The 121,896-nt window shown below is 39.2% G+C and overlaps 1 protein-coding gene across 4 annotated transcripts; it reads left to right on the top strand.

Annotated features, from left to right (window-relative positions):
• Positions 1-53,512: 53,512 nt before the first annotated feature.
• On the top strand, positions 53,513-120,529 carry ZFR (zinc finger RNA binding protein). Of its 4 annotated transcripts, XM_044779454.2 has the most exons (21): positions 53,562-53,713; positions 54,005-54,104; positions 69,902-69,925; positions 71,416-71,698; positions 73,127-73,271; positions 75,724-75,942; positions 81,845-82,092; positions 85,218-85,409; positions 85,946-86,237; positions 88,144-88,337; positions 90,493-90,612; positions 91,506-91,651; positions 95,161-95,323; positions 96,383-96,588; positions 97,280-97,430; positions 99,685-99,826; positions 104,482-104,579; positions 105,443-105,538; positions 114,947-115,058; positions 115,169-115,266; positions 119,011-120,529. In XM_044779454.2, exons 1-21 carry the CDS (start codon positions 53,677-53,679, stop codon positions 119,188-119,190), a joined length of 3,246 nt encoding a protein of 1,081 aa, XP_044635389.2. In that variant the 5' UTR covers positions 53,562-53,676; the 3' UTR covers positions 119,191-120,529. The 4 variants fall into 4 exon arrangements, 2 of the variants coding, with proteins under 2 accessions (XP_044635390.2, XP_044635389.2); XM_044779455.2 differs by lacking the exon at positions 69,902-69,925 and having other exon boundaries at positions 53,513-53,713; XR_011506518.1 differs by lacking the exon at positions 104,482-104,579.
• The last annotated feature ends 1,367 nt before the right edge of the window (positions 120,530-121,896 follow it).

Below are 121,896 nucleotides of genomic sequence, written 5' to 3' on the forward strand. Positions count from 1 at the left end.
TACAGGAGGCTGCATGCAATGTGCCTTTAGGGGAGACCGTTTGAGGTCAGACTCTGGAGCCCAGACACCAGTGTCCAAGGCCACAGGATCCCTGATGGGGCTGGCAAGGCTGCTGATGGGTTGAGATTTGTCATTGACCAAGTGCTTCCACCTCCACCACAGCCCACATGCCCCTGCTGGGCAACAGCCATTTCCAGACACCTGTTGGCCTGGGCCTTGGTTCCCAGGACAGACTCTGGCAAGTATCTGGGTTTTCATCTCCTTACTGGGAGCCTTCTGGGAGCCTCCCTGAGGGCTCCGTTTCCTGAGGGACAGGCTCTGCCCCTGGCATCCTCGAGCCCACGGAGCTGGGTGCTCAGGGACAGGTGATGGAGGCCAGCTCTGGGGCACAGGGCTGAATGACAGAGGCTTACCTTTCAAAGCTCCCCTTTTCTTCCTGCTCCTGCTGCTCCTCCCTCTTGGCTCCACTTGACGCTGAGAGGAGAGAAAAAGCAAGAAACTCTGGGGTCTGAGACTCAAGGCTCCCTCTCCTCTCTCTGGACCAGCTGCAGACACGCAGAGTTCATGAGCAAGATGACTGTCTACACTGAATTCCTGGGGCTCTGGGGTGTTTCTTTCCTTTTAAACATTTTTAAAGTGGATGATAGAACATGAAATGGATATTTGGTGTCTTCCTTCTTTGAAGAACATAAGGAAGAATTTTCTATGTGAGACCTACCATGGATTTCTTTCATCACTGTCGTCTGCTCAAGAAACACGCACATGCTCAGACCTACAGAAGCTTCTAAGCTTGCTCAGGGAGGACTCTGCTTCCCGAGGCCCGAGCTCCACTCCAGACCCTGCTTGGAGGCTTTTGGGGGCTCAGCTCTGCCCTCAGATCAGCCACGATAGAGGAAAGACCTGGTCAAGATACCTGCCCCGGGAAAGCGGCTGGGGAACCAGTGTTCAGGGCCTATCCTCCCACAGATGCCACTCAGCATTCAGGCTATGCTGGTCAGTGGACTGGGGATTTTCCCTGGAGCCTTCTACAACACCAGGACTCCTGCTCCGTGATCTTCGGATGGAAATCCTTGTGCCCACTCTCACCCCTGCCCGCCCGGCCTGGCTTGTCCCTAGAAGGATGATGTTCTATTCTTTCCCATCCCTGGAGTCCCTCTAGTTGATTCAAAGAAGTGGGAATCATAGTAAAAAAGAAGAGAGACTCATCTTCTGGTGGGTCTCGGTTCAGGATTTCTTACCTTCCTGATGTGTCTCCGTTTGCAAGGTGGTCGTAAGGATGGATTCCTCTGGAGGGAGGGAAGGAACAGGAGGAAGAGCCCCAGTCCACACAGGGTGGGGAGGATGGTCCCAATCACCCAGGAAGCGGAACTGGAGCTCAACCAGGTAGCAATAAAGCTTTTCAGAAACACGAGAGGATTCTCCATGTCTGAAACGCAGTGCTGCCCTCAGGCAACTGAGCTCTGGGAGTGGCTTGGAGATTATTACCCCAGGCCCCCCATGACATAACTGTGGTCTTGTCACAAACGGCTCCTGATGCTGGGGAGGGGACAGCAGGGGAGAAGGCTGGACCACAGCCCCTCCCCCACCAACTGGCCTCCAACTGCCTCCTTCCACCCTCCCGGGCCTTCCAGACCTTAGCTAGTTTTCTATGTCTTCCACCTGGAAGCCAGATGTCACCCGCTTCCTTGCGTCTCCTGGATTCTTGGTTTGAACCCACCTATCTCATGGCCTTTGAAAGTCTGAAGTTCTCCCAGGAATTTGATCTAGTTCCCAGGGATGCACACCCTCATTCTCCTCTGTCCTCAACTCTGACTGTTGTTTTCCCCTCACTTATTGACTCTGTGTGTGTGTGAGGACACTGAAGCGCTGCTCTCTTAGCCGATCTCAATTAGACAATTCAGTGTTCTCGACTCTAGGCCCCACATCACACATGAGATCCTCAGAGCTTCTTGATCTCGGAGCTGAAAGTTTGTCCCCTTTCACCTGCCTCTCCCTCTCCCTCCCACTCCACAGCCACTGGCCACCACTTTTCTTCTCTCTGTTTCTATGAATTGACCTGTCTTTTATTGTTTTTTGAGTTCACATGTAAGTGACACAGACAGCATCTGTCTTTCTCTGTCTGGCTTGTTTCATTGAGCATAATGCCCTCCAGGTTCAACCACGTTGTGCAAATCTCAACTCCATTTGTCCACATAACAGGTTTTTCGTTTCATCAATCCAGAAGTCGAACTTTATTTTATACTTATTTGATTTTGAATATTGAAGTTCTTACTCTTTCCATCAACCTTTGCCATCTTCACTTAGAACAAGTGACACAAAAATTCAAACTAATGATTTATTATTTAAAATAAGTATAATAAAAATATAAGTAATTAAGCCTCCCAATAATGTGTTTTATGTTAGTAGCATTTATACTTCTGAAGTTAGAAAGCCTTCACCAAGACTTATGGGACATTCTGGACACACACACACAGACACACACACAGACACAGACAGACCCACATGTACACACGCATGGACACATTTGCACAAACCAATTCAGTATTTTGAAACCAGAGAATTAAGCATTTTCTCATTTCTTTAAATCTTTTCTATGTTGTGTTGACCTGATTTCTTCTTACTCTGCATAAAATAGATAGTCTTCACTCTCCAGAGTTTAGACGCATGTGTAGCCCACCCGGAAGCCAGGTGTGGGTCAGGTGAGCTGAAGCTCTGACCTTTAGAGTGTACGTTGGTGCTGGGTCCACGGCCCGGGTTGGAGTCCAGTCTTTAGCAGCCCTTTCTGGTCTCCCTGGTTTGCCCTACACGTGTTCTCTTTCTCAGAGTTGGCCTTGCCTTACCCCTCCTGCCTCCTCCAGGCCCCTGGAGCCTCAATTCTTGGATGTACCATAGAGAGAGGGCACTCTGAGTCCTAGAGGAATTCCCTGGTGACATCGTTGGACATCTTTCTGGCAGTGGGAACTGGAGATTCCCTTAGGGATTGATCTTTTGATCACTACGTGGTTAATTTTTCTAACTATTTGGAATACTGGCTTGAAAAGAATCTTTCTTCTCTGTTGTTCATAGCGTTTCACACAGCTTTCATGGGAATGAGAGCATTTGAGTTCATTTGCCTGTACTGTCATCAATGCACACATTCAAGAGCACGCCTTGGGCATCTACTGTTGGGGGTTTTTTTTGTTTTTCTTTTTGAGAAAGATTAGCCCTGAACTAACATCTGCCACCAATCCCTCTCTTTTTGCTGAGGAAGATTGGCCTTGAACTAACATCTGTGTCCATCTTCCTCTGCTTTATATGTGGGACGCCTGCCACAGCCTGGTTTGCCAAGCAGTGTGTAGATCTGCACCTGGAATCCGAACCGGTGAACCCTGGGCCACCAAAGCAGAATGTGCGAACTTAACCGCTGCACTACGGGGCCGGCCCCTCTACTGCTGTTTTCATGTGTCTTCAGCCTCTTCATGCCTTGTGATATTTTTCCTGGGACATGACAGTCCCCAGTGTGAACAACTAAGGTACCTAGGGAGCATGAAGCGTGCCAATCTGGACAACTAGGGCCAATGGGGACCGTGGTGGGTCCTGCTTTCTGCTTCAGTTGCAGGGGGACTGAGAGGTGGGCCTCATCTTGACCCAGAAAATCAGGCTTGGGCACGCAAGGAGTCACCTTCCAATATGCCTGTGTGAGATCATCCGTATGGTCTCTGCCCCCAATTCCTGGCACAGAGCTCCCGAAACCTTTGTAATTTCCTAAGAGATAAGAGCACTGTGGCTACCTTTTGTTCTATTATGTGGTTTTTGACCCTGCTTACTGACCGAGTGCTCCTGAATCCCCTGTCAATTCCTGGATGACAGTCCTGTCTTTCGTTCTAATGAGGAGACTCTAGGAAGGCGCCTGGGTAGCTCCTGGATGAGCACTGGTCACCAGAAAGACCAAGCCATGAGTAGAAGCTGGAAATTTTTAGTCCCACCTCTTATTATCTTCATTGGGGAGAAGGGCTGAAAATGAAGAGAATACTGATCATGCCTACATAAGGAAGCCTCTGTAAAATTTCTAATGTACACAGTTTGGGGAGCTTCCAGGTGGGTGAACACGCACTTTCCAGGAGAGTGACACACCCCAACACCATGGGAGCAGAAGCTCCTGTGCTCTGGACCCTCCCAGACCCGGCCCAATGTATCTGTTCATCTGGGTGTTCATCTGTCTCCTTTAGCATATCCTTTAATAAACTGGTTAATGTAAATAAGTGTTTCCCTGAATTCTGTGAGCCACTCCAGCAAATTAATGGAACCCGATGAGGGGTCGTGGGAACCTCTGATTTCTAGCAAAGTCAGACAGAAGTTGTGGGAACCCTGGGGACCTACTATTTGTGATTTACGTCTGAAGTGGGGTGGGAGCAGTTTTGTGAACCTGAGACCTTAACTTGTGGGATTTGACACAACAGTGTCAGAATAGAGTGAAACTGCAGGACGCCCAGTGCACATTCGGAGAATTGCTTGGTGTGGTGGAAAAAAACCCCACCAGTTTGGTGACTGTAAGTGTCACAAGTGAACTCTTCTGTGTAAAAGTAGGGAGACATGCAGGAAGTGGAGAACCGAGATTTCCCTACTCAGGAGGGGAAGACTGCGTTTTTCTAACACAAACTCCCACCAGCCGCTGCTCTGCAAGGAGGAGAGCTCTGTGTGTGAGAACAGGAGCTGGAGAAGAGAGAGAGCTGGCCACATTAGCTCCACAGTTAGGTGAAAGATTTGTTTTAGGAGCCATGCCTCTTCAAAACCTGGGCTCCCTTTTCTGGAGAAGAAAAGGACCACGTAGTTCCGGTGGGGTTCTCTGAGACACTGGTTTTCTGTGTGCATGTTTTCATCAATATGTGTCTCCATCACAGACTTGACTCTGCTGACACAAATCTTAACTGCTGTCCATCCAGCTGCTCAACCAGTGTGTCTACGACAAAGACAGTGACTCTTCCCTGGGCTAGCCCCTCCTCCATGGGTGCTGCAGATGAAATGGACCCTTCCCCACACTGCTTGGCCCATCATAGCTCCCTGGGGGCTGTTTCAGGCTGGGACACCTTCTTTGAAACTCTGTGTCTCATCCTAGATGGGCAGACCTGGGTGCCTTTTGGCTTCCTTGCTCTTGTCACTCCAGATTTTACTCTCATTCACAGCTAATCCTCAGAGTGCCATGAAGACCCTTCTTCCTGCATTGAACAAGCCCCCGGTCTTTGGGAATCTCTAGGGTCTTGGAAATTTTCCTGGGCTCTGGTATGGGCTTGACTCAAAGCTTTGCTCTCCCACATATTTCCATTGCTGGGAGGGAGAGGAAAGAAAAACAGCCTCAGAAAAGCAGAAGGAATTTCTATTGGGCAGTGCAGCTTTTTTTTACTGTATTCATTGATCACTCTTAAGTACATAAAACAAACAAACATACCCGCACAGACATTGCACAGCATGAAGGTGAGGTTTCTGCAAACAACGTTCACATTGCAAAAGTCCTTCCTGGAAGTCCCCCACGGGGTTTACCTTTCACTTCATTGGCCAGAACTTGGTCATATCCCCAACCCTAACTCAAATGCCACAACAGGCGGACCGGGTGACCATGCTTCATTTAGATTAGTGGTCCTCAGGCCAGCAGCAGCAGCATCACCTGGGAACTTGTTAGAAATACATGTTCTTGAGCCTCACCTAGACCTACTGAATTGGAAACCTCAGTGGGTGTGGGGAGGAGCCAAGGATGTGGGAATTTAAAAGCCCTCTAAGTGATCCTGATATATACCAAAATTTGAGAATCACTGGCTTAGATCTATCATCGTTCATCCTGAGCCTGGGGAGGGCCCCACCTACCTGAGAATTTTACCTCCTAGAATAAAATCAGAATTCTAGGAACTAAGGAAGAAGAAAATCATGCTATTGGGTAGGTATCACCTTTCTATTATTTCCATTTAAAGATCACTAATTATATTATTTGTCAGTTCATTTTCTTACCTGACTCCCTGACCCACCTGAAAGCTTCTTGGGAGCATGAACTTTGTCTTTTATTAGTGTTTCTGTCCATAGAATAATAGAAGGCACTCAATCAATGTTTGCTGGATGAATACATATTAAAGTGGCCTCTTCTTTCTGATTGCCCATACCCTTAACAGCTGCTTCCTGCTGCCTTCCACTCAAGGAGCATTTTTCACATCAGCTCATCTTAGTGAGCCAAGAGCTGTCTCTTCCAGGGGGTCTGAGAACAATTATTCCTTTGCACATGGATACAAGTGGAAACTCTGGCTTTCCAAATGTGTGTTGGAACTTTATGTGCATTCGTTTTTGTCCAGGGGTGTCCTGAGAGAGAGCGCTGCTCTACAATAGCACAGAACCGAATATGTTGATGGTTGAGCTGAGTTCTGGCTGTCGACTCCTGACTGGCAATCCTTCTCAGAGGCAGCTGTGTCCTCTGAGTCAAACATGACGTAGAAATAAGCCTGCAGGCTTCATCTACAGCAAAAGCAGCATCCGAGGCAATGGCAGAGCAGCGGCATTCATTTTATTCTGCCCGGCATAGTGACCTTGACAAGGCTCCTGGGCTTTCTGAAGCCACTTGTACAAGATAGGAGCAAAATGATTGCAAGTGACAGAAACCCAAATGCAAAACGGTGAAGTTAAAGGGAAGGGGAGAAGACTTATAGGCACATATAACTAAGAAGTCCTGGGGTATAGTCTCAGTTTCAGCTGCAGCTGGATGCTCAGACAATGTCCTCAGGAAGCTTCTCTCTTCATGGCACAACTGGGTGTCTTCTACTTGGCTTCATTCCCAGGCAAGCTTCCACAAAACAAGCCAGGAGCCGCTGCAGATGGATATCCCATCCATTTAGTACCCAGAGCAGGAGGCAAGCTCCTCTTTTACAAAAGCGGCAGCAAAAGTCCTGCGGCTGCCTCTCCTGGTCCTAACTTATGTCATGTGGACATCTCAGTACAATCGCTGGGACCGATTGCTTAGGATGATAGAAGTGCCCAGCTTGGAGAGGCGGAAGTGGGTCAAGTGAGGGTCAGTCTCACTGACCATGTGGCTGAGACTCCCATGTAAAATCACAGGACTGTTACCAGAGGAGGGGGAACGGCTGTGGAGGGGGCAAATCCACGCGTGCCCAGTCTACCACTCTTCCTTACGCTGAGTCTCTGAGCAACACTTCCTGAAAAAGGCACCCGCATACATGCAGAGCTGGGTATCACTTTCCAAAACAAGGAAGAAAATGAAGTGCCTCCTAAAGACAAACAGTGCAGATCCTTTCTCTTTCCCACTGGCTTGAAATAGCTCTCAGCCCTACTGAGCAGGGCTGGGGGGGATGGCACCAACAACCTCACTGTCTGTAATTTAATCCTTCAGAGCATCTGCCCCGAACATGCAGCTCAGCGAACACCCGCCTCTCTCCCCAACGGTTTCTTGGCCTGCTTGGCCTGTCTTTTGTAATCATCAGTTAACATCTGTGATATTTTATGTGTGGCAGGAAAGACTTTTTTTTTTCTCCTTTACCCTTCTTCCTCTTGGGGTTGAATAAAAAATAGATTAGAACAACATCATGAGGCAGACATGCTTCTTAACATAATAACCTATAGATTTGTTAAACTGGGAAGTGTCAAAGGTTTGGATACCTCCCTCTGCCACTCTCTGAGGGCAGGCCCTTTCGGAGGCCTCTCCTGCTCTCTTTTTCCAGCACTCTCCTGGCCCAAAGCCCTGGAAGAAGCCAAAGGACTGGATTCAAACTGAAGGAGATGGCAAAGATGGGAAGGGCAGGGGGAGCCACAGTGGGGAGGTAGAGGCGGTAAGAAATCCAAGAGGGTAGAAAATGAAAGCACGAGGTCGCTTTGCTGTCTTCTAGGGTGCCTATGTGTGTTCCATCTGCAAGTAGACGATGCTGCTATATGTGGAGATACAGTCTTTAAACTGATGACAAAATCAAGGACCTAGCCCATCCCCCGCCTAGCTTTGGCCAAAGTGTGAGAACTAATAGGACAACACCACCGTGGACAGCAAAGGAAAAGACGTAATCTTCTTCAAACAGTTCCAAACTGAGGTTTGCCATGCCAGGGAGGAGAAGTAGTGGGGAAGCTGGTAAAACAGGGCGGAGAGGCCACCCCCAGATCTCCAGTGCCCCATGGGCCCTCTAATGGACGTTCTTCCAGACTCCAGGTCTGTGCTGCATGAGCACATCCATTTGTAGTGTGGACCACACAGCTGCTTCCTTTCCCACACGGGGGTAAACCGATGGGATCGCATGTCTATGTACATCAAAATCATTCACCTAGAACATTGCAAAGCGTAATGCATCAGAAAAAGGGATATTTTGCTGATTTTAAAATCTCAGTGAATTCATTTCTCAAATAAATATATTTTTTCTCTTCTGTTGAACCTATAACCCTCCCCTACAAGTGTATATTATAAGTGCTTTTCAAGGAACTCACTGTCTTCCTAGCAATTAAGTGGAAGCTGACTTTTCTATGTCTGGGTTCCTTCCTATGGGACCCTTCCTTTCCCGCTACAGACCCCAAAGACTCATTTGATTTTCCTCCTTCCCTCCTCACTGCTGCTGCTTTCTCCATGCTTTGTGTCTGTGTTGATCAGAGTTGTTAGCAGCCAACAAGAACCTTCTCTAGCTAGTTTATGCAGAAAGGGATTAATTAAAGGTATTAGGTAGCCTTATGCATTTCTGAGAGGACTATGGAGGGCACCAGTCTTGGATTAGGGAACCACCCCAGTAAACTCTTCTAACAACTACCGCCACTGCAGAACATTCAGCATCTCTGACCAGGATTCTCTTTATAACCCAGGAGTGCTATTCACATTGTAGACATCTTATATTTGTTTATTACAATTTCCCACAAATGGCATCTTATTCTAATATATCAGTATGCTAATGACAATTTTTTTTACAGATGGAATTAAAGTGCTTTAGGCAGCATTACGTTTCTTTTTCTAATTAACACAAAGATGCTGTATAGGTTAGTAGTAATCATGCCCATGACATCAAATATTAAACAATAGAAACCCCACCACAGTTGTTCCAGAAGAACCAAAAACCCCCACAATGGTGCTTTCCAGAAGACAGAGTCTCCTAGCCCTCAGCCCGGCCTTACTTCTAACTTGAGGTCTCACCCAGGTGGGTGATCTCAGGAACCCTAGCTGCACAGGAGTCTAGTAGTTGTAGCTTCTCCAGCCCCTGCATCCAGGAGTGTGTGAATGTTGTTCTGCAACCCAACCTATGGGGCGGTCTCCGAGATTTGCAGTGGAGCACATCGTGTCCCCATGCTCTCCCTTCTTCGCTGCCACTGAAGAAAACCACTCCGCCTCTAATCTTTAAAAGGTTCTGCCGATCCCTATGGTGAAAATCTGAGCAGCCATGCAGAAGGCAGAGATTTGGGTATCAGCAAAAATATCCCTCTTTATGGTGTATTATGCTTTGCAATTTACTAATTGAATGCTGTACGTGTGGGGAACCAGAATTGGCCACCTCAAAATATGTCTCTCTGGCTTGATTATTTTTAAGAACAAAAGACTCTGAAAGAAACTTTGCTCTTCCCCCTAACTGCCTAAAAGAATTTAAGATAAAAGGCCTGTCCCCAGGACAGGCCATCACCATAGATAATTAGGTATAGGTAGACTGTGAGGGTCCTCGCTAAGCCTATTCTTATATACCAAACATTTGCCTTTCCATTTCCATGTGAATTGCCTTTCTCCCCTTTGAAGCCTCAAACCACTACTCCCAACCCCTTCCTTTGTCTTTAGCTGAAGATGGTATTTAAGATGAGAGCCTCTGCCATTTTGTTAAGTTGCTCAGTTTTCCTGAGTGTCTCTCATGTATACATGTTATAAAGCTTTGTTTGATTTTCTCCTGTTATTCTGGCTCATGTCAATTTAATTTGTAGCCCAGCTAGAAGGACCCAGAGGGTAGAGGATTTGTCTTCCTCCCCCACGTATGATACAAGCTACTGAAAATCTCACACAGCACTCTCTGTATTACCTCTTCAGTCTACATAGAAACACAAATGGAGTTTCTGGCCCATCTAGGTCATCTGAGCACACACATTAATAATCTACCACTCCCCAAATCTGACACCTCATCCAAATGACAGTAAAGGAAAAGAATGGAAGGGAGGTGTCAACAACTAAGGGATTACAGAGGCGTGAGAAAGGAGGAAGCTGCTGACTTGAATGTACAGCATTCAAGGAGGGTTTGAATCCCAGGAGGAAGTCTGAAGCCCCTCCTTGTCAAGTGGTCAAGCTCTCCCTAACAAGCAGCACAATGCAGCTGCTACATCTACTGACCTGCCACACTTCCATAGGCAGCAAGAAAACAACCAGCTCAAGTAGATGTAGATAATTTATTAGTTACAGCACAGTAAACAGTGTGAACCCCAAGTTCACATCAGGACCCCTTGCCCCCAAGCCTCAGGAGGGTGATACGGAGCTGGCAGAGGTGAATACTGCCCACACGGAGGTCCATGTCACACAGCTGAAGAAACCCCCAATTGTATAAGGTAACTGCTGGTGACCCTGCCCCACCTGTGCCCCAGAGGAAGACAGTATCCTCGTTATACTGGTAGGGAAACAAAACTGGCCCAGAGAGACACATTATCTCCCACTTCCAAGGGCATTCACTATGCAGACACTCTTGAAAAGGTTATTCGGACCAAAGCTGTCATAAAATGTATAGAATTATTACTTCCCAAGGAGGGGGTTTTCTGCCTACTGCAAGACATGCCAATGGGGCAATGTCTGACCACTGCTGCAGCCCCAGGGGTGGCTTGGTGGGGAGTCTTAAGCTGGTACCTTTGCAACCCCTCAAATTTCAGGACCAATGTAGGGGATTTCCCCTGATGAGTTTTAAGGCTTCTTTTGGGGGCTTATTGATGTGCCAGGAAGTTATGAAATGAGGGTCAGCCATATAAGATAAATCATAGAGAGGCTGAGCAAAGGCTTGAGGACAGACAGGAGTCACTAGGTTGCAATGACATGGGTGAGGCGCTGAGTAGTGTTGAAGAGAAGTTCTGGAATTCCGCACAGCCAGCCTAGCCCCTGGGCAGGGGTAATGACTCAGCTCCCACTCACTTCCTGGGTCCTTGACTAAAGCCCTTTCATGAAAAGCCCCTTATTCTTGTCCAGTTGGCCCCTTCAAGTCAGGCCCTGTCTCAGGGGATCTCCCGATCCTCTCTCTTCCCCAGAGATTTACACCTTTTAGAATTAAGGTAGATAAAGGGTGAGAAACAAATTACGGGTATGGAACAGAATGTAAACCTTACCAGCCTTGACAGTGTGAAAGTAAAATTACAGATGCCAGAAATTGGGAAGTAAAGCATGGAGAGAAGAGTTTAGGGGAAAGACAAGCTTTTTGGCTTTTAATAAAGGGAGAAGTCAAGAAGGTACTGCTTAAAATCATTGTAACAAGAAAGAGAGATTTAAGTCCATTACTTAATGCTAAAACACTAGTAACCAATAGAGAAGTTAAAAATAACGATATACCTCAACTGAAACAGGAGTGTAGCGAGCTAAATCCTTATCATTCATAACAGGATGTCAAAAGATAACGCCTAAAGTTGACAAACCAAGAAATAGTAGTGTAAACATAGTATTTAGACACGCAGAGGTAACTACTTAAAAACCAAAACCAAGGGGCTGCCTCTGGGTAACAGAGAATATTGCTGGTACACAGGAATAGGTGTACAATGCTGTAGAATTTAATTTTTTTTTTGTCATGTGCCTATATTACTTTTTAATATGTTAAGCAATTTTAAGAATTATAAAGGGGACTAAGTTATCTCCCCTCTCCACCTGTATGGTTCCATAAATAAAATGTTTCTTCAGTGGCCGGCCCGGTGGCACAGCAGTTAAGTTTGCACGTTCCACTTCAACGGCCCACGGTTCTTGGGTTTTGATCCTGGATGCAGACCTACGCACCACTTGTCAAGCCATGCTGTGACAGGAGTCCAACATGTAAAGTAGAGGAAGATGGGCACGGATGTTAGCTCAGGGCCAGTCTTCCTCAGCAAAAAGAGGAGGATTGGCAGTAGTTAGCTCAGGGCTAATCTTCCTCAAAAAAAAAAAAGTTTCTTCAGCTTCTTTTCTTCTTCTCTTATCCTTGGTAAGACTCATCAACCTAGCTCACTCTTCCCAGTTTCACAAGCACTGATTTTAAGGATGTTCAGTGTGTCAAACACCTTTAAGGCTGAACCAAATGCCTGAGACCCAAATGACGAATTTCCATCTTTTTTTTTTAATCTTTTTGTTTTGTTTTGCTTTTTGTGGGTTTTTTTTTTTTTGAGGAAGTTTAGCCCTGAGCTAACTACTGCCAATCCTCCTCTTTTTGCTGAGGAAGACTGGCCCTTAGCTAACATCCGTGCCCATCTTCCTCTCATTTTTATAAGTGGGACACCTACCACAGCATGGCTTGCCAAGAGGTGCCATGTCCGCACCTGGGATCCGAACCAGCGAACCCCTGGCCAGCTAGAATCAGAACGTGCGCACTTAACTGCTGCGCCACCAGGCTGGCCCCAAGGAATTTCCATCTTATTTATTTATTTATTTACTTACTTATTCATTCATTCATACATTCATTCATTCAATATATATTCCGGGACTGCCTAATATGCACTGGGCAGTGGGGATATAATGGTGAAGTTGACAGATTAAAACACTGCCTTCAAGGAGATTACTGTCCACTAGGAGAGCAGCCTGATTATTTAACTATACACATATGCTCACTGTGATAAGACCTATGAAGTAAAAATAAAAGTCCAGGGAGCCATGAGAGCCAGGGGCCGGGGGCGCTGCTAGCCAAAAGGGGAACTCGAACTTGTTTAAACTGCTGTTTCTGTACTTTGGGGCACTCACAGCTTAACGTGATCTTAACTAATACAACCGTCTCAGGTACAACTCTATCTGCCTCACCGCACCTTGCAACGTTTTCTTCTCTTTGGGCTTTGCCACCTCCCTGGGGCTGTATCTGGGAAGAAAGGCAGAATTCCTTCTGCTTCCAGGGTTTCTGTCTACCCCCAACCACCTCCATCCCTGCTGAGCCCAAGGTCCTCTCTCAGGAATCCATCAACCTCCATGCACCCAGCGTATCTACTCCACCTACTCCAGTCAGAGGGATGTCTGTGGAGTCCAGAGAGTGGGAGCATTGCTTTTTACACTCCTTTCCACTCCCTCCAGTACAAAACTGTTTTAAACTCAAAGGCTGAACTGAATGTGGAAGAGGATGGTAAAGATGCTATAGTAAATACAGGGCAAACAGATTAAAATTACCCTGCCCTAATTTTGTTTGTTTGTTTCTTTTGGTAAGGAAGATTGGCCCTGAGTTATCTTGTGTGCCAATCTTCCTCTATTTTGTGTGTGGGACACCACCACAGCATGGCTTGATACAGCGGTGTGTAGGTCCACACCCAGGATCCAAACCCATGAACCCCAGGCTGCCAAAGCAGAGCATACAAACCTAACCACTATACCACAAGGCTGGCCCCAAATGACAAGGCTAATTCTATTTTCTTTTTCCCTTTTTTTTTTTTTTTGGTGAGGAAGATTCACCCTGAGCTAACATCCATTGCCAATCTTCCTCTCGTTTTTACTTTTTTGGCTTAAGGAAGATTAGCCCTGAGCTAACAGCTGTGCCAGTCTTCCTCTGCTTTGTATGTGGGATGCCTCCACAGCATGGCTGATGAGTGGAGCAGGTCTGCACCCAGGATCCAAACCCGCAACCCCCAGGCCACTGAAGCAGAGTGTGTGGAACGTTAACCACTTGGCCACAGGGCCAGCCCTATACCCTGCCCTATATTTTTAAGGGTGACAATTCACAATGGATAAGAAATACCTATAATAGTAAACATTTATTGTTGCTTTTATCATTTAATTTTTTATATCAGGTATATATTTATTCTGTTAAAAAAAATTCAATTGGTCAAAATGGAAAAGAAAAACCATTAACACTGGTATAATGATGATAACCCCATTCTGAAGCCAGTATCCAATCTAAATAACCTGAGGCCCTCCTCCCCACCATGTTAGAAGGTGGCTCCAACCAAAAGTGGAGTTGGCAAAGCACACTCTTGGTGGCTTCCTCCCTGCTGACATCACTCTCTTTCTTCCCTTCTAGATTCTGACTCCTGCCCCAGGGACCAATCCCATTAGTCCCTGTTAACATATATTTTTAAATTTTTAAGCACTTTCTTCAGAGTATAAAAATGTATATAGTTGGACGTACATTATATGTAACAGGATTTCATAACACTGAACAATCTTAAAAGAGCATATTTTCTTGCACTTAGACTTATAATGATCCCAAGGAGTTAATAGAGCCATTGAGTATTCCTCTAAAGCAATGGTTCCAAACCAGCGCCATTTTTGCGCCCCAGGGAGCATTTTGCAATGTCTGAAGACATTTTTGGTTGTCACAATTAGAGGAAGGGGTGCTCCTGGCATGCAGTGGCAGAGGCCAGGGATGCTGCTAAACATCTTGCAATATATAGCACAGGGCCCACAGCAAAGAATCCTCAGGCCCCAAATGTCAGTAGTGCTGAGATTGAGAGACCCCGCTTTAGAGTTTTAAAATGTTGTTTTTATTGAGGTGTAATTTACGTTCAGTAAAAATGTACCCTTTTTGTATACTGTTCTATGAGGTTTTGTCATTTAAATTTGTGTACATCTTGCATGTTTAGTAGATACGGAACATGACCATCTTTGTGTTTCTATTTTTTGTGTTTGGTTTGGTTTTGTCTGGATGTATCCCTGTAAGTCAGGGAGAACCCTGCTCCATGAGGGGAAAATCAGACTTGGGACTGAGCTTATATGGAATGACTTTTTTTTTGAGGGAGATTAGCCCTGAGCTAACATCTGCTGCAAATCCTCCTCTTTTTGTTGAGGAAGACTGGCCCTGAGCTAACATCCGTGCCCATCTTCCTCTACTTTATATGTGGGACGCCTACCACAGCATGGCTTGCCAAGCGGTGCCATGTCCGCACCCAGGATACAAACCGGGGAACCCTGGGCCGCTGAAGCAGAACATGTGCACTTAACTGCTGCGCCACCAGGCCGGCCCCCTAAGGAATGAGTTAATGTGACTTTTGCTGAATAAATTATGAGGGGGAAGGAGCTAAGTATCCAAAGTATCTGAAAGCCTAAGAGTGGTGGAAATTACGTTAGATATTGATCTAACAGGTGAATGAGAAAAACCATGTTCTGCTCATGCTGGAAAACCAGGAGCCCTCCACGATACCCCTGTTACTGAACCGGGTCCATTTGGCCAGCTGCACAGTATGTCAAACACCAAGATGACGAGTTTGCCACAGAGAAAGGGTTTACCCACAAGGCAGCCAAGCAAGAAGATGGGAGAACAAGTTGCAAATCCACCTCCCAAAAATGGAGATTAGGGATATTTATGGGATAGAAGGTCAGAGTGGTCTGTAGTGTGGGGATAGATGATTGGAGGTAAGGAAGAGTGAAGTAATTGATGATCTGCACAAGCATAGTCAAGCTTCACGGCTCTTCATAGGATGCATGTTCACAAAATGGTTGCGTTATCATGATCTAAGGGTGGAGTTTTCGGCCCTGATGCCAAAGGGCCACCTATCAGTCATCCTGCAGGCCCAGCTGATGAGTTGGTTATCTTAACTAGCCTGAACTGGATAAGGAGTGGACTCCCAGTTCCTGAAAAACTTAAGCACCCGTTACCATAGTGACCCAAGCATGAGAAATGTTACCTGAGGGTGGGTTTTAGTAATGCATTGTCTAACCACATTTGCAAATAGACAACTAACTGAGTAGGGTTATAGCAAGTTGGCCCCCCATTTCACCCCTGTTTCCCTATTCAATTCCTCACCCAAACTTCTGAGTTTACATTTTCACTCTCTCTCGAATCAGACTTTTTCTACCTCCAATGCTTCCCCACCTCCCAACCATCATTATTTCCCACTCTGACTATCTGGGAGCCCATAGCCAGGATCGCTGTAGGCCTGATGTAAACAGCTTTCTCAATCACTGGACTTCCGGGGATAAAGATCCAGGAGACCACAAGAAAGGAGGCGCTGAGGAGTCAGAGAGCAACCGATGAGTTCATTCCAACTAAGAAATAAAAACTGTCTTCAATATTAGCCCTCTTGCACGACTTCCTGCAATTATCTAACATGAAGCTAATCCAAAAATGGGCCATTGCCTGTCAAAAACAGAAAGATGGGCTCTGAGGCACTTCTGTGAGAGAGCGCTAATTTTCTTGGATCATCAGTGTCAGGAATCAGAAGGAGGTTAAAACCCAGAAAAGAAAGCAGGGGGAGGAAAACAAAACCTGAGTTGGAAACTTTGAGCTTAGGCTAACAGACCTACTACAGAAGCCTACAACTTACGAAGTATTGTAAATCTCCAGAGCAGAAAGTCACGTAGGCCACTGCAAATACAAACTTCCCACACTTAGTCAATGTTCTCCTATCACCTCCTTGACATTCTTAATAATTTTTAAACAAGGGCCCCTGCATTTTTATTTTGCACGAGGCCCCACATATCATGTAGCTTGTCTTGGCAAGAGCGATTTACCATATGGAATAGGAAAAACAGAAGTTCTAAGTAGTTATTTCATGGTTTCAATTTAAGCAGCGGGTATAGCTCAGGGGTAGAGAATTTGACTGTAACTTAAGTAAAGCTGATTCCTTTCTTACCAGAGAGACAGTCTTTTGTCCTTCTCAAGTGGTCAGTTTCACAGTGGGGAATGCGGTAGAGGAGAGTCAGAGTGGACGGAAGCGAGTGCGCACCCATGTCCCCTTGGCTCTCCCCACTGTACTCTGAAGGCTCCTTACTGACAACACCAATGACTCCACCTGGAGACACTTTTCTGGCCACAGGAGGCTGCCTGGCCTGTACACGGGGGCAATCCTGAGTGCTGGAGAGTGAATGCCTCCAGAAGCAGCTTTCAGCCAATGGGGAACAAGAAGTTCGTGGACATGGACCTCAGCTTCCTCGCCCCTCAGGAAGAGGGATACGTGGGATAATTCTGAGGCGTGTTCTGCCCTACTCCCAGAGCTCCCCCCTGGGAGTGAGCTCCAGTGGCCACGGTGGAAACTTGCACGCTGGTGCACACTTTATTGACTCCCTTCCTCTCCCCATCTCACTTCTTCGTTCTCCTTTTGGAGTTTCCTGGAATTACCTCCTGAATAAAAGACTTGCGCTCAAATCCTCACTTTGGGATACTTCAGAATACCCAAACAAAGACAAGTCACTTCATCAAAATCCAGGGCAGGTTCAAAGAACCATGTGAATGAACTTGTACACAGTTCAGGGGCCGCCTTCTCTTCAGTTTGCCTCTGAACTAGCAAAGAAAAAATGCAAAGGATACACACTAGATAAAGAATCAAGGAGATGAGTGGTCGGCTCCTTAGTTCCTCTCTGAGCAGAGGCTGTAGAGTTGGGAATGCGCCAAGTCAGAGGGGTCTACAGCTGTAGACTTGCTGCCTTTTATGCCATTAAGTAGAGGGAGAGGCCCCATAGTCTCAGGGACTTACTTCCTGCCACGTAAGGACATTTTTGCTCTGCTGTCATTATCTCATGTCCTGCAAGTGACAGAAAACCTAGCAACATGGCTTAAAAAAATAGGAAGCTGTTTGTCTTTCACAACAGCAGATTGATGGGAGATGCTTGAGGGATAACATGGCACTCCTTCTAGGTTTTGCTTCACTCCACATGACCTCCACTCCCAAAGTCCCCTCATTCTCCAAAACGACTGCTCACAGTCCAGCCATCTCATCCGTGTCCCAGACAGCATGGAGGAGAAGATCAGGAGGAAAGGCACACCCTCTCCCTTCATGGCTCCTTGACAGATGTTGTACATAGTCTCTTCTGTCCATATCCCAATGGCAAGAATCTAGTGTCATGACTCTACCAAGGAGCCAAGAAGTCTGGGAAATGTAGCCATCACTCTGGACAACCTGTGTCCAGCTGAAAATTGAGTGTTCTATTTCTATAGAAGAAGAGAAGAATAGACCATGGGGTGCAACTAATAGTCTCTACTACCGCAGCCTCAAAGAGTTTCTTGCTCCCTAGTGTGGCCCAGGAAGAGCAGAATAATTCCCATTTGCGCCAGAGAGTCATAGATGTGGCCAAAAAGTCACTGGCTCTAATGGACCCCTGCAAACTGGAATGAGATGAGCAGCTAACTGCAGACCAGATGGATGTCTCAGGAGATGCCAACCTGAACAGATGATGACTGAGGTCCAAGTGTCCTCCACTATCATGGCATATGTAAGACCCTCTAACCACCCCAATAGATGGAACCCAGGGAAAGAGGGACCCCAAATTGGCTTAGAAAATGTTTCTACTCCCTCTGTGAAATGAGGATTGTGGTGACCATTAGGGCCGTTCACGTATACTCTGGTTCCCTTCTTTCTGGAGAACTTCGGCATTTTCCTGCCTCCTTGAAGTTCAGTGTGGTCGTGCAATATTCTTTGGCCAATGACATATGAGCATAGGTGAGATGTACCCTATCTAGGCTGAAGGTTAAGAGCCTGTGATGGTTAATTTTAAGTATCAACGTGGCTAGGCCATGGTACCCGATTTTTGTCAAACACCAGTCTAGATGCTGCTATGAAAGTATTTTTTAGATGTGATTAACATTTAAATCAGTAGACTTCGAGTAAAGCAGATTACCTGCCATATGTTGATGTGGATCAAGGCTGCCCCAAGTAGAGATGCCCAAGGTGTCCTGGCCTACATGCTGATCTACATGACCCAATACATATCTAAAGTTATACGACCACAAAATAACCAGACATCACCTGCACTGATAACATTTAATGGCTTTTTACATCATCTTTTCTTTGTCTAGTAAAAATAAGTCACGTACCCATGCCTTATAAATTTAGCCCCAACCCTCAACACATTGCAGCTCTTCACTGCCCGTGGGTCTTGTCCCCATGCTAGTCTCTGAATAAAGGAGCACTACTGCCAGACTTTGAGAGTCCAAGAAATCTTTCTTTCGACTCCTCGACTCACCAAGCCCACATCAATGTGAGTGGGCCTCATCCATCAGTCGAAGGCCTTAAGAGAAAAAGACTGAAGTCCCCCAAGGAAGAAGGAATTCTGCCTCCAGACTGCCTTTGGACTCGAGCTATGACATTTACTCTTCCCTGGGTCTCCAGTGTTCCCTGGAGATTTCAGATTTTCCAGCCCCTGCAACTGTCAGAGCCAATTCCTTAAGATAAATCTCTCTGTCTGTCTGTCTCTCTCTCTCTCTCTCTTTCTACACACACACACACACACACACACACACACACACACACACACACACTATTGGTCTTGTTTCTCTGGAGAACCGTGACCAACGCAGAGCCTATGTGCAATTTGTCACATTTTCTTTTGTCTCTGCCACAGTGACTTTGGAAGTACAGGTGGAGATGAGGCCTCCAGTCTAGATCCCTAAGTGACAATAGCAAGTAGAGTCCCTCTGCCGACTCACAGTGGACAGGTGATATAAGCAAGACGTAAGCCTCCATTATGTTAAGTCACTGAGATTCGGGGGCTGTTTGTCATCAAAGCATAACCTAGTCTATGGATGGGTACAGGGAGGCAAAATAGAAATTAAGGTGACATCGAAACATAGGAGAGTTCTGTGTCTTCCATTCTGGAGTTTGCAGACTAAGATTTCATCCCAGCTACAAGCCCTCACTTTTTCTTATTTCGTCCGGCCAGGATTATCCCAGGGCTTGAAGCCCTGCAAGAGCAGAAGCAGCTCTTGGCGTTTTCCCTGCTTAGAACATCCCTGGCATCGACATTCTGTTCCCAATTCTTCTACCCTTCATTCAAGCTCCCCAGGCTCCCGAATTACCTCTTCCTCTCAATTCAATCAAAATGTTTCCCTTTCTTCTTGGCGTGAGAGATCACAACTATGCAACCAGAAGTAATGAGCAAATTCCCTCCAACGTGTGAATGGAAGCTTCATTTTCCCAAGGAGATTTGCATTTGCAAAGACGACAAAAACAAAACAAAAATCCCACACAATGAAGCTATAGTTGGTGAAATTCCAGGAAGTGCGATTAAGTGAGGAGATTTCCTCCAGTAAGGGAGACGTTTGGGGACAAGAGGAAGGTTTCACAAGTGCTCTGGAGATGGTGTCAATATTGTTGGATATTGTGCTTGGGATTTCTGGGTGCTTCTGAGAACAAGGAGTCCTCGGGGACGCTTCAGAGCAACTTCCTGTGTTGTCCAGTAATCCCCATTTCTCCTTCCAGATGCCTTCCAATGACACTGGAGTCCAGCGCCCACAGCCTCACAGCCTTTCCTGTCCCTCCTCAGGCCCGGCGGCCGGCCACTTGGTTTTCCACAGGGAAGCAGGGTAAGGTCCTTGAAACTAATACAGAAATATCCCTGGGTGCCACATCTCCCCTCATACTTCACCCCAGGAGGTTTACCTCTAATCGAAAATGTAATGTATAGTCATAGGAAGTTAACTACGAAACTCGTTTAAAATGCAGGTTCAGAAATCCAGATTCTGATTCAGTAGGTTGGTATGCAGCCAAGAAAGCTGCGTTTTTACAAGCCTGCTTCCCCCAGGTGGTTCGAATTCACGTGGTAGGCAGACTATACTTGGAGAAATAGTGCCCCAGGGAGATGGGGTGAGCTTAGCACAGCCCGCTCCCCTGAATCTCCAGCTAACTCTTTGCTGGTAAGCTCTGACTTTGTTCGTTATTGATGTAGCTGAGCCATCTGCTCACAACCTTAAAACAAAACAAACAAATAAACAAAAGATTGAATGTAGCCTCTAGGAATTTCTATGCCATTTTCAGCTTTACTTTCTGTTTACGAGAGGATGGGTCTTTTTTGTGATTTAGGCTTTCACGACAAAAATGAAGACAAATGTTCGTCTCCTCTCCCACTCTATGTTTACCATATTTGCAGAGGACTTAAACACAGAAGAAAGAAGCAGCAACCAGCTGGGAGAGTTCTCAAATGAAAATTGGGATAATCAAGAGTTAAATGAAATGTGGTAATGCAGTGTCTTTATAAACCTGGTTTAGAGCCAATAGCCATAGGGCAGAACATAAGACATAACGCATTTGGCCAGTTGAAGGGTTAATTTCTATGGCCTCCGGTAAGGGGCTGTAGCGTCCCCCCGCATCTGGAAGTAATTATCTCCGCCTGGCTCCTGCCAGTCCCGAGCCAGGTCTCCCTACCGAAATGCGTGCGCCCCCTGGTGGTGAAGGTAAACTATTATTTACATCATCCAGGAGAAGAAAATCAGGAGTTTGCCACTTGATGTCCACGCAGAGCTTTTTCAGATCTGCGGGTATAGCGTCCTCTTCAAAGGTGCGTCAGGACTGTTAGACAGGTAAGGATATCATAGTTCTGATGGCATCCTCACACTTTATTCTACACACCTCAAACATCTGGGTACTTTGATACTTCACAAATGCAGACGTTTGGCAACTCTTAAAGGCACAGTTTTTGCCTGGCTCAACTCTGTGCACTGAACCAGGCCAACCCACCAGTGAATGTCACAGGAAGCACTCAATAAAAATCAAGTCCCAAGTTTAGCTTGGGCCCTCTGGCTCCAAGAGCACCCACGCTTCAATTCTGGGCCTGCCTGCCCAGCTTCTCCCCTGCTTTGTCATGTCTGTTTTTCCAATCCAACACTCATTTTTCATCATAGACTCCAGAATCGGTTCCCAGGGACAGGGCTTGCATTCACCTGTGGCCCCTGGGCCCCATCTGGTTTGCACATCCACTCCATCCCCACCACCCTAATTAAGGAAAATCTCACAACTAACCAGGCAGTAATAGAAAAAGGCCTCCGAACCTTCAAAGGGGCTGGCCTTTAGCCAAACATTCTACTCATATGCAAGATTTTTTAATTTTTAACTACAAATTATAAAGATACATTCTACTGTTACCAAAAAAATCAAATACAACATACAGAAGCCATTGTTACTAGTTTGGAGCATGTCCTTCCAGAAACTTTCTATATTTATTTATACATATAAATGTATATAGAGAAATATAGAGTTTTGTGAGCCTGTGGAGCTTTTTTTTTTTTACAAAAAAAGGATCATATTGTACCTATCTTCTTCTTTTGCAGCTTGATTTTTTAAATTAACAATAAGACTTCTTTCATCAATAAAGCTTTCATGCACATACATATGGAGCCATTTGGTTCTTTTTAAGTGCTGAATACTATTCCATAGTGTGGGGAGTTTAGAAAGCTACAATAACATTCCTTTCTTTCTTTCCTAAATCTGGGATCAATGGAGAAAGAAGGCCATGGAGGCAGACAGATGTAAATCCAAAGCTGACAGAAGTCAAAATGCTCATGTTGTTAACAAGCTGATTGGAAAACATGGCTTAAGGGCATGTCTAGAAGGACTTGCTAAGATTTCACCCCTGAATGAGTACAGGCTTACCTGTTGGGTCACAAGCATCCTTGGACATCCAACATGGCCTTGGAGGATTTATCTTTAGGCAGATAAGTGGAATTCAGAGAAAGTCTCTCCCTGCATTTGCTGTATTTCAAGTGCCTACAGCTCACAATAATCAATACACTAAAGTGACATATTTTGGGGTGGCATATCCCACTACCCTTCAACGCAAAGTGAAAGAAGCCAGTCACAAAAGGACAAATATTGTATGATTCCACTCACATGAGGTACCTAGGATAATCAAATTCATAGACACAGAAAGTAGAATAGTGGTTTCCAGGGGCTGGGAAGAGGGGAGAATGGGAAGTTATTGTTTAATGGATATGGAGTTTTGATTTGGGAAGAAAGAAAAGTTCTGGAGGGGCCAGCCCTGTGGCCTAGTGGTTAAAGTTCCCTCTGCTCCACTTTGGAGGCCGTGGATTTGCAGGTTTGGATGCCAGGTGTGGACTTATTTGACTCATCAGCCATGCTATGGAGGCATCCCACATACAAAGTAGGGGAAGATGTTAGCTCAGGGCTAATCTTCCTCAAGCAAAAGGAAAAAAAAAGGATTGGAACAGATGCTAGCTCAGGGTGAACCTTCCTCACACACACAAAAATTAGGGGCTGGCCTGGTGGTGTAGCAGTTAAGTTTGTGCACTCTGCTTTGGCAGCCTGGGGTTCGCTGGTTGGGATTCCAGGTGCAGACCTATGCACCATTTATCAAGCCATACTGTGGCAGGTGTTTCACATATAAAGTGGAGGAAAATGGGCATGGATGTTAGCTCAGGGCCTATCTTCCTCAGCAAAAAGAGGAGGATTGGAGGTGGATGTTAGCTCAGGGCTAATCTTCCTCCAAAAAAAAAGTTCTGGAAATGGATGGTGGTGATGGTTGCACAGCAATGTGCATGTACTTAATGCTACTAAACTGTACACTTAAAAATGGTTAAAATAGAGCGAGGTCAGCATCGTGGCAGAGTGAGCTCTCCCTGTGGACTCTCCCCATTAAGATATAATGAAAAGGACAGAAATACAACAACAGAGGATATTCACACAACACAAAAGACATCTGAGAGACACTCAGAGCCATACATCTGAAAGCGGAGGTGCTGGTCCCCCCAGAGGAAGTGGAAGGAGGTAAGAGGAATTTTCTCTTCCCATCCCAAACGGCAGTGACCCCAGGACTGTAGGTGGCTCTGAGGGGAAAGGGAGGAGGGGCGGCCCTCCACAGGAACACCATCACCCTCTGAGTTCCCTCACAGCCCATGGGAAAGCCCCACACACAGAGGTGACTAAGCTATTGAGGGGGTGTCTTCATCAACCTAGCATCCCAGGAGAGCAGATAGTGAGAGCCCAGCAAGAATGCCCCTGGGGATTGTGAAAGAAAGTGCCCCTCCCCCGACCCAGAGCTCCAGGTCTATAATTGGCAAGAGCACCACACAGACAGAAAAGGAGTCAGCAGCCGGAGCTAGGGAGCCACAAATCACAGCAGGCTCAGAATACACAGCTCCTGACCCCCACCCAGTGGTGGCAGGTGGAAGCTGCGAGCAGATACTATCACTATGCAGAGGCAAAAATCCATGCAGTGAAGCAGTAGGAAAAAATATATTGTCTCCAGACCAGAAGGAAAATGACAAATACCCAGAAATCAATCCTGAAGTCACAGAAATTCATAATCTAAATGACAGAGAATTTGAAATAGCTATCATAAAAAAATACTCAATGAGTTACAAGAAAATACAGAGACACTTCAATGAAATCAGGAACTTCTCCACAAAAGAGATTGAAACTATAAAGGAGAACCAATCAGAAGTGTTGGAGATGAAAAGCACAATGGTTGAGATAAAGAAAAATCTGGATTCCCTAAACAATAGAGCTGGTATTATGGAGGACCAAATTAGCAATTTAGAGGACAGGAATATAGAAATGCTTCAGATGGAGGAGGAAAGAGAGCTAAGATTAAAAAGAAATGAAGAAATTCTCAAGAAATATCCAACTCAATTAGGAAATGCAACATAAGAATCATAGGTATTCCAGAAAGAGAAGAGGAGAATGGAGCAGAAAGCTTGTTCAAAGAAATAACAGCACAGAACTTCCTAAACCTAGGGAAGAAGCTGGAAATACAAGTGAAAAAAGCCAATAGATCTCCTAACTATATCAGTGTAAAAAGACCTTCTCCAAGGCATACAGTAGTAAAGCTGACAAAAGTCAATGACAAAGGAAACATATTAATGGAAGCAAGGCAGAAGAAAATAACTTACAAAGGAACCCCTAACAGGCTTTCAGCAGATTTCTCAGGAGAAACCCTGCAGGCTAGGAGAGAGTGGCATGATATATTCAAAATTCTGAAAGACAAAAACTTTCAGCCAAGACCCTCTATCCAGAGAAAATATCCTTCAGATATGATGGAGATATAAAAACTTTCCCAGGTAAACAAAAGTTAAGGGAGTTCATCACCACAAGACCTCGTCTACTAGAAATCCTCAAGAAGACCCTCATACCTGAAAAAAAATAGGAAAGGGGCTACAAAGCCCTGAGCAAAGAGATAAATAGGTAGGCAAAATCAGAAAATTGCAGTTCTCTATCAGAACAGTTAGTTTAAAAAAAAGCATAGTAACTGGTTAACTATAGTTAAGTAAACTTAACTATAACATTAATGATAAAGGGAAAGAAAACACCAAAATAAATATAATCTCATCACTTTAACCACAAACTCATAACACAAGATGGAATAAGATATGATAATAATAACTTAGAAGAGAAAAAGGAAAGGGATGGAATCGGCTTAGTCTAAGGAAATAAGAGGCTATCAGAAAATGGACTATGTCATCTATGAGATTTTTTATACAAACCTAATAGTAATCACTAAACAAATAATTAGAACAGAGACACAAATTATAAATAAGGAAAAAACTAAGAAAACTATCATAGAAAACTACCTAACCAAATTGGTAGTCCAAAACACACAGGATGAGAAACAAAGGAAATGCAGAAGAACTGGAAAACAAGTGATAAGATAGCAGCATTAAGCCTTCATATATCAATAGTCACTGTAAATGTAAATGGATTGAATTCTCAAATTAGGAGACACAGAGTTGCAGGATGGATTAAAAAACAAGACCCAACAATATGCTGCCTCCAGGAAACACATCTCAGTTCCAAAGACAAACAGAGGCTCAGAGTGAAGGAATGGAAGATAATACTCTAAGCTAATGGAAAACAAAAGAAAGCAGGTGTTGCCATACTTATATCAGACAAAGTAGATTCAAGATAAAACAGGTAAAGAGAGACAAAGAGGGGCAGTATATAATGATTAAAGGGACACTCCACCAAGAAGACATACACTTATAAATGTTTCTCCACCCAACAAAAGAGCACCAAAGTACATAAAGCAACTATTAACAAACCTAAAAGGAGATATTAACAACAACACAATAATAGTAGGGGAACCTCAACACCCCACTTACATCAATGGATAGATCATCCAGACAAAAAGTCAACAAGGAAATAGTGGAATTAAAAAACTAGACCAGATAGACTTTACAGATATGTATAGAACACTTCATCCAAAAACAGCAGAATATACATTCTTCTCAAATGCGCATGGAACATTCTTAAGGATAGACCATATTTTAGGAAACAAGGCAAGCCTCAATAAATTTAAGAATATTGAAATGCTATCTGGCATCTTTTCTGACAATAATGCTATGAAACTAGAAATCAACTGCAAGAGAAAAGCTAAGAAAGGGACAAAGATGTGGAGACTAAACAACCAATGGATCATTGAAGAAATTAAAGAAGAAATCAAACATTATCTAGAGACAAATGAAGATGAAATCACATCATACCAACTCATAAGGGATGTGGCAAAAGTGGTCCTAAGAGGGAAATTTATAGCAATATAGGCTCACATTAATAAACAAGAAAAATCTCAAATAAGCAATCTTAAACTATACCTAACAGAATTAGAAAAAGAATAAATAAAGCCTGAACTCAGCAGAAGGAGGGAAATAATAAAAAATCAGAGCAGAAATCAATGAAATTGAAACAAAAAAGACAGTAGAAAGGATCAGTGAAACAAAGAGCTGGTTTTTGAGAAGATAAATAAAACTGATAACCTTTAGCCAGACTCACTAAGAAAAAAGAAAGAAGGCTCAAATACATAAAATTAGAAATGAAAGAGGAGAAATTACAACAGATGCCACAGAAATACGAAAGATTATAAGAGAATACTATAAAAAAAAACTATGTGCCAACAAATTGGACAATCTAGAAGAAATGAATAAATTCTTAGACTCTTACAACCTCCTGAAACTGAATCAAGAAGAAATAGAGAATCTGAATAGATCAATCACAAGGAAAGAGATTGAAACAGTAATCAAAAACCTCCCAAAAATAAAAGTCCAGGACCAGATGGCATCTCTGGAGAATTCTACCAAACATTCAAAGAAGATTCATTACCTATCCTTCTCAAACTATTCCAAAAAATTGAGGAAGACGGAACACTTCCTAACACATTCTATGAGGCCAACATCACCCTGATACCAAACCCAGATGAGGACAACATGAAGAAGGAAAATTACAGGCCAATATCGCTGATGAACATAGATGCAAAAATCCTCAACAAAATATTGGCAAACTGAATACAGCAATACATTAAGAAGATCATACACCATGATCAAGCGGGATTCATACCAGGGACACAGGGATGGTTCAACATCTACAAATCAATCAATGTGATACACCACATTAACAAAATGAGGAATAAAAATGACATGATAATCTCAATAGATGCAGAGAGAGTATCTGACAAGATCGAACATCCATTTATGATAGTAACTCTCAATAAAATGTGTATTGAAGGAAAGTACCTCAAAATAATAAAGGCCATATATGACAAACTCACAGCCAACATCTTACTTAATGGTGAAAAACTGAAGCCATTCCTCTAAGAACAGGAACAAGACACAGGTACCCACTCTTACCACTTTTATTGAACATAGCACTGGAGGTTTTGGCCAGAGCAATTAGGCAAGAAAAAGAAATAAAAGGAATCCAAATAGGCAATTAAGAAGAGAAACTGTCATTGTTTGCAGATGACATGATTTTATATATAGAAAACCCTAAAGAATCCATTGGAAATCTATTATAAATAATCAACAACTACAGCAAAGTTGCAGGGTACAAAGTCAACTTATAAAAATCAGTGGCATTTCTATATTCCAGTAATGAACTAACAGAAAGAGAACTCAAGAATATAATCCCATGTACAATCACAACAAAAAAAATTAAATATCTAGGAATAAATTTGATGAAGGAGGTAAAAGACCTATACAATGAAAACTATAAGACATCATTGAAAGAAATCAATAGTGACATATAGAAATGGAAAGATATTCCATGCACATGGATTGGAAGAATAAACATAGTTAAAATGTCCATACTACCTAAAGCAATCTACAGATTCAATGCAATCCCAATCAGAATCCTAAAGCCATTCTTCATGGAAATAGAACAGAGATTCTTAAAACTCCCATGGGGCAACAAAAGACCCCAAGTAGCCAAAGCAATTCTGAGAAAAAAGAACAAAGCTGGAGGCATCACAACCCCTGACTTCAAAATATACTACAAAGCTATAGTAATCAAAACAGCATGGTACTGATACAAAAACAGACACACAGATCAATGGAACAGAATTGAAAGCCTAGATATAAAACCACACATCTATGGACAGCTAATCTTCGACAAAGGAACCAAGAAGATGCAATGGAGAAAGGAAAGCCTCTTCAATAAATGGTGTTGGGAAAACTGGACAGCCACATGCAAAAGAATGAAAGTAGACCACTATCTTTCTCCATACACAAAAATAAACTCAAAACGCATCAAAGGCTTGAAAGTAAGACCTGAAACCATAAAACTACTAGAATATAATATAGGTAGTACACTCTTTGACATCGATCCTAAAAGGATCTTTTCAAATACCATGTCTACTCAGACAAGGGAAACAAAAGAAAAAATAAACAAGTGGGACTTCATCAGACTAAAGAGTCTCTGTGATGCAAAGGAAACCAGGATCTAAATGAAAAGACAACCCACCAACTGGGAGAAAATATTTGCAAATCATATAGCCGGCCAGGAGTTAATCTGCATAATATATAAAGAACTCACACAACTGAACTACAAAAAAACAAAGAACCCAATCAAAATGTGGGCAGAGGATATGAACAGACATTTCCCCAAAGAAGATACATGGATGGCCAACAGGAACATGAAAGGATGTTCAACATCCCTAATCATCAGGAAATTCCAAATCAAAACTACACTAAGATATCACCTTACACCTGTTGGAACAGCTATAATCACAAAGACAAAAAACAACAAATGTTGGAGAGGATGTGGAGAAAAGCAAACCGCCATCCTCTGCTGGTAGGAATGCAAACTGGTCCAGCCACTGTGGAAAACAGTACGGAGATTCCTCAAAAGATTAAAAACAGATATACCATATGACCCAGCTATCCCTCTCCTGGGTATTTATCCAAAGAACTTGAAATCAACAATACAAAGAGATTTATGCACCTCTATGTTCATTGCAGCATTATTCACAATAGCCAAGATGTGGAAGCAACCCAAGTGTCCATCAACTGATGATTGGATAAAGAAGGTGTAATATATATATACAATGAAATACTACTCAGACACAAAAAAAGAAAACATCGTCACATTCATAACAACATTCATAATCTGGAGGGTATTATGTTAAGCGAAATAAGCCAGACAGAGAAAGACAAACACCGTATGATTTCACTCACATGTGGAAGATAAACAAACACGTGGACACAGAGAATAGTTTAGTTACCAGAGGGAAGGGAGTTGCGGGGTGAGCACAAGGGGTGAAGGAGCACATTTATATAGTGACCAACAAATAATAATGCATGACTCAAATTTCACAATGTTATAAACTATTATGACCTCAATAAAAAAATGGTCAAAATAGTCTATCTTTTTAATGTTATGCATATTTTACCACAATAAAAAAAATTCAACATCTACAACATAGAGATTTGAATACATTCTCCCTCCTATTATGGCTATCTCAAAAAAAAAAAAAACAAAGTCCAAAAATTGATTCTCTTAGCCTTGTAAATTAACGTTCAAAGAGATTAAAGTTCATGTATATATTTAGGTAAAATCCCCCAAATCCTTCTTCTCTGATTCATTTCTTTTTACGCTCCATTTCTCCCTGGAGTTTCTCACACTGGCGCCCCCTACAGTGAAGTCTACTTCTGCAAAATGCCCTCACGTTGACGTCCACCGGAATGCGTATAGTTCTTTTAAGACCTCAGACATTGAATTCTTTCAATGATAAGACTCTAATGTGCCTCTCTTTAGAGTCCAAACAGTAATTGGGTTCACAGGACTGTCACAGCACCAGTCCCATACTTACCATATTTTGGAAACTTAAGCAATTCTAAATCCTCCCCCCATGACGTCTCTGAGCACACAGAGCTTAATGTAGAAATATATGATTAACAAAGACCAAAGCCTTGAGATCTGAGAGAAGGAGAATAGGCGGAAAAATCTGTGTTTCCAGCCCTACCAGAAAGCAAGTCATTCCACGTCAGCTATCTGGAGACCATAACCTGAAAACAAACTACATTGAGAAGAACTCCCATCAAGAGGCGAATTAGAGAACCACGTGTTTAACAGATCTAGAACAAAAATGTCTCCTCCTATGGAGGGTGGCATCTGAGACATTCCTACCTTCTTGCTACGTCACCAGGTTTTATTTGAGGTTCCTTTCTTAGCCATCCAACTGATTTCAAACCTCTTAACTTGGACGTCCCCCTGTGTTCCTGGCCACTCAGTGCTGTCTGGTGACACAGCCTCCACACTCTGGTGAACAGACGTTTTTAGTCCTGCGCTCCTCTTGCTATAGAATTGCTCAGGCCTAAGCAGGGCTGAGATTCAGCAGAGACGCCCCCAGGAAAGCCATTCCAATTGTTCCCCGCCAGCACTTCTTGGAATTCCAGGGCCTGTTTCCCTCAGTCCCCACATCTGTTTCCATTGGAGTCAACCTCGCAGATTCTGAATGGAAGCATCTCTCGGTGCCCCCAGAGGCCTGGGCAGGGCCTGTACCTCTGCCATCTGTTCTTCCTCAAATCCTAGGCTTTCTTTAGCTTTTCGTAATTTAAGGTCTTGTAATTGAATCTCAGATCTTGAATTACTGTCTTCTGACGTGTCTTTTTCTGCACAGGTGGGATATGCGTCCAGGGCTACATATCCCCCTGAAGTTCCTATACCTCTTCAGGAAGGTTTTAAGCAGTTTAGTCAGCTACTTGTGTCATTCATGCTCTAACTCTTGCAGAGCTGGAATTGTTTACTGGGCCCTCGTGCCTTCATCCCCATCTCCTTTTGCTTTCTGGCCCAGATGTTTGTTTTTCTAACATAAACCTCTGCAATTCATTTTGTGGGGTCCCAGGGTGAGAGACATAAAATCAACGAATTCTGAGTTTTCTGAAAGCATTCATTTTCAAGCAAACAAACTCTAATATCATCTTCCTGAATCAAGTAATTCCATCCTGGGAGTAGGTATTGTAGGGGAGAAAAAAATTCCCTCTACCTTTCCGACTTCTTGGCTGAGACCCCTGAAATAAAAGACTGATTAACAGGAGAAAACAAACACAAGTTTATTAACATGTGTACCTCATCTACACATGGGAGACACACAGGGAAAAGTCAGTAACTCCCTGAGGTGGATTTAGAATTCAGGATTAAATACCATCTTAATAGGCAAAGAGGAGGAGGGATCTTAGGGAAAAGCAAATGATTTTTAGGAAAGATGAGTGGACCCTTAGAAGGATAGATGGGAGGTATGATAGTTTGTCTTTATTTTCTCTTTCAATTCCACCTAGCCTATGTCCCAAGATAGTTCTCAAACATTCGGCAAGCATCAGAATCACCTGGATGGCTTGTTAACACAGAGCTTGCTGGGCTCCACCCCTAGAGCTTTGAGGAAATACGTCTGAGGTAGAGCTTGAATATCCGCCTTTCTAAGAAGTTCCCAGTGATGCTCCTGCTGCTGACCTGGGGGCCACACGTTGAGGTTCTCAGATTACAGTCTTTTCTTAAGGGATTCTCTCTCTTTATTTTACCTGTATTCTTCCACTGCTCCATCCTAAAGCGTATTTTTCCAACCTACACTAGCTCCTCCTTGACTCTCTTCCTCCTAGACATAAGCCTTTTAATCCCCTTCTTAGCCTTTGGCTTTACAGTAATTTTATTGAGTTGTTTCTCTACCTCAACCCAAGAAGTTGGGGTAATTGTCTATTAATAAAATACATGTCTGTTTCCTGAGGTGGTGGTGGATGTGGATAGTGTTCACTTTGTAATCACTCATTGAGTGGGTAATCATGATTTGAGCACTTTTCTGCATGTATGTTATATGTTAATTAAAATAAGATTTATTAAACACATACACACACACACACACCCATTCTGATGATGAAGCTATAGTTTTGGATAAAGCTAAAACCCAAAGCCATGGCTAGAGGTTATATAATTGGTCAACATGGTCGGCTGAGACTCAAACTATAAACAAGCCAAATGAATCCAAAAGGTTAGTTTCCAACTTCACCCTAAAAGCAGTTGTAAAAAAGTGGCCACGTTTCAACCATATTTCAAACAGCCAAGGGCAAAAAAACCCTCTGGCCCTGCCCTTCCTACAGCGGTAACAAAGCCTAACGCCAGCAGCCCCGGCTGTGCCAAGAGAGTACTCTCTCCACGTGTTCTTTGTGTTCTCGACTCATCTTGTTCTACTGCCAAGGTTGCAAGTTGTTGGATTTTTAGGATGCCACCATATTACAGTTTTTTATTCCCACCTCAAAACAGGACCAACTGCAAAACAGACGCCTGACCACGTGTCTGCTTTTTTGCTGATAAGCATTGGATTGAACATGGATTCAAATTTTTGCCTAAAAGCATTTCAGCCTCCAATGAGAAAGACAGCGTCGAATTAGATAGGCTTCCTCGCTCAGTCACAACTAGTCCTAGAGGACTAGAACCTGTCACACAGTGGATAACAGGTCAAAATGCAGCATTCTTGAAGGGGTGGCGCAGCAGTTAATTTCGCACACATTCCACTTTGGCAGCCTAGGGTTTGTGAGTTCGGATCCCGGGTGCGGATTTATGCACCACTTGTCTAACCATGCTGTGACAGGCGTCCCACATATAAAGTAGAGGAAGATGGGCACGGATGTTAGCTCAGGGCCAGTCTTCCTCAGCAAAAAGAGGAGGATTGGCAGCAGATGTTAGCTCAGGGCTAATCTTCCTCAAAAAAAAAAAAAGAGAGAGAGAAAGGAAAGGATTTAGCTGGGCATGCCTCAGTTCTTTATCCCAAATTCACTAATCTTAGATGTCCCCTCTTCCTATAGAGAGGAGTGAAGATAACTATAGAGAGGAGTGAAGAAGGGGTCAAGTGTGTGACTCTAATTTAACTTCCTCTCATTAAAATATGAGACCAGAAAAAAAAAATGGAGGTTCCTCCAAACATGTAGTATGTTTTTACCAGAGTTTATTTAACAATTGTTCTATTGATGGATATTTAGGTTGTTTCTAATCTTTTGCACAATGAACGTGCGTCAGGGAAGATCCTGTATACGTTTCATAGTGCACGTATGCAAGTTTTCTTCTAGGTTTGCTACTTGGAAGTGAATATCTAGGTCAACTGTAGAAATATTTAAAATTTTAATAAATATTGACAATTTGCTTTCCAAACAGGCCGTACATGATTTGCACTTGAGCTAGAATTTGTGCAAATACCTGTCTCCCCACATTCTCATCAATATTGGTTATAATCCATCTTTTTAATTTTTGCCAATATGGTAGGTAAAAGGATGTATCTGTCTTGTTTTACTCTATATGTGTCTATCACTGGGGAGAATAAGCATCTTTTTGTATGTCTGCCAGCTGTTTGTATTTCCTCTTCACAGAACTGCCTGTTCATTTCCGTTGCCTATATTTCTATTAGGTCATCTTTTCCTTCTTAATCTATAAGCATTCTTTGTACATTTTGGATATTCCCTTTTTTTTTCTTTGAGGCAGATTAGCACTGAGCTAACATCCGCCACCAATCCTCCTCATTTTGCTGAGGAAGATTGGCCCTGAGCTAACATCCGTGCCCATCTTCCACTACCTTATACTTGGAACGCCTGCCACAGCATGGCTTGATGAGTGTTGCATAGGTCCGTGCCCAGGATTCAAACTAGTAAGCCCTGGGCTGCCAAAGCAGAGCAAGCACAGTTAACCATCACTGCACCACCGGGCCGGCCCCCTATACGTTTTGGATATTTTGCCTTTTATATTTGTGACAATTATTCTTTCCTGTCTTTTGCTTGCCTTTTAAGTTGATTGTGTATCTTTGGTAGTACAGAAAATTTTATTTTTATGAGGTTGTCAAAATTTACTTATTTTTTTTTTACTTCATTGCTTCTGTCTTTTGTTTCTTGATTAAGAAGTTCTTCACTATTTCAAGATTCTTCCATGTGTTATTCTTCCACATATTATTCAAATACTTTTGTGGTTTTACTTTTAAAATAAATGTAAAAATCCATCTGGAACTTACAATGGAGTTAAAGAAGTTATTTTATTTATTATTTTTTCCAAATGGATGGCTAATTTTCCATTTGCTCCCCACTGATTTAAAATGTCATCTTTATCAAACACTATCTTCCTTTGCATGCATTGGTCTTAACATGTGATTCTAATAAAGCTGTATGACTGGTTTCCTTTTTACCAGAGATTGGAAGCAAGAAAATAAATTGCGGACTTTTTTTTAAGAAACAAGTCAAATGATAGCAAAAAGAAATGTGAAAGCTGAATACAAAGAACATAGATCAACAGAGGAGGAGAAACCTTGTTCTGTTGCACGATAATAGACATAGATAAATATTCTGCGTCTTTAAAACTGAATAATGTTTAGGCCTCTTTGATTTTTAAGACAGGAAATAAATTATATATTTTACAACAGTTTTATTTTTAAAAAGTGGTTAAAATAAATGCTGTTTTGGTACTTGAAAGGGCAGGCTTCCATTACATGGAAATATCAGTTCTGTGCAACCTTCATTCCCACACAATGTCGGGTACACTGAGTGTTGGTATAATTCTTAGATACAAAGAAAAGTCACCGTGGAACCAAGCTCATAAATGCAGAGCAAGGAAGATCTTGCCTGTAATTTTAAACAAACCTGGAAAAGCCCCAGGTGCTTTCTTTTCCCATGCCAGTCTGGCTGCTGCTTTTCACTGCGCCAGTGCCTATGGCCCCTTATGTTACACGTCAACTGTGTTCTCAAGTTCTCAGCCTTGTTGCTTCCTGCCAGAGATAGAAGTTCATGGTCCTGTAATTTGAGCTTCCACAGGCTCATACTTAGCCTGGGGGTAAAAATCAAGGAGGCTCAAATTTTAGCCTGGAGCATAAAAATTGAGAAATGTCTATCAAAGTGACAGTAACAAAGGAACAATCCTTGGCTGCATGCCCTTACCATCGAGATTTCACTCTTCTCACTCAAGATGTCTCCATGGTAACACACTTGCGCCTCCAAACAGCCTTGATGGGCCCTGTGGGAAATGGGGTTAAGGCTCCTTCACTCCCTCCTTGCAACAGAATAAAACATCCACAGCCTTTGCCATGTGACCTTGTAGGGTCTCCCTTTGCAGTGCATTTTCATGCCCCACCGACGTTGGGCTTGACTATGTGATTTGTTTGTCAATGAAATATTAATGAATGTCACCTGAGCAGAGGTTTTAACTGTGCTTGCATGATTTGGCTTGGCTTCTTGGAACCTCTGTCATCTGCCATGAGAAGATGCTGGACCTAGCATGAGAGACATGTGGAGCTGACGTGAATGGGACCCATAGCCTGAAGCAGAACTACCCCAGCTGACCTGAAGACCTATACAAACAGAAATGTGGCGTTGATGTTGTAAGCCACTGAAACCTGCTGTTTCTTTGTTTGTTTACATAGAATCATTGTGGTAAATCTGATTGATCCAGCCCCCTTCTTTGGCACATCCCCAGAGCTGAATGGCAGTCCCCTGTCACTCTAGTAGTCACTCGTCATCAGACGTGCACTGTGACTCCTGCTGCATGGATCTCCACCCTCCCCACTGTGGCTGGTGCCCCCATCTTCTCCTGTAATGTCTCCCATGTCTCTGGGGTCACAGGCAAAGTACAGCTCCCCTCAGTTGCTGAACACTTTCTTCCAACCTAGGTCAACTCTGTGAGGCCATGAAACAGAGCCACCCTGTGTGATTATCTACAGCTCTTAAGCTTGATTAAATTTTTCATTTTAGTACAGGACTCCTCTCCCCAGGAGACTGATACAAGACAGCTGGGCCTAAAAATCATTCCAGACCCTCCTCAGGGCTGCCTTCAAACCCTCTCTCCTCACCAACCTAAATTAGCACTCACGGGCCAAGCATGAGTACTCTGGTTGGGGTGAGTTGCTTTCCTTTTAGAAAACCACTGGGAAGGTTAAGGTAAAGTTAATGATCTCTAATTGAATGTGGGTTGCAGCCCTGAGGGCCAGCTGTCAGTTCCAGAGCACCAGGCTCTTTTGAGAAAAGAATCCCTGGTAGCTCATGTGGAAATTCATGTGAATTCAATAGCTTACGCCTGCACTCTGGGATTCTAAGTAGATAAGTGGCTGGTAAATGGTATTTTCAGTTTCCCCTTCTCTTTTTTCAAATGTATTTTTCTTTTCTTTCCTTCTTTTTTTTTTTTTGGTAAGGAATATTGACCCTGAGCTAACAGCTGTGCCAATCTTCCTATTGTATGTGGGATGCCACCACAGCATGGCTTGATGAGTAGTGCTAGGTCTGTGCCTGGGATCCGAACTTGCGATCCCTACCAAAGAGGAGTGGGAGAAGTAACCGCTGCACCACCGGGCCAGCCCCTAACTTTCCCATTCTGTAAAGAATATAAGTCTGTGTCAGACTAGTCCTGAAAGATTCATTCATTCATTCATTCATTCATTCAACAATTACCTATTCAACTACTATGCTAAGCACTAGAGATATAAAGGTGAAAGAGACAAAGTCCTTGCCCTCATGAAGCTTACATTCCCAGGAGAAGGAGAGAAAGGAAACAGAAAATAAAGAAATAAATACATAAATATATAATTTTAAGTAGTAAGTGCTATAAAAATGAAAAAAGCAGGGTAAATGGTTCGAAGAGGTAGGCTCTTTTGCATAGCGCAGAGAGAAGGCATCTCTGAGAACCTAACATTTAAGTAGACACCTGAATCAAGGGAAAGAACAAGCCATAAGAAATTTTCAGAAAGAATAATCTAGAATAGGAAGAACAAACATAAGTATCCTGAGGCTGGAGCAAACATTCAAAGGCCAGTGGCTAGAGGAGAATGAGCCAAGAGGAGTAGGAAACAGTGGGTGGGCAGGCGCCAGGTCATGTAGGGGCCTGTCAGTCACGTAAGGAATTTGAATTTCATTATAAGTGGAAAAGGAAGCCACTAGAGAGAGTTGAGCAGAGGAGTGGCTTATGATCTGATTAATATCTTTAAAACCTAATCTTCACCCAAACAAAGGACAAGGTGGGAAGCAGCAAGACCAGTCAGAAGGTTACTGCAGGGGACAGCCCGGTGGCGTAGTGGTTAAGTTCACTCCGAAGTGCGCTCCATTTTGGCGGCCCTGGGTTCGCCGATTCGGATCCCCAGTGTGGACCTAGCACTGCTCTTCAAGCCACGCTGTGGTGGCATCTCACATAAAATAGAGGAAGATTGGCACAGAAAAAAAGCAAACAAAAAAGGGTACTGCCGTAGCTCAGAGGAGAGATAACAGTGGTTTGGACCAAGTGGTAGTGGTAGAGGTGGTGAGAAGTAGCTAGATGTGCGGTATAGTTGGAAGGCAGTGTCAACAGGACTTAGTAAGCAATTGGATATGGAGAATGAAGGAAAGGGAAGAATGAAGAATGACTTCCTGGGATGGGCAGAGTGAGGTTGGAGTGGGTCCTGAGGAAACATCCTGAGCCCTGTTACACGGTAACTCGAGATTGCCCTCATCATTTAGATGAGAACGTCATGAAGACAGTTGGATATGCAAGGCGGCAGTCAGGAAAGAGGCCAGGGCTGGAGGGATGAACCTGGGAATCATTAACTTTCAGAGTGCGAAGCTGTGAGGGAGGATGAATTCTCAAGAGAGAAAGTATAGCGAGAGGAGGGAGCTGAGGACGGAGTCCGATGATTCTGGAATCCCACATTCGGGAAGACACCTTGAGAAACGTTCTCTATTGGGATGTAAAGTCAGATCCACGTTCTTGAGGGCAGGGGCCCTGTCTTAATCATCTTGGCAACCCCTCCAGGTTTTGCACAAGCCCTGGTTCCTGGCCTCTGTCTCTGTATCAGGGAAAGTCTTGACTGAGGCTTCGGCTCTGAACCTGAGGGAACACACGGCCAACTCAGGGCTGAGTTGCAGCCAGAAACCAAGAGGGAGCTGACAATTTACTTCACATTGTACATGGTTTCACACAAGTTTTGTGGCCAGGATGTCAATTATATTGTGTGGGAGGAGGAAAACGGGGATGAAAATTTCTTAGCGTTTCAAATTTTCAACTATCTTTTGAGTGAATCTCTATCTTTTGAGTGAATCTCTAAGTTTTTAAAACCAGTCTTTCACAGTTGCTGGGATAGAAATAATTCTACAATTAAATTGAGCTTGCTATATCATAATTTTAAAAATCTTTTTATTTATGGAGACTTTCCAACTTACACAAAAGTAGACCCAATAGTATAACGAACCCCCTCTGAATCTATCACCAAACCCCTGAAGTCATCAGTCCATGACAATCTTGCCCCATCCACAGCCTTAGCCACTTCTTCTCTCCTCAAATTATTTTGAAGCAAATCTCAGAGATAACATCATTTCATCCATAAAAATTTGAGTACGCTCTTTAAAAGATGTTTTGAAAACATAACCACAATGCAATGATTACACTTTTTAAAATTCTTCAATAGTGTCAAATGTGCTCTCAGTGTTTACATTTCCAATTGTCTTGTAAACGCTGTGAATTTTTCTTTTTTCATTTTGTGAGGGTTTTTTTACGGGATCCAAATAATGTCCACACATGGCAAATGGTTGCTATGTTTTTCAAATCTCTTTCAATTATAGGTTTTCCCTTCACTTCTTTATATAACACTTGTAATTTACCTGTTGAGGAAACTGGGTGGTTCATCATAAACAGTCTTTAATAATCATAAATTTTGCTTATTGTATCATGTGGCCTACTATACATGTTTCTCTGTCCTCTTTATTTTCTATAACTAGTAGTTGGAATTGGATCATTATTTTTAATATAATTTTTTAATATAGATAATTTTGGAAAGCACAAAAAGATAATATAGAAAAGCACAAAAAAATGAAAGCATAATTTACTTAATGTTACACCACTTTTAACTCTCTTTTTGAAGAGCAAAGAATAAAGATGGAAGTTCAACCTTCCCCTCCTGGAGTCCCACCTTACAGGAGTAACCACAGGTAACAATTTGGGGCTTGGAGGATATAGTTCCAATTCAAAAATGAAAGAAGTTGTGATGGTTAAATTTACGTGTCAAGTTGACTGGGCTGTGGGGTGCCCAGACTTTTGCTCAAACCTTACTCTGGATGTGTCCATGAGGGTGTTTTAGGATGAGATAAACATTTGAATCAACAGACGGAGTAAAGCAGATTGCCCTTCCTAATGTGGGTGGGCCTTGTCCAATCAGTTGAAGGTCTGGATAGAACAAAAAGACTGACCCTCCCTCAAGTAAAAGGGAACTCCTCTTGCCTGATTGCTTAAGATGGGACATTGATCTTTTTTCAGCCTTTTGGCTCAAATTGAAACATTGGTTCTTTTTGGGTCTTGAGCCTGCTGGTTTTTGGACTGGAACTTACACCATTGGCTCTCCTGGTTCCCAGGCCTCGGACTTGGTTTGGAATTGTACATCCACTCTCTGGGTCCTCCAGCCTGCCAACTGCAGATCTTGAGACTTCTTATCCTCTATAATTGTGAGAGCCAATTTCTTATAATAAATGTGTATGAGATATATATATATATCTCCTGTTGGTTCCATTTCTCTGCAGAACCCTTAGTAATACAGAAGGCTAAGTGGAGGGGATCGAACTTGAGGAAGGCCTTGAAGGATTGGTGGCATTTCAATGGTTAGAGACAAGAGGAAAAGGTATGTCAGGAAAGCAAAGAGGAAGAGTCTGGAATGAATCTGTTATATGGGGTTGCGTGGAGAATTGGGCAGACAGCAGCTAAAACCTGGGGTGGTTGAGTTACGCAGGGTTCTAGATGCCAGGGTAAGGAATATGTACACTTTCCTACGTGCAAACAAGAGCCACTGTCTACTCTCAGCAAGCTAAGAGGCAGATGTTGAAGAATTTTGACATGTATGAAAAATGGCTCAAAGCAGCAGGATTTGCTGGCAAGTTCCATTGTGGCAGTCAGAAGGAACCTAAGATTCTCATTACCAACCTCATGTCAAAAGTCCCACATGCACCTTTAAGAACCACATTTGGGAGCCCTCCAAAAGGGAGGGGCAAGGGAAATGAAAGCTGTACAGAATCGCACCTCAACATAGTCACATGTCGCACCCTGACTCAGACACTCCCTCCTGCTCTCCACTCCTTTTGGCTCTTGGGTTTTCATGCTTGGAATGAACCTATATCTCTGTCTCTTTGACTTCTGATGCATTCTGATTGTCAGTTCTTACTCCAAGAGTCTACTTCGGGGTCTGTTTATCTGCCTGGCTTACATGAGAGGCAATATAGGTTGCAGTGTTTAAGTATCTTTGGAGCCATATTACCAACGTTTAAATGCCAGCTCTGCCTCTTTAAATAGCTGTGTGACTTGGGGCAAGTGCCTTAAACTCTTTGTGCCTCAGTTTCTTCATCTGTAAAATGAGGAGAGTACTAGCAACTTACATGATAGCTATATTAGGAGGACTAAATAAGATGGCACATGTAAATTGCTTAGAACAGGGCTGGCACAACAGTAATAGTTCTTTTTGTTTTGTTTTTTTGAGGAAGATTACTCCTGAGCTAACTGCTGCCAATCCTCCTCTTTTTGCTGAGGAAGACTGGCCCTGAGCTCACATCCGTGTCCATCTTCCTCTACTTTATATGTGGGATGCCTACCACAGCATGGCTTGCCAAACAGTGCCATGTCCACACCAGGGATCCGAACTGGCGAACCCCGGGCCACTGAAGCAGAACATGTGCACTTAACCGCTGCACCACCAGGCCGGCCCAATAGTTGGTTTTTATTAACACATGCAAAGCATGAGGTCTCTACTTCCACTGCTCTATTCCACTGTTGAGGTCACCAGGGGCCCTGAATTTCAGCCTCTAGATCTTAGAGCTGAGTGCTACACTCTCTCAGAGACCTTCCCTGGGAACCATGGATTTCCACACTGCTAAGCTCCCAGGCTGGTTCTTTATCCCTTGTCGCCAGATAACTGAGCACCTTCGGTGGGAGAAGAGACGCGTGATGCCTGTCCCCTGCTCAGCTGTGGAGCCTGAGGCCTTTTCCCAGCAGGCTGAGCTGATGCTGCCCAGGAACGGAGGTGTATTGGAAACACCTAAGCCACCACAGAAGGGATCTGGAATCAGTCAGACTGCCGTGGGCCAATATCTGTTATGCTCCAGCTTCTGGAACCCCTAAGCCAAAGGCATTCCCTACCCTCCAAGCCTCTGGGCTCTGCCTCCATTTCTCATTCCTGGTCCAGATCAGATGTCCTCCCCTTGACAGGCCTTGCTTGTATTTGACACTCTGCCCTGCCCTCTCTGGCCCAAAGGGGCTCTCCTGTTTTCCTCTAAAGCCTTTATTGATTTTCCTTTCACATTTAAATTTGCAATCGAATGTTCTGCAGAGAATTGAATTGAAAATAGTTGGCTTTCATTCACTAGGCAGTGGTGTCTGTCCAGAATGTTCTTGCAGCTCCTGTTTCCTTACCCTCCAGAACAGACTTTGTTCCTGCCCAGTTCCAAGCCTGATTCTCCAGCCTTCCCAAATATGTGAGCTTTCTTTTTTTTTTTCCTCCTCAAAGCCCCAGTACATCGTTGTATATCATAGTTGTAAGTCCTTCCAATTCGTCTATGTGGGCTGCTGCCACAGCATGGTTTAATGAACTGTGTGTAGGTCTTCACCCAGGATCTAAACTGGTGAAGCCCAGGCCACCAAAGATGAGCATGCGAACTTAACCACTATGCCACCCAGCCGGCCCCAGTGGGCTTTCTGTAACCTCCTCTAAAGTCTCCTGTTAATGTCATCGGCCAGAATTGGTTTCTATTGCTTACAATCAAAGATCCCTAATTTTTACACTTCCAAAGAAGTGGACGGCTCAGATTTAGCTACCTAGGGTGAAGGTGATGGAAATGAAGACCTTTTAGGATATCTAAAGGAGGAAGCATATAGATTACCACTGGTGAAATACTAATCCATCATATTTACTTCCTTTATGCAAGAGACTAGAAATGCCCATCCTCAGGCCTTGCCTAGAAATTAGGCAACGTGGATAGCCATGAAGTTGCTTGTGGAGACACTGAGCATATAGGCAGACAAAGATCGCATGCGTGGGGCATTCAGAAAACTGTCAATAGGCTACTGTGCATCTTCATAGGATTCCAGACTCTTTGGGATAAACCAGGTCTTGTCACAACAGAAGCAAAGCCACACCTACACTCAGCCTGCCCCATGATGGCTGAGTTGACCAAGGATGCTCTCTGTGGACAGAGCCCATTGAGTAGAGTCTCAAGCCATGGAGGTCTGTGAGGGATAATGTGTGAGAATGCGTCATGCCTGAGTGGCTAGAGATACGTGATTGTACTATTACTAAGAGCACCACAACCACATCTTTGGTGTCCCCTACAGCGAACATAATTTCCAGGCTGCTACCCAAGTTGGGACCACCTAACCATCCCACAGAGAAGTAAAAGCAGCTATTGTTTATTGCCTACTTGGCAACTGTTATGCATTGAAGGTTTGTACACCTCCCCTCCCCAGTTCATATGTTCAAGCCCTAACCCCCAATGTGATGGTATTTGGAGTTGAGGCCTTTGCAAGTTAATTAGGGTTAGGTGACATCACGAAGGTGGGGCCCTCATGATGGGATTAGTGTCTTTTGCTCTGTCTCTCCCTCTCCCCCTCTACTAGGACACACCCCAAGGAAAGGCCATGTGAGCACACAGCAAGGTGGGGCCATCTCCAAACTGGAAGAGAGTCCCCAGGAGAAACTAAACCCTGCTGGACCTTCATATTGGACTTCCCAGCCTCTAGCGTTCCCTTGTTTAAGCTACCCAGCCTATGGTATTTTGCTATGGTAGCCCCAGCAGACTAATATGGCAGTCATTCCCTTTCTTTCCTAACAGAACCATCCTTTTCTAATGAGTGGACATCTCTGGCAAGAGATGACGCAACTCCACGGCCCTTCAGGCAGAGAAGGAGTTATTCAAATGTTCCTGGCCTCCAGCCTAGCTCGGGCTGCAGGAGTAAGAAGGGGCTGACTGCACAGGTGGAGGAGCCTAGAGTAGGCAGAGGAAAGGGAAATGAGGGGGATGTCTGACAGCTAGAAAGCAGACTCAAGGTAGGTGGGAGTAGGGAGAGCCAGGGTACAAATGACTATATTTCCAAGATGTATGCAAATCAGATGTACTTAGAACTAAGTTTTTAATCAAAAAATTAATTCATTTTACGGGGAAAACTTTTTTCTCTAACCACCACAAAAGGACATATAATGAAAAAATAAAGTCTCTTTCACCTTTTAGATTCCTGGTCATCTGGGCCCCTTTCCAAAGAAAGGCACAGTCCCTCCAAAAGTAGCCTGTGCTTACGTAAGCATAGACACAGAGGTATCTTGGGTAAGTTATTCAATTTCTCTGGCTTCAGCGTCCTCATCCTTAGAGTGATGGAGCTGGGCACAGTGTTTCCCACACTTCTTGCTGATAAGAAAGACGTGGGGAGACTTGCTCAACATATTGTTTCCCAGGCCATAGGCCCTGAGACTCTGAGTTAGTGGGACTGCAAGGGGATCCAGGAATTTGTATTCTCGGAAGAATCCCTAGGTGATTTTTATCATGAGAAAGTTGGAAGAAACACTGGATTTAGAGAGTCTCTAACATTTAAAAATGCTAAAGTGCCTAGAATGTTCTGTCCTTTGGAAATCCTTAAGTGATACTACTTTGTAGAGATAAGGAGTTTCTAAGTAATAAAGAATGAAGAAAAGTGTTTTCACAGCAGCACGTTAAAATGTTTGAAAAACATCCTCTGGACCCTTTGTCAGCAGCACTGGTAAATGCTGGCTCCTCTTCTTGGTCTTGATGATTTCCCATGCATGGAAGCCTGTGATAGGAATTGATTATGTGCTCTGATGACATGGACTCAAACAGAGGAGCATCTTTTCTGGTCAGTTCAGCAAAGGGCTGAGAACCAGGCTCAGTTGGGAGGAAAAGATATGGGACTTCTATAAAATCCAGAAAATGCCTGGGCACTGCTGTAGACAAAACAGGGCAGACTAAAGCCTTCCCCAAATAAGGAGTAAGACAGCTTTAGCGCAAATCACAGCTTGAACGGATAACATGGCCTGGGAAAAGAGTTAGAACTCAAGATCAGAGATAGAGCTCTCTCAAAAAGGAATTCTTACAACTGAAAATCTCTCAAGTAGCGCAAACAAGATGCATTAGTTTCCGTACATGAACTGTACCTTCTGCCTGACTTGGGTGTGAACATGTGTGTGTGTATGTGTGCGCACGAGCATGTATGCACACTAATTTCACAATCAATTACTTAATGATGCTTGTAATTTTACTTGGTTTTGGCCAGGAGAGTAGTCACGAAGAGTACCGATCCTAAAGGCCCAGCCTCTATTTTTCCTGGTGTTCCTGACATAAAGGGGAATAAGCACACTTAATGCAAGTTTATCTTGCAAAGCTGGGGTTGCTATTATTCATACTAATCATTAATAATAAAACTATATGATGAAATGAAACTGGCTTTGGACTGGAAGTCAAGAGATGTGTCTGGATGTGGCACTGCCACTGAGGAGCTGTGTGATCTTGGACAAGTCATTTACCTCTCTAGACCTTTCTCCCTATATACATTGGAAGGATGGATTAGGAGGTACCTTATTTTACTAAGTCTAAGGTGCATAATTTGGGGGGTTTTTTGTACCTTTTAACATCTTTGAACTAGAAATGCACCTTATAATCAATGGTGCCTTACAATTATTATTGGCAGAGTTTTTTTCTTTGCTGCTTTTAAAATCTCTAGCAGATTAGAATTAATTAAACACTGTAACTAGAAATTTACTTCTAACCTAGGAGGCTTCTGGGCCCTAGTAGTGACTGAACAGCTGAGTATGTCCACCAAGTGACTATGAGACCTGTCCATCATGAACTGGGTATTATCTTATCCATCAAACCATAAAACTAAACATGTACAATAGCATTCCAAAATAGAAGCGGTGTATATATGAGACCAGGCTGGAGCAGGGCAGAAGGCACAAATGAACTATCACAAGCAGGCGGCTCAGAATCCTGCGTTACCGGCTCCTATTACCTTCCACTCTCTTCCTCTAGCCATCCTTATAGCCTCACGGGGAATTCCCTATGAAGGTAATGACAGAAGCAAATAAGGAAGAGCCAAGGGCCTGAATCATTGATCGATGTGCCTGGTATACCAGTTCCAGCCGATAATGGACATCTGCTGCCCTCCTGCTCCATGCAGGGTGGCCCTGAAATACAGTGATAGAGGGAAACCCTCCCAGAGTGCAGGATTTGGGGTGTACACCTTATTGCCCACTTCATGTGCAAATAAAGATAGACTGAGTACAGGACTACACTTATTAATGAGCACTGGCTGGTGGGTTGGCCAGCTGATAGGGGACTGAGAAAGAACAAGGCTAGAAAATTATGACAAGAAGGTCTGGGGTAGGAGTACATGGATAGACCTTTCAGAATTGTCACTGAATGTGAAAATGTTCATATCCCATGTGTAATAGGCAGAATAATGGCCCCTAAACCCAATATATGTTCTGTTACATGGCAAAAGGAATTTTTTAAGGATCTTGAGATGGGGAGATTATCCAGGTGGGCCTAATGTAATCACAAGGATCTTTATAAGAAGAAAACAAGAGTGTCAGAGTCAGAGAGAAATGTGGAGATGCTACGTTGCTGGCTTTGAAGATGAAGGAAGGGGCCATGAGCCAAGAAATGTAAGTGACCTCTAGAAGCTAGAAAAGGCAAGGAAATGGATTGTCCTCTATTTTATTCAGAAGGAACACAGCCCTGTTGACACTTGGATTTTAGTCCAGTGAGACTTCTGAACCACAGAATTATAAGACAACAAATGTGTTGTTTTAAGCCAAGAAGTCTGTGGTAATTTGTTCTGGCAGCAAGAGGAAACTAATACACATGTAAATGCCCCCAGGGGGTGTTGCCAGAGGTGGAGGCACGCCATTAATCAGGTGATCAAGATGACCCATTTTATAGATGTCCGAAGCCTCTTCCCTCACCCACCCTAGTGCTAGCTTGATGGACCCATGTACAAAGTATGTTCTTAGTCATTTAATCCCAACATCAAATTTATGAGGTTAGTACTGTTATTATTTTTCCTGTTTTATAGATGAGAAGACCAGGGCACAAGGAAGTTAAGTAAATTGGCCAAAGCTAAATACTCAGTAAGAAGTGGAGCCAGGATTTGAACCTAGGTCATCTGGCTCTAGTACTGTGCTATTCAATATGGTAGCCACTAACCACATATGGATATTTAAATTTAAATTAAATAAAATTAAAATTTTAGTTTCTGTCACACTAGCCAAATTTCAAGAGCTCAATAGCCATTTGTGGCTGGTGGCTACCATGTTGCAGAATGCAGATATACAACATTTCCACCTTTGAATAAAGTTCTACTGGACAGTGTTGCTCTAGAGGGTGGGTTCTAAGCAATATGCCCTTCAGCATCTCTCATTAATGATCAGATCAAGCTCTAAATCAGGTGATAGTATGGCTCAGACTCTTATCCAAGCCCCTAAATAGCTTTATTCCTTGTGGCTGCCTTGAGTCCCCCAGGTTCTTCAGATTCCAAAGAATATGTTACTGACACAAAGAAACCCTTACAGCACCAGTGTTGGGTGTGAGACTTGGCAGCAGATAACATGTGCTAGAGTGTCAGGGGAGCTGGGAAGACTAAGATAGGTTAGCATTTGCTTTTGTGGCTAGTGCCGTGGCAGGTGGCAGTTGGAGGAGGGGGAGGAAGATACCAAAGATATATATCATAAAACCAGTGTCCTCAAGGAATGAAGACATAAGATTAAGCTCATTCATCCCACAAACAGTTATATAGTGCCTACGTTGTTATTGTCATGGTCCTAGGCATTGGGAATTTAGTGGCAGATAAAACTGACTTGGTTCCCGACCCTGTGGAACTTACACACTTCCCTGGGGGAAAGAAAAACATTGAGCAAGAAATGACAGGTCTGATGTGTGTTAGGAAATGCAAAGTATGGGATACTTTGCAATGAAATAATTAGAGAGCTGATAATGTAAGTGCTCCAGGAGTTTTCGGTGAGAAATAGCTGCGTACACGAATAGGACACGTTCTTCCTTTAGGCAAGTGGGAATCTTTGTAAAGTGTTCAGCAGGGTAGTGACACATTGGTCAGAAGGGTTTTAGGGTGGTGGTATGTTAGAGGTTAGGCATTCTGGAGTCAGGTTGGCCTAGATTTAAATCCTGCCTCTGCCACTTATTAGTTTTGTGAACTCAGTTTTATCTTTTCTAAATGGGACGAGCATAATAGACCCTACCTCATAGCTTTTTATAGAGAATAAATGATTGTAATGTACATTGTTCTTCTTATCATGTTTAATGCTATTTTTTATATCCTTTGATAATTATTTGGAAGATGGGTTTGATAAGATTAGATCCTTAGGAAGAGAGACCAATTAGGAGGCTACTGAAGTGGACTTGGGCAAGAGATAAACTAGGGCAGTGGCTGTGGAGAGAAGAAAATTTGAGATATTTAGAAAGTTTTTAAAAAAAGGATATATCAGCAATTCCATTCAGGAGAATTGAAAACATATGTTCATACAAGAATTTGTATTAGTCAGGGTTCTCTGGAGAAACAGAACCAATAGGATCTATAGTGATATATATAAGAGAAGATTTATTATAAGAATTGGCTCACACTGTTATGGAGGCCGAGAAGTCCCTCGATCTGCCATCTGCAAGCTGGAGAACCAGGAAAACTGGTGACAAAATTCAGTCTGAGTCTAAAGGCCTGAGAATTGGGACCAATGGTCTAAGTCCCCGTGGAAATCAAAAGGCCCAAGAACCAGGAGCTTCAAGTCTGAGGGCAAGAGAAGATGGATGTCTCAGCTCAAGCAGAGAGAGCAAATTCGGCCAACCTTTTTGCTCTATTCAGGGCCTCCACAGATTGGATGATGCCCACCTGCCTTGGTGAGGGCATCTTTACTCAGTCTAATGATTCAAAGGCTAACTTCTTCCAGAGACACCCTTACAGACACACCCAGAAATAATGTTTTAACCAGCTATCTGGTCATCCCTTAGCTCAGTCAAGTACACACACAAAATTAACCATCACAAATGTTGACAGTAGCATTACCCTTAATAGCCAAACAGTGGAAACAATCTAAATGTCCATCAACTTATGAATGATAAGCAAGATGTGGTATATCCAAACAATGAAATATTATTCAGTCATAAAAAGGAATGGAGTACTGATACATGCTACAACATAGACGAAATTTGAAACATTAGACTAAGCGAAAGAAGCCAGATACAAAAAGCCCCATATTCCATGATTCCATTTATATTAAATGTCCAGTATAGACAAATCCATAAAGACAGAAAGTATATTATAGTGGTTGCCAGGGACTTGGAGGAGGGGGGCATGGGGAGTACCTGCTAATGGGTACAGGATTTATTATTGGGCTGATGAAAATGTTCTGAAATTAGAGAATGGTAAGAGTTGCACAATTTTGTGAATGTACTAAAAACCACTGAATTGAACACTTTAAAAGGTGAGTCTTATGGTATGTGAAATATATCTCAATAAAAAATTTAATAAAAAAATAGTATAACGGGGTGACAGAGATCAGAGACTATGCCAAGAGATCCTTTACCCCTAAAGACATTGCTAATATCTTCTATCTTAGTGGGAACCAAAAGGATTGCATTAAGTACTTGCTGTGTGCCAAGCAATGTTCCAAGAACTTTACACATATTCATTTAATGCCCGTAACAGCCATATGAACTAGGTGTCATCAGTTCCCGAGGAAAGAGACCCAGAGAGGTTACATAACTTGCCCCAGGTCTACACAAGTAGAAAGCGGTACAGATAGGATTTGAACCCATAAAACCTGGCCCTACATATATATATCTTCTGCACTAAACCCCCTTTTGACCAATAGCTGTCACTGTGTTTATCAAGGATGCATTTCCTCTCTCTGGATTACGTCACTGTCTGATCTTGGACCACGGTTCTCAGTTTGTGCCTTACTTCTTTCAAAGTCCTTCATATCTCCACCCATTTATCCACCATCCGCCATCCATTGGCCAAAACCTCAAGATAGAACTCAACTAGATTCTGAAGAATAGCCTTCCACTGCAGCACATCTCCTAGACCACAGAGTTATTCCTCCAAGGGAGGGAATGAGAGCAGAGGGAAGGGAGAGACAAGGAGAAAGGAGAAGAGGGCAGGGGAAGGAAGAATTTAGATGGGCCTGCTTCCTGGTCTTTCACTGTCACACCCCACCAGCTGGAGTGTGTCCTTCAGATGAGAATTTCCTGAACAAAGTCAGAGCTTTCCTTTTGAACCATGAACCCATTTGGCCCTTAGGAGCCAGTCTGACAGTTGAGCCAGCTCCCTGGCCTGCCCTGTTGTCCTCCACATGCTGTCCCCTCCCACCACCACTTGCCTGTATTGGTGAGGTCTCAGGATGCCTGGAGTCTCAGCCTGTCCAAGTAACAACCAGAGCTGGAGCCTCACTTCCCTTCCTTTATTTCTTAGCCCCAAATGCAATGACTATAATTATCCTGGGAAGGATCACAGGTTGCACGGGAGCGTTGGGCCTCCTTGCTCCCTCTCTGGGCTCCCAGGCAAATGATGACGCAGCAGCAGCAGTTGGTCCCTTGCCCCCCCTTGCATGCCTCCCAAAGATCCTCCATGCTGCCCCTCCCTATCCAGGTACCTCCCATTTTAAGCCCTTGTGGACTTGATCTTCCCTGTTCCCTACAAAAAAAATTCCCATTCTTTGGCTCATTATCACTTGAGTCGTGATAAGAATGGCTGGTGGTTAGAATAACAGGCAACACTCACGTAGTGCCTGCAGGGAGCCCAGCACTGATCTAAGAGCTTTACACCGAGGAAGTCGTTAAGCCCTACCAACAACCCTACCACAAAAGTGTAGAGACCACTTTCATCATCTCTACTTATACAGGAGAAAAATGATGCACAGAGAGGTTGTGGCTGAGGTCACATAGCAGTGAGTGACAGAGCTGAGATGTGAAGTCAGGTGGGTCCAGCTTCAGAGTCTTTGCTCTTATTCACCACGCCATACTCCTGATGGTATAGGGTAGCTTATATGTTATCCTTTCTGGCTGCCATGTTTGTATGTTAACAAGAATGTTCAGGATACCAGGACTTGACTCAAAGGAGCGACTACAGGCAACTAGATATATTTTCAATGAATTTAGGGGCAGGCCTTCTCAGGCTAGCTCCACCTTGTGGTTGACAGGTCTGCCAATGAACATTTCCTCCTTTACCTTCTGATACCAGTTGAGGTTCCTAATGATGACCCTGAGGCACTACAGGTTCCTAAACTGCCTTCTGAGTCATCAAAGAAAGATTAAACCGTGCACAGCCCAGTTCATTCATTAAATGAGTACTTACTGGATGCCTATCACCAGGCACCCAACATTGGCACCCTGCCTTCATCAAGCTGTAGTTTGATGGGGGAAATACATATTAATCAAATAATCACACAACAAGTGTAAGATTGCAACTGTGACAAAGGAGAGATGTCTGGTGTTCTGAGAGCATAAAAAGGGTCTGATCGATGGAGGGGGTCAGGGAAGGCTGAGGAGGAGTTGACTGAGTGGAGGTCTTGAAGCATGAGGGTTAGCTAGGTGAAGAGGAAGGAAGAATAGTCTAGGAAGGGAGGACATGCAAAGCCCTGGGTAGGAGAGGAAGCATGGGAAATAGGAGGCCAAGGTAGCTGGAATGAAGAGAATAAGGGAGAAGATGCTGGAAAGGCAGGTAGGCCAGACCACAGAGGGCTTTGCAGGCCACATGGAAGAGTTTTGCTTTGTCCTAAGAGGAAGGGAAGCACAGAAGGGTTTGATCAAATTTGCATTTTGAACCCATCCCTCTAGCTGAAGCGTGGAAAATGACTAAGTGTAATTTTTTGTATTCTGATGCCAATCATCTCTGGACACAAAGGATGACAGCTATTATAATCAGTTGCTTCCAGTCAAGTCTCCTGCCTTCTCCTGTTGGTCCAGAGGATTGTATATTGCTACGTTGCCTAGACCGGATACACTCTGGGACATAAACCTTTTAAGGCAGAGCCAATTACTTTTCGGTCTTAGGTGAATGACTTGCACAGTGCATTCACTTACTAGAAGATAAATTTTAAAAAGACTCACAATCATCTAGCCTTGTTCTTTTCACATAAAATATCCTGTGCTTGGTGCTGCTTCACAGAAATGCTGCCTCATTTAACCCCCACCACAGACCTGTGAGGGAAATATGATTGTTATTCTTGTCACACAGGTTCGGAAATGTTAATAACGTGCTCACGTCATTCTGCTATTAAATGCCCAGGAAAAGGATCCGAGTCTTCTTGATTCCAAGTCCATTTCAAAACTCCTTCCTTAAATAAGCCCAAGTCAGGAGTAAGTTGAGCCCCTTCCTACAGATTCCCTCTTGGAGGAGAGCACTGTTGTAAACAATTTTCACTACTGCCATGCCCACCTTGACCTTTAAGAACAGTTACCAAAGAGAAGAGGCCCGCCTCCCTCTTTCTAGTTACCTGCTTGCTCACTGGGGTGTGCCAGCAGCCCTCTTCCATCCTCTAGAGGCCTGCCAAGCAACCAAGCATAAAATTGGCCTAAAAAGAATCTTCTTAGGCAGGTGGTTAAACACCTGTCTTTTCTCCTCCAATTTTATTCAAATAGCCTAGTAACTAACAGTACAAGTTTATCAAAGCAGTTACAGTCAGTGCCTTGAAGGCTTGATTGTTCCATGAAGTTCAAGGCAAATTACTTTTAAAATGCAGTTCTAATGTCCTACGTGTAGGAGATATTTTTTTCTTGGAGCACAAACAACTTTTGCCTGGGTAAACATCAGTATTCTCAAAAGCAATGATATTGAACATTTTCTATTTTTTGAAATGAATAAGAGGATAAATCAGAGAGGTTCTTAGAAGCTGTAACTTTGTAGGAGGTGAGGGGGAGCAGGGTTGGCACAAATAAGAATTGAGGTATTGTTTCTGCTCTGGTATAAGAAGGTGGGATAAAGTCCTAAACGTCATGAGTGAGTTCTGATTCACCCTTTGCATTTCTTCTTAAGGCTCATATCCAACATTGAGGAGAGGCAAGGAGCAGAGGGCCTGGGGGGTGGGCATGGAGAAGGTGAGGAAGAGGTGAAATGGAGCACTTAGGCATTGATAGAAGACAGGAAAGATATAAGGTGGGAGAAGATAGTCAATCAGAAAAGGGACTGCAAGAGGAAAGAGAATGGTTGGAAATGAACTAGGAAAGTAAAGAGAAAAGAGTGAGAAAGCAGAGGGAAGAAAGAAATGCTTGCGTAGGGGAAGAGTATCATTCTGGCCTTACTATGAAAGATCTGGCACCCTTACCAAAGACATTTCTTTATTTCTTTTTCTTTCTGTCTTTCTTTCTTTGTTCTTTCTTTCTTTTCTTTTCCTTTTTTTTCTTGCTGAGGAAGATTCGCCCTGAGCTAACATCCGTTGTCAATCTTCCTCATTTTGTTTGCTTGAGGAGGATTCGCCTTAAGCTAACATCCGTGCCAATGCTCCTCTATTTTGTATGTGGGTTGCTGCCACAGCATGGCCCCCACAAGTAGTGTAGGTCAGTGCCTGGGAAGTGAACCTTGGCCACAGAAGCAGAGCTTGCTGAATCTAACCACGGGGCCAAGAGACTTTCTGATCCAGTCTCCCTATCACTCAACTCCAGCCAGACTAACTTCCTTGCAGCTCCTTAGCACCCCGCCTTCAGGACCCTCCACTAACTGTCCTTCCCCCAGGCATCTATGTGCTTGTCCCTCACTTCCCTCAGGACTCTACTCAAGTGGTGGCCCTATCCACACCCTACATGCTACAGCACCTCCCTCCACTCTCTTTACCCTGCTTTACTCTTAAAGCTGCAATCACCATCCAACGTATTGTTTATGCGGCTATTGTTTGACACCTCCAGGGCTTCCCAGGAGGTAAATTCCAAGTGAGCAGGGACTTCATTTTGTTCACCGCTGTATCTCCAGGACCTGGCCTGACACTTTATGGGGGCTCGATATACGCTGAATGACTCAAGGAGTGGGTGCAGGTCGGGGAGAGGGTACGGGAAAAGGCGAGTTCCGGAGGGGTGTTTGGAAGTGTGCTTCCAATCCAACAGAAGAGCACCATTTGCCATTCTTTTTCTCTTTCTCTCCCCCTCGTCTTTCCCTCCCCAATATAAAGGCTAGGACCAGAAGCAGGAATGCGGGAAATAAGGAAGAATCCAAATTAGTCCGGCTCAAATTCTGATGAAAAGTGCACAGGCCAGAAAGACTGGAAGGTAGAGAACAAATGCACACGCCAAAGTGAAAGAAAAGAGAGAAAAGTAACAGGAAAAGGCCAACAGACGTCACTCTCCCGGATCACTCTCCCCGATTCCCTCACGGCCGGGCGAGGAGCCCCTCGCACGCTCCTCTACCGCCCGGGTCGCGGCCAGCCGCCACCACGGCCTTGGAGAAGGCCAGGCCTGCTCACCCCCGCGGGCGGCACCCCCCAACTCCCCCGCCAGGCCCGCCTGGGCCGAGGCCCCGGCACGCGCTCTCTGGAGCCGCGAGGGCGGCGGGGACTACAGCTCCCAGGGTGCCGCGCGCGGGGGCGCCTGCGCAGTGCGGCGGGAGGCGGAGGTCTGTTCTCCGCTGAGGAGGAGCGGGGCAGAGGAGGGAGGCAGCGGGTGAGAGTTCAGAGTTCAGCAGCAGCAGCCCGAGCCCATGATTCCCATATGCCCTGTAGTTTCTTTCACCTATGGTGAGTATAATGTGCCCCACCGAGGCCCCCGCCTGGCCCCTTCCCCGGCCCGGGGCCGCGGGGAGGCACGGGGGTTGGGGCTGGCTCCGGGGAGGAGGCGGCGGCCGCCACCGGGGCGTGCGAGTGAGTGAGGGAGTGCTAGGCGGGAGGGGGAGGCGGCGCGGCCCGGCCCCGGGCCGGCGAGGGCGGCTTCTCACAGCGCCTCTCTCTCTCCCTTTCCCTCCCTCGGCGTCTCTGCCCCTCGGCGCCTCTCCTCCCGCCATGGGACCCGACTCTCCGTGCCCGCCGCAGTGCCCAGCCGGCTGGGGGAAGATGCCAAAATGGCGACCGGCAACTACTTTGGATTCACCCACAGCGGGGCGGCGGCGGCGGCGGCTGCGGCCCAGTATAGGTAACGGCTCCCCGCCCCCTCCCTCCTCGCCCCTGCCCGCCCCTCCGCCCCGCTCCCGCCGGCACGACGCCCCCGCGCCGGCCCCCGCCCGGCCGCCCCGAGCCCCGGCCCGCGGCAGGCCCGGCCCCGCGGCCTCTCCCGCCCCGCCCGGCCCGCGGCGGGGAGCGGCCTCCGGGGGGCGGGGGCGAGGGACGGCCGGGGTGTGGGGACGTGGAGGCCGCCGGGGCTCTGGGCCGCCCCGCAGCTAAAATGGCCTCCCGCGGCTTCGGAGCCCGGCGGGCGGAGGGAGGGAGCGAGGCCGAGGCTCTGACTCCCCCAGTCCCCGCCCCCCCCCCCCCCCGGCCAGCCCCCTCCGCCGGCCCCCGCCCGCTCGGGGACGGAGAGGGTGGGCGAAGGGGAGCGCGGCGGCGCACTGCCCACCGGCTTCGCCCCGGCCCCCGGAGCCCGGATCACGTTTCCTTTTCTCGAGGACGTTTCCTTTTCTCGGGGATCTTCTTCTCCGTCCTGTGGCTTCCCCCGACCCCCCACCCGAGCCCCGCAAACACACTGCGACTGTCACTACCTTCACTGGGCCCCTTTCGTTTTCCCTCCAAGGAGGGATGGAAAGATACCAACCACCTGTGAATTGTGTAGTCGGTAGACTGGAAAAGATGTTCGAAGTTTCTGGTGCCGATAAATGAGCCCACAGCCTTGTTCTAGCCGTGGAGTTGAGGCTCCGGGTGGGCCCGTAGTTCCTCCGGCGGGTCTCCCCCGGGGAAGGAAAGTGCGGGGAGAGGGTCCTGAGTTGCTGTACTGCGCCATCTGAAGTCGCTCCCGTAAGGGGAGCTCTAATTTCTGGGGTGGCTGTAGTTCGTTATACAGCTTATCAAAGGAAAAAACAAGAACCCTAGATTTTTTTTTGTTGTCGTTGTTACTTTTGAGTCAGTCTGAGGCCCTTCAGATTCAGACCGTAAGCATACAGGGCTCGTAAGTATTAGATACGCTTTTTCTGGAGAGAGATTGTATTAGATATCTGAGTGTATTAGGTGCGTTAGCTATTGGTTAAACCCAGGTAGTTTATTTGTTTCCGGCGGCGGGTTGTGTAATGGAAAGGGCATCATTGGGAACCAGAAGGCCTGGGTTCTGGGCTCTTTTTCCTCTTGATTTTATGGCGGTGGGGACGTCACTTAATTTGGGCTTCATTTTCCTCATCTGTAAAATGAGATCCTGGGCTATCTTTTGGGGTTAAAACTCGTAATTGTGAGAAAAAAGTTGCCGTGTTTCATAGTATTCTAAGATGCTGTTTATTGTAAGGGATATCGTTATTTTTTGTATCACTAAAAAAGATTGGGGTTTTTCAAATATTAAACCCTTTGCTTGCAAGTCGTGATAATTAAACAGCTAACAAAGTCTGAGCTACTTTGATGAAACGCTTTAGGGCTAATAATGTTTGTGGAAAGAGAAAAACATCAAGCCATTTTCTTTTTCTGGGAAACAAGAAATAGCTAATCAGCATCCGTGCCATAATTCCAGTGCTACCAGGTACTTTGTGTTCTCCACAAGGATGTATTTAACCGTTACAAATTTTACTTGTTTCACATAATATTTTTCTGTTACCATAGGCAGAGTAATAGGTTTTTGGATTATTAACTGTTCACTTACTGAAAATGTATTGGGTCTGGTTCTTTGTGGCAGTATTGAAATATTTTTTCTAATGTGAGCCTACAGATTGAAGTGAGGGCAGGAAATGCCAATTTAAGGATACTTAATCGTTTTTTGATAAAATAGTTGCATGTATGTGTTTTATCCCAATATAGGAAACTATTACAGAATTTCTGTACCTAACTTTTCTTTGGCCTTGAATCTCATAAAGTTTCAGTAAACTGTAACAACAATGCAAATTATTAAATTGCTTGTTATGTGTATGTCTAATAAGAAAAGACTAGTCTTTTGACATTATTTCTACGTATAGTAGCAAAACTAATTAAGATACTCTGTCCTTGTATATAAATGTAGTACATGGAAATTGTTTGCTTTTAATGGAAAGAAATCAGGCCTGGTAGTGCTAGTACTTAGGCTCAAGGAGGATGAACAACAGCATTAATAATAAAAGCATATGCAAAGAATGCAGTGACGATGCTCATTTTTCTTCATGTCTAGAAATTGTCATAATTTTTAGACATGGAAGACCAAGGCTTACTTTGCAATTTTTTTTTAATTTGAAGGATGCAAACTCGGAAATCTTAAGTGTTTGCATGTGGATGATGTGAATATGTAGTTCATTCACCTATCATTAAATACAGATAACTGAAAGTAACTATCCTAAGTCTAGATTTAATTCTGGTTCTTAGTTTTCTTGGTTACAGCTATGTATGGTATTTGATTAAGTTTATTTTAAATTCAGATTTTATTGCTTGTTAATATTTGAGATTCGTAATGGCATTCTAAAGATCAAGCTTCTTTAAGAGATGTTATAAAGATCTCTTCTAAGTTCTGCTACTGATAACTTCTAGATAAACCAAGTTTTTCATTTGTATAATGCATATTAAACACTTTTGTGGTAAGCATTTACTTAATCCTTGTGCTACATGTTCCATTAGTTACTGAATGTTTTTCTTCCCACTTTGTGTATTTTTTAAGTCAAGTAAATAAATCTATTATACCATTTGCCACTCTTGCAAATGTAATGTTTTCATTTTCTGACTTTTCATGTGTTTTTCCCTTAGAAATGAAGAAATCAAAAAAAACTTTAAGTATTAATTTGTATGAGTTTATGTATGTGTATTTCTGGTAGGATGTTAATTTGGGGTGTGCAGGATGAAGTATATCTCAATCATGCTGGAAAAATAGGGATGGCTTTATGGCAGGAAGGGAACTTGGCTGGGTAGGCAGCGTACTTCAGTAGAGTACCTTTTTTGTTTGAGGAGATAGGATTAACTTTTAGACAGACAAATCTAATTTTATAATAAATCTTGGAAACAATTATTTTAACAATTATAAGGACATAAGGTAGCAAACAATGTGAGGAAAGATAATTCTCAATGGAAAAAACTTTCTAATTAATAGTTTCTTTGGATCAAAATCATTTTTTTCCCCTCCTTCATTGGCAGTGATACAGAAGTTCTCATAAGAGTTCAGTTTTTGAAGGGGGGTTGTGACATATACAAATATATGTATATGTAGTATAAAATAAAGTAATCCTTTGTTATATTGCACTATTAAAAGAACATAGCCATTTCCTTCAGAGTTTTAAACAGCCCGTTTCCCTTTACTTACTCTTTAGAAAAGCCTTGGACGTATTACTTCCTTGTCATCTTTCCATCTAATCTGTCTAATCACGATACTTTTCCATTACCTGGATAACCTAAATCTTTAGCTTGTGCGTAAACTAATTTTCGTTGTGATATACATATGTTTTAGTGTATCAGTGATACCTGAATGTTATTCTCCCTTCAATAAAGTCAGCGCTTCGTGGTTTTTTTGGTGAGGAAGATTGGCCCTGAGCTAACATCTGTTGCCAGTCTTCCTCTTTGTGCTTGAGGAAGATTCACTGAGCTAACATCTATGCCCATCTTCCTCTATTTTGTATGTAGGTTGCTGCCACAGCATGGCTTGATGAGCAGTGTGTAGGTCTGTACCCAGGATCTGAACCAGCAAACCCTGGGCCACTGAAGCAGAATGTGCGAGCTTCACCACTATGCCATCAGGCTGGCCCCTAAAGTTAACTATTTTAAATAGTCATTTGTCAACTGTTTTTTTTTTTTTTTAACCCATTTTATATGTAGTGTTTATTGAATTCAAAGACTTTAGAGATAGTATAAAGGTGCAAAATAACTACCTTCATATTTTTAGAGTCTTAGCAGATGTTGTTACATGATAAATGTTTAAATGGATTTTGACTGTTGTCTGGACATTGGTTTAAATTAAGCATCTGCTAGTCAAAAGAAGGCATTTCATCTAATGATTCTTGAGATGTCTTCAGCACATCTGTTCCTAAAGATTAAGTATCTCTTCACATCACTAAGATAACTTGGTTATGCTGATTAGCTGGTCAGTTTTCCTCTTTTTTCCTTTCTCTTTCTTTTTTACTTTTTATTTGAATATGGTGTTAAGAATATTGTGTCTTGAAGGAAAGAATATAAGTAACAGTAGTAGGGTAGAAAAGGAGTAATCACTGAGAACATGAAAAAACCAGGTGAACAGGTTTTTGAAACCAATCACAGTGATGGAAATATACTGGCCGTACAAAAAAAAAATTACTGCAACTGCTAATTATATCATCTCTTTCATTGTTGAATCAGAGATCTTAGTATTCATGTTGCATGAATGAGTTTGATATAATGAAATTTTCTTTCCAAAAAGATTGCTGCTGTTACATTGATGACATTTCCTGTATATGTTATTAATAGCCTTAAGAGTAGGGTGAGCCAGAATATCCCTGTATAGGATGTTTAAAGTATATGCTTGTCTGTGCTTTTGTAAACTGCCTTACAATATACTCTAATGAAAAGAAGATGAATTTGGCACTAGTCAGACTTGGGATTTGAATCCTATCTCTGCTCTTTGGTCACTTAGCCAAATCCCTAAACCAAATCTTTCTGAGACTCAGTTCCCTCATCTAACTTGCCTTGAGGTGAAGATTTAAATATAAAACTTCCTGGCCTAGTGCCTGATTTTCAGTGGGCATTTTATCAGTGCTTGTTTTCTATAGAGATTTGAATACTGTATGAGTTTTGGGGGAGGGGAGTTGTTTTTGAGGAAGATTAGCCCTGAGCTAACATCTGCTGCCAGTCCTCTTTTTGTTGAGGGAGACTGGCCCTGAGCTAACATCCGTTTCCATCTTCTTCTACTTTTTATATGTGGAACACCTACCACAGCATGGCTTGCCAAACGGTGCCATGTCCGCACCTGGGATCTGAACCGGCGAACCCCAGGCCACCAAAGTGGAACGTGCACACTTAACCATGTGCCACCGGGCCAGCCCCTGTAAGAGTTTTAAAAGAACTGCTTAGTTGGTGTCCATCGTATACTTAATATGTAGAGCTTCATAATCTCAAAGTAAAATGTTTTAAAAGTAGGTGCTTGAGTATCAATTGGTAGGCCCCAGTTTCAGTGTCAGTTTAATAGAGAAGGAAGGAAATTTTTTGTTTGCAAGCAACATGATGGTTATAATCAACAGACAAAAATATGAGAAATGATGAGTTCAGATTTTCTGGATCTAAGATCAGGCAAAAATCAGTAGCATTCTTTTTTCAGCAATATTGAATTAGATTATGAAATTTCAAATAAATCCTGTTTATGTGTAGCTCCAAAACCTAGTAAGTAGGAGTAAAATGAATGAGATATGCGAAATACTTTAAGGAAAAAAATACATTAGGATATAAAGGCCATAAAAGAAGATATAAATTGGGGCCAGCCCGGTTGCGCAGCAGTTAAGTGCGCACCTTCTGCTTTGGTGGCTCGGAGTTCACCAGTTCAGATCCCAGGTATGGACATGGCATCACATGGCAAGCCATGCTGTGGTAGGCATCCCACATATAAAGCAGAGGAAGATGGGCCTGGATGTTAGCTCAGGGCCAACCTTCCTCAGCAAAAAGAGGAGGATTGGCAGGAATTAGCTCAGGGCTAATCTTCCTCAAAAAAAAAGAAAGAAAAAAAGACAAATGAGGATGGGCTCTGTTCATGGAGTGAAAAAAATCAATACAATCAAGTTATCAGTTTTCTCCTAAGTAGTCTATATATTTAATGTAATTCCAATAAAAATATCAACAGGATTTTTGGGGTAACTGGACAAAGGGATTCTAATGCGGATAGTGAAGAGAGTATTTGTCCAAAAGTAGTCATGAGAATCTTGTAAGATGTGATAAGGGGGCTGGCCCCGTGGCCGAGTGGTTAAGTTCGCGCACTCCGCTGCAGGCGGCCCAGTGTTTCGTTAGTTCGAATCCTGGGCGCGGACATGGCTCTGCTCATCGGACCACGCTGAGGCAGCGTCCCACATGCCACAACTAGAAGAACCCACAACGAAGAATACACAACTATGTACCGGGGGGCTTTGGGGAGAAAAAGGAAAAAATAAAATCTTTAAAAAAAAAAAAAAAAGATGTGATAAGGAAGGTCTTGTATTATCAGACACCCAAACTTTATATTAAACAGGAAAATGTAGTATTGGTACAGGGATAGACAAATACGTTACTGGATTAAATTAGAGATCACAGAGATAGACTTATGCTTATGGGCTAGTTGGATTAGAATGTATAGCTGTTTAAATAGAGGTATTTGTGGAAAAAAACAAATCAGCCAGATTATTATTCAGAAACATACCATCAGGTTAATCAGAAGATAGTCCTTAGGCTTATCAATGTAGTAATTGACAAAATATGTTAAAATTACTTAGATACGTGATTAAAGGTGAGGAGTGTGTACCTCCTGTGCTTGTCCGTAAATTGTCCTTAGCACTATTCTATCAGAATTAGGATCATTGTTCTGAGTATGGCATTTCTAAGCATTTTGTGAAAGCCACGTACAGTGCACCTCTTAATTCATACTTACAGAGGACAAATTAATGAAATAAAGAATATTGGACTTTTTTTGTTTTAGTATTAGTTTTGTAAAATATGCAAATTAAAATAATATTTGTAGAGAGTAACTCACATGATATTTAGTGAACATCTACAATATGTCCCTGCTCTCAAGGAATTTACACTCAGATGAGAGTAGGGACAGCTATACCCTCAGATAACTATGCTTTGATAATGATCATAACTGAGTTTTAAGGAAATACTACAATAGAGAATTGGAGGATTCTGACTGTGGAGTTTGAGGTAGACTTCATGGTCTTTCATTCTGAAAATTGAGGGATGGTCATTTTAGACAAAGGAAACGTGTTGAGCCAAGACAGGAATGTCTTAATTGCTTGATGTGATTGAGAGTGGACGGGCCCTGAAGTCAGACTACCTGAGCTGAATCCTGGTTACCTCTACTACCTACCATGTGACCTTGGGCAGTTTCTTGCTACTTCAGTTTCTTCATCTACAAACTGGAGGTAATATTAATCTGTACCTCATAGGATTGAGATTTTTCAGAAATTCTTTGTTGACGTGTAATATACACAAAGAATTGCACCTATAGTAAGAGCATAGCTTGATGAAATGTCGTATACTGAACACATCTGTGTAACCAGCACTGAGATCAAAAAAACAGAACATTGTCAGCATCCGGAAGGCCTCTACATTCTCCATTGTGGTGTTTGAGAATTCAATGAGGTAATGTTTGTAAAGTGCTCAGAACAGTTCCTATCATATATTACATCTCCATCAATGTTAGCTGTTGTCTTCAGTAGACATTTGGAAGTGGAGCTCAGAAAATGGATGAAGGTTGGTAGTGTAAATCTGGATGTCATCCACATGATGGTGATTTACCATTATAGCTGCAGAGAAAGTACAGTGCCTGGCATACATCAAACATTTAGTAAATTCATTTTTCTTTCATTCATTCCTTTTGACATTTTCGTTCATTTTGAATGAATGAAAGAAAATAGAAAAAATAGAGCTACAGTTACAAACATCTGAGTTTAAGGCAAGACCAGAGAAAGAAACAAATACTGGTGGACAGAAAGCTGGGAGAATGTACTGTCATAAAAACCAAAAGAAGATAGAGAGATAGTCAGCAATGGTAGGGCCTTAGAGAGGCTGGATTAAAGATTTGACAGTTATCAAGTTATTGGTATAATTTTAATGGATAGCCACTATGGGAAAACTAGAATCTGATCATTTGGAGCTAAAAGACTAGCACCAAATTTTTAGAAGTTTTTTTTTTAAAGATTGGCACCTGAGCTAACGTCTGCTGCCAGTCTTCTTTTTTTTCTTCTTCTTCTCCCCAAAGCCCCCCGGTACATAGTTGTATATTCTAGTTGCAGATCCTTCTAGTTGTGCTATGTGGGACGCTGCCTCAGCATGGCCTGATGATTGGTGGCCTGTCTGCTCCCAGGATCCAAACCAGTCAAAACCTGGATCGCTGAAGTGGAGTGCGCAAACTTAACTACTTGGCGGGGGGACTGGCCCCTAAAAGTTTTGTAGTCTAAATTAGTATACAGATAAGTTCTTGAGGGTCCTAGAGGTCAAATGGGCTTAAAGTATTGGAAGCACTATGTTTGAAGATCAGTTAAGTGAAAATAATTTTTTAACTCATTTTTTATTTCTGGGAGAAAATATATATTGTATAAAATACATTACATTGGTATAGTAGTCAGCATTAAATGAGCAGAGAATGTCCTTGAAAAGAGATTTGAAGAAATCTGACACTTTTTGATAGGAAAAACAGTAAGAAAGCCTCTTTAAACAATAACCGTATAGATGTGGTCAGGGAATGCTATGATTATGAAGATGGCTTTATAACTTTTCTCACTCTCCCAGTCCTGCCCATCCCAAACTATTTTTTACTATAAGCAGGATGGTCATTATAAAATGTAGATTTAATTACAGCATTCTTCTGTTAAAATCCTTCATTGGCTACCCATTACTTTGAGAATATCTGGTTATCTTAGCTTTATATTTAGAGGACTTCGGGATGTTTTTACAGGTTTATGATTCCTTATCCACATTTATGAAATTCAAAAACTTCTGAAAATACTCCTAGTAAGTTTGTAAAAACAATTTCACAGTAAAAACCAACCTGAAGTGTCAGGAGGCTGTTTTCAGTTCTTTTTTCCATCTCACTGTGAATATTCATACCTTTCCCTGAAGAAACGTTAATATGTTTGAGAAATGATGAAGGATGTGGTTTTCTTGAGTCTAGAAAATTATAGGGCATTTTGGTTTAACTAACTTACAGTATCTATCAGCATTTATCAGTAGTTTGAGAGTATATTTGAGCAGTTCTATATACAAATAGTTACCAGGATTGACGTTTCGTGACTTTTTCTTTCTTAGAGATCTTCCAGAGAATACAGTTTGCTTATTTTTTTTAATTTGCTTATTTTTTAAAATGGAATAAAATTGATTTTATCTTGGAATTACCATTGGATCCTTTTTCTAACTCTAAGAGTTACAGTATGACATCCTAGTGGTCTTATTTTTCTGTATCTTGAAACATTTTGCTGTTTCATCATCCTAGGAATTATTTCCTCTTTACTTGTCACTTATTCCCAACTAGGCTAAAGAAGACTAATAAAATAGGAAAACAGAAGATGTTGGAATCACTAGAAGGAAGATAACAGTAGTGAAATAATTGGAGGATATTGCATTGCCCAAAGTGCTGCATAACCCTTCAAGAAAGATGAAAGAAAATAGAGAAACGACCTTTAAAGTTTGCTTTTAGTTTTCCTTCAACACAGTTGAGGAATCAGAATTATTTATTCCATGTCCATACTGGCAAAGAGAAGAAAGTTAACAGAGGCAGATGTTTGACAATTGTTAGATAAATAAGATGAATGCAAAAGATAGCACCACTCTAGAGTAATGGTGATGGCGAAATTGATTGTGTAAGCAAAATCTCAGACTGAGTCTTCAGATACAATCTCCTTGATGAATTTTTTCAAACTCAAGAATCAGTGAGTAGACATTATATTTGTAAGGATAAAAAAGGAAATGTGGTATTCTCATCTAGTCAATAGAAATGACTTCATTATATAATGTTCTGTGATAAGATCCAGGACATCCCATTTTGCTAAAAGTGTATGTGGCAGAATTCTTTGATTTTTTTGTGATGTTTGTGCACCAGAAGAATTTACTTGATATGATTCAACTGGTGGACAAATGCTGAAGGCAGGTGAATATACAAAGGTAATTGGAAGGAAATAGATGGTGGAGAAATGAAAAGATTCGTTAGATTGATCATTCCAAACCTAAAATTGAAAATGTTTTACAATTTTGAAGCAAAGAAGATGACCATCTCTTCAACAAAATATGAGCCATCAGATGTTTCAAAAATTGTTTAAACATTGCACTTTGACAATTCAAGTGCAGGAAGAAGAACCAGAAGTAGTGATGAGTTAGAACTCATTAGAGATATATTTGAAATCTGGAATCAGCATTTATGAGATGGACATGTTCCGGGTTCATGCATGAAAGTTGATGAAAGATTATGTTCAGAGAACATGGTCCATTTTGTGTGTATATATCTTTAAAACCAGGACAATATGAAAAAAAAATTGGGGTTTAAGGTACTTCTTATGTTAAAATTCCTAATAGTTTTTCATTATCCTTTATTATGTAAATTATTTGTCAAATGACTTCAAAAATAGAAAAAATGTAAACGATCCAATGGACCCAGATGGTGAATGGTAATGGCTATTTTTCCTGGTATGTTGAGAGTTAAAGATCCTAAGAAAACTATTAACAGTTTTCATATGACATTTAATCAACCCACTCCTCTGTAGTCTGCCACTCTAATGAGTTAGTGAAAATCATAGTATTGGTTGTTTTATTTTCTCTAGTTTTTTGGAAGAAATGGAGCCTGAATTTAAATTTCTTATAAAATTCTATGTTGATAGAGTTATTGTTTTAATAGCATTGTAAAGTTACTGGGAGCATGACATTATAATATCAAGTATAAAGATAGTTAAAGGTGGTTTGTCTTTGGAGTGATTCTATGAGGAAGGTTATTTTTGCATCTTTTTCCACATTGTAAAATATTAAACTCGAAGTTAAATCTGTCACTAATTTTGTAGATACATAAAATACTGTAAAAGAAAAGATCAGCAATATCGAGCATTAAATTTGGACTAATGGAAAGGTTAAATTGTGTTTTGTGTGCTGTGAAAAGGGGTGAAAAAAATGTTTTATCTGTCAGTTACTTTGCCATTTTATCCAAAATTGAAACAAATGCACATATACACAGTCTATTTCCAGAGGAGAAAAGCATATCTAATAGTTTATGTGACAGAAGCTGTCTACAGTTTCTTGATTGATGCTTTTCCCTCATTCCTTTTACAAGGTTAGAAATTAAACATTCTACTTCTGTCCTGTAGTGATTCCTCTAGAAATTTATCATGAGTATTTCACTTAGTCTAAAGTTAATCAGTATCTTTACTCTCCGAAAAATTACAAGGACTTAAAAGGCTTTAACCTTGATCAATCCCCTCCTGATTTTTGTGCTGTTGTACAATATTTTAGATTTTTCTTTAACCCTGCAGCCAGTCATTGTTGAACAATTATTGTTTTATATAGTCAGTGATTATTTAAGTTTACCTTCATATTTACCACATTTTTTTGACTTAACATTCATTCATTCTCAGATCATTTTCATTCTTCCTAAAGTAAATCTTTGAGAATGTCTTTAAATGTGGGTCTATTAGTAAGGATTTTTTTTGTTTTTTTGTTTTTTCTCAGAATGTTTTTAATTCACCCTCATTCTTGAGAAGTTTGTTGGGGCTCCTGAATCTGATGATTGTTATCTTTCATTAATTCTGGGAACTCGCATACATTCTTTTAGATGTTTCCTCTCTCCCATTCTTTTCCTCCATTTGAAACTCCTGTTTGATGTAAGTTACCACTTTTTATTCTGTCCTCCAGGTCTTTTAAGTTCTTTAATTAATTTTTCATCTCTGTGCATTTTGGGTAATTTTTATAGATACTTTGTAGTTCACTAATTTTGTCCCAGCTGTGTCTAATCAGTTGTGTAATGCCTTTCTAAGTTTCTGATTATAATTTTTATATTCTATATTTCATTTCTGGAAGTTCTGTTTGGTTCTTTTAAAAATTCATCTGGTTGTGTTTGATCAATCTTTTGGTCCTTGGTCTTAGTTTTGTTAATCTCTTTTACTTCTTTAAGTGTACTTATTTTATATTTTGTATCCAATAATTCTAATAATTGTGGTGTTTTGGAATTTTTTTTTATTCTGCAAACTCTTTCTTATAATAACTTGTTTCCTTATGGGTTTTGTTGTGGGGTTGTTTTTTTGGTTTTTTTTTTTTGAGGAAGATCAGCCCTGAGCTAACGTCTGCTGCCAATCCTCTTTTTGCTGAGGGAGACTGGCCCTGAGCTAACATCCATGCCCATCTTGCTTTACTTTATATGTGGGACGCCTACGACAGCATGGCTTGAGGAGCGATGCCATGTCTACACCCGGGATCAGAACCAGCAAACCCCAGGCTGCCGAAGCAGAATATGTGCACTTCACTGCTGTGCCACTGGGCCGGCCCCTATATTAAAATTTTTAAAAATAGCTATTAACTTACTTTAAAATAAGAATAAAACCACTACATGCTAATCAAAAATACCTTTATGAAAAATAACTACTTTCCTACCCCCTAAGAAATAGTGAAACAAGAGGCATTATTTTACATTTTTACAAATCTTAATATCTCAGTTAAGATGGTTGGAGTCTCAAATCTGCTTCTGCATTCATTCTGTTGCAGTAAATTGTTTGGGTTAAAATATATGAAGGCAATCTAACTGGAAAAGGGACAACCTGCTGGAGCCTCTGAAAGGATCTTAGGGACCCTTACCAGTCCTTGGATCACATTTTGAGAACCACTGTTGTATAGAAACTAAAAGAGGTATAGAAATGTTTTCCCTGTTACTAGATGCCACTTATAAGGACAAGCCATTTGTACATGTAAGTTATCTTAATTTCAGTAGTGACTATAAATTTGGTATAACATAAATCCAGGTCATATTAATGGAATTTGAAAGCACTAAAAATGGTCTAGAGTTGAGTATAGCTTGGGGTTAAATGTAGAAATGTAGAAATTAGAGTCGAGTTGGAGTAACTAGAAAGAAGTATTTAAATTTGGGGTTGGTTGGTCTTTCGGGTTGCCAGTTTGAGAATTCTATTCCAATACTTTTATGCTTTTTTTCCGCACAGTAATACATGAAGTAATTAAAAATAAAATAGCATAGGCACTGGTCTGGTGGTGCAGCAATTAAGTTTGCATCCTCGCTTCGGCAATATGGGGTTCACGGGTTTGGATCTTGGATGCAGACCTGCACACCACTCATCAAGCCCTGCTGCGGCCGTGTCCCACATACAAAATAGAGGGAGATTGGCACAGATGTTAGCTCATGGCCAATCTTCCTCACCAAAAAATTAAATTAATTAATTAATTTAATTAAATAGTGTAGAAGGGCTTATAATGAAAACAACGTTCTGTTATTTTCCTTTTCCCTACCTCCCAATTTCACTTCCTAGGGACTCCCAACTTTATTTCATTCTGGTTTTATTTCTAACCTCTGAATCACTAAATAATATGCTTCATTTCTGTGTCTTATCAGCTTTACACATTATATTTTGATTTCCTACAATCATAGTTAGGATTTAGTACATATCTTTTCATGCTTCTCATTTCTACTCTCAAATTCAGTGATAGGGCTATTTCTGTTACTTCAAACAATACCTTCCATTTCTAGTTCCATCAAAGGTAGATAGTATCTTAGTACTCTCTACTTTAGGAAAAGAATATTGAAACTGCTGTACTTTGCTTTCTCTTTCCCCATCAAGTTAGCTATTATTTTACTTGTAATAACATTTACATTATGTTCTGTAATCATAGCTTATCTTTTGTAATTTAAGTTGATTCTAAAACTTTAAAACAAAAGGTATTACATTATTATGAATGTTTAAATAGTATTTATTGTGGAGCCAAGTACTGTTCTATGATTGTAATTCCTAATGTGTTCCATTTTTACGACCCTGTACCACTTAATAGAAGAATCTTCCTAGGCTCAAGTTCAAATAGATTTTCCTTTTTTACACCCTACCAGTTGCTCAGCTGTAATGTCTTTTACCAGGATTGTGCCTTGAGCAGTTTCGTATTTCCTGAAGTCTTTCATTACCTTTTTTTTTTTTTTTTCTAAATCTTGTTGGTCCCTTGATTATATCTTAAGATTTTTTCAGGCTCCCTGTCTGAGGTAAACTTCAGTCCTTGAATGTCAAAAAAAGTCTTTATTCTGCCGTAATAGTTTAACTGGGTACAGAATACTAGATTAATAATCGTTTTCCTTTGAGTTTTGAAAATATTACTCTATCGTCTTCTAGCTGCTAAAGTTAATAAGATGTCTGATTTTCATTTAGTTGTTAGTAGGCAATCTGTTATTTCTTCTCTCTGGAGACTTGGATATTTTTTTTGTCATGAGTTACTGTGAAATGTTATATGTCTCTAGGTGTGGTTCTTTCATTCTGTTTTGCACTCTGTGGGCCCTTTGACTTTGAAAATACGTACCTCCCTTCAAGAGTGGGAAATTCTGTTTCTTAATTTGTTTCATCTTCTGTTTCTTTTCTCTCTAGAATTCCTTCTCGTTGGATATTGGACCTCCTAGATTTGTCTTCTCTTCTTTTTTAGTTTTCATATCTTATCTTGTCTATATCCCTCAACTTTATTTTCTAACTAGTGTAAAGTTCTCTTTTTATGGATACAAATTAGAGCTTTTGAAAATTCTTGTCTGTTGCCTTGAGATACCCATTTCGCACGGAGTCATTCTTGTGTCTTTTGCAGTTTATAGTGGGCTTTCTTTAAGTATCTAGTGATTTTCTTTGACCATTTTGATAAGGCCTCTGGCTGGCTTCACTTTTTGGTAAGTAGGTGGGGAGCTGGCCATTAACCTCTAGGTTAAGTACAAGAATATAAAGGATATTTTTACTCTTTAATAATTCCTAAATATTTTCTTTGTCTTTTGTTCCCCCAAGAGAAATACCCTTCCAGTTTATGTCTGATTCTTCATCTATATCTTAATCTTTCCTACTCATATTGTTTTTTTGTTTGTTTCATGATTTATTATTTAGTTTGTCCTGATTTAAAACACACCGAAGCTGATTAGATTTAATTTGTTCACAGACGATGTTATTATCTAAATAGAAGCTTCCGCTCTACTGGGTACTTAGTAAATGAAAGTCTTCTCAAATTTCACAAATGTATTTTTATGGCACAAGATTTGGGTTGTTACTTTATATCCTATTTTATTTAAGAAATAATTTAAAGACAGTTAAGTATTACATGTTATGTAGGGATATAATTTAATGTCTTTTATTCTAACACTCCAAACTAGGCAAAAACCTTGATTTGAAGTGTTTTGACTTAAGACTAATTTTATTTACATTAAATTGAACTTGATTTGACCTGAGTTTTAAAAAATTAACCTATTTAGACTTAGCCACTGGATATTTAATTGAATTGGTATAGTCCCCAAAAAAGGCAGTTTTTCTAAGGTTATTTGAAATAATTATGCTGGGACAGTAGACATAAACCAGAATATAATATGGTCATCCCTTCCTGAGTCTCATGGACTTTTAAGGATCAGAGGCAGGATAGGTCAAATCGCTTGCCTAGTTGATTTGACATTCTCATTCTGTTCTCACTCTGTTTTGTGTCCTATAGGACATGTTTTGGAGACCAAAAAATGTGAACAGATATTCAGTAAAGATGAATGGGAAGAGTATAGGAATCCAAGATTATCTGAATTTTTATGTAACTGAAACTCTTTCTTATGCGGTTGTCTGGTTGTGTGAAATCTTTTCAGTAAATTTTAAATGCAAGTTTCACAGAACTGATGTACTTATATTTTAAATATAATTCTTTTTCTACGTTCTAAGAATTTTGAAGAAGTATAATATGTTATTGGCACTTTTTCTGAAGAATGCGGAATTATCCATAGAAGATGTCAATCCCAAACCAATTTGCCACTAATACAATTTAAACTTCCGTTTTCCTGTCTTATAATTGGCATATATGTAGAAAATGTTAGCTAATTTTAATATCAAAATATGGAAAACCTCATCCAAATAAAAATTATAAGAGTTTCTTTGGACTCTGTTCTAAGTTTTTGTTTTTTTTTCTTTTTCATATTGGGCTGAAATCTGCCACCCTTCCATCCATTGGTTCTAGTTCTGTTCTCTGGAGCAGCATGGAGTAAGTCTCTTCTATTAGAAGGCAGCTATCATATCTTCCCGAGTCACCTTTTCTAGGCTGAATGTTCCCGGGTCCTCCACTTTTTGTATGGAATAATACCCATACTTATAAGCTTCATATTGGTTGCCTTTGAACACATCCTAATTATCAGTGTTTTCCATAATACAGTTAAAATATGATGGCCTCAAGTTTTATTTCTATGCCGTATTTCTATGGTATAGTGCACACCAGTGAAGAATGCCCTGTACCATAACGCATGAATCAGACACTCTAGTTTACTAGTGCAGCTTCAGCTTATGTCAGGTATTTTTTTCTTAGTTATTCTTAACTGTTGGCTCATATTAAAACTTAAGGGGCAGCTAAAACCTGTCAGCTAAATTAATTTTTGGAGCTCTCCCTTTTTTAGAAGGCATTTCTGCCTTGGTAATATAGCTTTAGCAAGTCTAATTGTGATGGTATTACTCAGAGAATCTAGAACAACAAATAACACTTTCATATGCTAACATCTGTAGGCCATGCTTTGACGTGACATAGGCTCTCAATGTAAAACTTAAAAATAAACATTACTAAAGGAATTTAAATTCATTTGATTTATGGTTTTGGAAAGTGTTTTTGTCTGTTTGAGGTTTAAGTGGTTAGGATTGCAGAGTATCTGACTTTGGTCTCCTTTTGCAACATGTGCTACACTTTTAAGAAAAAATAAATGTGTATAATGAAATGCCCATAACCTGGAAAATTTATCTAAAATAATAAATATTCTGTTGTAGGTTTTGTACCCTAGAGCAGAATTTCTCAGTCTCAGCACCGTTGACATTCTTTGGATAATTCTTTTTTGTGGGTAGCCATCCTGTGCATTGTAGAATATGTAACAGCATCCCTGGCTTCTACCCACTAGATACCAGTAGCACACATCACTACCACCTCCTCTGCAGTTTCACCATCAGAAATATCTCCAGACATGGCCAAATGTCCCCTGGGGGGCAAAATCTCCTCCAGTTGGGAACCACTGTCCTAGAGCATTAGAAGTATATAAGTCGACTGGGTAATAATTTCTACTTTAAATGTTTTCCATAATTGGAATTGGAATACAATATTTTTCTTACCGTAATTTCTTTGTAGAGATTTTGTTAAACTGTAAAACATAATAAAGAACTTTACATACAACAAACACTTTTAAATTCCTAGTTTGATCAGGTTTTTCTTTTCCTCCTTATACTACTACTTATCCTAGTTTGTCATCCCTGCTTTGTGATACGATCTATGATCTGAAACATATATGCGTGACTGTCTAATGTATAGAGATTAAGGAATGAAAATTATACAACAATAACAAATATGGTATTGATTAGGAGGTTTATTAAGTTCAAATACTTGGTCTTTTGTAGTCCATGATTTAATTACTTGAAAATATGCTTTTTATTTAAGTTGGTTAAACTCCTAGATTTTAAAATTAAATTGTATTATGTTTATTTTTCTGCTCTGCAATATAGCCAGCAGCCAGCTTCGGGTGTAGCCTACTCTCATCCAACTACAGTTGCTAGCTACACTGTCCATCAGGCTCCAGTAGCTGCTCACACAGTTACTGCTGCCTATGCACCAGCAGCGGCCACAGTTGCAGTTGCCAGGCCTGCTCCAGTAGCTGTTGCAGCTGCTGCAACAGCTGCTGCTTATGGAGGCTACCCCACTGCACACACAGCTACTGACTATGGTTATACCCAGAGGCAACAAGAAGCACCACCACCACCACCCCCGGCTACTACACAAAACTACCAGGTAAGAAAACTACTAGTTTCAATAGCCTTAACATACAGGCTTCAGTGGCCTCAGTATATGACATAATGTCCAATCCAGTGCTTCTCAGACTTGTGTCTTCCAAAATATACCTCTAATGATAGAGAAAAGTGTATTCCTAGGTGATATAGGGGCATAGTCCCAGCATTGAGTTTTACGTTAATAATCCCCTTCAGTTCATTCCACTCCATTTTATGTTTGCTTTAATTTCAAAATTTTTACATTAATTACTGGTTAAATAATTTTATCCCAAGTTTTTGAGAAAAATTAAGACATAGGAAGATTATTTGTCTACTTGGTATTATTTGTCTACTTGGAACACAGCTATGTCTCCTATTTTAAGAACCACAAGCCTAAGATATAGGACAAATTACATAATGTCTTCTTGAAACTTATCAAGGGTCGAAATTCTCTTGCCTGTAAATTTTTTCCCCTCGGTTGTTCTTTCTTCTTATGTAAGAGAAATTGATCCTGCTCTTATTCATCTAGTGACTTTTTGTTCAGTCTTATGCGGACATAAAGATCTAATTCTATTTATAGCATCATGTTTATTATGGTACTAAATTACTGCTTATTTAATTAAATTTGGTCCTAATTCCTTTAACCCATTTTTTGTTTCCTTGCATTTAGGATCTGTTTTTTACACTTTGATCCTTCTGGACTTTGCCTAGTTTTCTCTGTTCTTTCTAAAGTATAGGAATTTATTTTGTTAAGAAATTGACATATGACTCAACAATATTAGTATTTGCTATTAATATTTGGCACGTTATAAACTCCAAATTCCTTTTGACATGTGATTGTTTTCATTGTGTCCAGAGACAGAATATAATAAATTCCACTGTTTTTAATAGGGTATATGAAACCCATCATTTTCTGGGCCCTACCTACTTCTTCCGCCTTTCCACCTGCTTACCTCCCCATTCCTCCTCGCTTTATGCTGTGCCAGAACTCACGCAGCTCAGCTTGATCTTCACTGCCTTGGAGATTTATATATAGTGTTCCTTCTCCCTAGAACCTCTGTTTCCCTTTCCTCTCCTCCACCTGGAAGCTCTTACTCAACATTATGTTAATCATGGTAGTAAATAGGAAGAATGAAAAGAAAGCTGGAGCAATCATAAAGCTTAGAATGCACAGATGTTCGTTACTGTGAGATCCAGCTTTAAGCATAACTGCCATGAATTTTTTTAATAAAATTAATTTTTTAAAAAAATAAGCATTTAAAAATGTTTCAGTGATTTTTCTGATTGTAAAAGTTAAACATGCTGCTTGAAGTGGTTTTGACTTTATTTGATGACGTCCAAAATGAACCCCCTTTGTACTGAATTTGACCCTTACGTCTTGATGGGGCTTTTTTTCCTGCCACGTCACTCATAGCAAGTGGAATCAATTTCTTTGATTTCCTTTCTTTAGGACTCGTACTCATATGTAAGATCCACAGCTCCTGCTGTAGCTTATGACAGTAAGCAGTACTACCAACAGCCAACAGCAACTGCTGCTGCTGTAGCTGCCGCTGCCCAGCCTCAGCCTTCTGTTGCTGAAACCTACTATCAGACAGGTGGGTTTATTGACATACACAGTTTGATGGTAAACTGTTAAAATATATTGTTCAAGGTGCTTTTTTAACGAAGATACGCTTTTGAGTCCGTGTAAACTTGTGTTATATTACCTTGAGAGGCAGATTCTCGCCATGTCCTTCTCTTCCTCTGTTGGAATGCCTTTGAGTCCCAATTAGAGAGAATGCCATGGAGGCAATTCATAATCATGCCCTTCTCTCCTGGAAGTATATTTCATTTCTGAGTTTCAGCTTACACTTCTCTTCCTACTGAAGTAAGCTCTGTGAAAGAAGTTGTGATAACTCTGGCTGCCTTCTTATCTTTGTCAGAAATGCTCAGAACATATTGCTGACTACCTTTGTAACAAGTGGAGACCTTTTGTTGGCCTGTATTTTTAATTCATCTTTCTCTCATCTGTAATGACAGTTGGTTCTGTTACCAGACACTGATATTACAGTATACATAATGGTACAAATGCAGGAAGTGTTTTGTTTGCAAAGAAGCCTACATATTTGTAGGTTTTTTAAAAGATGGACTTTTCATAGAACTTTTAATAACAAAGCTCTCTGAGTTCTGAAAAGACGGCAGCTCCTTTATTTTAATTTTTTTTCTTTTTTTTTGAGGAAGGTTAGCCCTGAGCTAACTACTGCCAGTCCTCCTCTTTTTGCTGAGGAAGTCTGGCCCTGAGCTAACATCCATGCCCATCTTCCTCTACTTTATACATGGGATGCCTACCACAGCATGGCTTTTGCCAAGCGGTGCCATGTCTGCACCCGGGATCCGAACCGGCCCTGGGCCGCCAAAGCGGAACGTGCACACTTAACCACTGCACCACCGGGCCACCCCCCTATTTTAATTATTTTTGAAGGACCATGAGAGTGTGGGTAGAGTCTTGGATTAGGAAAGAGTAGAATTGGCTTCTAGTACTGGCTTTACCACTAATGCAGGCATGTGATTTTTACCTCTTTTCATCTCTGTTCTCTTATTTGTAAATAAAGTAGTTGACTCAGATCTTTCTAGGGTACTTCCAGTTCTAAGGATGTTTTTGTTTGTTTTGTTTTGGACTTTTTTGGGTGAGGAAGATTGGCCCTCAGCTAAGACACCTGTTGTCAATCTTCCTCTTTTTGCTTGAGGAAGAGTGACCCTGAGCTAACATCTGTGCCTGTCTTCCTCTGTTTTGTGTGTGGGATGCCACTACAGCATGGCTTGATGAGTGGTATAGGTCTGTGTCCGGGATCCGAAACTATGAACCCTGGGCTGCTGAAGCAAAGTGTGCTGAACTTAACTGCTGGGCCATCAGCCCAGCTCCTAGTTTAAGTTTTTTTATGAGTCCCTTAAAAGTGGTTTAAAAATATTTTGAATTATAATCACCATGACTTGTCTTATAGTCTCTTCTCTAATGATTTGTGGGTATGGTAATCTACAGTGAACTTCCTGGTCAATTGTCATGGTTAGATTGTGCTTTAGAGTACTGAATTAATCTAAGAGTCAGAAGACCTTGATTTAGTCTAAGCTCTGGCATTGACTGTGTGACTTTTGTAAGTCATTTAGTTCTTGGACGTTAGTTTCCTTTTGTAAAATGTTGTCTTCATCTCTGTGTTGTGTGGATCAAATTTCATACTATATATAGAAAAAAATTGAATAAACTCTTAAGTGCTGTTTGTTTAAGGTACCTTTACTTCGCATAAAATGAATTTGGCCCACTGATATTTGGGCCTTTCTCAGAAATTACATTTATATACTTTGGTGATGATTAATAAGTGATTATTAATTTAATGATTGCTAATAAGTCTCATAAGATTCTTAAAGTATATATTTGTTTTGAATATGGTCACAGGCAGCGGAAAAGTTAGCAGAGACGTTAATGGTAATCATTTAAGAACAGCTGCACTCAAACTATTGACATTTGAAGAATTAAGTCAGCAGTGCCTTTTGAGTTGGAATTAGATTGAAGTTTACTATGGATAAATCATTAAAATGTGATAGATGGTTTATGCACAAGTTCCATATAATTAGATACGGAAATTTTTACTGTGACTTGACGCACATACTTTGAGACTCTCTCTCTGTTCTGTCCTCATAACTCTCGAATAGACTGACTAACCTAAATACCCCCCCCCCAAAAAAACAATGCTTTTGTGAAAACTTTGTTTATTAATACCTGTTTTAAGTAGTACTGGTATTTCAGTTAGTTGTAAATTTTGACAAAATGCCATTTTGGAAACATGTAGAAAGCATCTGGGAAGGAATAGTAAATTAATTTATATAGATGTTACATTTTATTCAATTGGTAATAATTTTACCCCTTTTGCCAAGAAGACATTGCTAGCATCAAATTCACAGTTAATGGTGTTTATACCTGTTTTTTCCTAGTTTTCTGGGATATTAGTACAGTAACTATGTTGTAGAAGGGGTTCACCCTCCTAATTTTCTGATGTCTCTTTCCCAATTTAGCCCCCAAAGCAGGTTATAGCCAAGGTGCAACTCAGTATACACAAGCCCAGCAAACTCGACAAGTGACAGCCATAAAACCAGCCACACCAAGTCCAGCTACCACTACTTTCTCCATTTATCCTGTATCTTCCACCGTACAGCCAGTAGCAGCTGCAGCTACTGTGGTGCCATCCTATACCCAGAGTGCTACTTATAGTACCACGGCAGTTACTTATTCTGGTAAGACTGATAAACTGTGTTTAAGTGAGTAAACAAATTAGAAAGCGACTTACTAGAAACTGTGTTGATTTTTCTGTGGAATGATCTTACTCCCAATAACAAGAATTGAATTAATTGATAGGTGTTAATATAAATACATGTGCATAATGTGACAATGGACCATACTCTAAGTTGTGTGCTTTTTTTTGTTAAGCCAGGAGATTTTAGCAGAACGTAAAAATGATCTTTGGGCATTTGAAAGCTAATCATGAGTCTTGGGCCTAGTGCTGCCATTAGAGAAAATAACATCTAGTATTCTACAGGATCATTTCCTTTCTGACTTTTCCATATGAATTTGAAAACTCAAGGTTAACATTCAGGGAATACCACTGACAAATTATTTATGTTGTTTATTTCAGCCCTTGAGGAACTATTTCTTCATATTTATTATCAGGAATAAGTAATCTTGAAAATATTAGGTAGCCTTTGTAAACATTCATAGGATGATGATTATATAACACACGTCTCTTGAAAGGACAGAGTAGCTTTATTTTCCTTAAATAATCGTATATTTTCCCTGGAGAAGTATAATCACTAAAACCTTCTTAATATTTCCACTGCTCTTGCTAACTTCCAGCTGAGGTGCTTTGTAGTATTCAGCGATTAAAATCACGTGTTGCTTTTTTGTAGACACTTAGCCTTGTACTCATGCATGGTTTGTTGTTGTATTACATTTTATTTATTAATACCCTATCTTGTTCCATGGAGGATTTAAGGTGGCAAAGGCAATTTCTGTTCTTACCTCTTGATAACTTTGTCATATGTTGGATGTTAGAAGCCTAGCTATTGAATTAAAATATTTTATTTCTCAAATTTTTTTATCGCTTACCCTATGTGCCACATGTTATGCTGGGTGCCAGGGATACAACGGTGAATTAGGCAGGCATGGAGTATTTGGGGACAACAGTTCACTGTGACTGGAGTACAGGATATATAGGGTAAATATCAGGAAATGAGGCTGGAAATGTCAGTGGGAAAAGCCTTGTAGGCTCTAGTATGGTGTCTGTCTTTATCTTGTGGGCAGAAAGGGTGCCAAAGAAGAGATCTTAAGAAAAGGAGCAGATTTGTAAGTTAACTGTGGTAACCTCATGGAAATGAATTGGGGTAGGGAGATGGTATTGTTCTTAGAGCTATATTTAGGATTGTCCAAGTACAACTTTTCTGCCTCTGTGTATCTCATTAACCAGTTATAACTGTAAATGGAATTATTTCAGTGAAATCTGATTGGATACATTTTTTTAAATGTCCACATGAGCTTCAACAAAGGAGTATGATAATATCCTTCCCTGTTCTTTATTTCTCCCTTACATATGCTCCTTCTCCCTCCTTTTCTGTCTCTGTCTCACTACATTTGTCCCTCTTTCTCAGTTGCTTAAATATACCTTACACAGAATGGAGATCATTATTTTTATTTACTGCTTTATTACATAAGTAATGCATCATTATTTTAAAACTAGAAACTATAGCTTGAAAAAGGACAAAAAATTTAAATCACTGCACATCTACCCCTAGACACTAACTGCCATTAACATTTTAGTGCATGTGTTTTTATACTTTTCTTGCATGGGAATAGACATGTATAAACATGGTTTGTTTATGAAAATGAATTTATCTTATATACACTATTGTGTTAACTGCTTCTCATTGTGAATGTCCTTCATGTGACTAAGTATAGAGATACATCATTCCTTCAATTAATGCTTTTCCCTGACTTCTTATTTTAGAAAAGCTTAATTCTGCAGTAAAGTTGAAAACAGAGTACACCAAATGCCCATGTACCATTTACTTAGATTCTGCGATTATTAATATTTCGTCACATTTCTTTTATCTCTCCTCCAAAAAAACATTTTCAAATGGTTCAGCAGTATATTTATAAGTTGCAGGTGACATGGTTACTTTGCCCAGAATTCTTCAGCCTGTATTTCCTAAGAATAAGGCATTCTTTTACATACCCACAATGCAGATATCATATAAAGGAATTGAACATGGATATTATCTAATTTGTCTAGTTGTCCACACAATGTCTTTTATGGCCGGGCTTTCTATGTGTTTGTACTTTGTTTTAAATTCAGAGTTCAATCAAGAATCATGGATTGTATTTGGTTGTCATGTCTTAGTTTCAGTTTCCTTTAATGTAAAATAATCCCCTATTTTTGTCTTGTCTCTCATGACCTTGATAGTTCAGGCGAGTTGTCTTGTAGAATATCCCACAATCTGTATTTGTCTGATTTCTTTATGCTTAGATTCTGGCAGCTGTTTGGTCAATAAAACTCCTAAGTGAACTTTACATTTCATAACATCAGGAGCATGTAATAAATAATGTCAATTTATTCCTTATTGATGATGCCCAGTATAATCACTGGTTAAAGTGGTGACTACTAGATCTCTCCATTGTAAAGACACTTTTTTCCCTTTGTAATTAACCAAGTAATCTGTTGGACCTGTTACCTAACTACCTTTCACTCTATGGTATTAGATCCTTTGAAAATCTCTTACTGAATCAAGTTCTACCATGCTGTTTGCAACATCCTTGTACATTGATTCTTGGCATTCTTCTCTAAAGAAGAGTCCCTTCCTCCCTTCTTTTTTACTATTACTGTGAACTCATTCTTTTTTATTGAACGTAGTATAATCCACTGCTCTCATTTTTCTGTTTGAGGCACACATTGTCCCAAATTTGGGACTGTTCAGATTGTCCCAAATTGGCCAGTGGGATCCTTTTCAAACCAGCTCCTCAGTCTTCTGGATTTGGCATCATTAGTCTTTGAGCACTTCTTTCCCTTCTGGCACAGTAAGATGTTGCAGATACACTTCGAGCTTTTCCCTAGAAAAGCTTTTTTTTCTAGCTTTTGCCCTCAACTCCTCATCCACTATTTCACAAAGAAGCCATGATTTCTTATATGGCAGTGATATTTACATTTAGAGATAGATAGTTTTTATTGGCTGCATAATATTTTATTGTATGGATGTACTATATTTAAACGTTTCTATTTTGGGACATTAGTTTCATATTAGGGAACAACTAGAATCAACAGTGGATAAAGTAAACCTTCTATGTAAAGATTTGTGTATTTGTCAATTTTTTCCCTAGGATAAATTCCTAGGTTTGGAACTGTTACCTTAAAAGGTATGCACTTTTTAAAGAATATCTGACACGCAGTGTGAAATTACTGTCCAGAGAGATCATTATTAGGGCTTCTGAGTTCTAGGTCTTCAATTTTATGTTAGCTACAACTTAGGTTGTCAGCTATTATTTTTATCTCATTAAAATGAGTTCTAGAATTTTGGTACCCACTAAATGGTGACTTGTAGCATGATAGATTTACTACTGAAACGGTGTGTTTTTGTTTCTAATATTCTATGTTTGAAAATTATATTTCAGCTGTTTATAATTATGTAACTTACTAGTTGATAAGCATTTCTTTTTTTTTTTTTAAGATTGGCACCTGAGCTAACAAGTGTTGCCAATCTTTTTTTTTTTTTTTTTTTGCCTCCTGCTTTATCGCCCCAAATCTCCCCAGTACATAGTTGTACATCTTAGTTGCAGGTCCTTCTAGTTGTGGCATGTGGGATGCCGCCTCAACGTGGCCTGACGACCGGTGCCATGTCCGTGCCCAGGATTCGAACCAACGAAACACTGGGCCGCCTGCAGCAGAGCGCGTGAACTTAACCACTCAGCCACGGGGCCAGCCCCCGGCCCCAGCATTTCTAATAAAAGCACTTTTTAAAAGTTTTAGTGTTCAAGAATTGAGCTTTTACTTAATTTGGAGACACAGCCTTATATTTGTTTTCCCACAATGCTATTACAAGAAATGTACATTTATTTGCTAGTAGTCATAGGAAATTTAAAGGCACTTCTTTAACAGTGCTCCAGAATCTTCAGCCCACATTTCAGTGCATGCTTTGATATTTAAAAACTAAGTAGTGAGCTATAACTAAACTTGCCTTTTATTACCTTTAGACTACATGTGTGCAAATGAAGATTATTTTGATATTAAGCTTAACCTGGTGATTTTGTGCTTTAAGTAACTCAGTGTTTAAAGGACCTCACAATCTCTTAGCCTCATCTGTAAAATGAGGATAGTAATGCTTGCCTGCTAGATCTGTAGCATTGTAGGATGCTGTTAGCCTTATTTTGCTTTTTTTCCCGATACTTAATTTATAAAATTATATTTAATTGGCATTTTCTGTACACAACTACTAGTCATTTGGAAAATATATATCATGATTTCATATAAAAATCATGGTTCTAACCAGTAATAATCTAAAAATTGGACAATTTTATGGTGTTGTAAGAGCAAAATGTAAACTGTACATGTTTCTGCCCATAAATTTGAAAGCAATTGGCTGTAAGCTTGATTATGTTCTTTTATCGCATTCTTAAGTACTGTAGCATGTTGGTAGGACTGACCAGTACAGAGTTTATTGATCTCTTTTAAGAGATCAAAACTCTTTTTAGAGTTTTTCTTTTAACTGATTATGCAGTTGTTTTCTAATTGTTTTTAATCTGATAATATACTTATTATTCATATGTTTACCTATTTGTTTCTACTTTGATTTATAGATCTTTTGTTCTCTTACCACACTTTCTGTCTTTATATCGTCATAACAAGCATTTATATAGTTTCATAACCTGACATAAAAGTCTAGGAGGACTTTGCATGAAAGTTACCTGACTCCTCTCTCCTGGAAATGTCTGGTTTCAGATTCCTGTGACTCTGATTTTGCATGCATCTTAACTCTCACCTTTCCAATTGATGTTTTCTTCCGTGTGTGTGTAGATATATTGGGGTCATAAGTCTTTACTTTTTAGTATAGCAGTCTGCGTTCAAGAGACCAAAAAGTTCAGTTTTCCTTACAATTTTGCTTTAGTTCTTCTCTGCCATCCTGGCAACTAGGAATCTGTCTCTTGAGCCTCACGTGACTCTGCTCACTCATTTCCACTTCAGGGAAAAAAAGAAGTCTTAGTGGAATATGATAATTAGGGCATCCATCAAATTTCCAGAGGTCTTATTAGAGTTTTCAGGTTTTGATTTTATAAATAAAATCAGTGACTGTCAAATTTAAAACTTTCATAGATTTTTAAATGGAAATAGATAAACAATGGAATGGATAGAGTCCATACATTTAACCAGAGACTATTCTGCTTTTTCATCTTTTGGAAGATGAAAACCAACGTATTTCATCCTTAATCCCCAAATCTTTTATCTGGTGTCCTATAAATTCATCTGAACTTCAACTCCATATCACAGACTTCTGCTAAGTTTTGTTCACCTTGCCTCTCCAAACCAGCTTCTGTCAGCTCCTTGATTTTATCAGTGGCACAACCCATCAGTCAATCACTATGGCTCATAATCTTGGTGTTGTCTTTGTGTGTTTTTCCTTGTCTTTCATATCTTTTACCTTCTTAGCCGCCAAGCATATCAAACCTTACTTTCATAAATTTCTTTTTTTCATATCTAATATCTTAGTTCAGACTTCCTCAAATCCAACACTTCCCAAATTGTATTCAGAGGAATTCTGTTTGCGGAAACATTAAGAGGTTCTGTAACCGCCTAAGTTTATCAAACACTCTGTCACATCCCTCCACCCGAACTGCAAACCTCTTAAAGTCAAAGACCAAATTTTACGCTTTCTTTATCCCTTCATAACACTCGTCTGTGTTGAGTAAATACTTGTTGATTGACTTATGTAAAAGGAAGATGAATAATAATTTTTTCTGTTTTGTGAGATATACATTATTTGTAAATATGCACGTGTAAACTACCTTTATTAGCAGAATTGATTGAATTTAAATTCATAACATTTAACTTGGCCTTTTATAATAATGTAACATAATCTTTGTTTCATTTTCATTTGTAAGGTACATCTTATTCAGGTTATGAAGCAGCAGTGTATTCAGCTGCATCCTCCTACTACCAACAGCAGCAGCAGCAACAGAAACAGGCAGCAGCAGCAGCAGCTGCTGCTGCTGCAACAGCTGCCTGGACAGGGACCACCTTTACTAAAAAAGCACCATTCCAAAATAAACAACTGAAACCAAAACAGCCTCCCAAACCACCCCAGATTCACTATTGTGATGTTTGTAAGATCAGCTGTGCTGGACCACAGGTACTTATGTTGTGTGTTTTACCATGAGTCTTCAATAGTTATTTTTGATGGTTAAGTATGGTTGATAATATAACTCTTTTGCCTACAAGGAAAGTTTACATTTTATTTCCTGTTAGCTTTTAACTAACACATATTTTGCTAAACCATCATTTTTTTAAAGGTATTTGTATTGAGATGTAAGAACTCTCTTAAGAAGAAAACTGTAAAAATGATTATGAATGTAGATGAAAAATGGGCAAGTTGAGTTTTTTTTCCAGGAAGGATACTTTGCTCTTTAAATAAAACTTAAGTTTGGCTTAAAAGTTTTATATTCAAATTAATTGGGATTTGGGGGCAAGATTGAATTTTTATTTCTTTTTTTAGATCCAACAGGTTGCTTCGTAAAGCCTTTATATAAAATTCTTCAACTTAAAACAATTGGTTATTGATTTCCTTAGCTCTTCTTCGAGGTCCATTTTGAGTGTATAAATAGAACTTTACAGCCCAAAAAGGATGACCATAGAGATAATTCAGTTTTACACACTTACATTAAAGATAGGAAGATTTTGTCAAATGTATTATTTTTTACAGCATATAAATATCACAAGAAAATTTTCTTTCTGGAATATTAAAAATCCTTAAAATAAGTTCTTTTAATAATTCATAGTTTTCAGGATAACATTTCTAATGAGATTGCCTTTGTATATGCTTTGTAGAATGTTGCTTATTTCTGTGTAATCTCCTCCATGAGGGAATAGGAACTTTGGGAACAAGAAAGGTGTAAGGAAGTGTCTTTTTCAAAAATACCAACTAATGAAGCATTCAAAATCTTTGTTTTTTTTTTTTAAGCTTAATATGTCTCTTTTTGGTAAGGAAGATTGGCTCTGAGCTAACGTCTGTGGCCAATCTTCCTCTTTTTTTTTTTTTTTTCTCTCCCCAAAGCCCGAGTACCATAGTTGTATATCCTAGTTGTAGGTCATGCTACTTCTTCTCTGTGGGATGCCACCACAGCATATAGCTTGATGAGCAATGTATAGGTCAGCTCCCAGGATCCAAACCTGCGAACCCCAGGCCGCCAAAGCCGAGCATGCAAACTTAACCACTTGGCCACCAGACTGGCCCCCCACATGTAGAATCTTCATTCCTTTTTTTGGTTTTGGTTTTTTCCTGCTTGCTACACCTTAAAATAGGTGATTTAGGCATTAGTCTGTTTATAAAATCTAATGAATTCAACTCACTTCCCAACTTTATTGATACTTTAATAGTGTCTAGTTTTTATATAAAAATTTGATAAGCAGTTTGACAAATAAAAAGCATATTATTTGAAAAGATCAGGTTTTGACTCTCTGGTACTGGTAGTTTCTTCCACTTTTATCTGTCTCCTCCCTGCTGCACCTGTATACATTCTTTAATTTACTAGATTAGTTCTGTCTACTTTTTAATACTGAATTTTTGGGATATTTTCAATTACCAGCATTCTCTGAGTTACACCAAATTAGGGAATATTTTAATTTATGTGGCTAGTTATATAAAATCTTCTTTCTCACTATTTTGAGTGTAATAGGAAATGGTTTCATTGTGATTAGATGGTTGGGGGAGAAGGGGGGCAGATGGGAATGTTGCATCGACCCGGGCTTAAACAGGAAATGGAACAAGGATATTTGGTCTTAGTGTTTGAGGAGTGTATCCTACTCTATGATGACTCTTTAGAGGGGATAATGCTATGAGTGGCAAATGCAGACCTAGGAGGTTTCTTGAACATGTGGTACACACATAAAAGGATAGAACATGGTTCTAGGGTGATAGGTTAACAGCAGCATTTAGAATGAGTGTTTATAAGGCTGACCATTGATTTGGGGTGTCTGGATGGTTACATAAGAACAGGACAGCAGTACTTTTGCAAGTCAGAGGTAGTCCTTTTAGGGATTAATGAGCCTTAGAGAAAAATACCGTTGAGATTGTTAATTGGTGTCTAGGTGTGAGCATAAGGAGGGGAGAGTAAGTTGGTTCAGATTTGAGGGGCCCCAGTCCTAGCTCTGCCACTAATATGTGGCTTTGGGCAAGTTGGAGACCTTAACTTCTTTGGACTTTTGTTTCCTCACCTCTATAATAAGAACTTGTCCTAAATAATTAAGGCTCAAACTGCTTCATAGAATTACCTCAGACCACCGCAGATGAGAGGAGAATCAAATGGCCAGATCTGCCTCTTTTGTTTCAAAAACAGAGCAACTTTCCTTACTTGTGCATAAAATTTCATTTGGAGACAGGATTTCTCTTGTTTAAAAATTAGAAAATTGTTGTTTTAGGTGACCCTGAGGTCTTGTTCTAAGTCATTTCCCAGCTCTGAAATTCCATGATGAACATACCATTTTATGCTAATCATATGTCTGTTTTAAAAACAATTTAAAAAATAAAATATGAAAGAGGAACTATTTGGTCTCACTCAAACATGAAGAAACTACCCAACAGTCCTTATTAACCTCTCATTTTAATAAATCTGCCTTCTTCAGTCATCTGCATTCAAGACAATTTTTAATATATAATTTCACTATTTTGTTGTCTAATATTAAAATATTGTTTTTCCTTGTAAATACATACAGTTTTGGCTTTTAAATATTTTAAATTGGTTTTTGTTCATGGTGGCATGAATTCTGTGTGAAAATGCATACTGATTTAGGAAAGTCAGTTTTACGAATAAAATATCTGGTTATAAAGAGTCTTTTTACCATACAGTAACTTTTTTCTTCTTCTCATGATGTATGTACATTTTTCCCTCCTCATCCTAATCCTATAATTAAATAATTTCTTTGTGGAATGACTCACTGTCTCTTGTTCTTTATCCAACATTATACATAAACAGTAAAAGGTGCAAATTCTTGAAACTGAAAGTGGTTGCCTTATATTGATATTACGGCTATGTGTGAAAGTGCTTTGTAAATCAGTGTTAGATAAATGTATCTTGGTAAACAAGGTACACAGAATCACAGATATATCGCATATGTAGAGAATTCCACATACTCTTGTTCAATTATTTTTAAAATTCAGTACTCATTTTTAAATGATTATTAGAGATTGCAGTTGAATAATTTCAAATGATTTAGATAGAAAATTAATGAAGCAAAATTTATCCTTTTCATTTGAAACAGACTTACAAAGAACATTTAGAAGGACAGAAACATAAAAAAAAAGAAGCCGCATTGAAAGCCTCACAAAATACCAGCAGCAGCAGCAACTCTGCTCGTGGGACTCAAAATCAGCTTCGTTGTGAGCTCTGCGATGTGTCTTGTACAGGAGCAGATGCATATGCTGCCCACATTCGTGGTGCTAAGCATCAGAAAGTAGGTGTTTTTTCCCCACACACCCTTATGTCTTACTCTTTCTTTTACTTTTTCAGTGGGGGGTTGAAGTAAAGGTGGCTTCAAAATTTGAAAACTTTGAGTGAATTTATTATAAGCCTTGCTTATATGCTAAAATACATAAAGGTGACATCAAATAGTTATTGCTTAAAGAGGGAAAGACTAGAAAACTTTCTTCTTTAAATTGAGCTAGATCATTTATATCACCAATTGGAAATTTGTCGTATGGTGATTTTCCTCCTTTTGTCACGTTTAAGTCTAGATTGGTAAGCATGTGGCCGAGTCATTTCATCTTTCTCTGCCTTAGTTTCCTCACCTGGTGATAGATGGAATATATATCCCTATCTGCTTTGCAGAGATGATTCTGAAAGTAATGAGTTTTACATATAAATTTTTTAACAAAAAATGCAACAAAGAAAAATATAGTTCGTATTTTCATTTTATAGTGTTTTTTAGACAAACTTTTAAAAATCTACATTCTGAGTTTCCTGACCAATAAATATGCTTTTATTTTGTAGGTGGTTAAATTACACACAAAACTTGGTAAACCCATTCCTTCAACAGAACCAAACGTTGTTAGTCAAGCTACTTCTTCAACAGCTGTGTCTGCTTCAAAACCAACTGCCTCTCCTTCGAGCATTGCAGCAAGCAATTGTACAATGAATACTTCATCAATTGCAACTTCTTCTGTGAAAGGTCTTACAACTACAGGAAACTCATCTCTTAATAGTACATCAAACACTAAAGTATCAGCAGTGCCTACAAATATGGCTGCCAAGAAGACATCCACACCCAAAATAAATTTTGTTGGCAAGTACTGAAGAGTCTCTGTTTCTCCTAACTCTGTCAAAGTGATATTTCTCCTCTGTTCCAGGACTAACTAACCCTTCTGTTTATGCTCTTGTCACCATCTCCTCCCTTCTTCTCTGTGACCTTGTTAAATGCCATATCTGAATTTTTTTCTGAATTTTTAGTGAGTCCTCTAAAGGTATTTTTCTCTCCTCCCTTCAGCCATACAAGTATACCTGTGTCTTTCATAGTCTTAAAAAGAAAAGAAAACAGACATTTTCCCATTCCTATAATCCTCTGAAGCTTCTAACCTAACTTTTACTTTCTCTTCTTCTATGTTTCCTGTGTCTTCAGTCTGTCATGATGTTTCTACTGTACCCTTTTCTGAAACTGCTCTCAGGAGTCACCAAAGACCTAAATGCCAAATCCAGTGGCCAGTTTTCAGTTTCATTCTGTTGATCTCTCTAACATTTGATACAGTTGACTGCTGTACCTTAAAGCTTAAGATATGTCTCCGTCTCTCTAAGGTCCACTCATCACTTTCTCTGGTATCTTTATTGATTCTCCTGCCTTCATGTTCATTAAATGGTGGTGTTTCTAAGATTCTGATTCTGGCTCTCATCTCACTCTCCTCACCCAGTATTCATGACTGGTCTCATCCATTCCAATGTGTGCAGTAACTTTAAAAATCTTTTGGGCAAACTCAAAACCTCCACCTAAGTTCTAGAGCCATATTTTAGGTATTCCCTGGTAGATATCAGAACGGCTCTACAGAAGCCTACCAGTGTCCTTCTAACCCATTCTCTATCTCATCACAAAAGTACCATGAAATAACCTCATAAAATTGCTGCTTTTTCGCATGGGAAACTTCACTGGCACGTCTAATTATTTATTGCCTCCTCTAGTTTTTATCTAGTCCTTTTGTTTCTATCACTACAGTATTTCTACAAAAAATGTCTTCTTCATAGCCACCGTCTTATTTTTAGGCCTTCAGAGTCTCGTCCTCAGAGCTTTGTCTGTTATTGCATCCAGTCTCTCCAAAACTTGTAAAAGTCATTTTGTTAATATATGCATCAAATTGTGTTAGTCTCCTGCTTAAAAATTTTCAGTGACCTTCCTCTTGCTTATGAAAAAACTATATTCCTTAATTATGTCATCCAAGGCCTTCACCGTCTGACCCTTGCCTTATGTGTCATCACCTCTACAATTCATACTGAATGACTGAGTCTTCCTTGGATTTACTCTTTTTAACTCCCGTGTTGTTGCGTTTTTTTGTACATGCTATTCTTTCTGTTTAGACATCATTCTCTTCTTTCTGCCTGGGCAGTTCATACTTGTTACTCTTCTTTGGAAGCCCAGCTCAAATGTCACACCCTTGCTGAAGCCTTTCCCACCTGGATCAGGTTAAAAGTTAGTGGCTCCTTTCCTTTACATTCCCACAACACTCTATTCATACTTAATTATAGCACTTAGCACATTGTATTATAATTACTGTATCTTTCCTTAAATTGTTGTCACCTCAAAGGCAGCTACATTATCTTATTCTTACTATATTACAGACCTTAGTAGGACAGTACCCATTTCCTTGGCAATGAACTAGGGATACAAACATGAATTAGGCTTAGACCCTGCCTTTTCAGGTACTTGCTGTTCATTTTTAGGTACTTGACATTATAAGAGCCATGGTGGAGAGAGAGGATCATTGGGTGGTGGGGAAGGGAAAAAAAATCCAGATATGTGTTTCATTAATAGTATGAAAAAGCCAAGTGGTTTATGTGCTTCTTCAAAATTATGATCTATTGTATGTCAAGCAGAAGTTTGACTATTGGTAGAAAAGATAACTTTATCTGAAGTTTTTGTTGTATCAAGTTAAACATTTGTACAAAAAGGAAACTAGAATTACAGTAATTCTTTTATGCTCTTCTAGGTGGTAATAAGCTGCAATCAACAGGAAATAAAACAGAAGACTTAAAAGGAACTGAATGTGTTAAAAGCACTCCTGTCACTTCTGTACAGATTCCAGAAGTAAAGCCAGACACAGTGTCAGAACCAGTCACACCTGCATCTCTTGCTGCTTTGCAGAGTGATGTGCAGCCAGTGGGCCATGATTACGTGGAGGAGGTATTGATCTGAGACTAGATAAAAGGAAGAAGTGTGTCACTTTGTTGCAGGCTTGCTTTATATGTAAAATTAGATTTCAGGCATACCTTGTTTTATTGCCCTTCGCAGATATTGTCTTTTTTTATAAGACCCTCTACCAGCAGAAACATTATGTCTTGCTGAAGGCCCAGGTGATGGTTAGCATTTTTTAGCAATAAAGTATTTTCTTAATTAAGGTATACATTGTAATTTTAGACATAACACTCTTGCACGCTTAATAGACTATAGAATAGTGTAAACCTAACTTTTATATGCATTGGGAAACCAAAAAATCGGTGTGACTCACTTCATTGCAACATTCGCTCCATTGCAGTGGTCTGAAACTAAACCTATGATATCTCCAAGGTATGCCAAATGATATTCAATTTTTTTTTTTTTTTAGAAAGATTAGTCCTGAGCTAACTACTGCCAGTCCTCCTCTTTTTTGCTGAGGAAGCCTGGTCCTAAGCTAACATCCCTGCCCATCTTCTTCTGCTTTATATGTGGGACGCCTGCCACAGCATGGCTTTTGCCAAGCGGTGCCATGTCTGCACCAGGGATCGGAACTGGCAAACCCCGGGCCGCCGAGAAGTGGAACGTGTGAACTTAACCGCTGTGGCACCGGGCCGGCCCCTCAATTGTATTTTAGATTTAGGTTACTTACGAAGGAAAACCAAAGGAATCTTTGTTAAAGGTTTTTAAAAAGCATGCCTTTCAAGCTTGCCTAAGTGACATCACAATTTTTTTTGTAAATTTTCTCTTTCCCTGCTAACACCATCATGATGATGTAAAGTAACTTTCCGTTTATTTGGTAGTCATTCTTGACATGTAGCCTTCAACTATCTGGAACATAAAAAGCAAAAAAAAATTATGAGCAGCATATTTGCTGTTAGCAAAAAGGCTAGCATAGAGTGGTGTAGCACTGCTCTGCTTTCACTGTACTGTAGGACATAATCTAAGTTCTCTGAGCGTTAGTGTTCACATCTATAAAATTTGGATATTTCCCAGTGAAGCTGTTAAGATTAGATGAAATAAAGTACTTGGCACAGTGTATAGCATGTAGATTTTTGGTAAATATTTGTTCCTTCATCCTTTTCCCCATCAAGAAAAATTACATATTGTGTTGAGTTCTTTGTTTACAAGGTGGAAAACTGGGTTACGTAGCTTATAAGTAATTCACATATAATTTTAATTTAAAATCACAGCTTTTAAAAGAGTGAGACTTGGTTATCTTAAAAAACGTACACACCTAGAACACCTTAATCTCCAGTGATACTGGTTAATTTAGTACTCCTGAACTTTAGAGAATTGCATTCATAGCCCGTCTTTAAAGCTTGCACAAACAATTTAAACTTAATATCTATTATAGACTTCTTAAAAACATTCTAGTCTGCTTGTCTTCCTGACTGGTCGTACAGTTCAAAAAAATTGACATTGGTTTTCCATAAACTTACGTGTATAAAATCTTGAGCTTTATAGAAATTTGTATACCAAAGTAATGTCTTTAATCATCTTTATCTCCATCTCTGAAAGTAACTGGCCAGTAGCAGGTATTCAGTAACTGTTAGAGAATTTAAGATCTCTCATTGCTTTTAAATCTAAATGTTCACATATAGACTGGAGTGTTAAAGTTAATTATAAAAGCAATTACATGCTAACACATCTTGCATGCTACACTACAGTTAAAAATTCTAACATTTAGGGGCCAGCTTGGTGGGGTAGTGGTTAAGTTTGCATATTCCGCTTCGGCGGCCTGGGGTTTGCAGGTTTGAATCCTGGGCACAGACCTAGCCATTGCTCATCAAGCCGTGCTGTGCGACATTTCACATAATCTAGGGGAAGATTGGCACGGATGTTAGCTCAGAGATAATCTTCCTCAAGGAAAAAGAGAAAGATTGGCAACAGGTGTTAGCTCAGGGCCAGTCTTCCTCACACACACAAAAAAAATTCTAACATTTAATTTGTTTCTATAGACTATCCTTTTAAAAAAATTACAGACATTGCCTCATTTTTTTTTCTCACTTGAAACTGTAATTGTTGTACTACATTTCTTTATCAGAGAATCTGACGGTTTATGAATGAAATCTTCAACAGTAGCATTGCTGTTATGATTCATCAATTTTTTTCCCATATCAAGGTACGAAATGATGAAGGAAAAGTAATTCGATTCCATTGTAAATTATGTGAGTGCAGCTTTAATGATCCCAATGCTAAGGAGATGCACTTAAAAGGGCGAAGACATAGACTTCAATATAAAGTGAGTAAAATTTTAACTTTCTTCTTCCTCCTCTTTTTTTTAATGGCTCAGAACATTCTAGATGCAAAACAAAGCATCTAAACATAACTCAGTCTATGAATTTCCACTCTAAGATTAACAAGTCATGTCTCACTTAGATTAAGATGTTTTTACTAATTAGTTTGTTATACTTAGGTAAGAACAATATAACCGTATTTCATCATTTTTAGTGACTGACAAAATAAAACTAACATTGCTTTGATCAAGTAATCATGTAAAGATAGTTGTTTCACGTAAAGTGTTTTGAAAGAAGTGTCAGGTCTTCATTCACATCCTTTATCCTGGCAGAATTCCCACTAAAATGAGTTTTGAGATGAGGAATTCTTCATTGAAAACACTTCGTGTTAAGTTAAATCTAAATATTGTATTTAAAATTTTGAATTAAGCTGGACTAATGCACTAGATTCATGTTTTCTCTTCTAAAAATAGAGGTGGTGAAAATAAAAGTCTGTTAAAGGGCAGTACTTTTATATGAAAAGAAACTTTTTAATCCCATGCTTAGACATTAAGAATCATTTGTTTACAAAGAAGTAAAGGAAAATTAAATATCCGTTAGTCCCCTAAGGATTTCTTGTATTGGTCAGCACTAAGTTAAGCACTTTTTTCAGACTAAGTATATAATTTTAAACTTGGACAATTAAGAAATTTTGGGATGGGAGGGGAAAAAAGAATGTTTATTAATGTATTCTAATTCTTTCCCGTGATTCAACTTGTTTACTGATTTTACTCTTATAATAAGAAATTTGCAACTAAAAGCCTCTATGAGAAAGAATATGTGCCATTTTATGATATAAAAATGTGTTTGATTGTTGGAGGGGCTGCTAGTTTTTAAAATGTCTTGTGTTTATTAACAGAAAAAAGTAAATCCAGATTTGCAAGTAGAAGTAAAGCCCAGTATTCGAGCAAGAAAGATTCAAGAAGAGAAAATGAGGAAGCAAATGCAGAAAGAGGAGTATTGGCGAAGACGAGAAGAAGAAGAACGCTGGAGAATGGAAATGAGGTAATGTCTTAACTTTTAATAGCATGACAGTATGTGGTTCAGCCTTTCTTAAAAAATTAGCTATTCTGAGTATGTGACTCCCATTCAAAGCAATCCACATTTATTTAATGTACTTTTTATTTTCACTTTTCAGGAAGATCCTAGGTCTAGGAAAGACATGCGTTAGAATTAAGTTATTGGCTATTTTAGTGTTTGACCATGGCCTTGATATTAAGAAGTATGTGGAAGGGGTATCTTATATATATTAAATATATGAGGAAATGGCTTAATATTATAAGTTAATGCCTCGGTTTACACAAGCAAAATAGAACATTTGGTTACATGATAAAAATATCCTGAGTATTAATAGATTTGGTAGGTTCTAGGCGTTAATAATGTGTGTTTTTAAAAGAAACTTCTATTAGAGAAACTTTAGAGGCTGTAGAGAAGGAGAAATGAGAAAACATATCATCCAGAGATATTTAAGTGTTCAGTTTTATTGCTAGAACTGACATATCTTTAAATGGTACAATTCAGTGGTTTTTAATGTACTCACAGAGTTGTACAACCATCACCACAATCAATTTTAGAATAAGTATTTTCATAACCCCCAAAAGAAACCACAAACCCATTAGCAATCACTCCCTATTTTTCCCCCAACCCCTCCCTCTATCCCTAGGTAACGACTAATATACTTTCTGTCTCTATAGATTTGCCTGTTCTGGAGATTTCATATAAAAGGAATCATACAATACCTGATCTTTTGTGTATGGCTACTTGCACTTGTCATAATGTTTTCAAGATTCGTGCATGTTATAGCATATGTCAGTACTTTGTTCCTTTTTATGGCTGAATGATACTACATTATATGGAAGTACCACATTTTGTTTATCCATTCATCAATTGATGGACATTTCTGTTGTTTCCACTTTGGGGCTATCATGAATACTACTGCCATGAGTATTTTTGTACAAGTTTTAAAATATAATTGAAAAAATATGAACAGAAGCATAATGTACACATTTTATAACCCACTTTTTTCATTTACATAGCAACTTTTATAAAAATTAAGCTAGAATTATTTTGTTTTTCATGGCATAGTATTCTCTTTGCAGATGTAAAATTTTCTTTATAACCAGTTCCATATTGTTAGATATCTAGTTTGTTTCCAGTATTTCCCTGTAATTATTACATTGGTCATACTTGAGCCTATATTATTGCGTAAGTCATGATTAATTGCTAATAATAAAATCCCAGAAATAGAAATGTTTGATTGAAGGATACCCATACTTCAGCTGATACTGGGTAGTATAACTTACTGGTTCTCAGACTTTTTGGTCTCGGGACTCTGTATGCTCAATAATTATTGAAGACTCCAAAGAGCTTTTGCTTATGTGGGTTATAGCTGTCAAGATTTATTGTATTAGAAATGAAAATTGACAAGTTTAAATATTTATAGAATTCATTTAAAAATGACATTTTAACTATATTTGTTAAAATATAGTTAATAATTAGATTAAATACACTTAATAAATACAATATGGTGAAAAATTGACTATAACATAACTATGTTTCTTCCCCAGAATAGTGAGAATGACATTGTTGTAAATTTTTGCAACTTAAAAGTTCAGTTTAAGAGAAGGCAGCGTGATTCTCCATCTGCTGTGTTCAGTATGTTGTGATACCACATTTTGCCTCTGGATAACTCCACTCTACACTCTTAAGAGAATAACAGTGGAAAAGGCAAATAATGTCTTAGGATTTTGAAAGTAATTTTGATGTCATGGATTCCCTGAAGGGGTCCCAGGGACCATCTGGGGTCTCTGAACCACAATTTGGGAACCACTGCTGTAACTTACTAAAATCTCTGCCAGTGAAAGTGTGAAACATGAGCCATTTTCGTTTCACTTTGAATTGTTTATATTACTGGCAGATTGAATTTTTATTTTATGTTTGACCACGTAGAGTTCTTCTGTGGTAAATTGCCTATTCATTTTTTTACTTTTGTTGATTCTCGTACAGACATTTCTTATATTGTAGCTGTTAACCCTTATTAATGTGTTACCTTTACATTGTTTTTGATGTTATTTATGTATCCATTTTATTTTTTATGCATTGAAATCTGTCTCATTCTTTATGGAGTTTCTGCCTTTGTAATGCATTGGAAATTCTCTATACCTAGATTATGCAGTTATTTCCTCTGATATATTAAATATTTATTGAATACCTACTGTGTGCCAGGAAGTAGCACATAGTATGTTAGGTGCTGAGTATGAATTGGTAAACAATGGATACGGTTCCCTGCCCTTATTTAACTTAAACTTTTTTTTAATGTTTAATGGAATTAACTTGTTTTTCCAGAGCCTTCATGCTGTTTTTATTCGTTTTCGCTCAAGGCGTAGACATAAAATAGAAGTGTGTTTCACTTCAGGTCCTAAGTTGGATGACCTGAAAAGCACTGCTTTTTCCCAGTCTCTGAGGAAATTGGTAGTTTCTATAGTGCTACTTGAGAAGTATACTTCTTTCTTATATCTTGTCTAGTAAAACCTTATGTCTACCAAAATTTGCTGTAGAGACATGATTTCCCTTTGGAACTACTGATATCTTAGTTTGAAGCTGAAAGTGAGGATAGAACTGAGAGAGAGAGAGAGTGAGATGGTGCAAAAGAAATCCGATTCTGAAAATGTTGACCGTTAAAACAGAGGCTACACACTAGCTGCCCACAGGCCAAGATCAGCCCATGGGTATTTTATTTGGTCTATGTGGTATTTTTAAATCTGAACCAACATTTTAAAGACCAACGTTGAGAGCATTTATAAGCATTAAAATCCTGATGAACTTGGGATTACAACCTATATTCCCTTCTGGCAGTCATTAATAGAAGCTGAATTGCAGCTGTTGTCTCCAGCGAGAAGGTGCGCTTTCTACTTTACCACAGTCCCCATCACCCTACATATGTCCCCAAGAGTGAGACAGAATATGAGCTGCCACTTCTCACTGTCTTTTACTGTTATTTTCCTCATGGTAGAGAAATGTCCTTGTCTCTGCCTGTATCATAAATGGGGAAATTAATGGTAGTCTTAAGAGGTTGTCTCTAAGGAAACAATAGGAGAGAGCACATTAATTTGGAGACATGAATAAAATTCCTAAAAGTGTGCTTTGGGTCTTTGACTCGCACATATTATTGGTCTGGCCGCTTTAGGTAGGCATTTAAGTTTACAGACTCTCCCTTAAAGAGGGAGAGGTTGAAAGGAACTCTGAGGTTTCTGGTGCTTTCGACTTTGACCTGAGGCTGCGAAATGTTGTTTTCCTTTTCTCTTTGTTTTCTCACCTTCTCTTTTCTCTTCCATTCACTTCGATTTACTTCTGGATGAAAGCACGTAAGGGAAATCAGATACAGTTGGGAAAAAGAAAGGTATTAGCTAGACTGATTTGGTTTTTGGTTTTTTAAACTGCTTTTTATGTCATTATTGATGTAAGTTCTTGGGTTGTGTTTTTCTTATAGGCTTATAATATTCTCTATGTTTCAGACGTTATGAAGAGGACATGTATTGGAGAAGAATGGAGGAAGAACAGCATCATTGGGATGATCGCCGCCGAATGCCTGATGGAGGCTATCCTCATGGTCCCCCGGGCCCATTAGGCCTTCTGGGAGTCCGACCAGGGATGCCTCCTCAGCCACAAGGGCCTGCAGTGAGTGTCCACTTTGTTTATGTAGGGGTTGAAAGTGTAAGACTGGTTCAGCATTGGAAGATAACAGTTTGGGGGACTAATTCTTAGACTTAGTAGTCTCTTAATCTTGATGTAAGTTTTTCACCTGATTTAGAATTTTCCCTCCTTTTATTACAGGTTCTCAATTCATGTCTTTATGTATAAGGAATTTACAATTTCCATGAATCTTTCTTACTTTCAGTATAAGCTAAATGGGAGCAGAGCTTCTTTTGCCAGCTGTTCTTTCACATAGGAGATTTTCTTGCCTTTGTTGTTCTTTAGATTAGCAGGAACAACTAATTTTGAAAGCAGCTCCTTTGCCTTCAAAATTATTCTTATCTTCCCATCACCAGTGGTTTAGAATCTTTTTTCCTCCTTCAAATCCTATCTAAAACCTACTACTACTTCTGAATTAAGTGCAGGATGGGCTAAATGGTTTAACAGGAGTACCACAGTTGATGTGTTAGGAAAACTACAGGAAAGATCTGCATCTTGAGAGTTTGTGCTCTGTGGAAGCTAGGTAGGAGGAGAGACACCTGGGTTATGAGGAACATTTCATAGAAGTTCAGACTATGGAAAACATGAGGACTGCTTTGTTTTCTAGAAAGCATTTAGAAGAAAAACCATTTAGAACAAATTTGTCCTCTTTAACCTGTTCTCTTTCTCATCTGTCTTTACACAGAAGCAGCACTGGTAAAACTTGTTTTATTAAAAGCAAAAAAAATTTCAGAATCACTGGTTCTTAAAGTGGAGTAAAATGTATTTTCATAAGCTTAAATGCCATGTGTTATAGTTTTGTCTTGTTTTCAGGCAAAACATGTATACATACATATATACATACTCTCGCTGGTATAACTTGCCATGGTTTGCATTTTTGTTTCTACTAAAATGGAAAAAAGGGGAAGACGGTTAAAAATGGACATTTTGCATAATTGACTTTCTTTTTTAAAAAATATGACACATTTATATAGTTGAAAAATATTGGTTTACTTTTGCTCAGGAAACATTTTTTAAAATGAAGTAACTTTTTTTTCTCTCTAGCCTTTACGTCGCCCTGACTCCTCTGATGACCGTTACGTAATGACAAAACATGCAACCATTTATCCAACTGAAGAGGAATTACAGGCAGTTCAGAAAATTGTTTCTATCACTGAACGTGCTTTAAAACTTGTTTCAGATAGTTTGTCTGAACATGAGAAGAGCAAGAGCAAAGAGGGAGATGATAAGAAAGAGGGAGGTAAAGACAGGTGTGTTTTCAGACTTACTTTGTATATTTTTGTTTTTCTTTACATGGACTTCTTACACTTGAAATAAGAGTTTACAAAGACTGAAAACTCTTTGGTGTGAGTTTGCATGTCTTGTGCTTGTGTTAGATATTTAATGTATTCAGCTGCTTTTTGCTAAAATGAGAAATACACAATTCCGTACAATCTCCAACCTTGTAATTTTACTCATTTTATTTGAACTTATATAAAACTATTTTGAATCCCTTTTCAAAGCAGCCTTTGTAGTTTTCCAATTACAGTCAGCTGCTATTCAATTTTTGTTTTTTTGTGCATCTGCCCCACGTTCAGTCTTTGTTTTAGCAACATCTTTCATATCAGGTTTTACATTGTGATCTATAACTTCATTCTCCCTTTACCATTTGAAAATATTTTCATATTCCATATTTCATATTACACAATTTTAACTTGTAAAATGAGACACAGAAGCATTAATGTTCTTTGCCTTGTAGTTGTCCTTGTGAGAACTTAGGTCTTGATTTATTTATCCACATTTCTTATCTAAATGAAGGATAATTCTAAAAATATTAAATGTTTTTATATTGTAGTTGAAAATTTTAATAGTATAAAAATTAATTTACTATTGTGTGTTTAGAGATTATCCTGGTTCTGGTTGAAAAGAGAAATGTCATAACATAATTTGATTTTACTGCAGAGCTTTAAAAGGAGTTTTGCGAGTGGGAGTATTGGCAAAAGGATTACTTCTCCGAGGAGATAGAAATGTCAACCTTGTTTTGCTGTGCTCAGAGAAACCTTCAAAGACATTATTAAGCCGTATCGCAGAAAACCTACCCAAACAGCTTGCTGTAAGTATTATGGAAATGTTCATTTTTACCTCTTGTCTGGTTCAAAAGTTTTTGGCAGGACTCACTGTGCTTCAAGCTTAAACTTAAGCTGCCCTTTAAAATTTTGGCCTGGCTTTCCATATTGAGTTTTTTGCTTGATTGTGCAAATTGGTAGAACTATTTTCTACTTTGTCTTTTTGGGTTTTACAGTGCTTATATTTGGCATGAAGCCATCTTGCTAATTTATTTAAAAATGTAAAATTGCAGCACATGTCCTCTTCCTATTCTTTTTCCAAGATTTGAATCATAAGAGAGAAGGCAGTCAGAACAGAAAGTGATTTTTTTTCCAAACAAAGCCTCTGTATAGCAAGCTTAAATTTTTAAAAGTCATAAGTATCTTGCCTATTTAGTTGAATACGTTTTCAATAAAATGTAGTAATTAAGGTAGTCTTTCTCATTTTTAATTTCCCCAGTTTTATTGTTACTATTTTTGGTTTTCTACATGTTATAATAGTAGGAATTACTTCTGTCTTCATCCAACACATCATGGCAATGCACAATTAATAGAATATCCCCTTTTGGTGCTACAAAAGCAAACCTTTTCTTTGTTTGAATTTTTGAAAATTTTAATACATTAGCTCATATTGAAAGAACCTCAGGCTGAGACTTAAAATAAAGATTCTTTAGGACCAACCCCATGGTGTAGTGGTTAAGTTCACGTGCTCCACTTCAGCAGCCTGGGTTCACATGTTTGGATCCTGGGCACAGACCTGCACCACTGGTCCGTCATGCTGTGGTGGCATCCCACAAACAAAATAGAGGAAGATTGGCACAGATGTTAGCTCAGGGCTAGTCTTCCTCAAGCAAAATAGAGGAAGATTGGCAGCAGATGTTTGCTCAGGGTGAATCTTACTAGCAAAAAATAAGTAAAGATTCTTTGAAGAATTTAATGTATAAAACTTCTTTCAAAACCTTGCAATTTAACTAAACATTCTAAATCCAGGGTTTGACATTTCTTTGGTAATGTGTATTCTACAGTAATGAGTCAAAATAAGTAATACCTGACCACAGCAGAGCAACTGATAACACAAGGGATAGTGAAGCACACTATTGAACTTAAGCTCTGACAATTCTGGCACTTACTGTTGTTTGCCTTATACTACTGTTGTTCCAGATACGGAATTTCTTATTGTGGATGAGTCCTTGTAAGTATTAGGAGCCAGCAGAGTTGGCATTGTGTGTCTGCTTCTTACCCCTCTGTTGAGGCTGCTAGGGCGATGAAGGGGGAGAAGAGGAGATTCGAGGACCTTGAAAGAATTACATTAATTTTCAAGAAACATTTTGATCCTAGCTATGGTGCTTAGTAAAACTACAAAGCAGGAAATATTACATCCTTCCTAAATAACAGTTAAACAATTGAGCCAAAAGCAGAATACTCTTTCCAAGTTAGTCTGTACTTACTGTACTAGTGGATAAGCAAGAGAAATGGAACTAATTCTTCATCATCACCATTGTCATAGTTAACACTTACATAGTATTTACTATGTATCAGGTACTGTTTTAAGTGTTTTATATAGTTAATTCATTTAAACTTCTGACAGTTCTCTAGGTTAGATAAAATTATTGTCCCCGTTTTACAGAAACAGGTAGAGGAGTGAGTAATTTACCCATCTTCACATCACAAAGTAGCAGAACTAAGATTTGAACCTAGATACTATACTATAAACACTCAGTGTTAATTTCTGTGGATCTTCATTTGATCATATAAACTGTGGCTTCCCACATGTCTACCAAATTGCAGTGAATCCTTGTTTTTCTTGATGTTAACCAGGATGTTCTGCTGTCTGATAAAATGTAGATCTGTTGATTTCACAGTGCAATGGGAATGGTTGAATTATGGCTCCTGTAGTTTTGAGTATCTGTTTTAGTCTCATTCCATTTCTGCAAATACATGAGTACTTAACTAGCCAGATGCTATTAGGAAAATACAGTAATAAATACAGCGGTATTTATTTTATCCAAGAATTCATCATCTAAGAGGGACATACATATAGACGAATAAAACTCATGATATAAATAATGGTAAATATTAACTCAACAAAGAATCCTAAAAGGAAAGTAGGGCAAGAGATTAGTGATATTTGCATTCATTGCAAGGCTTCTTGGAGAGAATAGTATATGATCTAGTTCTTTTGAAATGGTGATGGTGGTGAGAAAAATGGAAGAGCCGTATGTAAAAAGGTCCAACTAATTTCTTGTACTCTTCATTACATAGGTTATAAGTCCTGAGAAGTATGACATGAAATGTGCTGTGTCTGAAGCGGCAATAATTTTGAATTCATGTGTGGAACCCAAAATGCAAGTCACTATCACCCTGACATCTCCAATTATTCGAGAAGAGAACATGAGGGAAGGAGGTTGGAAAGCCATTAAACATTCTACTTTTCTATTAACTTTTTTTTTCATTTACCTACTCTTTAAGATGGCATTAAGCCCTAGAAGGCAACATGCTGGCATTACATATGAATTGGATAGATTTGACTTATATAGCAACCAGTTTTACTTAAGATCATTTCTCAGAAAGTAAATGCTCTTTTTAGTAGTGTACTTATATATAAAACTCTCATGGTATTACTGATTTTCTTGATTTTTTTCTTTTCTTGCTAACCTCAGATTTCTGGAAAAAAAAAAAAACTTCAAAATTGTTCTTACCGGCATAGTCAACACATGAAAAAATTAAAGAAATGTTGCTAGTAAGGGGCCACAAATTTAATTTCTATTAAAACGTTCTTGTCCTTGCCTTGTCTTACAAAGAAGACAAGAGAGTTTTAGAAATAAATTGGTTAAATACTCATAATACTTATATTTTAAGAGGCATTGTTATGTATGTGATCATGGATTTGGCTTGTCCTGAGGTATATATTTCTAGTTCTCTGAGGTTGCTCTTTGGTTTGGAGCACTTTCATAAATCCAGAGCATCCTAATGCACATAGATTTGGGCATTTGACCCCAGTATTAGAGATAATGAAAAAATAAACGGTGTAGGTGTAGTTAGTGAGTTGCAGTACAGTTGAGGGTTTTTAAACTTACTTTACAATTGTAGATTATGAAATCCTGCTGGTGCCAGCAATGTTGCTTTAGGGACTATTCTGTAACATTTTCAAAGCTTCAAAAGCTTTTAAGCCAAAAAGCATGGTCAGTGTCTGCGGTATGTTGGTTCTGTTGTTTTATGGGTCAGATAAAATTTACTTTGTTTCCTTTCATGTAATTTTTGTACATCTTAACTTGTTAAGTATGGAGTTATAATCTACTAATATTTCTTTGTGATAAGATAGAATACTATATATTGAATATAAAATTATTTAGTCTAAAATAGCATCACTAGGCTCTCAATTACTGTCCCTTTAAATTTATTTTCTTACAGCAAAGCACTCTTTTTAAGGCACTGGGCTTTCCACAACCCAGGAAAAGAACATTTTATTAAAAATGTGGTCATTGGGAAACGTGTCTAATCTTGCATACTTTGTATATACAGCATGTCGGGACTTGTATGTTGTATAAGCTCTGCATCATAAAAAGAAGTGGATTTTGTGTAAAGGATCTTTTATATGGACATGAATTTCCACTCAAGGTCTGGCCGTGGATATTACTGGAAAAACAGTTCCTGAGTCAATCTGGTCAATTCATATGCAGCATGTGACTCTTAGGATTTGAAAAAGAAGTCTTCTAATATGATATAAATAAAAGTTGGTATATGTAGGATGAAATTATACTCATATAACCATTTAACTTTATTTCAGAGCACATTTTGTCCAATTTAGGCTTAGTTAAATTTGTGCGTATGAAGTCATTTTATAATGTTGCAAAAGTCTAAAGCTAATAGTATCATGTTTGTAGTAGTCTTTGATAACCTATCCCTTCTAAAGGAAACAAAATTATATTTTTGTCTGACCCAGACTTGAGTTAGAATTATTGTTCTGAATTTCATAAATACTATGGTGAGAGAAATGATCAGTTCAAAATTGAAAGATTTTACTTCAAGACACTGAGCTGAAAAGTTGGATGTGCAAAAAGTATAGAAACATTGATAGAGTGTTCCTTGCTGCAGATTACTGCAGTAAATCATGTCTTTAGCTTCATTACGAAGATTGCTTCTTTCTTGCTGCAGAATAACGGTATGTATTCTCTCTCACTGCAGCTCCCAATGCTCTGTGTCTTAAAATCATTTAAAGCCTGTAGCTTGCTTTGGGGAGTTAGTACAGGGGGTAAGGAAGGCTTTGCCGGAAGAGCAATTGTAATCATGAGACTTGTGACTTGCGCATAGTGTGGTACCCTCTTTAATGCGTAATGGTCCTGTTTAATACCAAAAATTATTTAAAGGAAATGATTAAATTGCCCAAATAACTGTTAAACGCATGACAGATCTATTTTATGGTACTGTGTTTGACAGTTAAATGTTAAATAAACATTTAATTGACTTGAAGCTTGAAATGTTCGAAATGTTCTAACCCTTGCTGCAGAATCTTTTCTGCAGCAAGTCAAGTATTGTGTGTGTTTTTTTCTACCTGTAGCTTATCAGGCCCGGTCCAAAGCCTTCTAGCAGAGGGGATTGATTCCTGTCAGGGGTTGCTGCCAAGACATCGGAAGGATTTTTGACCAAGGTTTTCAAAAGCTCAGTGTCACACCTGCCATTTGATTAAGGAGGGATTTTGGATGCAGAGTCTGGCATTTATTGTCCTTGTGTGGCTGTTTTGTTTGTTTTGTCTTTGTCTCTTCTAGAATTGAGCAGTGTTCACACTAGTTTTTAAATGGTTGGGTGGATTATATATTTTATATAACCATGTTAATTTAAATTAATATATTCCCATTAACTTTTAATCATAAAATAGTGTGGACACAGCATGTCTTCTAACTGGTGATTAACCCCTTAAAATTTATGAAACATGTTCATGTAGGGTAAGAATTTGAATTTTTTTAAATAAATTAACTGATTATTTTGTTTTTGTTAACTGGGTATTAGGCAACAAGTATAATTTTGGTACATTATATCTAAGGGGTTAATCCACTTGAAATATAAAATGGGTGCAAAAATCCACACTCTAAATTTAACAGAAATTTTCTACTTACAGCTCTTCATTTGTTTTTAAATTGCAATAGGTGTCTTGGCATCTTTGAAATTGTATCATTAATTAAAATTTGCAAAGTTATGAATGCTTGTGTGCAAAAATAAAAATTTTCTTTCTTATTGGAGGAAATTATAACATCGTGAATTAACATTAGAAATTCAGAAACTTTTTTGGAAAGAGATTGCACATTGTCACCTATTTGCATTCTAGCCTTAGCAAATAATGGAAATAAATAAGGGGTATGAGAAGAGGGTCCTTCAGCATGTTCTGTAACCCTGCTTTGAGGAATGGGTTTTTTTGTTGTTTCTTTTTCCTTTCTTTTTTTTACTTCCTTAGTTAGCTGTGCTTTCCTGTGTTCCTTTTCCATATCTCAGAATAGCCCATTTCTTATGTTCAATATACTTCTGGATTTAGTAGTTGGTCTGGCAGATTTCGAGATTGTTTACTACTTAAAAAAAATTACTAATGTTTTGTCTTGATAATTTCTTTTTAGTACCCAGATTTCCTCATTCAGTGTTTATTCTCAAAATGCCACATAGTGTTCTTTGATTATCTGTAAATCTCCCTTCTGATATGTCTTGGGGAAAATCTATGCCATCTGATTATTTGAGGAGGAAGAACTAAGAATGGAAGGCCTAGACAGGGGTTAGAGTTCTTTATCACTTTTTATATGTTATCTGCTCAAAATAAGGACAAGTATCTTTTAAGATTTCTGAATGCTCATATAAAATATACAATCAAGTAGCTTGCCCAGAGTTGCAGTATACTCTTAAAATAAAATCATCTTTAACTTTTTCTTTTATCATGTATTTCTTCTTTTGTCCCTCATATTCATTTGGTGCCCTCAATGGTTTTGTAAATTATATCCTAAATGCCCCATAATGCTCGTACTCTGTAGCCACAGGACTGACTGTTAATTCAATAGGTTACTTACCAGGTATATAATTTTCCTGTATTTAAAAAATATTTATACTAGTAAAATCACCAAGAGCTGTGAATTAGATTGACTTAATTGCTATTCACTTGTGAATAGTTTGATTAGCAAATTTCCTGTTTTTTTAATACACTTTTTCCAGATATGTTTAGGTGAATATAAAGCTGGTCCTCCAAATGCTTTTATGAGTGTGAGGTTAACTTCTTGTCCTGGTTTAGGGTCACATTTTCTTCACAAGTTTTATGAGGTTCATTTGTGTTTTAGTACAATAATCTGATTAAAATCAGTTGTTATAACCTTAGAGCCTATATACTATTTATCATCAAAGCATTCTGCTTACTGCATCTTTTCTATTTCTATACTTCTTCTATTTAACGCTAGTTCCGGTTGCCCTTTTCTACTTTACCCATTGTTTCTCTCTAGTCATTCTTTGGAATTCTTTACAGGAACTTTGAATTTCAAAGGGCATTTTATATTCCCCAACAGCTAAAATTCCCTCATGGAAGAGAAAGCATTGAGCTCTTAGAGATGCCTATTTTGTGCTCTTCATTTTTTTTCTATGATTATTACTGTATTGGTCATTCCATATTTATCATTAGTTTTTTGCTGTGTCAGCCTCAGAAAAACCAATGACCATTTAGAATACTGAACAAACTCAATAGTTTATTGTACATTCTCATTTATTAAGGTGGATTTTTGTGTTCCCTCTTGTCTTGTCATCCTTGTGCTGGAGCGCTGTGTCCAGTAATCCTTCCTTTTGATTTTATTTTGGTGGGTAGAGTTAATATTTGCAGAAATTATTATATTTCTAAATTAAGAGTTTAAATTAATTCTCCTTTTGGTCTTCATATTGGATTATGTAAATTTGTTGAAAATAACTCCCTTGGTACATCAAAGTGTTGATAAACTCTCAAATGGCTTGTGTGACACTGATGCGACTTTAAGGAAGTGTCTTGCTCACCTGGTCAAACACCCATTCCTCACTGCATTTTGCCAATTCAATCCATTTTAGATGTAACCTCGGGTATGGTGAAAGACCCACCGGACGTCTTGGACAGGCAAAAATGCCTTGACGCTCTGGCTGCTCTACGCCACGCTAAGTGGTTCCAGGTTCGGAACATCATTTTACTTTTTTCTTGTAGCCTTATGAGAGAGAGTAGATCAGTTCAACATGTTTAACTGTGTTTAAACATTTCAAAAGATTGCCCAAGCAATACTATTTTGAATTAAATCTCAGAAAATATGTTAACATAGAAAGCTGGGTATGAAGATCTGCGTATTGCAGTTACTATTAATTTGACAATAAACTTAGGTTTTGGGGGTGTTTTGTAGTTTGGGTTTTTTATTTTTATTTTTAGTGACTATATTTAAAGTTGACTTGTTTAGGAACATCACATGTTTGTGTATATATATTATATTCCATAAGGCTGCAGATTAACTTTGCTTTAAATAATGGAATATGTGTTTAAAGCTTTGTGTATAGTTTTAAGATTTTTTTCCCTTCTTTCTCTAAGTTATTAAGTGTAGGGAGTGAAAGGAGAGGAAGCAGCTGTTTGGTTTAGTGACTTTGCAGTCATGCAAAGGCACAGAAGGGAAACCAAACAGATTTCCTTAACCTTTCAGTCCCTAGACAAACTTTTTAGCTCTTTACTTTTTCTTTTATTTCTACTGTAGGCAGATATTTTTTAAGTTTACTGTTTTAAATGAACACAGGTCAAGGTTCACAGGGGATCAAGAAATATTATTCTTGTATAATCTGTTTGCTTTGACCTAAATACCAGCTTTTAAATACTAACCCTGGCATAAAATATTGCTGTAAATGGCAGCTCATTGAGTCCAATTTTAAGTGTGGTTATTTTTGTTTTATTTTTATCTGAGCTTCCATTAAACAGTGGTATTTTAACTTTTTTTCATCAAGGGATATTTTCAATATTTCTAAGATTAATTCACTTGGTTTTTGTGTTGCTCTCAAGGCTAGAGCTAATGGTCTGCAGTCCTGTGTGATTATCATACGTATTCTCCGGGACCTCTGTCAGCGAGTTCCAACTTGGTCTGATTTTCCAAGCTGGGTGAGTAGTATGTAACTGTATGGTGTGGAAAATAAATATTTAGGAAATATTTCTGCGGTTTTTGTAGTCTCATCTTACATTTAAGGATCAACTTTATTTTCATTTCCTAAATATAGCTTTTTTCCTCTTCTAGTGAGAAATCCTGGGGGTCTTACAGTGTTTAATTTTCTGAGAATTTACTATTTACAGAATTGCGCTTGCTGTTTCTTTTTGTATTTTCCTCTCCTTTTTTGGTCATCTCACAGTATTTATTAATTTTTTAACTATCTGTTCCTTGACAGTTTGTAGAATTCATGTGACATCATCAGTTCCCAATACCTTTTAACAGGGTAGCATTTTCTCAGTTTCTTCTATTATGATTAATTAATCCATTTAATTTTTCTCTCTCCTGGGGCTCATTTTGGCAACTTCTTTTCCTAGAAAAATCAGCCAATTCAGCTACATAGTCAGATTTTTATATAATAGAGTTTTACTCTCTTAGGGTTTTGTAAATACCTGGAGCGTCTTTATTACTGCTTTCTTTTGCTTCTAATTCTGTCTTGTTTGACTGATTAGACTAGCCAGTAATAGCAGTTGCTATATAGGAGCAAAATGACAAATGGATGTTTCAGTATTTATATGTCATCAGAATTCACTGAATTCTATTATATTTTAAATATAAAAAGTTTATAAGCATTAAATAACTTCAGACTTTTAAAATGTGTAAAAATATAAGCATTATACATCATCATCCTACTTCCTGGCTCCTTCACCTTCAGTCCCCTCAACCCAGATGCCCTTGAGGCTGTTTCTCTTGTAGTAAGTCCAAGCTTCAATACTTGTGAGAATGGACTCTGAGGCCACTCCTTCTGGGTCACTCTTGGAGTTTAGAGGTTCAACACTGTTGGTAGCCCTGCTCTGCGTTACACCTTTTTTCTCTTTATCAGAGAGCGCCATCGACCTCAGAGGGTGCTCACTCTTTTGAGCCTGCAGAGCTGTAAGAACTGAGTGGAAAAGAGAGGATGCATAAGTAAAAGGAATTGAGGGAGCATAGGCCATGGCAGGGTAATGATGGGAGAATCAGGGAGAGCAAACAGCGGCTGCTGGCTGATCCTGAAATCACACACACATAATGAAAAAGTACACCAGTATTTTGGTACTTTAAAACACACTAAGATGTCAGTATTTTGACTTGTAAAACTTGCTCCTAGTATTGTACTCTTTAGGCAGTGGTTTATTATATTTTCCTCTCCCCAAAGAATTAGCTCCTTAAATTTATCTGCCACGTCTACCATTTTCCTCTTAACTTCATTGATTTCTGATTTCATCTCTAATTTTCTGTTTTCTTTGGGTTTATTTTTATTGTTCTTTTACAAACTTCTTTGAGTTGTTTTCTTGTTTCATTCACTCAGTCTTAAATTATGTAGAGGTTTTAAAGCTAATTTAAGGCTGAGCACAGATTTTTGGCTGTATATATAATATCTTGTCTTTTTTTCCTATGCAATTTGAAATTTGTTTTAATATTGTCTTTAGGCCAAGAGTAGTTTTGAGGGAATTTTTTAGTTCTACATGATTGAAAGAGGGTTGCTCTTGTTTTTGTAAATAATTTCTAGTTTTTATAACATTGTAATTCAATAAATGTGTTCTATTTGTAATTTTTGGAATTTAAAGTTTTTCTTTGTGGTCTAATAATATGTACAATTTTTGTAAACTATGGGCACTTAAAAGATGTGTTCTCAACGAAGTATAGGATACAATATGTACCTCTTAGTTCAACTTCATCAGTAATTTTGTTCATATCTTCTATATTCTTTCCTTGCATATTTTTTGTCTATTTATCTGTCCAGGGACTGACGAAAATGAATTAAAATCTCCTACTTCTCTTATGTTTCTCTTAATTTCTGTTGTATTTCCTACAGTTTGTGCTTTATTGTTTTGTTGCAGTGATATTTTTGGACATTAACGCTTAAGACCGTTATGTCTTCATTGTGAATTTGAACCTATTGCCATTATAAAGGGCCCCTCATTTAAGACTTTCTGCCATGAATTAAGAAGGCTTGTCCACTGAATATCGAAACTCTAGCTTTCTTTTTGTTAGCATTTGTCTAGTATGATTCTGTTCATGTTTCCTTTGTTTCCTTCTGTCCTTTGCCATAATTCTTATCTTTTCCTTCTCTTGTTCTTTTTATGTATGAAAGAAATTCAAAAAACAAACACTGTGTGTGTGTTTCCTTCTGATTAGACAATTCGTTGTTGCCCTTCTAATTTTATGTGGTATTCTCATTCATCTATTTAACAATTTTAGATAATGTCTGTCAACCTCTTATCTATAAAACTGAGAAAATTACCACTTATATTTCTTCCTACCCACCCCTCATCCTCCTCTGGATTTTTTGTTGTATTTTCTTCTTTCATTTGTTGCATTCATTTCTTTAAGTAATGTATTTAAACCTGTTTCTTGATTTATTAATCTTACTGAATATGTGCTGATTCCACTTTAGAAAATGAGAAAATTTACCCTTTTATGCTTTTTTTTTAAACCTTGAAAGTGTAACAATAACTACATTTACCTTCTGTAGTAATATTCCCTGTGATTGTTTAATGTTCTGTATTTAAATGGTTCAGTGCCAAACACTAGATCTTCTACTCAGGCTTCTTTTCATTTCTTGATTGACTGCATTTTATTATCAAATAGTTTTTAGCAAACAGTGTTTGTTCTTTTGAATTTCTTTCATGTTTGAGAATCTCTACTTATTGGCATTTAAACTTTAATGAAAAATACGTTGTTAGGTCACACTTTTTCCCTCTCCATTTTTAGTTCTCTCTCCAATATCTTTGGGCATTGAGTATTGCTGAGTCCAGCCTAATTTTTTTGCCCTTGTTTTTCTACAGACTGCTGAAGAAATTCTTTCTTTATCCTTGATTTGAGTAACTTAACCAAATTGTCTTGGAATCTGTTGTTCAATATCAGCATTTCATTGAAATCTTTATGTCGTTATATCATATGGATTGGAGTTTTCCTTCAGTTAGAAGGAAAAACAATCTTCTATTATGTCTGATTAATACAATTGCTCTTTTAGGGACACCAATTATCCTTATGTTGGATTGCCTTTGTCCTGCATATCTGTTATCTTCTCTGTAATTGTTTTAATCTTTGTTCTCTTTCCTCTTTTGTCCCCTAGTGATTGTCTCTTTGGCAGTGACTTGATTTTCAGCTGTAACCCAATCTTCTTTGCTAGTTATAATTTGTTTATAAGTTCTCTAATAATGTTATTTTGCATTTGTTTGGTTTATTAGCTCTGCAATCTTCCTTTTCATCTCAACTTTGAGCTCTTGATTTTATTGGCTTTTTGTATCTATCAAGTTCTCTTCTAATTCAAAACATTAGCACATTGTATCTTTATTCCCTTAAGATTCTTCTGGAATAGATTTTTTATTTGTTTTTTAAATGGATATTCTTTTTTAGAGCAGTTTTTGGTTCACAACAAAACTGAGCAGAATGTAGAGAGTTCCCACAGACCCAATGCCCCAACAGACACACACATGCACAGCCTCCCTATCAATATTCTACACCAGAGCGATAGATTTGTTACAAGCAGTGAACCTGTGTTGACACTTCCTTATCATTCAAAGTCCATAGAGAATACATTTTTCATCTCTATCTTTCATACTATGTTCCACCCAAATACAAAGATGTCAGGCCTTGTTGTTTTTGTGTTTTCATCTCGTTAGTGCTTAGCATCGTCAATTCCATTACAAAATCATCTTTTTGTGCTGAGACATCCGAACAAGAATTGTCTTTGAATCTGTTCACACTTTTTTAAATACCTCTCCTCCTTTTTCTTTCCTCATGAGCTCTGCTTTGAGGATTGCTTATGGGAAAGAGTAGGGTTTGACTGCATGAAACTTTGTTACAAACATGGGCTGTGCTCTCTCCTGTATCTTCATCGAGTGTGCTGTCATATTCTATGAGGTGGAATCCATTGGTACACCTTCAGCCTCAGGTTTCCAACCCAGGTTGGGCTCCCTAGAGCCATTGCCTATACAGTGTTTGCTCTGTTTGTTTCCTGAGCCTATTCACCATCTCCTTTCAGGAACGACTTCTGTTTGCCTGAACCAAGAGAAGGTTTTGAGTGTATGAAGCCACTTTGGGACACTTGTGTTGAGAGTTCACAGCCATCTTTGATAGTGCTTTTTCCCTACTTTTTATTCCTTTGGAAGATCTTACCTTATTTATTTTTCTTTTATCTACATGTTAGCCAAATGTCTATTTGTTATTAGAGATAGGTAGATGTGGATAATTAGAATTCTTCTCCTCTTTCTCACTTCCACAAAGAGTCTTCAGGATGATGAATTCTGTTGCTTTTCCTTTCTCTGGTGAGATAAAAGGTGGTCAGGAAGAATATTTATGTTTAGGAAAATTTCTTCTCCTGGGGCTACTTGCAGCATGACTTGTTCTACCTCTCTGAGTTGGGATGTTATTGGTGAAATTTTTTTCGCTCAACTTCCAACCGCACTCCATCTTCATTCTAGAGAACCAAGTTAGGAGCTACACGGAGAGTTCCCAAAGCCACTCGGTCTCTTGGAAATAGTCTTTCACTGGCCATTTCCTCTGTTTGGTTGAAACTGTTATATTTTTGCTTGGGTGGCAGTAGGTTGCCTTGGTAACATATTTCTTAATCATAATCATGTTGTCAGGTCAAGAGATATTGAGATTTGGCTCTCTACTATCACCTTGAGCAGAGAATAACTTTTCTTCTTAATTTTCATAAGGAAATTTGAAATTCTTATGAACTTTATTATCTTCAGTTTTATTAAGTAACAATGCCTGCTTTTAGGCTTTTCCTCTACCACTGTGATGAGTACTGAAAATGGTACTCTGCCTTTAAATTAGTTCTGTTGTCCTGAATCCATGGTGATGAAGTAAAGAAAATATAGGTAGAGTTCTCTTGTAAGGCTGGTCTGACATCAGAACTGCTGTGTAGTATTTAAACTTCCTTTAGAATGGTATATCTGCTGTAATTTTAAAAAGGCATCTAGTTGATTTTTAAATTTTTGTTGTATATTTTATTTCTAAACAGTATGTGTTAAGATGAGGAATATTTTACAAAAAAGAATGATCTGTCACAAGATGAACTTCCAAAACATTACACTAAGTGAAGGAAGCCAGGCACAAAAGATGACACATTATGTGATTGCACTTGTATGAAATATCCAGAATAGACAAATCCATAGAGACAGAATGCAGATTGGTGGTTGCCAGAGGCTTGAGGGAAGGAGTAAAGGGGGGAAACTGCTTACTGGGTAAGGAGTTTTACTTTGGAGTGATGGAAATGTTTTGAACTAGATAGAGGAGGTGGGTGCGCAACATAGTGAATGTACTAAATGCCACTGGATTATTTATTTTAAATAGTTAATTTTATGTTATGTGAATTTTACCTCACTTATTTTTTTAAAAAGAATGTAAAACGACAGTTCCCAAGAAGAGGCTGAGAGAACTGCCGTAATTATACTTTCTGCTCAAATGGCAGTTGAAATATGTGATTCAACATTTCTTTCCACATATTTTATTGGTTTTTCAAGAATATAAGTAACTTAGATTTTAGTGGTAGTGGCAGCTTGTAGTAATAGAGTTCATGTCTGTCACTTTTAGAACCAATGAAGAGTTTTTAAATGGTGGGATACTAACATCTCAGGGCAAAGAACTATCATTCTCTTAGCTTGCAAAAGAATCAGAAAATTATATGTGGACAGTATCATCTCATTTGCTTTAGCTTAAAAATAAACAACTCAGCACATAACTACTCCTTAACAAAAAGCATCTACTTGAGTGCACACACACCCCTGAATAACCAAAAGCTGAGAGTAAACTTTTTTCCATAAGACTTGACAATTTTTATTAAGAGTTACTGAGTGTGAAATAAGGTACTATGCATAAATATAATGCAAAAATATAACATCCTGAAAATGGGCTTAGAAATGGAAGTCTGTCGTGCATGTATCAATATTATGTTAACTGGAATATAGAAATGGCTTTTGTCTATACAAATGCTTGTTGCAATGGTATTTATAAATCTTACTCTAATAACATAAGCATCTTTATCTGTAAAGTGGGAATAATAGTCATGTCTATCTCCAAAAGGTGATTTTGATGACTAAAATTGGTTAATGTATGTAAAGGCTTAGAACAGTACTTATTATATAATAAGCACTCAGATGTTAGTTAATGAAGAGGATAACTGCTACTATTACTATTACTATTACTTGACCAGACTTCCTAATGTTAGATATTTAGATTGTTTTCAGTTCATTACAGATAAGCAGCTGCACTGAGTGTTTTGTCTGCTTTAAGTATAATAGCCCTATTGTAAATCTTTAGTACTGACATTGCTGGGTTCATTAGTATGTGCCTTTGAGCTTGCCAATTGAGTGCTAAGAAAGGTATTACCAGTTTAGTCTCCCATCAAATGAAAGTACCATAAGGTGTTTTTTTATATGGCCTGTGACCTCTACCAGAGCTAGAAACTAATATCCAAGGAAATGCATTAATGTTATCTATCTGGATGACCCAGTGATAAAGGATATTTATTGAAATATAATTGTAATTTTAAAAAAAAGAAACCAACAGTTTTTTGAGTCAGATAGACCTGGGTTCAAATCCCAGTCTTTTTACTTTCTGGATGTATGACATTAGACAAACTACTTAACCTCTTTAAGATTATTTTTTTAATCTTTAAAATTGGCGAGGGGGGCCAGTCCGGTGGCGCAGTGCTTAAGCACTCACGTTCCACTTCGGTGGCCCAGGGTTCGCCAGTTCGGATCCTGGGTGTGGACATAGCACCGCGTGGCAAGCCATGCTGTGGTGGGCATCCCACATATAAAGTAGAGGAAGATGGGCATGAATGTGAGCTCAGGGCCAGCCTTCCTCAGCAAAAAGAGGAGGATTGGCAGCGTCTGTTAGCTCAGGGCTAATCTTCCAAATAAAAAAAATTGTGGTATACAGGCATCTAGTTATGAGAATTAAATGAAATCATGCATTTAAAGTACTTAGCATGGTGCCTGCCACTTAGTAAGCAATATTATTACTGCCTGAGACGGAAAGGAAGAATATGCTTCATGAGTGTTTTTTAAAGCAAATATTAGGGACTGGCCCTGTGGCACAGTGATTAAGTTCGCACGGCAGCCCAGAGTTCACTGGTTCGGGTCCCAGGGGCGGACATGGCACCACCTTGGCAAAAGCCATGCTGTGGTAGGCATCCCACATATAAAGTAGAGGAAGATGGGCATGGATGTTAGCTCAGGGCCAGTCTTCCTCAGCAAAAAAAGGAGGATTGGCAGTAGTTAGCTCAGGGCTAATCTTCCTCAAAAAAAACAACAAAAAAAAAGCAAATATTACAATCCTAGAGTGCAAATCATTTCATACAGGGAGGTTTTCTCTTAAAATAACTTGAGCCACCAAGATGCTGTACATTACAGCATAAATATCATTTCCTTAATTTGATTTTGTTCATCTTTGTTGTTTTCCTTTTACCTTCGAATGCATAATTTCAGAGTTTATTAACCACGTGTATTCTGCTTTTGTTGCTTTACTAGCAACAAGATCTGCTTGGAGAACAACCATGTTGTGTAGAAAATTTAATTTTTTTTAATAGCTTGCTTCACAGTAAGTGATCTCAGAAGGCAAATAGTTGACTTAGTTTTATTGTGTGTGTTTAAATATATTGACTTTTTGTGTTCCATAAATAATTCATTTCTTTCTTTATTTTTAATTAGTTTTCTGTTTTTAAATGCAAGTATAAATCACACATTCCCACTTCTTAAGGTCAGTCAATAAGCGGATCCTGAAAAAACTTTGAAATTACTTGAAACACATTCTATATCTTGACATACCTAGATTATAGCTAATTATTACTTATTTTTCTCTTGACATTCTCTAAAAATACTTGGGAAAATTTTGAGGTATTTATGGAAAGTTGCATATTTTATGACTTCAATTTTATATTTTAAGCACAGCATCAGTAATTTGCTAATTTACCTTGATTTCTTTTATCAGCAGATTATTTTCACATTCTTTTCCAAAAGTATTCCGTTTCAAAAACATTTATTGAATATTTTCTATATGCTGGCCACTCACACTAGGCAAAGCAGTTCAAAATAAATGACATTGACCTTATCCTTAAGGATTTCACAGTCTGTTGAACATCTTAAAATAATACTTGATTTGTCTGGAAAGGAGAGATATTTATTATATATTCATAGAATTGTTTGGATAACTGAAGCTGATTCCTTAAAATCTTAAAAATTTTTAAATGAAAATCCTTAAAAAAGTCACGAGCCTCTTCCTACATTCTTCAGCTGAATAAACTAAACTGTCTTAATTTTTTTTGTTCTGATTTATATATATCATTATGAACATCCATTATTTTCAGACTTTTCAATTTCTCATGCTACCAGCTATCTTTTTTTTTTTGAGGCAACCGATTTATATATAACATTATATATAAATTTCAGGTGTACATCATTGCATTTCAACTTCTGTGTAGACTACCTTGTTTTTAGTTGCTACAATTGCCATCCATCAGCGTACGTATGTGCCCTTTACCCCTTTTACCCTCCCCCCACCTCCTTCCCCTCTGGGAGCCACCAGTCTGTTCTCTGTATCTATGTGTGCGTTTGTTTATTTTCCACACGAGTGAAATCTTATGGTATTTTTCATTCTCCGTCTGATTTATTTGCTTCCAGCTATCACTTTTTTATGTCTGTTAATGTGCCCTGTCTCTTTAAATTATCATCACTCTTATAATTTATTCCTAATTTGTTTGAGACTACCATCTCCATGTGTCCAAACTTTTTAGAATTATTCTTACTTAAAAGATCTGAATAATGGCCTTGGAGTGAATAGGCGGACATAGTTTTTACCTCTGTTAAATCTAGGAGCACACAGCTAAAGTGGATTTAAGGTATTTTCAGCTTCAGAATCATAGAATATTGACCTGCTGTAGCTCCCTAGTATCATCAGTCTGTAGATATTAAAGAATAAATGTATGCGAGCCCTAAATAGATAAAGAATTTTGAGCACTGTCATATTTTAATAGGAAAGGATAGCAATAATTAAAACTAAAAATTGTTTTTTTAAAAAACTGTTAATGTATTTTACATTTTTCTTCATTAAGCATAAATTGCAAAATCTTTTAAAAATGTGAATTATATTTTGCCTTGTGAGTTTTATTTTCATTGCTTGTTTTATTATTTAATTTTGAATGTTTTTATATGTTATTTTCTGTTTTTGTGATTTGTTCTATGTAACTTTTTCAATCCTTAAAATTTTTCGTGACAACATCGTAAGTAGTGTGTCATTCTAGTCTTCGCAAATGAGTAATTCCTTTGGTCTGTAAGCTTTAAACACATTTTTTATGTTTTTATCTTTAGGCTATGGAGTTACTAGTAGAGAAAGCAATCAGTAGTGCTTCTAGTCCTCAGAGTCCTGGAGATGCACTGAGAAGAGTTTTTGAGTGCATTTCTTCAGGGATTATTCTTAAAGGTAAGTCTTACTTTATTTTTAATGTTTGTTTGATAGTTGAATAAGAACTCTTCTTTCTTTTCCAAATGGATAATATGAATGCTTTTTCCTTCCTATGGTGATTGCTGTAGGTAGTCCTGGACTTCTGGATCCTTGTGAGAAGGATCCCTTTGATACCTTGGCAACAATGACTGACCAGCAACGTGAAGACATCACATCCAGTGCACAGGTACCAATGTGTTCCTAATCCCAAAACTTTTTGCGGTCACTGCCCTTATGGTTTTGTTTTTTTTATAATTGTCCTTTAGAAGAAATCACTGTATAGTATTTATTCTTCTGCTTCTTTAGTAGGTGTGCCCTTAGAGGAGATAGAATTTAAAATAGATTTCACTGATCTTAAATTTTATTATTTTAACTATGTGTGTTTTCAAATGTATTTTGTAAATATAAAAATAGCAGTATTTTCATTGTCTCATTACATCTGGGTATTAGGTTATATATCAAGATCATAGAGAAACTATTTACATGCTCTGATTGTACAGAAATGAAGTACTGTGGTTTATGGTAATTGTTATAATTTAGCCTCTCCCACCACTAGAAAGGCCATCTAATGTAGAAATGACAAGCGTGGACTTTGGAGTCAAGACTCCCTGGCTTTTGAATACTAGCTCTGCCGAGTCATCTATAAAATGGGAATAAAAACAAGATCTGTCTGAAGCAGGATTGTTGGGAGGATTAAATGAGTTAATATGTATAAATACAACAGTACCTGGTATATGGAAGGATCTTAATAAATGTCAGTCATTATCAGTAATCAGTCCTATAGGAAGAATAATTATGGAAAAGAAAAAATATGTGAAGCTAATGAATGAATGAAAAAAAATCAATCTAAAACTGCTGAAGCTTTCCTTTTTTGATTCCAAAAATGTACTAAAAGGAGAAGACTACTAGCTATGAACAATAATAATCCACTCTAGGGCAGTTGAAGTTGTCGTCCTCAAGATCTTGATTTGTTGTCTCTTCTGACAAGGATAATTTGAAAGATTTCAAGATTAAATTGTTATTCCGAAAGTTTATTAAGGGACAGTCGGTAGTAATAGAACATTATGAATATGTTACAGACTCACGAGATTACCAGTTGTGTATATCAGACAAGTTTTGTTTTTATTTCTTTGCGTTTAATTTTCTAGGGAAGAAGATAGTTTACCCTAAATGGATTTTCTTTCTTCCTTGGTACTTAAAAAAGGAATTATTTATAAATTTAAGAGAAAAGAATTTTAGGATTAGGAGCAGGGCATTCAAAAACTAATAGAATTCACAATTATAAAGGAAGGCAATTTTTTTTTTAATGTGACACAAGAAAATGGTCTGGTTTTAGGTAATTACAGAAGTGGGCACCACAGGCCAGCATAAGACAAACTGAAATTGAGATAGGTACAATCCATAAAATTTATTCAGATTTTACCAGTTATACAGGCGTTGATGTATATATGTGTGTAGAGCTCTATACAGTTTTATCATATGTGTAGCCTTGCATAACCACCATCACAATTAAGAGAATTATTTTCTCTTCATTCCTTTATCTCTGTCTGGGACTCTTCCTCTTTTCCTTCCATAATGTTTATGTTTATATGCCTCTGTATGTCTTATTCTCCAGTTGATTCTGTAAGATAGAACCTTTGTCATTTATTCAGATCCCTTCCTATACGTGTACAATAGAGCAGTCTACCTTTAAAAAGGTACGTTTATAAAATTAGTCCTTCCCCTCAAAAAAGGAACTGTAAGGTAAACCTAAGACCTCTTTGAGGTTGTTTAAAAATTTCATGCTATCTTTGGGAATTATTTTAGTGTTATTCCTCAAATTTCATTTGCTGTTAAATAATTGCCCAACTATATGGTAGAATTTTCTCTTCTTGTCAGATGTTAGAAATACATACAAAACCACATACAGAACAGGAGGTATTGGAGTGCCCACTCTAGCCTCAGAAGCTATCTTTGTTTTACTCATTGGAGTATTCCTCTATTTAGAAACTCCTAGTATTAGAATAGGCTGGTGATTAGTAGCAATATCCCTGTGGTGAGAATGTATTAATAGTCATTATTATATACCAGACTTCTTTGGATATTTTCTGTTAATGCAGAAAACATTATTCTGCTTATCTTTGGGAAGGACCTTTTCTAAGTCTCTCTCAATGAAGAATTAGTATTCTATTATGATAAATATTCCTAGTTCTCACTTCAGAAAGTTAATAGCCTTATAGCATAAATGAGATAAAGAAGCACTCAGTACTGGCAAAAATTCAGAATTACAGACTAAATAGAATATTACGTCAAGTTATGAATACAGATGATTTTGGGACTTTCAAGATTTGAAAAACCTGTGTATTAGGCAAAATTCTATGGAACTGGAGTCACCTAATCTGGAAAAAAGTTTTAGAACAGGGAATTCTCACGTAGATGATTGTAACCAATAACTAATCTCAGCCAAAGAAAATAAAAGGGATTAAAAATAGTCTAAACAGCAGCCACTTTGGAAAACAGTTTGACTTCTAGGTATACACCTAAAAAAATTGAAAACCTATCTCAATGCAAAAACTTGTACTCAGATGTTCATAGCAGTATTATGCATAATTTCCAAAAAGTGGAAACATCCAAAATGTCCATCAGTTGATGAATGCATAGATAAACAAATATGGTATATCCATGCAGTAGAATATTATTCAGCCATTAAAAGGAACAAAGTATTGTGGCTGGCCCGGTAGCATGGTGGTTGGTTTGCACACTGCTTTGGCAGCATAGGGTTCACCAGTTCAGATCCTGGGCACAGGCCTGCACGCTGCTCATCAAACCATGCTATGGAGGCATCCCACATACAAAATAGGGGAAGACTGGCAACAGATATTAGCTCAGGGCCAGTCTTCCTCACCAGAAAAAAAGAGAGGGGGATGAAGTAGTGATACATGCTACAACATGGATGAACCTTGAAAACCTTACGCTCAGTGAAAGAAGCTAGACACAAAAAGCGTATGTCATATGATTCCATTTATATGAAATGTCCAGAGTAGGCAAATCTATAGAGAAAGAAAAGTAGATTAGTGGTTGTCAGGGCCTAGGGGTCATAGAGGGGTTGAGGAATGACTGCTACTGAGCCATGAGGTTTCTTTGTGGAGTGATGAAAATGCTCTGGAATTAGAGAGTGGTTATGGTTGAACAATTTTGTAAGTATATTAAAAAACACTAAATTGTACACTTTAAAGGGTTGAATCTTAGGATAATGTGAATTATATCTCAAAAAATAATCTAAACAGTTATGAAGGTTATAACTAAATTGTCAAAGTTGCCATTTAATCAAATGACAATGGGTATATATTCCCAGAAATTTGAGGAATAGATTAAATTGTCTCAAAAGTCCCTCTAGTTTCAAGATTTTATGAAATCTTCTGACACTGATGCCTAACATATTCCTGTGTATACTTAGCCATTGTAGTGAAAATCGTGTTTTAGTTCATGAAGTAAAAAGTTGAAAAAGTGTGATCACATTTTTGTAAACCTGGGGAAGTGTGTCTGCATGCACGCAATCCATACTAAGCCTGCACATGTGGACATCCACAGAAAAAGTGGGGAAATAGGTGAATATCAACCAAAGAGGGGTTCACTCAAAGTGAGACACTTTTTCTTTTACTGTATATTGTTCCAGGATTTTTTTTTTTTTTTTTAGCGAACATAATGCTAAATTTTTTTAAGATTTATTTTTTAAATTGTTTTAAAAAACAAAATAGCATGCACACAGGAAAGCCTGATAATGAAAACAGCAAAACATATGGAGTATTTCAGTTGTGAAACGAATATAGTTCAAGGTATTTGTTTCATTAAACTTGTTTTTTTTATATTATTATATGGGGATGTAAACCTAGTAAGAATTAATATTTTGGTTTTTTGAATTAACTCCAAATTATGACTCTCTTTGTTGCAGTTTGCATTGAGGCTCCTTGCATTCCGCCAGATACACAAAGTTCTAGGCATGGATCCATTACCCCAAATGAGCCAGCGTTTTAACATCCACAACAACAGGAAACGAAGAAGGGATAGCGATGGAGTTGATGGATTTGAAGCTGAGGGGAAAAAAGACAAAAAAGATTATGATAACTTTTAAAAAGTTTCTGTAAATCTGCAGTGTTAAAAACAACAGGTGCCCATTTGTTGGCTGTTTTTCATTCATAATAATGTCTACTTTGAAAAATGTATCAAGAATTTAAAGAATTTCATGGAAGAACCAAGTTTTTCTATGACACTAAAATCTTAATGTACAGTGTTAGGTATTATATGAATGGAAAGATGCTCAAAAAAATTGTGCTCCAACTAGGGGAAAAACGATTCAGAATTTTTTCCCATTATTTTGATTTTATTTAGTGGTTGCCCTAGCTCCCCCTATTTTTGTGTCTTTTATTAACTAGTCTTATTAAATCTTTACTGTATTTATTGCAGTATTTGTGCTTCAGTTGCTATGTGTATTTTGATATTTTTATTTAGCGATTTTGTTTGCTCTTTGACACTAGTTGTTACTTTGTGTTATAGATGATATCCTTTACCCCTTAATATTTTACAGCAGTACGTTTTTTTGGTAACGTGAGACTGCAGAATTTTTTCCTTTTGTTTTGTTATTCTGTCTGTGATGGATTACAACACAAAAAGTTATCCTGCCATTTAAGTGCTCAGAACTGAATGTTTCTGCAGATCTTGTGGCATTTGTCTCTCTAGTGTGCTATATAAAGGTGTAATTAAGACAGATTTCTGTTAATCTAATCAAGTTTGCTGTTAGTTGTGCATTAGCAGTATAAAAGCTAATATATACTATATGGTCTTGCAACAGTTTTAAAGCCTCTGCATAAATGATAATAAAAATGCATGACATTTTTGTTTTTAATAGACTTTTAAAATTATAATTTTAGGTTTGACACGTAGATCTTTGTACAGTTGACTTTTTGACATAGCAAGGCCAAAAATAACTTTCTGAATATTTTTTTCTTCTGCATAAGTGGAAAGGGCATTTTTCGTATATAAGTGGGCTAACCAATATTTTCAAAAGAACTTTATCATTGTGCAACTAACAACAGTGACTAGCCCTTAATTATGATGACAGTTCCTTATTGGTGTGTGTGAGATTACCCTAGCGACTATTACAGTATAACACAGTTGAATGATTCCCCCCTGACCCCACACCCCATCACCCAGATAATTTACAGCTCTATTAACAGTGAGGTTGATAAAGTATTACTGATAAAAAATTAAGATTATCTAAGGAAAAAAAACAGAAAATTATTTGGTGTGGCCATCTTACATGCTTATATGTCCTACAAAAGCTAAATATTCTAGCAGTGATGTAATGAAAAGTTACATCTTACTGTGATGTATGTATGCTCTGGTACACAGATGTCATTTTGTTGTCACAGCACTACAGTGAAATATACAAATAAAAACTTAAATTCATATAATGACTTTAAATGTATTATGTTAGAATTGACATCATAAACTACTTTTGCTTTGAACTGACTTATGCTTCAGTAAAACCATATTCAAATTTATTGGGTACTCACATCTTGTTATTCCTGGCAAATGTTTGTTGCCTGAGCACATAATTTCCAAAAACTTTTATAATTCAATATCATATTGGTTCAGTTTCTTTCTTGGGTCAGAATCTTCCCCTGGAATCCTAGAGGACCAGGAGATGGTAAGGGAAAACCACTGGGGAGACAGAACAGGAGGCTCAGGCTTTCCTCTCAAGTTTTCACATCCTATCTATGTAACTTGGGAAAGCCTTTTTTTTTTTTTTTCTTTAATTGTAATTTTAGTCTTTCTGGGTCTCATATTACTCTTTTGAATAATTAATCACCCAGTAAAATTTTGGAATTTTGCTTCTCACAAACTTCTCAAGGTTCTCTTAAGAGAGGAAGGAACTGACATCACACTAGTAACAGACATCATGCTAGACATCATGCTTTTCATACTTTTCCTCGCCCTTTTTTTTTTTTTTTTTTTTTTTTTTTGAGGAAGACTGGCCCTGAGCTAACATCCATGCCCATCATCTGCTTTATATGTGGGACGCCTACCACAGCATGGCGTGCGAAGCGGTGCCATGACCGTACCCGGGATCCGAATCGGCGAAGCCCAGGCCACCGAAGCGGAACATGCGAACTTAACCGCTGTGCCACCGGGCTGGCCCCCCTTTTCCCATTTTAAAACTATCATAACAATAAGAATAAGTGAAGGCACTATATTTCTTATTTTTCAAATGAGAGAGTTGAAGCCCAGAGTGGCTATTAAATATCACACTTCAATTTAAGTGACAGAATTGAAATTGAGAGCCAGGTTTCAAAGTTTATGCTCAGCACTTTGCCAGGCAGCTCCCTTCATCTTGTGGTTATGTTCTCAAAATGTTATCAGCCCACGTTTCAAAATTTTGCTTTTGGTTTGGGTGTCTTCATCGGGATATAGAACTGGTGCCATTTAAATTTTGTACTAAAATTATTTCAGTATTAGTTATTTTTTGCATGGCTTAATTGTTTTCATAGCTGGTGCTAGACCCACATTAATTCATGGATGAAATAACTTGGATTGAATATTTGTTAGTATCTTTTCTTCTGCTTTGACAATTTTTTAAACAGGACTCTCTAGTCAAAAGAAGCATTGGTTATCACCCTGTTAATGCATTCTTGAACCAGTTGTTTCGGCAACTAATTTACTTATTAGTTCTTTGCATCTCAGGCTGGCTTTCCCTGTTATTAATCATACTTATGTTGCAGTAATTTAATGATATCCCAAATAAAATAAATTGATTCCTCTCACCCACCCCCAATTACAT

Source organism: Equus asinus, chromosome 10, assembly GCF_041296235.1.
Source record: "Equus asinus isolate D_3611 breed Donkey chromosome 10, EquAss-T2T_v2, whole genome shotgun sequence".
NCBI classification, from domain to species: Eukaryota; Metazoa; Chordata; class Mammalia; order Perissodactyla; family Equidae; genus Equus; species Equus asinus.

What these genes read in the sequence shown, in the direction of transcription:
- ZFR (XM_044779454.2), top strand. Translation starts at nt 53,677, where the DNA reads ATGATTCCCATATGCCCTGTAGTTTCTTTCACCTATG. An exon ending in TGAAACCTACTATCAGACAG is followed by an intron (nt 73,272 to 75,723) that starts GTGGGTTTATTG and finishes TTCCCAATTTAG; the next exon opens with CCCCCAAAGCAGGTTATAGC. An exon ending in ACCCAAAATAAATTTTGTTG is followed by an intron (nt 86,238 to 88,143) that starts GCAAGTACTGAA and finishes ATGCTCTTCTAG; the next exon opens with GTGGTAATAAGCTGCAATCA.